The sequence below is a fragment of the Pelobates fuscus genome, chromosome 12, assembly GCF_036172605.1.
Source record: "Pelobates fuscus isolate aPelFus1 chromosome 12, aPelFus1.pri, whole genome shotgun sequence".
NCBI classification, from domain to species: Eukaryota; Metazoa; Chordata; class Amphibia; order Anura; family Pelobatidae; genus Pelobates; species Pelobates fuscus.
The window spans coordinates 868,441-989,784 of NC_086328.1; the positions used below are offsets into that span (position 1 = coordinate 868,441).

At 45.0% G+C, this 121,344-nt stretch overlaps 6 protein-coding genes across 7 annotated transcripts in view; 3 read left to right on the forward strand and 3 right to left on the reverse strand.

Annotated features, from left to right (window-relative positions):
• MATCAP1 (microtubule associated tyrosine carboxypeptidase 1) overlaps positions 1-1,151 on the forward strand; it is a 35,321-nt gene extending 34,170 nt beyond the window's left edge. Inside the window, exon 7 of one of the 2 annotated variants that reach the window (XM_063437645.1) lies at positions 731-1,151. In XM_063437645.1, the coding sequence (XP_063293715.1) occupies positions 731-895 (165 nt within the window). In that variant the 3' untranslated portion in view covers positions 896-1,151. The remainder of the gene's footprint in view (positions 1-730) is intronic. The other variant, XM_063437644.1, reaches the window with a different exon arrangement.
• A 2,011-nt stretch (positions 1,152-3,162) lies between these two features.
• On the reverse strand, positions 3,163-6,542 carry LOC134579032 (prion-like-(Q/N-rich) domain-bearing protein 25). The gene is made up of 2 exons (XM_063438163.1): positions 6,468-6,542; positions 3,163-5,034 (listed from the first exon to the last, which is right to left on the reverse strand). The coding sequence occupies exons 1-2, from the start codon at positions 6,540-6,542 to the stop codon at positions 3,163-3,165; spliced, it is 1,947 nt and encodes a 648-aa protein (XP_063294233.1).
• A 159-nt stretch (positions 6,543-6,701) lies between these two features.
• On the reverse strand, positions 6,702-27,970 carry CIAPIN1 (cytokine induced apoptosis inhibitor 1). Its single transcript, XM_063438181.1, has 9 exons — positions 27,907-27,970; positions 23,157-23,320; positions 22,501-22,653; positions 22,253-22,329; positions 9,043-9,202; positions 8,739-8,812; positions 8,175-8,296; positions 7,858-7,936; positions 6,702-6,907 (listed from the first exon to the last, which is right to left on the reverse strand). Exons 2-9 carry the CDS (start codon positions 23,317-23,319, stop codon positions 6,797-6,799), a joined length of 939 nt encoding a protein of 312 aa, XP_063294251.1. The 5' UTR covers position 23,320; positions 27,907-27,970; the 3' UTR covers positions 6,702-6,796.
• A 48-nt stretch (positions 27,971-28,018) lies between these two features.
• COQ9 (coenzyme Q9) lies at positions 28,019-43,055 on the forward strand. The gene is made up of 9 exons (XM_063438179.1): positions 28,019-28,162; positions 30,703-30,856; positions 32,200-32,335; positions 34,226-34,368; positions 35,633-35,717; positions 36,446-36,550; positions 36,732-36,887; positions 37,107-37,160; positions 42,927-43,055. Exons 1-9 carry the CDS (start codon positions 28,066-28,068, stop codon positions 42,960-42,962), a joined length of 966 nt encoding a protein of 321 aa, XP_063294249.1. The 5' UTR covers positions 28,019-28,065; the 3' UTR covers positions 42,963-43,055.
• Positions 43,056-47,535: 4,480 nt separating this feature from the next.
• Positions 47,536-57,702, forward strand: POLR2C (RNA polymerase II subunit C). The gene is made up of 9 exons (XM_063438182.1): positions 47,536-47,661; positions 50,548-50,597; positions 52,974-53,042; positions 53,170-53,222; positions 53,618-53,746; positions 56,159-56,210; positions 56,353-56,521; positions 56,603-56,677; positions 57,558-57,702. The coding sequence occupies exons 1-9, from the start codon at positions 47,576-47,578 to the stop codon at positions 57,700-57,702; spliced, it is 828 nt and encodes a 275-aa protein (XP_063294252.1). The 5' UTR covers positions 47,536-47,575.
• A 337-nt stretch (positions 57,703-58,039) lies between these two features.
• Positions 58,040-97,617, reverse strand: DOK4 (docking protein 4). Its single transcript, XM_063438180.1, has 8 exons — positions 97,510-97,617; positions 72,089-72,196; positions 66,598-66,712; positions 60,947-61,066; positions 60,585-60,774; positions 59,621-59,759; positions 58,253-58,373; positions 58,040-58,140 (listed from the first exon to the last, which is right to left on the reverse strand). Exons 1-8 carry the CDS (start codon positions 97,573-97,575, stop codon positions 58,040-58,042), a joined length of 960 nt encoding a protein of 319 aa, XP_063294250.1. The 5' UTR covers positions 97,576-97,617.
• Positions 97,618-121,344: the final 23,727 nt, after the last annotated feature.

Consider the following 121,344-nt stretch of genomic DNA (forward strand, 5'->3'; position numbering starts at 1 on the left):
AGATCTATCCGTCCCTGCGCTAGACCGTGCCCTTCCTGGGTTATTACAGTAAGATCTATCCGTCCCTGCGCTAGAACGTGCCCTTCCTGGGGTATTACAGTAAGATCTATCCGTCCCTGCGCTAGAACGTGCCCTTCCTGGGTTATTACAGTAAGATCTATCCGTCCCTGCGCTAGAACGTGCCCTTCCTGGGGTATTACAGTAAGATCTATCCGTCCCTGCGCTAGAACGTGCCCTTCCTGGGGTATTACAGTAAGATCTATCCGTCCCTGCGCTAGAACGTGCCCTTCCTGGGTTATTACAGTAAGATCTATCCGTCCCTGCGCTAGAACGTGCCCTTCCTGGGTTATTACAGTAAGATCTATCCGTCCCTGCGCTAGAACGTGCCCTTCCTGGGGTATTACAATAAAATTTACCCTCCCTGGTGCTAGAACGTGTCATTTATTGGTATTAAAGAAAGATCGCTCTGGCTATAGAATGTGCTCAGGGGGTATTACAGTAAAATCTACCCTCCATGGCGCTAGAACATGCCCATCACTAAGTTCTCTCCATCCTGGTGATAATTGTGCCTTTCATGGGGTATTATTACACTGTCCATTACTGCTTGCACTTGCCCCATAAAGATATACCGTTTGATATTGCAAGGTAAAGAAGGATTGGCGTGTAATAGAAGAATCACAGGATAAAAAAAGTTTGTGTTAAAGCTTCATTTTAATGGTCTTTTCTTCAGGTTTCATACGAGGATGTCGAAATGCTGCGGAAATTTGCGCAGTTGGAGAACACTCGAATACCTCATTTCATGCATGATTTGAACAAGTATCAAACCCAGCTCTGTCACATCATGGAAACGAATCAACTGAGCGATGAGGAACTGAGACAAGCGCTCCCTGACTGACTCAAACCCAAGGCTACACAGCTTTTATCCATTAACCCACCATTTGACAACATAATTGCACGTTGGGTTCAAAACAGTCAAGATGGAGGATTCTCACAGTGAGACAATGCTGGACGAATTTGTAGTGTTTGTAGTGTCAATTATCCGTACAGTTTTAGACTAACCCATATTTGCATGAAATGTCGACCACACAGACAGGTTTTTATTTGAATGGATTCAGTCAGTAAATATCTAGAGGAACTGAATTTTATATGAATTTTTTTTTTTTTTCTTTCAAATCGCAATTGCACGTGGTTTTTATTTTAGACGATAACCTGTATCACACAGAACCCGAGTTTTATCCTGAGACACCTATTAACTGCACAGCTCTTGGCTGTGGACTGCTCCGGCATGGGACTGTATGTAAGGTGGAAAGGTAAGGAATAGTCGTGAGCATCCACAAAATCCACCAAACACTGGTTTCAACATGTTCGTTCAAAACCCAAAGGGCAGAGAAACAAAAACTGCTGCAACAAAGTACTTTATAAAACGGCTAATAAAATCCTTTTCCATTCTTCATCCCAGATTCTGCCACTGCCCTGTGCATCTTCCACCTGTCGTGTTTGTAGGATAGATGTACGCATGGTGAGACAGCATTGTTATGCTAACTTAGAGGGGGGGATGACTTCAAGGTATTGCAATGTCCTGTGCTGCTGCTTACAGTCTGTTGACAGTTGAGAAGCCGAACCACCCTCATTAAAGATGGACTCTGATCCATTATTCTCGATCTGGGATCGGGTTTGCTTCCTCACACACAGCTCTGGCCGCAAAACTAGCATTCGCTCCGCTCCAACTCCTGTGACCAATGCCAGATCCTCCACCCGTTGGAAGCCACCCAGCTTTCGCCGATGAATTGTGATGCTTTGGGCCAAGTTTCGGTTAATTCCTGGTAGGGTCATAAGCTCCTCTTCAGTGGCCTGGTTAATGTCCACACAGCTTTCTGGGGAAACCACCTGATTACACAGAGAATTTGCCTTTGGTGCATGACCTCCCCTCCTGCAGCTCACACTGGCTCCCATGGTTCAACGCATCTAAAGAGCCAGGGCCTCTCCTGAAGAACAAAAAGACGCATCAGTCGCTACATGTCTTCCAGCTCTGGGTTACACAAATCTGATTCTGCTCTGAGGTCATAGACGCTGATTACACAAGAAATTATGAACCTGGTACAAGGTTCCACATCTGGGCATTAGACCATGCTTTCCATAGGAAGCCTGTTAATGACTTTTCCCTAGCATAACATCAGTCCTTATAATAATAGAGTGCTTGGTCCCAGCGGTACCTACTCTAAGAATGATCCTAACCCTCAACATTGGCACACGGGCATTCTATCATCCTCCCCCATTGGCCATCAGTGACATTCTATCATCCTCCCCCATTGGCCATCAGTGACATTCTATTATCCTCCACCATTGGCCATCAGTGACATTCTATTATCCTCCCCCCGTTGGCCGGCAGTGACATTCTATTATCCTCCCTCATTTGCCGGCAGTGACATTCTATTATCCTCACCCCATTAGCCGGCAGTGAAATTCTATTATCCTCCCCCCATTAGCCGGCAGTGGCATTCTATTATCCTCCCCCCGTTGGCCGGCAGTGACATTCTATTATCCTCCCTCATTAGCCGGCAGTGACATTCTATTATCCTCACCCCATTAGCCGGCAGTGAAATTCTATTATCCTCCCCCATTAGCCGGCAGTGAAATTCTATTATCCTCACCCCATTAGCCGGCAGTGACATTCTATTATCCTCCCCCCATTAGCCGGCAGTAACATTCTCTTATCCTCCTCCATTAGCCGGCACCTACCCCCATCCTATCAGCCAATTCACTCACCTGAATGCATCTCCTTCAGACACAGGTAAAATATGAAGTCCTTCGTGTCACAGTCGGGAGAGGACACTCTGGTACTGAGTAAAGGTGTGCCAATACTTAATGACTAACAGAGTAACCTTTTCACCACTCGATAAGAGAAACCACTGATTACACCTTGTTATTAGCAAGGTCCCTGTGAGCAGACTGACTAATCTATAGCTAGAGAATTCCCCTCATTCCACTGTTTTGTGTTCATGTGAAATATTCCACTCAGTCCCAAACATCTCAAAAATATTTTATTTAGATTGACAGCCATTATTAAACACCAACTGCCCAGACCGACAGCCATTATTAAACACCAACTGCCCAGACCGACAGCCATTATTAAACACCAACTGCCCAGACCGACAGCCATTATTAAAACACAAACTGCCCAGACCGGCAGCCATTATTAAACACCAACTGCCCAGACCGACAGCCATTATTAAACACCAACTGCCCAGACCGACAGCCATTATTAAACACCAACTGCCCAGACCGGCAGCCATTATTAAACACCAACTGCCCAGACTGGCAGCCATTATTAAACACCAACTGCCCAGACTGGCAGCCATTATTAAACACCAACTGCCCAGACTGACAGCCATTATTAAACACCAACTGCCCAGACTGACAGCCATTATTAAACACCAACTGCCCAGACCGGCAGCCATTATTAAACACCAACTGCCCAGACCGACAGCCATTATTAAACACCAACTGCCCAGACCGACAGCCATTATTAAACACCAACTGCCCAGACCGACAGCCATTATTAAACACCAACTGCCCAGACCGACAGCCATTATTAAACACCAACTGCCCAGACTGACAGCCATTATTAAACACCAACTGCCCAGACTGACAGCCATTATTAAACACCAACTGCCCAGACTGACAGCTATTATTAAACACCAACTGCCCAGACTGGCAGCCATTATTAAACACCAACTGCCCAGACCGGCAGCCATTATTAAACACCAACTGCCCAGACCGACAGCCATTATTAAACACCAACTGCCCAGACCGACAGCCATTATTAAACACCAACTGCCCAGACCGACAGCCATTATTAAACACAAACTGCCCAGACCGGCAGCCATTATTAAACACAAACTGCCCAGACCGACAGCCATTATTAAACACCAACTGCCCAGACCGACAGCCATTATTAAACACCAACTGCCCAGACCGACAGCCATTATTAAACACCAACTGCCCAGACCGGCAGCCATTATTAAACACCAACTGCCCAGACTGGCAGCCATTATTAAACACCAACTGCCCAGACTGGCAGCCATTATTAAACACCAACTGCCCAGACTGACAGCCATTATTAAACACCAACTGCCCAGACTGACAGCCATTATTAAACACCAACTGCCCAGACTGGCAGCCATTATTAAACACCAACTGCCCAGACCGGCAGCCATTATTAAACACCAACTGCCCAGACCGACAGCCATTATTAAACACCAACTGCCCAGACCGACAGCCATTATTAAACACCAACTGCCCAGACCGACAGCCATTATTAAACACAAACTGCCCAGACCGGCAGCCATTATTAAACACAAACTGCCCAGACCGACAGCCATTATTAAACACCAACTGCCCAGACCGACAGCCATTATTAAACACCAACTGCCCAGACCGACAGCCATTATTAAACACCAACTGCCCAGACCGGCAGCCATTATTAAACACCAACTGCCCAGACTGGCAGCCATTATTAAACACCAACTGCCCAGACTGGCAGCCATTATTAAACACCAACTGCCCAGACTGACAGCCATTATTAAACACCAACTGCCCAGACTGACAGCCATTATTAAACACCAACTGCCCAGACCGGCAGCCATTATTAAACACCAACTGCCCAGACCGACAGCCATTATTAAACACCAACTGCCAAGACTGACAGCCATTATTAAACACCAACTGCCCAGACCGACAGCCATTATTAAACACCAACTGCCCAGACTGACAGCCATTATTAAACACCAACTGCCCAGACTGACAGCCATTATTAAACACCAACTGCCCAGACTGACAGCTATTATTAAACACCAACTGCCCAGACTGGCAGCCATTATTAAACACCAACTGCCCAGACCGGCAGCCATTATTAAACACCAACTGCCCAGACCGACAGCCATTATTAAACACCAACTGCCCAGACTGGCGCTGCACTGATAGTGGAGCCCTGGGCACGTTGCTAAAACACAGCGTATTACATACCACAGCAAACTGCAGAATATATTATTTAACAACAAAATTCATAATTAGTGATCTAATCAATCATACACTGAGTGGAAACAGAGAGTTAGCATTAAATATTATATCATCTGATATAAGATCCAGTCTGTCTGAAAAAGGCATTTTATACAGAGAGATCAGCTGACATACAGCGGTGCGGGTGCCATGGTGCGCTCCTTTTTACCCTGTGATGGAAGTCATTAAAGTTTAGTAGATATGTCAGTGTTATGATAGTAGGGTTATCACTGACCGAGTACAAGCAGTGCATCAGATCAGACCATCACGGAGGAGGCCATTTACTTGATGACATTGTAAGAGGATGAGAGGTACACACAGGGTGGGGGAGACCTAAATACACAGGGACTGGACGCTAAAGTATTAGGAATAAGGGTTCTATTCCTACACAAAATAAATGTTTTGGCCTTGAATAGCTTTTTCCCCACTAGTACAAATCTAATCTGAAGAGTTAGCGATCGCCATTTGCATTACTTTATGGCGGTTCTACCGTTTCCATGACCAGTTTAGCTGAATCATTGCAAACCCATACGTCCTGCCGTACAAACATACTATAAACATAATGCAGTCACAGACTCTGGAAGGTGATCAGAACCATAGAATGAATCGACTGCACCGCACAGCAAGTGTGTCTCCATAGCGAGATTATTCTGTTTGTTACTCATTGATGGAGAGCACAGGCAACTAGACACCAGGTTATTTACAAAGAGCAATTCTAGGGAGCAATCACCATGGAAACCAATGGAATGTTCCTGCTGATTGATCTACAGCTGAAACAATCACCATGGAAACCAATGGAATGTTCCTGCTGATTGATCTACAGCTGAAACGATCACCATGGAAACCAATGGAATGTTCCCACTGCTCGCTCCACAGCTGAAGCAATCACCATGGAAACCAATGGAATGTTCCCACTGCTCGCTCTACAGCTGATGCAATCACCATGGAAACCAATGGAATGTTCCTGCTGATTGATCTACAGCTGATACAATCACTGTGGAAACCAATGGAATGTTCCTGCTGATTGCTCTACAGCTGTAACAATCACCATGGAAACCAATGGAATGTTCCTGCTGATTGCTCTACAGCTGAAACAATCACCATGGAAACCAATGGAATGTTCCTGCTGATTGCTCTACAGCTGAAACAATCACCATGGAAACCAATGGAATGTTCCTGCTGATTGATCTACAGCTGAAACGATCACCATGGAAACCAATGGAATGTTCCCACTGCTCGCTCTACAGCTGATGCAATCACCATGGAAACCAATGGAATGTTCCTGCTGATTGATCTACAGCTGATACAATCACCATGGAAACCAATGGAATGTTCCTGCCGATTGCTCTACAGCTGAAACAATCACCATGGAAACCAATGGAATGTTCCTGCTGATTGCTCCACTTTACCCCAAATTGCTTTTTGTATCCAATGAATTCTCCTTCAGTAAGATGTTCAGTGATTACACCAGGACTGTAACACATGGTAGGATAGTGATGGAACTTATGTTATATAAATTGTGAAGTTATGTGAATTAAAAAAAAAAAAAATGAAAGTGCTTTCAGTAAAAAAAAGTGTAAATTTGATTCAAAGGGCCTCCCTAGGTCAGTATTACACATCTCAGTAACGGAATAGTCAGACCATGGCATTATTTAAATATTTTATTAGAAAGCATCGAGACACATTCTGCAGAATAGAACATCTACCAAGACACAGTTAATGAGAAGCTCCATTCACACTAGGCATCTTGGAGCTGGGTCGGCTTCAGGAGAACCTTCTCTCCGGGTTTGAACGCTGGCATTCCAAGGTACGGACAGCTTGCACAGCGGAACGCATCACCTAAATAGCACTAACAGAGAAACAAGAAGGCAACGGGTCAGGGAGTCAGCATCGTCAGTTAATCAGTCCATTAAACTAGTGTCCGCCGTTGTGGGCAGAAAGACCAACCGAAAAAGATAATAATGAGCTTTTTAATGTGAGGGAGCGAGTTTGACAGAAATCCCTCCATCATGGTCTACCATCCCACGAGACAGCACATTTATGCTCCATGTTAATTAGCACTTGGCATTTCACCCATCCATTCCTCCTGCTTCCCCCCCATTTACTGCCATGACTACATCTAAATGGCATTCATCCCCACTCCCACACCAAACCCTCTAATTCAGCCATTCTTTACCCTGAAAATCCACAATATTCTAAATACCGTATCTCCAGAAGGATATTGATACCTTAGAGAGAGTTCAGAGAAGGGCTACTAAACTGGTTCATGGATTGCAGGATAAAACTTACCAGGAAAGGTTAAAGGATCTTAACATGTATAGCTTGGGGGAAAGACGAGACAGGGGGGATACGATAGAAACATTTAAATACATAAAGGGAATCAACACAGTAAAGGAGGAGACTATATTTAAAAGAAGAAAACTACCACAACAAGAGGACATAGTCTTAAATTAGAGGGACAAAGGTTTAAAAATAATATCAGGAAGTATTACTTTACTGAGAGGGTAGTGGATGCATGGAATAGCCTTCCAGCTGAAATGGTAGAGGTTAACACAGTAAAGGAGTTTAAGCATGCGTGGGATAGGCATAAGGCTATCCTAACTATAAGATAAGGCCAGGGACTAATGAAAGTATTTAGAAAATTGGGCAGACTAGATGGGCCGAATGGTTCTTATCTGCAGTCACATTCTATGTTTCTACAGCTACCACTTCTGACCCCATCTCACCATTCCCAGAGTCTCCATTCACCTCGCTCACCTATGTCTTCATTCTAGCCTCTGCCCTCCTTGTCATACTCACATTACCACAGGCTGAGGGTGCAGGTTTTGGGGCAGATTGCTTGCTGTTCTCCTCCAGCTCCTCAGCTAAGCCACATGTGCTGTCAGTGAAAAAGACACACATTTTACACAGATTTACCATAAGTGACCCATTCCCCGGGGCAATTAATCTTGGAATGTTGATTAAAGCCCTTTGTTTTCACACAGACTTTCCAAGACTCTGGAAACATTTAACTTTACGAGCCCGGAGTTCTTGCTCCTCCATGTGACTTCACAGGTAAGAAAGACAGGCTCTAGGAAATAAATATACCCCCCATATGACTATCGCCAGTTTCTCACCAGTTTTTGCATGCTTTCCGTTTCTTTTCATTTTTTTCACCACATCCTCCAGATAGCAGGGATGATGGAGATGGCTTCATAAGGTCATCCTGGTCCAAGAGCTCATCAGAGTCTAGAAGATCCTGACCAAACAGTGAAAGATTCACATTGAACCAATTGTAGATTATCATCACCACCCATAAAGTATTTCAAATTATTCAGCATTAACTAGAATGGTTATGCAGTGGTTATGGTGCCAGGAGCACTCCAACTCCCCCTATTGTGAAGGGTCAAACTGTTTTTGAACAATCTGAATTTTTACCTTGGGTCGGCCGCTCCCTGCCACCACTACTAAGTAGGGCTAGCTCATTGCGGATAGTGTCGGCTGGTTGCTCTAAGCCGCAGAGCTAAGCCCTGTACCTCAGGGATCTTCCGGCTCTCTGACAGTAGTAGTGTGGAGGTGTGGAGCTGCTCCTGGCGGATCCCTTTGACCCCTTACAGCACACCATAGTCGCTGTGGTATTTGGAGTGTTTCTTTAGTTAAGAATACTAAGGCTGTGGTAAGAGGGAAAGAAATAGACTCACCAAATCATCGTCACCCATGTCATTAGCTGACAGAGTCCAAAGTTTCACAGCTGCTGGATCTGCTGAAGGCCTTGCTGACATAAAAAAAATGTTATTAAGAGACTGCCCACCTACAATATAGAATATATATATATAATCTGAGCATAAAAAGCCCGGAATCTGACTCCTCCGCAGACCATCTCACTCTACAGAGCCTGCAGATCCATCCCCACAATTACCTCACCATACAGAGCCCCAAAACCTCCCAGAGGCACACACTCACCAACACACCACTTTCTTCTAACCTCGTAAATCCAACCATTACCTGGAACTTGGCGCTTTGTGAATGAAAGAGGCTGAGACGATCCCACTTCAAAATTGGGTTTCTTTCCACTGACTCGAGCTACAAATATATCCTTTGGAGATACTCCTAGCTGTGTCCCTAGGGCTTCTACCTGCTGGGAGGTAAGTGGCTCCTTCAGCACCTAAATAGAGAGCAAAAACAGCACTCAAAAACCTCCTATAACTCACACTGGTTATATACACAGCCTCCACTCAGCCTTTTCACAGAAATAAAGAAGAACAACAAATATTCCTTCCCACACCTCCTTTAACACACACTACCTGAGCAGCATGCTCACTGCAGCTCCCCACACCTATAACGCACACTACCTGAGCAGCACACTCACTGCAGCTCCCCACACCTCCTATAACACACACTACCTGAGCAGCACACTCACTGCAGCTCCCCATACCTCCTATAACACACACTACCTGAGCAGCACGCTCACTGCAACTCCCCACACCTCCTATAACACACACTACCTGAGCAGCACGCTGACTGCAGCTCCCCACACCTCCTATAACACACACTACCTGAGCAGCACTCACTTCAGCTCCCCACACCTCCTATAACACACTACCTGAGCAGCACACTCACTGTAACTCCCCACACCTCCTATAACACACACTACCTGAGTAGCACACTCACTGCAACTCCCCACACCTCCTATAACACACACTACCTGAGCAGCACGCTGACTGCAACTCCCCACACCTCCTATAACACACACTACCTGAGCAGCACTCATTGCAGCTCTCCACACCTCCTATAACACACTACCTGAGCAGCACACTCACTGTAACTCCCCACACCTCCTATAACACACACTACCTGAGTAGCACACTCACTGCAACTCCCCACACCTCCTATAACACACACTACCTGAGCAGCACACTGACTGCAACTCCCCACACCTCCTATAACACACTACCTGAGCAGCACACTCACTGTAACTCCCCACACCTCCTATAACACACACTACCCGAGTAGCACACTCACTGCAACTCCCCACACCTCCTATAACACACACTACCTGAGCAGCACACTCACTGCAGCTCCCCATACCTCCTATAACACACACTACCTGAGCAGCACGCTCACTGCAACTCCCCATACCTCCTATAACACACACTACCTGAGCAGCACGCTCACTGCAACTCCCCACACCTCCTATAACACACACTACCTGAGCAGCACTCACTTCAGCTCCCCACACCTCCTATAACACACTACCTGAGCAGCACACTCACTGTAACTCCCCACACCTCCTATAACACACTACCTGAGCAGCACACTCACTGTAACTCCCCACACCTCCTATAACACACACTACCTGAGTAGCACACTCACTGCAGCTCTCCACACCTCCTATAACACACACTAGAGATACGCAGAGCTTTGAGTCCCCTTGGTAAAAGAGTCATGCTAAATGATGATAAATGAAAGTAGTCCAGAAATGGCTACGTGTTTGATTGACCAGTAGAACGCAGTATTTGTATTCCTATTATTGGCTTTATTAAGCACCAACATTTGGTGCAGTTCTGTACAATCGGAGAAGATGTGAAGTAATTAAGGTGATACAAGACAGAGAATATCACGCCCAATATAGGTGTACCGGTATTATACGTACATAGGTCTTTAGGTTGTTCAACACAATTGACCTCAGAAGGAAACAAAAAAAGATGATAATATTGCAGCACAATATGATGTATATAAGTAATAGACTTGAATTCTTGTGAATAATACACTCACATTTGTCAGAGCTAACTTAGAGCTCTGCTGTTGTGCGCATGGACAATATAATCCCCGTCTAAGGATGTATGGTGGTTTCGACCAAAACACAGGTACTCAAGATAAGGAGGACGGGGCCTGACCTCTGAGTGGAGCAGCTCCCGCATTTCATGTCGATCCAGCTCCCGCATTTCATGTCGAAATTGCCTATTTACCTGCAATTGGAAGGCATAATGTGCTGCATCTCAGTTACCCCATGAAAGGGGAACACGCAGTGATCACGGTGGTGCCACTCAAGATGTCTCTTCCAACGGAATTAATTAAGCGAGCACTGAGGCCTACTAGCGCAGCTGATGTGGGGGAGGCGGCCGCTACCCTGCCGCTGATGCTGGCTGGTACTTTGCATATGGGCCCCAGGTTCCCTCCCCTCTAGGCCAGCGGGGTTTATGCCGGTCCCAGGAGCTCACCTCAACATTCTACAGCTCAGCTCAGTTAAGGGCACCCTACTAATAAATTGAGTTTAGTACAGTTCCTGACTCAATTATTGTAACGGATCGCCTGGCACCCCGACTGGGTACCTCCGTCAAACGATGCTCTTAGTGCTCACCAAGGACCATCAGCACCGCACTCGACACCATAACCACCGCAGACCCCACGCCGCAGCTTGGTTGGGGTCTCGCCATCTTCCACCCACTCTTGACCCAAAACCAGGGTCCAGCTTCTAGTAGGTAGACCTCTCTTAAATACAGAGAGCAGGAACCAAGAACAAGAACAGGTCTTACAAGAGCTAGTGATTATACTCTGGGGAGTATAGTGATTATAGCAATCCCCAGAGTGTAGGTCTCCAATCCCCCAAACATGAGCCAAGACTTCATGAAGGGTAGAATAGGTCTGTCTAATGCAAGCCAGCACTCACAATTTATACAATTCATCAGGCCAGAGGCACACCCCCTGGACCTGATGGAACACAGGCACACAAACCAATCAGAACAATACAACAATGTCCGACACTCCCACATACAGCACACAAGCCCTCCCCTCTGCTTGGGATATAATTAACTAAGACAATGGACTAACTCAATCAACTCTAAGCAGAAAAAAACATAAATTTTTACAAACCCCAAAAAGTACCAAAAAATACAACACATCCCCTGATAGCCCTGATCTGGGTGAACAACATATCCAAAAATCACCCAGATCGGTTCAGGTGTTCAGGAATTTACTGTAAGTCTTATTTTTGCCCCACCGTGCACATGGTCCCATGCCCAAAACAGTTCCATACACTCGACAGCAAAACACTGCTGGGCAATTTAAGATGGCCGCCGCCACATGTTTGAATCTGTTCCAGTTAAAAGTCCAAGGGGCAGAAACAGTGCCTTTAAAATCCAATATGCCCAAATAGTGTTTGTAAAGGGCAATATATCCCAGGGGCCATAGTCACAGGGCAAGAGGCTGTCAAGCAGGCCTCTCCAAATCCCAGTGACGAAGGTGCTTTCATCACAATTATCTCCCATGCAATTATCTTGTTTTGTGTGGGAGTGTCCTGGACCTGAGAACCAATGTATTCATGTGTTTGTTTTTGCTGTAGTCTACTCTCAGGTCCAGTGGGAAATGCCCCTGGAATATGTATCCGGAAACCCCTTGCACGGTGACCTGCATATAAGGCCAGTTGTAGCTGCCATTAAACGAGTTCAACTTCACCCTCAACACAGAGCCTCGGCTCGTGATTGTAGGGAACAGCTATACCAGCTAATATCACTAGCTCTTGTAAGAACTATCCTGCTTTACTCTCTGGAGAAGGAGAGGTCTACCCACTGGAAGCTGGATCCCTGACTTGGGCCACGGGTGAGTGGAGGACAGCGAGACCCCAGCCAAGCTGCGGGGGCTAAGGAGTCTACAGTGCTGATGGTGTCCATGCGGTGCTTATGAAACGCAAGGCTTACTAGGAAACAGCGATTGGCGGAGGCACCTAGGTAGGGTGCCAGGCAGTCCGTCATGATGCCTATGGGGAATCTTGCTAGGCCTTCGACTCCTGAAGCGACGTGCCTCCAAGGCTCTTTACTCTGCTACCCATCATGCAAAGTCAGTGACCCGGATAGCAGAATTCCTGCTCCAGCTTCCCAGATTGAGAGCACAGCGGAACAGCAGCCACGGGATCATGATCCTACCACCTACTTACCGATTTTTTCTCATGGTGTGATTCCAAATCTCATCTTACCGGTGTGGTTATGGCCTCAGTGGACTGTGCTATCAGGTTCCAGCAGCTGCACAGAATGGCTATCGGCTTGCTTCAGGCAGTCACATCCTGTCTGCAATGCGGGCTGTTATTTGTGATACCTTATGAGCACTGGGGGTGACTCCTGCATTTAATAAGCTACATTTTACACTTTTTATCCTGTAAATCAAACGTCTCAGCGGTTAACGTACAGGCAATCTCAGCATCTAAGAGCCACCCAAACGAATAATATATTGCCTGTTTTTGTTTCTAGTCACACTCTTGATTTAGGATTAGCCTTCCTCTCTGCTAAACTGGTTTGCTTCCCACTAATGAAACCTTACCTTCTAAAATTGTGCTGCATTTGCAAAGCGCCATGTACTGCAATATTACCTGCGCTACGCAGCTTTATGATATGCATTATTCTATGTAATGGGACAATCCTGTGTGCTTTGTAGCAGGGGGGCGGAGTCTGACCGCCAAGCTAAACAGACGTGTGGGGAAGGAGCTCCTGCTGGGCGACCCGAAAATAAGGCAATATAGACGGCTATACAGCCCAAGGACTCAACAGAGTGCACTACCCACGTCGGGGGTGCACCAGGGATACCTCTTTGGAGCCTGTTGGGGCGCATAGACCGAACCATAACCTGAGGCCTGCAGGAGTTGGAGCAGGGGAGAGGCGGCCGCTCTCTTCGACACCAGATACCCCAAGAATCGATACCGACTTCCTAACCCCCCTCCCCCCCCCCCCGGACCGACGGGGGTTATCCCGGTCTCCGCTAGACAGGCGGGCTAACGCCAAAAGCGAGTAGAGAGAGAGCCTGGATAACTGGCAAAAGCACAAGTCTGCCGGAGCGTGTCCAAGATGGCTGCCCGACGAAAGCTACAGAAACAGAACGCGAGCACCCAGTTCCACCCGCACCCCCTGGAGGCCCTGGACCGGCTCTGCTCAACCTTCTATGAGATGCTGTGTGACAGGGGTATGCCCTACCTTCATGCGGCTCGGGCGGTGACCTCGTGGATTCGCCCGTGACCCGCCGACGCCACTATGGAACCCCACTACGGGCCTTCGGGGCAGCCGACCGATCACGTAAGCCCCGACACACAAGAGGGCGAGAAGTGGAGCTCGCCGACCCAAACACATACATCAGCCTCCAAAAACGTGGTAAGGAGAATGCCAAGCAGCCCCAAAGCCCCTGCAACATGCCCGAGCACGGCACTTCAGACCAACGAGCTACCATACGGCAACCCAGGGCTGGAGCCAACCACCGCGTGGCGGCACAAGAGGTAACTCAGCTACACCGAGCCGGGAACCGACATGCAATGGGAGAATCCATACCTGTCCATAAGAACAACTCCACAACATGGCCCTTGTATGGGGTCGGCCGATTCTGGGCCAGAGCTGGTAACGCCACATAGGGCACCACAGACGCTCCAGAACCAAGATGGGAAACTGACTACTGGCATAAACAGTTGTTGTTTACGTTGCTAAGCTATACTCTCACGCTATCTATCACCCCAGCTTTATTGCTAGAGGCAACTCTTTCCTGATAATCATATGTACTCTCACACCCACTAGCAATGCTCCTGACCAGAAGGCTACTGGCCAACCCCATGCCAACTAGCCTGCACGTCTGGCGGCACACTCATAAACGAAAACTCTTACATTGTATACCTAACTAGCCTAACATGTTTATACTCACTATAACCTACTAAGCTTGCAATATATTAGAATGTTTACACCTGTTTAAAATCTTCAAATTGAGCTTACTTACACACACATACACGCATGCATGCCCTCTACATCTTGTCCACCGATTATGTGATGTGTTGGGAACTTTAAGCTTGCTTATACTATCATAATCTAAAAATAAGCTATGTTTCTCATGCCATTGTCTCACTAAAATGTCAATGTACATGCTGTCGTGGCGTTATTAAGACGTTTTGTACCCGCATGCATGACAAAAACTGCAATTTTACTTACCGTAAATTTGTTTTTCCTTAATATGGTGGCAGTACAATTGGGATGTACTCTTCCCTTAGGCCAAGCATCTAAAAGAAATAATTAACATAAAAAGTCCCTCCCCTTACCAGGTATAAGAGGCCTAACCAGCCCAGAGACCTCAGTGAACTTATAAAACACCCAAAAACTATATACATATATATATACACACATTTATAAAGGGGGGGAGTGATGTACTGCCACCATATTAAGGAAAAAGGAATTTACGGTAAGTAAAATTGCAGTTTTTCCTGGCATATGGTGGCAGTACAATTGGGGATATATCGAGATCCACACTAAGGGCGGGAAATTAGGCAATAAAATGCAACACCTAGTGCCCAAAAAACTGCGTCAGAGGCAGAGAATACGTCTAGGTTGCAACGCTCCAAAAAAAGTGTTGAAAGAAGACCAGGTAGCCGCCTTGCATATACCTTCCGGAGAAGCACATGCCATCACTGTGCCAAGAGGCAGTCATAGCACTAGCAGAATGAGCTTTCAAGGAGGCAGGCAAAGGTAGATTCGAGCAAGAATAAACCAATTAAATACTATCCACCAGCCATCTAGCTAAAGAGGCCTTGGAGGAAACTGCCCCATAAAAACACCAAAGAAATTCACAAATAGATGATCAGTCATGCCATACGAAGATGAGCGGTCCCATTGTATTTGTCTAGACCAATCCACATTCAGATGGCTTCAAACAAATTCCAATCCAGAAAGGATGGACCATACAAGGAAGGAAAAAACAGGCTGATTGATAACCTTGGAGGAGATGACTTTCCAAAGAAATAAGGGCATAGGGTACATAATCACCTTATCAGGAAGAAGTATAGTAAAGTCAGGAGAGGAAGAAAGGAGAACCACTATCCTCTTAGCTGAAGAAATGACCACAAAAACACTTTTCAAGGTTAGATTTTTTTTAAAAAGCTGCATCCAAAGGTTCGCAAGGCTGAGAACACAGATTTCAAAACTAAAGACAAAACCCAAAAGCAAAAACAGCTTCACTTAGGAGGTTAAACGATTAAAAAAATATATATGAGAGGACAAGAAGCCCCATATATCACCAAACTTGACTGAGAGCGGAAACTTGGACTTTAAGGGTGGACAGACTAAAACCCTGAGAAAAACCACCTCGTAAGAACGCCGGATAGTAACAATAGGAGAAGCACGTCCAAATTCTTTAGAAGACAGAAGAGGCAGAGTACCTGGTAGAATTTAACAGTAACAGAAACCTCACTACTTCAATGCCCCTACCATGTAGAATTAGATTAGCCGTAGCCAAGCCGTCAACCTGAACATGTTAAATAAAAACCGAGAACCAGCTGTGGTTTAGTCAGTACGGCACTATGGCCAGCATCCGAGCTTAATCTGGTGTCCCCTTCTGCAGACCCTTGGGACAAGGTTCACCAGGAAAAAACTGAAAGCAAGGTGAAATACCCCCCGGATCGAAAGACCACCCATTACCATAGGCTCGTCTACCTTGAAGAGGGAGGCAAACGACCCTACCTTTGCATTTGATCAACTTGCCATAAGGTCTAAGACTGGCAGATTGAATCTCCTCACCGCCCTAGCGAAAAAATTACTGGATTGAGGGACCACTTGTTCTGGGACCATTCTGAACTGCTGAAATTGTCCGCTGCTGTGTTGTCTATACCTCTAAAGTGAATGGCGGAAATGAAGTCCCGATGACTACGAGCCCAGGACATAAACCTTGAGCCAAGGAAATAAAATATTACAACTTCTGTACTGCCTTGTACGTTTAGGTAGGAGACCGTAGTCTGATTGCCTAACCACAGCTTTACAGCCTTCCCTACAAAGAAAACCTTGAACTACTGAAGAGCATAGAGAACCGACAACAATCTTTTGAATTATGAAGATTATTCTGTATCCTTTTATGACCCAACACCCTGTCATAAGCGATACAGGCAACCCGTATTTGAAGAGTTTGTAGAAATCACAATCCAAGATTCGTGACAAAAAGACCGTATAAAGAAATTTTATTCAACCAACAAGAGAACTTTTCTATTGCATGAGCTGATATACCCATTAAAAGAATAGAAGTCTTCAAACTTCCTAGACTATCGAACAAAATTTTTCACTGTAAGAGCCTCGAATTTGCTCAGGCCCAATCAACTGCTGGGATTGTAGAGGTCAGATGACCTAAAACCGGCAAGGCTTTCTCACCGAACCTACAGACAGCCGAAGAAGGTATATCATCAAACCTCATCTTCATACACTTTCTCATGTGAGATGAACCTACCAAGTGCCTGACTCGATCAAAACCCAAGAAACAGGACAGACCTCGTAGGGGCAAGGTGAGATTTTACTAGGTGATAAACCAAACATATTCTTCCAGGATTTCTAGCGTATAGATTTTATAGCGCCTCTATACTGTGATTCCTAGTAACTTAAAAACAAACTGTGAAAAGAGTGAGGACCTATGTAAAAAAACCTGGGTGCACTGTCTCGAAGTATACCTGCCTTTTAAGCCCACCGACAAGGCATCCGAGAACGAACTGTACCTGCAAGCGCGGGCCATGTCATCAGAATACCCCAGCTCCACAGAGCCAGCCATTCACATCGGGCTTCTCAAGAGGCCTTCTTCCAGGGGCCAACAGTGGACTGATTCCTGGTAGAATGAGGCAAGATCGCATCCATGATTACAGCTGGTAAGGTGCCCCTTTACAGCTCAATGGACTCAATCATCTCTATGGCAGCAGCCTTCCAACTACAGGCATCAATTAAGCAGATTGACGAAACACCGCAGATCTTCCGCAGCTGTGATTGTGGTTCAACCCCTCGTCCAGCACAGGCTCTCACAGGCCTGGGGCCAGAAGGGTACCATACACAAGCATGGAACTGCTGCCTATTGCCTGAATCTCCCTTGCCGCATGACAGCTCTACACTCCATACAGCATGAACCTGCGAATGGGACAGTTAGCCTCTATGAACTATCGGTGTGCACCATTAGCTTGCTGAACACCGGAGTTGGCTGAACATGTATTGTATACTGTGTGCTTACATATGCCCTGAGTCCCCTCTGAGCTAAGTAACCATTTTCATACTTAACACGTTTACTTCACGTTCAGTATAATATAACCCAGAGGTATGGATGTCTTGCATGTCTCAAACCCAAATAAGTGTCACTACGTTTTGCTTTTTATTCGCATAGCATAACACATACTGACCTCTGGTCCAGCTAGCGAGACACGTTAGATGCTCTTGCTATAGACATAACTTGATGCTAAACGTTTTCGGTTGTTACTTGTTCATATATCTTACTGGATTCTTATTTCAATTTTCCTTACCGCACGGCAACACGTAATTAGACATTTATACTAGACATATCTGCATAGCATGACTTACTCGATAAAATGTATTTATTTTTTTAAATAATTTGTGCACACAATATCAATGCCATGCCAATGTTATAAGAGGTCTGAAAATGCAAGGTTTACTCCGCTGTCGTGGCGAGGCAAATCTCACTCTGTATATTCTTTGCGCAACAAAAATAAAGAATTAAAAAAAAAAAGTGATAATACAGAATGGTTTTTGAATCCTTTATCGATATTCCCACAATGCTCTGCTGGTCCAGTTTCCAGCGGCTTGGTGGTTCTTCCTGTATATTGGAGGCCACATGGGCTCCCCAATAGATAAAATCACACTTGCCTATTACAGGTAGTTACATCTTTCAGGTTATATCATTTTCCAGTGTTGTTAGATTTAGGTTGTTTTTAACCTACACGTGTAGAAACCTTTTCTATCGATCATAAAAAGTTTTCAATTTTCTTCGGGCTTACCCTCGTATAATTTTTTGTAAGGTGCATTGTTAAATTGGGATCTTTCTGTAATTAATCTTCTTTTAATAGGTGCCAGTGCTTGTTAAGGATTTATTATTGTTATAATCTAATACAATGGGTAAAGGAAACTTTGGGTTCTTTTTCTAGGAGTTCATTAGTGTTTGATTTATAGCAGACTCTATACCTTTTGTTTCGATTACGTGAGGGGGTTATGATACAGATTACTAGTGATTGGAACGCAGCTACGCCATTTTTAGCAACGTATGAAGTCTAATGAGACTACCAATGATTGACAAACGCCCCGTCACTTCCGGAATGATGTGTGCGTTCCTAATCGAGGTGCATGAAGTCTAATGAGACTACCAATGATTGACAAAAGTTGCGTCACTTCCGGAATGATGTGTGCGTTCCTAATCGAGGTGCATGAAGTCTAATGAGACTACCAATGCTTGACAAACACTGCGTCACTTCCGGAATGACGTGTGCGTTCCTAATCGAGGTGCATGAAGTCTAATGAGACTACCAATGATTGACAAACGCTGCGTCACTTCCAGAATGACGTGTGCGTTCCTTATCGAGGTGCATGAAGTCTAATGAGACTACCAATGCTTGACAAACGCTGCGTCACTTCCGGTATGACGCATGCGTTCCAGCTTGGTAACAGGAAGTTGTTAAACAGACTCACCAGGAAATGATCAGCAATTTATATAAACTGGACGCTATAAGGACCCAACTTCACTTCTAAAGAAGCCTTGAAGAGGTGAAACGTGTAAAGTGAGACAGTTTTACAACTATTTTATTGCTTTTATATATTGTTTTGGTTTAATACAAAGTTAACTTTTATAGATATACTTCCCGTTTTATTACCTATTCACCATCTTGCTTCCTGGTGAAATCATATCCTCAGGCGGGATTACACCACCCTTGCTGTTACACTAGAGCAAGTTTTGCTTTGGGAAATGTAAGTACATAAAAACAAAAACAAAAAAACAGATGAAGATAAAGTAAAGTACTTCGCCATTGGTGTTTTCTGTATTTGCCTTCACCTATATCCTGCATACTGCACTTTATCTGAAGTACCTGTGTTGGTTGAACCACCATACATCCTAGACGGTAATTATACCGTCCATGCGCCCAACAGCAGAGCTCTAACAAATGTGAGTGTATTGTACACAATAATTAAAGTCTTTTACTTATATACATCATATTGTGCTGCACTATTTTGGTGTCTTTTTTTTTTCATTCTGAGGTCAACTGTGTTGAACAACCTAAAGACCTATGTACGTATAATTACGGTACACCTAGATTGGGCGCGATATACTCGGTCTCCTTTTAACTTGTCCTGGAATCCTTGTACTATTTACTGCTGCCTACATTTTGTACGTTTTTTAGTACTATAGTGAGAGCCTATTATTTCTGTTGTATGATTGAGGAGATAATTAGCTAGGTGTGCTATAAAGGAAGCAGAGAGCATGCTGGGTGTGGACAGCTCCCATACATAGAGATTTATTTATGAAGGGCTATTATGGGAGCTGTCTACCTAGATTAGGGGTGTCAGTAATAGGTACAGAGGGGGAGCAGACATGGTGCAAGAAGGGGCTTTGTATAAATGAAGATGCTTCTTCCAGGTCTGACACAGACGAAGAATCATGAGCATTGGGCGTTGTGTTTAGAAAAGTATTAGCTTAAACACGGCAGGTTTCAGACTTCATGCTCCATAATTTTCAGGCAGCCTTTAGAGCCCTAAATCCTTTACTGGGCCGAGCTTTGTGCACACAGTAACATTAACCCAGGCATTCCTCGTATAGCACGGTAACATAAAGCAGATACTACGGGACATGTAACGCTGGCATATTTATACAGTTCCCCACGCAAGGGGTTTCCACACAGTGAGTTCAGGGGATTACTCCCATCATGCAATGTAATTCTCCCAACAGGCTTTGCTGCACGAGAAGGATACTCCCACTAAAATGGGCAATTAAGTGGATTATCCCCTCGTGCAGCAGAACTGACAATCTATATTAAAATACGTTTTTTACGTTTCATTCGGCAGATTTATGTGACCGAACGTTCGGTAGATAGCTGGGGTCTGAGCGCATCTTTTGGGAGAATACCGCTCAGTTCCCAGCTGAATTGACCGAACGCCGCATGAAATACTTTTAACCATCGAGTTCGGTTTAAAACTACCGAACACCGATGGGGAACGAAATGGGATGAGAGCGGAACTCCCGAACGCTCTGGAAGTCCAGCGGTGTTCGCATCATTGAGTAGCCGTTTTTAGTACCAGGCGCTCGACGACCGAACACCGCTGGAGAGACAAAGGATCCAAGATGGCCGACCGCCGCATGGTTGGTAGTCGAACGACGGCCACCTAGGAGAGCCTTTAATTACCGATTGCAACATTGTTGCAATCGGTTAATGAGCGCCACACGACTAAGCGTGTGGTCCACTTGGGGAGCCCGTATTTGGTTGGCGAACGGCCCGTATAGCCGCAATTCGTCAAACGAAGGGTTTGCATGCTGGTAGCTTAGGGCTGCCAGCATGCGAACGGCCATAGATAATACACACAAAATACAAATATACAGTCCCCCCCCTTACAGCCTACGGACAACCTTGATACAGCATAGTCCAGAAGTGGCTAGGTTTGCCACAGGACACATGTGATGGAAGCTGTCTCCTAGCTCAAACTGAGCAAAAGAAACACTTCAAAGGGTGCCTGCGGTTTACAAAGCAGTGCCAGTCACTACTTAACAGTTTATTCCCCGTTTAATAGACACTCTTGACTCCGGATTCCAATGATGAGTTGGTGGAGCTGGAGCTATGCTGTGAGATACTAGGGGTAGTGGTCAGTGATTGGCAGAGAGTGTCAGCTGACGGCAGTCAGGCAATTGATGTTCAATATCTGGTATGAACTAGTATCGGGCGACCATCATGTGACACCTTGTTCAGTGTTTGGGTATGAGGTTGAGGGGATATTTATCACTCCATCCAGTGGTAGGCTGATGTTGTAGGGGTGCTAGGTGAGAAGTAGCTCCCGGGGGTCCCTGATGGCACAGAAAAGTAGCTGGTTCAGATCGGGATCCCAAGTCGGGGACCGGGTTTCTAATACAAGCACATAGAAGCAGTTACTGATGCAGAGAGTAGAACGTTCACTTTAACTACCATCAACACTGATGCTGTGAGTTAAACACAGAGTATCAGGATGGCCCCTTTAACTCTAGCAACCCCACTTCTGGAGGCATTACACTCAGCCTTTCAGAACCTGGGCTCCCGCAACATCTGTACACTGACACCAACACTTCAATGAGTCAAAGTGAATTCAGAATCAATTTCACATTTAAGGCAGAGTATTTGAACTGGAGGCATAGACGACTTGGAGAATGTGAAAGTACATCGAGGGAGGACAGTATGGAATGAAATCATAAAATAAACACAGCAAACACTTACCTGAGTCACATTTGTTAGACCTGAGAGTTTGAGAGCAGAAAAGAGCAGAGTTGGGGTCCGTAAAGATTCCCCTTTACCTAGGAGAATAGCATCTGATTAGAATGATGGGTATGCCCCAAAATCGCATCAAATACTACACAATGTGACTCAAGGCAAATAAAGCCACTTATATGGCTTCCTGTCCTGGTAACCAGCGCGGAATAGGTAATGTCCATTACACACAGTGTGGTGGGAGGGGGAACCCTTACCTGTTTCAGAGATCACAGGCTCCTGAATAACCACTGTCCCACCTGGCTTTAGGATACGAGCTACTTCTGCCAGGACATCAGAACTGTGAACACACACGCTGCCAGACACCATGCCAAGGAAGATGGCATCAAAGGATGAATGAGGGTGGGCGGCTGAAAAAAAAAGATAATAGAAGATTAGGAGCGATCGGAGGGGACAGGCTGTTAGGTAACCTCGGATGAAGGCTTTCCATGCAGAATTCACTAGATTGTATTAAACTTGGTTCAGGACTAGTGATAATCCGCCTGGATCTGGGCAAGTCCACTAGGAACTCTTTATGTTGGGGTTATGACTCTGCAAAAGCCGGTTACTTCAACAACTAAAAGTCACTTTTCACTAAAGCTGTAATTAATGAGAGCGCCATGGCAATAAACTCAGATTTTTAGCAAATTAAATACAAATGCTAAAAGAGCAGATTTTAAACATTCTCCAACTAGACTCTGTTCACAGCCCGACTACTTTAACCTCAATTTTAACATTTGGATTTGTTAAATTAGGAGTTGGGTGAAAATCCAGGCAGACATTAGTAGACTATAGAACTTTTCTGTCCAGACATGGTCATTTCAGGACCCTGGTGCAATCATTTAAGTCACTGAGGACAGAATCGGTGACTTACACAGTATCAGACGCTCCACATTCTCCACTGCCACCCTTCCATCTGGAGACACTGCTTCTTGCATTAGGGACACCAACTGTGCCAGAGCCTCAGGAGAAGTACTGCCATCCCATGTGACAGCCACATGGTGACCACGGTGAAGTGTCACGCCAAGACTGTCCATCCTGCGTCAAGACAAGAATGGCTCAATTTAATGCTCCAGAGAGTCCACCATCTACAGATTCATTCACACGCTTTTTATAGAGCGACTGAACCGATCCCAACAGTAACGGTATATGTATGAACCAGTAATCCCTCCATTTACAGATTCATTCATACGCTGTATATAGAAGGACTGAACCTGTCCTAGCAGTAACGGTATATGTGGGACCCAGTAATCCCTCCATTAACTGATCATTCACACGCAGTATATAGAGCGAATGTACCACTGCTAACAGTAACTCTATATGTGGGACCCAGTAATCGCTTCATTCACACGCTGTACATAGAGTGACTGTAGCGGAGCTGCAATATTAAATCCCCATATCTCCGCTGGTACAGGAAGTAATCCAAGTGGAGCGCTGAAATAAAGGCAATATCCCAAATCCCCCAGTAACCGGACGAAACACCGTTCTGGGAGTCAACTGAGGTTTTTATTCACAAGCTCCAGTATTTATGTGGTTCCCCATGCAAGGGGTTTCCTTAATCACTTTACAGGGTTTATACAGGACTACATGGAATATACAGGACATTTCTCCCATCATGCACTGCTGTACGAGAGGGATACTCCCACAGAATATCCTGTTAAGTGGATTATCCCTTCGTACAGCAGAACCAAGCTTTTTATTAAAAAAAATATAACTGGCACATTATTCGTGCTATTGTACCGAGTGACATATGAGTAGCTAGCTGGGATCTGAGCGCATACTTCGGTAGATTACCGCTCAGATCCCAGCACAATCAACCGAACGCCACACAAAATACATTTTAATATGAATTCTCAATAAAACACACGAATGCACAGTTTGAAGGAAAGTACCGAAAGACCGGTGTTCCCGAACGGTCTGGAAGTCCAGCAGTGTTCGTGCCGTCGAGTAGTCGATTTTAGTTCCAGGCCATCGACGACCAAACACCGCTGGGCTAAAAGTGAATCCAAGATGGCCGCCACCGCGTGGTCGGTATCCGAACGGCGGCCACCCTGCGAATCAATTAACTGGGGAACGCTACAATGTTGCAATCTGTTCATGGGAGCCACACAACCTCCTGTGTGTGATCTCCCATTCGATACTTTGTTCGTTTCACAAACAGTGTTGAAAGTCACTGTTCGTGAAAGTAGCATTTGAATGCTAGCGGCTTTCGCGCCACTAGCATACAAATGCCCTCTATCACCGTTATAAGCAAACACATAAAACCACATAGGTTAAACAGCCTTTCTAGGACAACCATTATATATATATATATATATATATATAAAAGAATAGTCTGAAGTGGCTAGGTTTGCCACAGTGACTGAACCAGTCCTGGCAGTAACTCTGTTAATGGAGGGATTACGGAGTACCAAATATAGAGTTAATGCAAGGACCGGTTCAGTTGCTCTATCTACAGTGTGTGAATGAATCTGTTAATGGAGGGATTACTGGGATTCATTCACACACTGTATATAAAGAGACTCAACCGGTCCTAGCAGTAACGATTTATGGTAGGATATTACAATATAATAATATAATAAGTGGGATACAGTGATATCATGGTGGGATATTACAATATAATCATATAATAAGTGGGATACAGTGATATCATGGTGGGATATTACAATGTAATAATATAAAAAAGTGGGATACAGTGATATCATGGTGGGATATTACAATATAATCATATTATAAGTGGGATACAGTGATATCATGGTGGGATATTACAATATAATCATATAATAAGTGGGATACAGTGATACCATGGTGGGATATTACAATATAATCATATAATAAGTGGGATACAGTGATATCATGGTGGGATATTACAATATAATAATAAAATAAGTGGATACAGTGATAGAATGGTAGGATATTACAATATAATAAGTTGTGGCAAACCTAGCCACTTTAGATTGTACTGTTATAGGTCTAAAGGCTGTCATAGAAAAGCTGATACAATTCGGTTAATGTATGTCTTCATGTATAACTAATAGAGAGCATTCGTATGCTAGCGGCCAAAAGCCACTAGCATTCATATGGTAGTTTCACGAACAGTGACTTTACACACTGTTCGTTAAACAAATAAAGTACCGAATGGGAGCCCACACACAGGGTTAATTGATTTCCCGGGTGGCCTTCGTTCGGCTACCGACTATCAGGCGGCGGCCATCTTGGATCTTCCTTTTGCCCAGCGGTGTTTGGTCGTCGAGTGCCTGGAACTAAAATCGGCTACTCAATGGCACGAACACCGCTGGACTTCCAGGCCGTTCAGGAGCACCGGTCTTTCGGTATTTGTTCTCCATTATGTATTCGGTACTTTTAGGATGAATGTATAGTAAAGTGTTTTTCGTGCGGCGTTCGGTTATTTATGCTGGCATCTAAGCGGTACTCTCACAAAGTGTGCTCTCAGACCCCAGCTATCTACCGAACGGTCATTCGATACAATGGCACGAATAATGTTAAAGTTACAGATTTTTGTGTAAAAAGCCGGTTCTGCTGTACAGAGGGATAATCCACTGAACAGGATATTCTAGTGGGAGTATCCGTCTCGTAAAGCAGTGCATGATGGGTCCTGCATGTTCAATTCCACATGTAGTGCTCTACTGTATAACCCCTGTAAAGTAATTAAGGAAACCCCTTGCATGGGGAACCACATAAATACTGGAAGCTGTGAATAAAGACCTCAATTGACTCCCAGAACGGTGTTTCGTCCGGTTACTGGGGGATTTGGGATATTGCCTTTATTTCCAGCGCTTCACTTGGATTACTTTCTGTACCAGCGGAGATATTGGGATTTAATATTGCAGCTCCGCTACATAAGTGGGATACAGTGATAGAATGGTGGGATATTACAATATAATAATATAATAAGTGGGATACAGTGATAGAATGGTGAGATATTACAATATAATAATATAATAAGTGGGATACAGTGATATCATGGTGGGATATTACAATATAATAATATAATAAGTGGGATACAGTGATATCATGGTGGGATATTACAATATAATAATATAATAAGTGGGATACAGTGATAGAATGGTGGGATATTACAATATAATAATATAATAAGTGGGATACAGTGATAGAATGGTGGGATATTACAATATAATAATATAATAAGTGGGATACAGTGATAGAATGGTGGGATATTACAATATAATAATATAATAAGTGGGATACAGTGATAGAATGGTGGGATATTACAATATAATCATATAATAAGTGGGATACAGTGATAGAATGGTGGGATATTACAATATAATAATATAATAAGTGGGATACAGTGATAGAATGGTGGGATATTACAATATAATAATATAATAAGTGGGATACAGTGATATCATGGTGGGATATTACAATATAATAATATAATAAGTGGGATACAGTGATAGAATGGTGGGATATTACAATATAATAATATAATAAGTGGGATACAGTGATAGAATGGTGGGATATTACAATATAATAATATAATAAGTGGGATACAGTGATAGAATGGTGGGATATTACAATATAATAATATAATAAGTGGGATACAGTGATAGAATGGTGGGATATTACAATATAATCATATAATAAGTGGGATACAGTGATAGAATGGTGGGATATTACAATATAATAATATAATAAGTGGGATACAGTGATAGAATGGTGGGATATTACAATATAATAATATAATAAGTGGGATACAGTGATATCATGGTGGGATATTACAATATAATAATATAATAAGTGGGATACAGTGATAGAATGGTGGGATATTACAATATAATCATATAATAAGTGGGATACAGTGATAGAATGGTGGGATATTACAATATAATAATATAATAAGTGGGATACAGTGATAGAATGGTGGGATATTACAATATAATCATATAATAAGTGGGATACAGTGATAGAATGGTGGGATATTACAATATAATAATATAATAAGTGGGATACAGTGATAGAATGGTGGGATATTACAATATAATCATATAATAAGTGGGATACAGTGATAGAATGGTGAGATATTACAATATAATAATATAATAAGTGGGATACAGTGATAGAATGGTGGGATATTACAATATAATAATATAATAAGTGGGATACAGTGATAGAATGGTGAGATATTACAATATAATAATATAATAAGTGGGATACAGTGATAGAATGGTGGGATATTACAATATAATCATATAATAAGTGGGATACAGTGATAGAATGGTGAGATATTACAATATAATAATATAATAAGTGGGATACAGTGATAGAATGGTGGGATATTACAATATAATCATATAATAAGTGGGATACAGTGATATCATGGTGAGATATTACAATATAATAATATAATAAGTGGGATACAGTGATAGAATGGTGGGATATTACAATATAATCATATAATAAGTGGGATACAGTGATATCATGGTGGGATATTACAATATAATAATATAATAAGTGGGGTGTAATGGTGTAATAATACGATAAGTGGGGTGTAATAACATAATAAGTGGGGTGTAATAACATAATAAGTGGGGTGTAATGATCTTATTATAACTCAGGATTGGAGAGCTGGTATCACTAACCTGTCTTCCCCACTTCCTGTCCCGTCTTCCCCACTTCCTGTCCCGGCTAGCCCCGCCCCGGAAGCAGCAGCCTCTGAAGTACTGATGATAAACCACGCCCTATGGACAGCCCCTGGACACGCCCCTCTCCTGGCAGCTGTCACCGCGAGCCGCCTGCTTATGCCAAGTTTCAAGATGGCGGCTTTAGCAGCAAGGGCACTGGGAGCAGCGGGCGGGCGGCGAGTCCTCCTCCTCCTCCATGGGAGACGGGGGCCGGGTGAGGAGGGGGACAGTCACCCCAACATTCCTCCTCCCCCCCCCCCCCCCAGCCCTGTCACCCCAACATTCCCCCCCCAGCCCTGTCACCCCAACATTCCTCCTCCCCAGCCCTGTCACCCCAACATTCCCCCCCTCCCCAGCCCTGTCACCCCAACATTCCCCCCCTCCCCAGCCCTGTCACCCCAACATTCCTCCCCCCCCAGCCCTGTCACCCCAACATTCCTCCCCCCCCTGCCCTGTCACCCCAACATTCCTCCTCCCCAGCCCTGTCACCCCAACATTCCTCCTCCCCAGCCCTGTCACCCCAACATTCCTCCCCCCCCAGCCCTGTCACCCCAACATTCCCCCCCTCCCCAGCCCTGTCACCCCAACATTCCTCCTCCCCAGCCCTGTCACCCCAACATTCCTCCCCCCCAGCCCTGTCACCCCAACATTCCTCCTCCCCAGCCCTGTCACCCCAACATTCCTCCTCCCCAGCCCTGTCACCCCAACATTCCCCCCCCAGCCCTGTCACCCCAACATTCCTCCTCCCCAGCCCTGTCACCCCAACATTCCCCCCCTCCCCAGCCCTGTCACCCCAACATTCCTCCTCCCCAGCCCTGTCACCCCAACATTCCTCCTCCCCAGCCCTGTCACCCCAACATTCCTCCTCCCCAGCCCTGTCACCCCAACATTCCTCCTCCCCAGCCCTGTCACCCCAACATTCCTCCCCCCCAGCCCTGTCACCCCAACATTCCTCCCCCCCAGCCCTGTCACCCCAACATTCCTCCTCCCCAGCCCTGTCACCCCAACATTCCTCCTCCCCAGCCCTGTCACCCCAACATTCCTCCTCCCCAGCCCTGTCACCCCAACATTCCTCCCCCCCAGCCCTGTCACCCCAACATTCCTCCCCCCCAGCCCTGTCACCCCAACATTCCTCCCCCCCAGCCCTGTCACCCCAACATTCCTCCCCCCCAGCCCTGTCACCCCAACATTCCTCCACCCCCAGCCCTGTCACCCCAACATTCCTCCCCCCCAGCCCTGTCACCCCAACATTCCTCCACCCCCAGCCCTGTCACCCCAACATTCCTCCACCCCCAGCCCTGTCACCCCAACATTCCTCCACCCCCAGCCCTGTCACCCCAACATTCCTCCACCCCCAGCCCTGTCACCCCAACATTCCTCCACCCCCAGCCCTGTCACCCCAACATTCCTCCACCCCCAGCCCTGTCACCCCAACATTCCTCCACCCCCAGCCCTGTCACCCCAACATTCCTCCACCCCCAGCCCTGTCACCCCAACATTCCTCCACCCCCAGCCCTGTCACCCCAACATTCCTCCTCCACCCCCAGCCCTGTCACCCCAACATTCCTCCTCCACCCCCAGCCCTGTCACCCCAACATTCCTCCTCCCCCCCAGCCCTGTCACCCCAACATTCCTCCTCCCCCCCCAGCCCTGTCACCCCAACATTCCTCCTCCCCCCCCAGCCCTGTCACCCCAACATTCCTCCCCCCCCCAGCCCTGTCACCCCAACATTCCTCCCCCCAGCCCTGTCACCCCAACATTCCTCCCCCCCCCCAGCCCTGTCACCCCAACATTCCTCCTCCCCCCCAGCCCTGTCACCCCAACATTCCTCCTCCCCCCCAGCCCTGTCACCCCAACATTCCTCCTCCCCCCAGCCCTGTCACCCCAACATTCCTCCTCCCCCCCAGGCCTGTCACCCCAACATTCCTCCCCCCAGCCCTGTCACCCCAACATTCCTCCTCCCCCCCCAGCCCTGTCACCCCAACACAGGGCTGGGGGGGAGGAACATTCCTCCCCCCAGCCCTGTCACCCCAACATTCCTCCCCCCAGCCCTGTCACCCCAACATTCCTCCCCCCAGCCCTGTCACCCCAACATTCCTCCCCCCAGCCCTGTCACCCCAACATTCCTCCCCCCAGCCCTGTCACCCCAACATTCCTCCCCCCAGCCCTGTCACCCCAACATTCCTCCCCCCAGCCCTGTCACCCCAACATTCCTCCCCCCCAGCCCTGTCACCCCAACATTCCTCCCCCCCAGCCCTGTCACCCCAACATTCCTCCTCCCCCCCAGCCCTGTCACCCCAACATTCCTCCTCCCCCCCAGCCCTGTCACCCCAACATTCCTCCCCCCCCAGCCCTGTCACCCCAACATTCCTCCCCCCCCCAGCCCTGTCACCCCAACATTCCTCCCCCCCAGCCCTGTCACCCCAACATTCCTCCCCCCCCCAGCCCTGTCACCCCAACATTCCTCCCCCCCAGCCCTGTCACCCCAACATTCCTCCTCCCCCCCAGCCCTGTCACCCCAACATTCCTCTCCCCCAGCCCTATCACCCCAACATTCCTCCCCCCCAGCCCTATCACCCCAACATTCCTCCCCCCAGCCCTATCACCCCAACATTCCTCACCTCCAGCCCTGTCACCCCAACATTCCTCCCCCCCCAGCCCTGTCACCCCAACATTGCCTTGGCACATATATTGATGGGTTGAGGTTGAAAAGTTGATGATTATTGATCAGGTATTTGGATTGTTCCTTTGCAGTTACTACACAGACATTTCTGGCCACATGCAGAACCGTTGGCAGCTCAGCTCAGAGATACCGGGAAGATCAGAAACAAACTCCTTTACCATCCTCGTCCACAAATGGAGAGACCATGGAGGAAGCTGGGAGAATCCAGCCGTCTTCTCCACATGGGTACGGAATGTATTGTGTTAACTGCCGCGCTCTGTATCTGTACCAGAGGGCATGGATGTCCATGTCTGTCTCAAACCACGAGGGCCCTGAACGCTCTGCCTGGTAAAATAAGAGTAATGGTATTTCTTGTTTCAGAGCCTAGTATGCCAGAGAGCTGCTTTTACCAGATATCTCCCAATCATGCAGTTTACATTATGGTCACCCTGCACACACACAGATCTGAGGGAGGTAACTAGGGAGGTAACTGTGCGGGAGAGGCGCTGCACTTGTTGGGTGAGTGTGGTTAGGCGGGAGCTGGTATCGTCCAGCATCTGTCCCCTCTCCACTTCTCCCATACGGCGGTTCAGGCAAAAGCTCCTCATTTGTTTGAGTATATTAAAGGAGCAGTCAACAGGAAGATTGTAAATAAATGACATCGCAGGGTTAAATACGCCTCTTGTGGCTGTCCGCGCATCTTATTTTACACCCCAATCATGCAGAAGGCACGTTAAGGAGCTGCATGGACTGGGTAACAAGGTTAAAGATTTAGGGATGTTGAACCTAGTGAAAAGATCATCAGGGTTTTATACCGAAGTGAGAATTTAAACAGAATTTTAATTCTAAGGCTGGAGTAGCCGAGCTGAAAGCATCGCTGGCTTACAGAATTATTCCAGTTCAGTGGATCTGGTCTTAAACTTGAAATTCCCATTGAGTTATTTCTTTAATAAATAGCTCTGCCTGTCCCCTTCACTTTGTAGCTTAAAGGTAATCTATAGGGTCAGGAACACAAACCCTATTGTGTTTAACCCACCATTTACGTGGCTTGCCTCCCCCCCCTCCCCTTAGCCCCCTTAACCCCCTTAAAAGCAATTCAAACTCTCATTATTTCCAGCTCCACCCCCCTGCTGACATCTTCCAAATTGTCGATTTGCGGAAAGCATTGGATTGGATACATTGGCAAGGGGCCGTTTGGCCAATCAGCACCTCCTTATAGAGATGCATTGAATCAATGCAGTTATATGAGGAAAATTCAGCGTCACATGCAGAGCGTGGAGACGCTGAACGGTAGTGATGCCTACTGTGCAGCACTGAGCCAGGAAGCATCTCCAGTAGCCATCTGAAGAGTGGCCACTTGGAGGTGTCCATAGGGGCAATGTAAACACTGTCTTTTTTTTTTATTTTTTTTTTTAAAGGCAGTGTTTGAATGAAAATGGCTTCAGGGAGGTACTACACTTACCAGAACTACATTAAGCTGTAGTTGTTCTGGTGACTATAGTGTCCCTTTAATACCATGGTTAGTAAAAATAGTGTGCAGCTCAGTGTTCCGAGATCCATCGATAATGACCGCGTGTCTTTAACTCCAGATACACAGAGCAGGGAGGCGAGGAGTCTGAGGGGTATGAGAGTGAGCAGCAGCTCCAGCAGCGGGTGCTAACAGCCGCACTATCGTTTGTTCCAGACTACGGCTGGTCTTCTGAGGCCATCGCTGAAGGAGCCAAGGTAAGGTCTGTCAGTGTGTTTACCTAGACTCTCAACCCAAACCAGTCAGTCAAAAACGTGTTCTGCAGATATTGTGCTATGATCATTACTGTGATCCGTGTACTAACCTTTAGGTCAAAATATCGGGAAGATATTGTGACACTGGGGATATTGGAGCGATCTTGCAAAGTACACACCGGGGATGTTGTAGGGAGATTGCCGAGTACACACCGGGGATGTTGTAGGGAGATTGCCGAGTACACACCGGGGATGTTGTAGGGAGATTGCCGAGTACACACCGGGGATGTTGTATGGAGATTGCCGAGTACACACCGGGGATGTTGTAGGGAGATTGCCGAGTACACACCGGGGATGTTGTAGGGAGATTGCCGAGTACACACCGGGGATGTTGTAGGGAGATTGCCGAGTACACACCGGGGATGTTGTAGGGAGATTGCCGAGTACACACCGGGGATGTTGGAGGGAGATTGCCGAGTACACACCGGGGATGTTGGAGGGAGATTGCAGAGTACACACCGGGGATGTTGGAGGGAGATTGCCGAGTACACACCGGGGATGTTGGAGGGAGATTGCCGAGTACACACCGGGGATGTTGGAGGGAGATTGCCGAGTACACGCCGGGGATGTTGGAGGGAGATTGCCGAGTACACGCCGGGGATGTTGGAGGGAGATAGCCGAGTACACGCCCGGGATGTTGGAGGGAGATAGCCGAGTACACGCCCGGGATGTTGGAGGGAGATAGCCGAGTACACGCCCGGGATGTTGGAGGGAGATAGCCGAGTACACGCCCGGGATGTTGGAGGGAGATAGCCGAGTACACGCCCGGGATGTTGGAGGGAGATAGCCGAGTACACGCCCGGGATGTTGGAGGGAGATAGCCGAGTACACGCCCGGGATGTTGGAGGGAGATAGCCGAGTACACGCCCGGGATGTTGGAGGGAGATAGCCGAGTACACGCCGGGGATGTTGGAGGGAGATTGCCGAGTACACGCCGGGGATGTTGGAGGGAGATTGCCGAGTACACGCCCGGGATGTTGGAGGGAGATTGCCGAGTACACGCCCGGGATGTTGGAGGGAGATAGCAGAGTACACGCCCGGGATGTTGGAGGGAGATAGCAGAGTACACGCCCGGGATGTTGGAGGGAGATAGCAGAGTACACGCCCGGGATGTTGGAGGGAGATAGCCGAGTACACGCCCGGGATGTTGGAGGGAGATAGCCGAGTACACGCCCGGGATGTTGGAGGGAGATAGCCGAGTACACGCCCGGGATGTTGGAGGGAGATAGCCGAGTACACGCCCGGGATGTTGGAGGGAGATAGCCGAGTACACGCCCGGGATGTTGGAGGGAGATAGCCGAGTACACGCCCGGGATGTTGGAGGGAGATAGCCGAGTACACGCCCGGGATGTTGGAGGGAGATAGCCGAGTACACGCCCGGGATGTTGGAGGGAGATAGCCGAGTACACGCCCGGGATGTTGGAGGGAGATAGCCGAGTACACGCCCGGGATGTTGGAGGGAGATAGCCGAGTACACGCCCGGGATGTTGGAGGGAGATAGCCGAGTACACGCCCGGGATGTTGGAGGGAGATAGCCGAGTACACGCCCGGGATGTTGGAGGGAGATAGCCGAGTACACGCCCGGGATGTTGGAGGGAGATAGCAGAGTACACGCCGGGGATGCCCCGCTCTGTATGGACAGGTATTGAGATACTGAAAGCTACACTAGTTATATGCACCTTCAAACTGTTTCTATTAGATATGTTAATACTGTATCTACAGATGTGATTTTTCTCTCTAGTTTTACTTGGTGAGGTTGGGGTGCACACCCAGTGTGGGATGTTTTGTGCGTTGCAGAGTATGCATACCCATTCTCTCTCTCTCTCCCTGCAGTCATTGGACCTGTCTGCAGCAGCGGCTGGAATGTTTGAGGATGGGGGCAGTGAGCTGGTTCTGCACTTTGTGTCTCAGTGTAATCAGCGCCTGGCGGACATCTTGGAAGAGGAACACAAGCTCGTGCAGCTGGGCAGTGCTGAGTGAGTTACGCATACTGAGCGAGCGACACTGAGTGTGCCTGGCCTCCCACTCACATACTGAGTGAGCTACACTGAGTGTGCCTGGCCTCCCACTCACATACTGAGCGAGCTACACTGAGTGTGCCTGGCCTCCCACTCACATACTGAGCGAGCTACACTGAGTGTGCCTGGCCTCCCACTCACATACTGAGCGAGCTACACTGAGTGTGCCTGGCCTCCCACTCACATACTGAGCGAGCTACACTGAGTGTGCCTGGCCTCCCACTCACATACTGAGCGAGCTACACTGAGTGTGCCTGGCCTCCCACTCACATACTGAGCGAGCTACACTGAGTGTGCCTGGCCTCCCACTCACATAGTCACGTAGAGATTATGGATTACCTCTAAACTATTTATCGAAGGATAGATCTCCCCTTTACTGTCACTAAATTATTGTGAATTGCCATGTGGCTCGAGATGACAATGTGTTGCATTCCAGATGACAATGATAATAGCATTTGGCCAGGTTGCTTGGTATAGAGGAGATTACAAAGGACACCCCATTGTGTCAGGCTTTTTGCTTTAATTGCTTACAAACTCCCTCTTTATCAGAGATATGCAGCCTTTTCCACATGAGGCCTGCTGCCATGTCTGTAAATGGACTTGGGTTGTCTTCATTCATGTAGTTAAGAAAATGCAGGTAACAGTAGAGCACTCCCTAAACTTCTATCCTTATAGCCAGATGTAGGATTGCCGTTTAGAAGTATACCAAACTAGGAGATACACGTATTCTCATTCAAACATACATACATGATTTTATGTATTTATTAAGAGTTCCATGCAGGCGTCCCATCACAGCAGCCAGGACTCTAAAGAGCACACAATGGATCTGTGCAAGTCGGAAGGTATCTACTCTGCTGTTATCAAACTGCCCAAAGCGTGGGGCTGCCGTAAACTCCAGCTGGTCATATCTGGACCTGATGCCAATTATTTTATAATGGGCATTTGCAGGCTGCTAAATTGCAACAGGCGGATCTCATAAGGCGTTTCTGTAGGTGCTAAATCCTGCTCTATATGGATCTGTTAACAAAGTCTTTAATACATATTTTTCTTTGTTATAGATTATGAATGTTTCAGAACTAAACAAAGCCTTTGTGTTTTATAGGCTGCTTATGGTTTTAAGTATTCTTGTTCAAACATTGATATATTCCTCCACCCCCCTCGACCATTGTGTTTGCACCATAATTCAATGTCACACATTTAGTGAGCTGATCTCTTATGGCAGGAAGAAGCCAACAGATCAGTTCCTGAGGGATGCAGTTGAAACCCGCCTCAGGATGCATATCCCATACATAGGACAGTGGCCTCAGGTATCCTTTCTACCACTTCTTCTTGTTCCACCACCCATCCCATCCTATCATCCAACCATTCTGTCTGCACCGTATAATCCATCCATTCTATCTCAGCCAGCCATCCCACCTTATAATTCAACCATTCTGTATGCAGCACCCATCCCACCACATCATCAAACCATTCTGTATGCAGCACCCATCCCACTTTATTATTTAACCATTCTGTCTGCACCACCCATCCCATCCTATCATCCATCCATTCTATCTCCACCACTCATCCCACCTTATCATCTAACCATTCTGTCTGCTCCACATCATCAAACCATTCTGTATGCAGCACCCATCCCACCTTATTATTTAACCATTCTGTCTGCACCACGTCATCAAACCATTCTGTATGCAGCACCCATCCCACCTTATTAACCATGCTGTCTCCACCACCGATCCCACCTTATCATCCATCCATTCTGTGTCCACCACCCATCCCACTTTATCATCCAACCAATCTCTCTGCACCACTGACCCCACCTGATCATCCCACCATCCTGTCTGTACATATCCTCTGACCTATGCTTTCTCCCCCCCATCCCATCTTTTCACCAAACTGTAATCTCTCTATCCTATCTTCCCACCCAACCCTTCTCGTTCTCAATCATCCAGCATTTTTGTGTCCACTCCTTCCTACCTTCTCATTTAATCTTTCTTTTTCTCCCTTCCATCTTATCCTCTAATCACCACTCTTTCAGGCACTCGGGCTTCTGCTGCTCCCAAATAACATTCCTTCCAGTCTAAAGCTCCTTACAGGAATGGTGGATGATATTTGGCACTACGCTGGCGACCAGTCTACGGATGTGAGTTTGTGTTTTTGAACATAACAGTTCTCTCTGGGAATGATCTGCTATTCAGCTCTTTCCTTTGTGAGTTAGATCAGTTTGCAATAAATCGATACAAGCTTTGTTCTGGAATATTGCTGATATAAACACATCTCATTCTGTCTGCTTCTAAAATTGGCTAATTGTCTCCATCCAACAGGTCAGCTGGTATACACGCCGGGCAGTACTCGCAGGAATATATAACACTACTGAGCTAGTAATGTTGCAAGATTCCTCCCCGGATTTTGTGGACACGTGGACATTTCTAAAGAACCGTGTGTCAGAGGCCATGTTGATGGGCAAATCTGTAAAACAGGTATGGAGGCAACTATTCTAACTGTACATGTACCGCAGCCAGCTGCCAGCACAGCCTGTAACACAGCCAGGGGAATGTTTTTTATAGAATTATTAGAGTCATCAAATTGTTTTTTGGTGTTTGCTTACATTTGCTGTTATATAGAGACTTCCCATTAATAACTTTATCATTACTGTAAGAAAATAATTGGATTTCTTCTCTGGTATCTGCTGACTTTAGATGACATCCACTGGAGAAGCCGTGATCCAGGGACTGATGGGAGCTGCTGTTACTGTGAGTAAACCCTTCCCTAACTGATAAAAACAATTGGCAGTACTGTCAATAGTTACATAGGCTGAAAAGTACAAAATGGCAGTCCGATATCTCCTTGGATCAAGACGCTATTATCCCACATATTAAAACCACCTCTTCAGGCAGACAATTCCACATCCTTATTGTTCTTACTGTAAAAAAAACTTTCCTTTTGCCTTAGACTAAATCTCCTTTCTTCCAGTCTAAACGCATGGCCTCGTGTCCTGTGTATAGCCCTGTTTATGTATAGATTTCCAGATAATGGTTTGTACTGGCCCCGAATATATTTGGATAATGCAGGGTTTCCCAATTAATTTTTCCCTTGGAACCCTTTGACATGGTATAGCAAAACTTTGGAACCCCCACAAAAAATGTGTGCCATAGAGTAGCGCAGCGGAAACCTTTTAATGAGCAGAGTGTAATGTTGTCTTTTGCTGGCAAATTCTGTTTACATCTGGTTTCATTGTTGACAATTGTATTTGCATGTTTGCAGTGGCGTCAAGTCGGTTTCGATACTTTGTTTTTGTTGCAGAGTAAAGCGAGAATCCAGTTTCACATAAGTATGTGCTAGCGAATGGCAACAGAACTTTGATTGCCCGCTTAGACAATTCTGGGTATTCTTCGTGTAAATCACCCCAACAAGCAATAAGAGAAACTTCCTTACATTTTTGGCTTAGTTGACTATCAGAAGTTCTATCGATCGGATTCTCAAAATCTACATCAGAAAAATAGGCTGGCTTGTCTTTTATGAATGGATTTCGAACCCAGCCATTAAATATAAAATACAGATTAATCAATGTGATTAAATGGCGAAGATGATCTACAATTTCATTGAGAATTTCATCTTCAAGTTCAATTTCTGATTCTTCAAGAAAATCTTTAAGTGTTGGCAAAGCGTTAAAATTATTTTGCTCAACAGATGAGGTCCAAAACTGCAGCTTACGAGACGGTGAAAATATTTTATCTCCTGCATTAAAAATATTAGTGTTTTTTCCCTTGGACTGATAAACATACGTCACTTAATTTTGTGAATATGTCTGCAAGATATGCTACTTTGGATAACCACAGAGTGTTTGTTAATCGATCAGATAATCCAGATTTATGATCCTGGAAATATGCAAACATTCTAACAAGGGCTTTACCTCGTGATAGCCAACGGACGTCTGAATGCAAAAGCAGAGCAGAGTGGTGACTACCCATAGCTTCACATATTATTTTAACCCCTTAAGGACCAAACTTCTGGAATAAAAGGGAATCATGACGTGTCACACATGTCATGTGTCCTTAAGGGGTTAAATAGTCGTGACTGTAATGGTCGACTTTTTATAAAATTAATAATCTGGACCGATTCGTCTCGCACAGTTTTAAGTGAGATTGGAATATGTTTAGCTACCAGTGCATGTCTGTGAAGAACACGGTGAGAAATGGGGCTGTTTTTTGCTACATTTCCTATTAGTGTCACAGCGCCTGCCACTTTCCCAGCCATTGCTTTGGCGCCATCGCTGCTCACATCTACACATTTGTCCCAATGTATACTGTGTGTGCTCATGAACTTCTGGATACAGTTAAAGATGTTCACACCAGTTGTATGAGTTTTCAAAGTTTCACAGAGAAGGAAGTCTTCTTCAATCTGTTTTAAAATTATATCTAACAAAAACCAACAAAAGAAGCCTCTGTGGCTTTTTCATTAGCATTTTGAAATTGTTTGCACATAAATTGTTTACTCTTCTGATACTCATTTAGCTTTCGTTTAAAAAGGCAATGTCTTTATCTTTGTACTCTGCGTGGTTTTGCTCAAAGTGACGATGTAATCTAGCAGGTGCTAACGAACGGTTTGGCAATATTTTATTGCAAAGTACGCATTGTGCTTCAGGAAAATCTTCATTTCTGGCACTTGTGAATCCAAATGACAAGAAGCTATCATCATATTTTCTTTTCTTTGTTTAAGAAGAAGATTGGCCAGCATTGCGTGCTTTTCTTTTTTTTTATTGACTTGTCACTTGTCTCTGCTATTTGAGGAACAGAAGGTACAAACCATTTCGGGCGTGTTTTCTGGATATTTAGTTGTATCTTCTTTCTCAGTTTCTATAAGTGCCTGAAAGGACCTCACAATCACATGGCCGGGATAGCTGGCTGCAGCAATGCCAGCAGGGGGACTAACTGTAATGACAGTCCCCCTGCTGGCTGGAAATCAAATTAAAATAAGTTAAATCAGTGTTAAAAAAATATATATACTTAGATCATATATATATATATATATATATACACACATACACTGTCTAGGTGTATTTTAATATTAATATCAAATTACACGTAGACTGATACTGATTAAATATATATATATATATATATATATATATACTTATTGTTATATATATTTATATATAATATAAAAAAAATATGTAAATACGTAAAAAAATAAAAAAATAAAATATATAGATGTTTTATTTCGTTATAACTGTATTGTGATATTAATATATATATTTATCAAAATAATATATATCTATATACATAAATATATACGTATATATCACTATATATATATATATATATATATATATCTATATACATAAATATATACGTATATATCACTATATATATATATATATATATATATACCTATATATAAATAAAAATATTTTTAAAAAATTATGTATATATACACGTGTGTGTGTGTGTGTGTGTGTGTGTATATATATATATATATATATATATACACACACACATATTAATTCTACATATATATTTATGTAATAATTTTACATAATTAGGTATCCTAATTAATTACAATTAGCGGGACCTGCCTGACAACCCATGCCGAAAGTATAGGGAATTTAATTTGCTAGCACTATATTTAACCCTATAACTTTCCAAGACACTATAAAACCTGTACATGGGGGGTACTGTTTTACTCGGGAGACTTCGCTGAACACAAATATTAGTGTTTCAAAACAGTAAAATGTATTACAACGATGATATCGCCAGTAAAAGTGACGTTTTTTTTGCATTTTTCACGCACAAACAGCACTTACACGGACGATATTATTGCTGCGATACTTTTTACTGTTTTGAAACACAAATATTTGTGTTCAGCGAAGTCTCCCGAGTACAACAGTACCCCTCATGTACAGGTTTTATGGTGTTTTCAAAAATTACAGCGTCAAATATAAGGCTTGTGTTTCATTTTTTTCACATTAAAATTCGCCAGATTGCTTACGTTGCCTTTATGACCCTATGGTAGCCCAAGAATGAAAATTACCCCTATGATGGCATACCATTTGCAATAGTAGACAACCAAAGGTATTGCAAATGGGGTATGTCCAGTCTTTTTTAGTAGCCACTTAGTCACAAACACTGGCCAAAATTGGCGTTTTTTGCATTTTTCACACACAAACAAATACTAACGCTAACTTTGGCCAGTGTTAGTGACCAAATGGCTACTAAAAAAGACTGGACATACCCCATTTGCAATACCTTGGGTCGTCTACTATTGCAAATGGTATGCCATTATGGATATAAATTTATTTCCTGGGCTACTATACAGTCTCAAAGGCAACGTAACCAATCTGGCGAATTTCAATTTCAAATGTAACACGCTATATTTGACCCTGTAACTTCCCAAAACGCCATAAAACCTGTACATAGGGGGTACTGTTTTACACGTGAGACTTTGCTGAATACAAATATGTGTATTTTATTGCAGTAAAAGCAAACAGTATTATGACATGGACAGTTAAAATGTCATGTAGAACTAAAAAAAATCTTATTTTCTCCCAATTTTTTCATATTAAATTATGTTTCATAGCTAAATATTTGATATTAAATGAAAGCCCTGTTTCCCCTGAATAAAATGATATATAATAAGGGGGGGTGCATTTAATATGAAAGAGGTGAATTACGGTTGGACGGACATATAGCGCAAATGCCAGGTTTTGTTTACATTTTGTTTCGTTCACAACTTGTACATTTGGCTGCGGTCTTAAGGGGTTAATTGGACTTTATTTTTATTCATCTTTTATCACTATTTTTTAATCTGATTCTATTGGACCATTAAGGTGTCTGAACTATTTATTCATTTTTCACAGTCTTTGTGTTAACACATTTCCATTCGATTTTTAAGGATTTACTCTTATTTAACCTATTAAGCCCATTTTGTGTTGGCAACGCACTGTTTAGTTTAAGATTCCCCCTGGATAAAGGGTTTCTGATACAAGGCTGCCACCTGGTGACACACGTAATAGTACTTTGAATGTTTTCATTTTGTATTGCTCATACATTTATCAATCTTGTGTTGCTTTTTAACAGATGATTTTCGAGCTGTTATTTTATGTTTTAATTCTGCTTATATTATGTTTACTAGTTTTTAGCACCTGGTAAGAGATCTCCTAGTACGTGTAGGCTTTTCTACCTACTACTATTCACTTATTTCTCTTAGCTTTCATGGGGGCTTCCCTTTACTAGTAGAGATCTCCTACCTGTCTCCTTCTATCCTTATTGTTTCCATTTTTCCACTCCCTAGGGCTAGTGTATTCTGCCCATCACTCATAATCTTATAACCTATGTCAAAAAACGAAAAAAGCTCTGCCCCAAGACAAGTCATTTTTACCTGGTGGTAGAAGTAGGTCCGATTTTTGGTAAGCATTCCTGATGCCAAGAAGGTTGGAGGCAGAATCCTACATTTGAAGCTCTTGCTTCACCCGCAGAATTCGACCCGACTGCTTCTTGGTCATCTTTTAGCACCTTTTGTCAGGCATTTCAGGCTAGAGGTACGCTCTTCCTCTAAAATTGCGTTAGGGCTTAAGGTACTACAAGCTGTTGAGGCATAAGCCCCATCCGGTTGGGGATCTTGCTATATCCCATACGTACTGCCACCATATGTCAGAAAAACCAGAAAGTTTTACTCACCATAAAATTTGTTTCTTAATATGGTGGCAGTACAAATCTACCTCCCTCTGAATTCTAAATTTTGCTTGCGATGTATGGCGTGGGTGTTTATTCTTGCTACAACTGAGGTGGGTTTGCCTTTTATAGGGTAAAGGGGGAGGGGATTTTTCTTAATTCCTATCTTTCAGATGCTTGTCCCAATTAGGAAGCACAACCCATACGTACTGCCCCCATGTTAAGAAAAAAGGAATTTAGTTGTTTAGTTTTTTTTTCATTTTACAAAAGTAGATTTCAATAGAAATTATCACTTTTATAAATTAACCTTGTTACACTTGGTTGCCAATTAGACAACCTGTCCTGTTACTTCCTGGTAGTTTAGCTCAGTGGCGATAAACCAAAGAGGCAGCAATTGCCCAGAACACCTGTCTGGCAAAGACTTCTCATTGAGCTGCATTGGGAGTCTGTGATTGGACAGTCACAGAAAGTCTGGGCGGGGTTAGAAGGGGAGGGCTTGCAAAGGCTTTTGCAAGTTTTTTTGTTTTTTTTTAGATTAACCCTAAATGAAAACACGCAGACTTAAATGCATGTATGTCTTTTACTTTGGGTATATTTACTAAACAGTAGTTTTATATATTTATGTGGGCAGTGGAGTGGCCCTTAAAATGGTTAACACCCAAGAGTGGAACATTATGTGTACCTTTTCTTTAGCCAAAGTCAAACTTGTCATTGGTAAGTGGAATTAAACATTGCATTTTCACTTCTCATGCCTAACTAGATATAGCATTTCTTTATTTGAAGATGATTGATTGACAATGTCCCTGGTATATCTTTCCAACCAGTCACAGTAATTCTTCTGTTTTATAGCTGAAGAATCTAACAGGATTGAACCAGCGCCGGTGAACGTCTGTGCGCGCTCACCCAGGATTCTCTTGTCTGCTGCTGGTGTAAGGAATGTGCATATTGCTGTGTGTAATAAAGATATCATACGCCTAATGTCTTGTGAATGTCCATGGGTCACATTTAGGTAGTGTATTCAGCCAGTGCCTGCTCTGGGAAGAATTCAAGTAGGCAGGGGAGATACAGATATATCAAATCAGATAGATATGTGAGTGATGCTAATGCTGGCTATAGATTATATCACTAGGACAATGCAGTCTCACCACTGTTGACCTGCTCTAGGGATCCATGTTGTATAGACAATGATCTATGACTTATGCAGGGTTATTCACTGGCCTTACAAAGTCTGACCAAAACCAGTCCAGAAACACTCCATTGCAACTGCATAATGTGCACATTATTTCAATTTTTATCCATGTCTGCATTTTGCAATACAATCTCCGATTAAGATTGAGTGTAGACTTCCACTGGGGAGCCTCCGGGATACGGACGGTTTTCTGGGATATGTCAGGCTGTGTACAAGGAATGGTGTGACGCGGTTGTGAACGGGGGCACTGCCTCATGGGCTGGTGCTGAAGACAAGTGACTACTCCGTCCCTTCCTATCCTTTACCCTTCCCTCCCCCCCTTCTGGTCCCTCTTTTCTGTACCCTTCTCTATCCCCACTTTCCTCTATCTGTACTGTTATTTTCTCTCACTTTCCTTTCTTTCTTAACCATCTGAACGGCTTCGAATTCGCATTTATCTCTACCTTGGCCTGGGCCTTGTCCTGTCTGGTGGGGGTCGCTATTATCTAGAGATACTCTTAGGTATACGCAATTATATCGACAAGCGTCCCCCCCGGCGGGGCTGTAAGAGGTCCTCATGTAATCTGAAAGATGTGTGATTATGTATGCTTATCAACAAGATATGCCTCCTATACTAAAGCCATTCATGTTCTTTTTGAATTTTATGTAAATGGTAAATTGGAGAGATACCGTACACACATATTGACATTTCGTGGCTAGTGTGCCGAAGACATCGACAAAGCTACGATTAACATATGTTTTACCTTGTATAAAGTGTTCTCTACGCATACTAGATCATGCCAATGTCTCAACAATGCGATGTGTATCAATGTATTTCGTGCAAACGGTGTTTCACCTTGTTATAAATAAAGAATTTAAAAAAAAAAGTGAGTGTAGACCGCATATCACTCTGGATGCAACCTGGAATCAAATGAATGAAACACCCAACCGAATGCTCCAATCCAACACCGAAAATGCAAACACCCAACCGAGTGCTCCAATCCAACACCGAAAATGCAAACACTCAACCGAATGCTCCAATCCAACACCGAAAATGCAAACACCCAACCGAATGCTCCAATCCAACACCGAAAATGCAAACACCCAACCGAATGCTGCAATCCAACACCGAAAATGCAAACACCCAACCGAATGCTGCAATCCAACACCGAAAAAGCAAACACCCAACCGAGTGCTCCAATCCAACACTGAAAATGCAAACACTCAACCGAATGCTCCAATCCAACACCGAAAATGCAAACACCCAACCGAATGCTGCAATCCAACACCGAAAAAGCAAACACCCAACCGAGTGCTCCAATCCAACACTGAAAATGCAAACACTCAACCGAATGCTCCAATCCAACACCGAAAATGCAAACACCCAACCAAATGCTCCAATCCGAACCCAATATGGAAACACCCAACTGAGTGCACCAATTCACCCAAAATGGAATACCAACCTGCAACTGAGGATCTAATTTGACAGAAATGGAAAATGTCTGCCTGTAAATTCAGTCAAGCTGCAGTAAGGGAAGTGTTGTGACTGAGGATAATGGGGATCTCTGTGTGTTTAGAGGGACGGTGAGGGAGGATAACGGGGGCTCTGTGTGTTAGAGGGGCTATGAGGGAGGGTAATAGGGGTCTCTGGGTGGATTTAGGATATGAGGGAGGATAACGGGGGCTCTGTGTGTTAGAGGGGCTGTGAGGGAGGGTAATAGGGGTCTCTGGGTGGGTTTAGGATATGAGGGGTCTCTGGGTGGATTTAGGATATGAGGGAGGATAATGGGGGGATCTGGGTGGATTTAGGATATGAGGGAGGGTAATGGGGGGCTCTGGGTGGGTTTAGGATATGAGGGAGGTTAATGGGGGGGTTCTGGGTGGGTTTAGGATATGAGGGGGCTCTGGGTGGGTTTAGAATATGAGGGAGGATAATGGGGGTCTCTGGTGGGTTTAGGATATAATGGAGGTCTCTGGGTGGATTTAGGATAGAGGGGGGGCTCTGGGTGGGTTTAGGATATGAGGGAGGATAATGGGGTCACTGGGTGGGTTTAGGATATGAGGGAGGATAATGGGGGGCTCTGGGTGGGTTAGGATATGAGGGAGGGTAATGGGGGGCTCTGGGTGGGTTTAGGATATGAGGGAGGATAATGGGGGTCTCTGGGTGGGTTTGGGATATGAGGGAGGATAATGGAGGTCTCTGGGTGGGTTTAGGATCTGAGGGAGGATTTTGGGGAGGGGGGCTATAGGTTATATTGTGAAGGGGTTGAGTGTATTGGGGGTGAGAGGATTTGGGGGGGCTCAGGATTTTGGGGGGCTCAACATTTGGGGAGGGGGGGCTATAGGTTATATTGTGAAGGGGTTGAGTGTATTGGGGTGAGAGGATTTGGGGGGGCTCAGCATTTGGGGAGGGGGGGCTATAGGTTATATTGTGAAGGGGGTGAGTGTATTGGGGTGAGAGGATTTGGGGGGGGGGCTCAGCATTTGGGGAGGGGGGGCTATAGGTTATATTGTGAAGGGGGTGAGTGTATTGGGGTGAGAGGATTTGGGGGGGCTCAGCATTTGGGGAGGGGGGGCTATAGGTTATATTGTGAAGGGGGTGAGTGTATTGGGGTGAGAGGATTTGGGGGGGGCTCAGCATTTGGGGAGGGGGGGCTATAGGTTATATTGTGAAGGGGGTGAGTGTATTGGGGTGAGAGGATTTTGGGGGGGCTCAGCATTTGGGGAGGGGGGCTATAGGTTATATTGTGAAGGGGGTGAGTGTATTGGGGTGAGAGGATTTGGGGGGGGGCTCAGCATTTGGGGAGGGGGGGCTATAGGTTATATTGTGAAGGGGGTGAGTGTATTGGGGTGAGAGGATTTGGGGGGGGCTCAGCATTTGGGGAGGGGGGCTATAGGTTATATTGTGAAGGGGGTGAGTGTATTGGGGTGAGAGGATTTGGGGGGGGGGCTCAGCATTTGGGGAGGGGGGGCTATAGGTTATATTGTGAAGGGGGTGAGTGTATTGGGGTGAGAGGATTTGGGGGGGGCTCAGCATTTGGGGAGGGGGGCTATAGGTTATATTGTGAAGGGGGTGAGTGTATTGGGGGTGAGAGGATTTGGGGGGGGCTCAGGATTTGGGGAGGGGGGCTATAGGTTATATTGTGAAGGGGGTGAGTGTATTGGGGGTGAGAGGATGGAGGGGGCTCAGGATTTGGGGAGGGGGGGCTATAGGTTATATTGTGAAGGGGGTGAGTGTATTGGGGTGAGAGGATTTGGGGGGGCTCAGCATTTGGGGAGGGGGGGCTATAGGTTATATTGTGAAGGGGGTGAGTGTATTGGGGTGAGAGGATGGAGGGGGCTCAGGATTTGGGGAGGGGGGGCTATAGGTTATATTGTGAAGGGGGTGAGTGTATTGGGGTGAGAGGATGGAGGGGGCTCAGGATTTGGGGAGGGGGGGCTATAGGTTATATTGTGAAGGGGGTGAGTGTATTGGGGGTGAGAGGATGGAGGGGGCTCAGCATTTGGGGAGGGGGGCTATAGGTTATATTGTGAAGGGGGTGAGTGTATTGGGGGTGAGAGGATTTGGGGGGGGCTCAGCATTTGGGGAGGGGGGCTATAGGTTATATTGTGAAGGGGGTGAGTGTATTGGGGGTGAGAGGATTTGGGGGGGGCTCAGCATTTGGGGAGGGGGGCTATAGGTTATATTGTGAAGGGGGTGAGTGTATTGGGGGTGAGAGGATTTGGGGGGGCTCAGCATTTGGGGAGGGGGGCTATAGGTTATATTGTGAAGGGGGTGAGTGTATTGGGGGTGAGAGGATTTGGGGGGGGCTCAGGATTTGGGGAGGGGGGCTATAGGTTATATTGTGAAGGGGGTGAGTGTATTGGGGGTGAGAGGATTTGGGGGGGGCTCAGCATTTGGGGAGGGGGGCTATAGGTTATATTGTGAAGGGGGTGAGTGTATTGGGGGTGAGAGGATTTGGGGGGGGCTCAGCATTTGGGGAGGGGGGCTATAGGTTATATTGTGAAGGGGGTGAGTGTATTGGGGGTGAGAGGATTTGGGGGGGCTCAGCATTTGGGGAGGGGGGGCTATAGGTTATATTGTGAAGGGGGTGAGTGTATTGGGGTGAGAGGATTTGGGGGGGCTCAGGATTTGGGGAGGGGGGCTATAGGTTATATTGTGAAGGGGGTGAGTGTATTGGGGGTGAGAGGATGGGGGGAGGGGGCTGAGAGGGGGCCGGTCCTCCCCCGGAGGGATTTCTCGCTGGTATTAAAGGGGGGGAGCCCGCTCTATCCGGTTGAACTCGATGGTTGCAGTTTCCGGTGTCTCCCGCGGGCACTTCCGGTGAGGATGCCGTACGCCAACCAGCCCACCGTCCGCATCACCGAACTGAGCGACGAGAACGTCAAGTTTATTGTGGAGAACACGGACCTCGCGTGAGTCACCGCCTGAACCCCCATACTGAGACCGGCACCCCCATACTGAGACCGGCACCCCCATACTGAGAGACACCCCAATACTGCCTGAACCCCGATACTGAGACTGGAACCCCCACACACCTATACACTGAGAGACACCCCGACAAACAGAGCCCGGCACCCCAATACCCCCCGACAATCAGAGACCCCAATACCCCCCGACAATCAGAGACCCCAATACCCCCCGACAATCAGAGACCCCAATACCCCCCGACAATCAGAGACCCCAATACCCCCCGACAATCAGAGACCCCAATACCCCCCGACAATCAGAGACCCCAATACCCCCCGACAATCAGAGACCCCAATACCCCCCGACAATCAGAGACCCCAATACCCCCCGACAATCAGAGACCCCAATACCCCCCGACAATCAGAGACCCCAATACCCCCCGACAATCAGAGACCCCAATACCCCCCGACAATCAGAGACCCCAATACCCCCCGACAATCAGAGACCCCAATACCCCCCGACAATCAGAGACCCCAATACCCCCCGACAATCAGAGACCCCAATACCCCCCGACAATCAGAGACCCCAATACCCCCCGACAATCAGAGACCCCAATACCCCCCGACAATCAGAGACCCCAATACCCCCCGACAATCAGAGACCCCAATACCCCCCGACAATCAGAGACCCCAATACCCCCCGACAATCAGAGACCCCAATACCCCCCGACAATCAGAGACCCCAATACCCCCCGACAATCAGAGACCCCAATACCCCCCGACAATCAGAGACCCCAATACCCCCCGACAGTCAGAGACCCCAATACCCCCCGACAGTCAGAGACCCCAATACCCCCCGACAGTCAGAGACCCCAATACCCCCCGACAGTCAGAGACCCCAATACCCCCCGACAGTCAGAGACCCCAATACCCCCCGACAGTCAGAGACCCCAATACCCCCCGACAGTCAGAGACCCCAATACCCCCCGACAGTCAGAGACCCCAATACCCCCCGACAGTCAGAGACCCCAATACCCCCCGACAGTCAGAGACCCCAATACCCCCCGACAGTCAGAGACCCCAATACCCCCCGACAGTCAGAGACCCCAATACCCCCCGACAGTCAGAGACCCCAATACCCCCCGACAGTCAGAGACCCCAATACCCCCCGACAGTCAGAGACCCCAATACCCCCCGACAGTCAGAGACCCCAATACCCCCCGACAGTCAGAGACCCCAATACCCCCCGACAGTCAGAGACCCCAATACCCCCCGACAGTCAGAGACCCCAATACCCCCCGACAGTCAGAGACCCCAATACCCCCCGACAGTCAGAGACCCCAATACCCCCCGACAGTCAGAGACCCCAATACCCCCCGACAGTCAGAGACCCCAATACCCCCCGACAGTCAGAGACCCCAATACCCCCCGACAGTCAGAGACCCCAATACCCCCCGACAGTCAGAGACCCCAATACCCCCCGACAGTCAGAGACCCCAATACCCCCCGACAGTCAGAGACCCCAATACCCCCCGACAGTCAGAGACCCCAATACCCCCCGACAGTCAGAGACCCCAATACCCCCCGACAGTCAGAGACCCCAATACCCCCCGACAGTCAGAGACCCCAATACCCCCCGACAGTCAGAGACCCCAATACCCCCCGACAGTCAGAGACCCCAATACCCCCCGACAGTCAGAGACCCCAATACCCCCCGACAGTCAGAGACCCCAATACCCCCCGACAGTCAGAGACCCCAATACCCCCCGACAGTCAGAGACCCCAATACCCCCCGACAGTCAGAGACCCCAATACCCCCCGACAGTCAGAGACCCCAATACCCCCCGACAGTCAGAGACCCCAATACCCCCCGACAGTCAGAGACCCCAATACCCCCCGACAGTCAGAGACCCCAATACCCCCCGACAGTCAGAGACCCCAATACCCCCCGACAGTCAGAGACCCCAATACCCCCCGACAGTCAGAGACCCCAATACCCCCCGACAGTCAGAGACCCCAATACCCCCCGACAGTCAGAGACCCCAATACCCCCCGACAGTCAGAGACCCCAATACCCCCCGACAGTCAGAGACCCCAATACCCCCCGACAGTCAGAGACCCCAATACCCCCCGACAGTCAGAGACCCCAATACCCCCCGACAGTCAGAGACCCCAATACCCCCCGACAGTCAGAGACCCCAATACCCCCCGACAGTCAGAGACCCCAATACCCCCCGACAGTCAGAGACCCCAATACCCCCCGACAGTCAGAGACCCCAATACCCCCCGACAGTCAGAGACCCCAATACCCCCCGACAGTCAGAGACCCCAATACCCCCCGACAGTCAGAGACCCCAATACCCCCCGACAGTCAGAGACCCCAATACCCCCCGACAATCAGAGACCCCAATACCCCCCGACAATCAGAGACCCCAATACCCCCCGACAATCAGAGACCCCAATACCCCCCGGCAATCAGAGACCCCAATACCCCCCGGCAATCAGAGACCCCAATACCCCCCGGCAATCAGAGACCCCAATACCCCCCGGCAATCAGAGACCCCAATACCCCCCGACACCCCGACAAACAGAGCCCGGCACCCCCCATACAGTATCCCCCGCCCCCCCGCCCTGTGTGTGCTCAGTGTAAGCTGTATATATGGATAATAATAATAATATAATTATAATAATAATAATATAATAATTATAATAATAATACTGTGTCTCTCCCGCCCCCCGCCCTGTGTGTGCTCGCTGTAAGCTGTATATATGGATAATAATAATAATAATACTGTGTCTCTCCCGCCCCCCGCCCTGTGTGTGCTCAGTGTAAGCTGTATATATGGATAATAATAATAATATAATAATAATAATACTGTGTCTCTCCCCTAGGATTGCGAACTCCATCCGCAGAGTGTTTATAGCAGAGGTGCCCACAATAGGTGAGTGACTGGGGGGAATATCCTGCAGAATCCGCTCACTGGGCCGGCCTGGCTATAAATTCGCCTGTTTTTTTTTTTTTTTATTCAGCTATTTTTGTTGGTTGTACATAAGATTATTTTTCCTTATAAGGAGTGATTTTTGGCAGTGGGTGGAGCTTATGGGAAGTTCCATTTGAATTGCTCTGGCAATTTACCCCCAATCCATTAGTCGCATTAGTAATGCTGATTGATAGACAGACGCGGGTAGCTGAGTGTCGTAGACCCGCGGTGTTTCTTTGTGTGGATTTGACAGACCGTCTCGGCATTGCGGGGACATTTTTAGTGTTAAAAGACCACTTCTCTCACACACAAAGCCGTACAGCTCGCTAAGCAAGGCGTATCTCATTTTAAGTTACTTTTAGAAACCACTGCCTGGGAGGCAGACCGCTGTGGAGGTTTTTTTGTGTTGGTTCCAATGAGCTAATGGTAGTGGTGGGCACACTCTGAGTACGCCTGCCTTTTCCCTCCACCACAGACCCTGTATCAGGAATATATAGGGACCCAACACGCAGAGTGTAGTAGAAAAGTAACATGGTCGGGCTAACGTCACAAGGACAGAGCGTAATCTGGAACAAGTCGAGGTCAGGGGAGCCCGAAATCAGGAACAGCGAGACTCAAAGGAACCAAGATATCTACACAATAATAATGCGCTATTGGGACTAAACAGAACCACAACAGGGCAATGGGTCCCCTTTTATAGTATGTTCTGAAAACTGTCAAATTCAAACTCATCATGACGTCTGCACGCGCATTATTTAATGTTTTTAGTTCTTTTTTTTGTATAGCAACTGCAGACTATATTGTACTTTGCAGATAATGACTGAGGTCAATGAGGAAGGTTAGAACGGACTAATCCAGAGAGATACGTGGATCATTTCATTTGCAATTAACTTGCTCTCCCCATATTCTATCCTTGGCCTTTCTCATTGCAACATGGTATTAGGGCAACTTGTGTTTGTCTAGATTTCAAGTGAGGGTTTACTTTTGGATACTATCATAAGGCTCCAGCAGCTGGTCCCATTTTAACAATTTGCTCTTTTTTTGCACTTTGTTCTTTGTTTTTTCATTTGTTATTTACTGTATCCAGTTAGGGATTTAATAAAATAGTTTTGTTTTTATGTATTAAAGGACCACTATAGGCACCCAGACCACTTCCACTTAATGAAGTGGTCTGGGTGCCAGGTCCATCTAGGGTTAACCCTTTTTGCTGTAAACATAGCCGTTTCAGAGAAACTGCTATGTTTACCTATGGGTTAATCCAGCCTCTAGTGACTGTCTCATTGACAGCAGCTAGAGGCGTTTCTCACCGTGATTTTTCAGTGAGAAGACGCCAGCGTCCATAGGAAAGCATTGCGAATGCTTTCCTGTGGACTGGCTGAATGCGCGCGCGGCTCTTACAGGAGCCCGGCGTTAGAAAAAAAGGTAAGGGATTAACCCCTTCCTCCCCCTTCAGCGCCACAGGAGTGGGACCCTGAGGGTGGGGGCACCCTCAGCGCACTATAGTGGTCCTTTTAAGGCACTAAGCTTACTATTGGATTAGTACTGGTCTTGCTCTTCGTAAGTCCGTTTTAATCTTCCTTATTATCTTCACGTTGGGTTATGCCCTAATTACCCTACAGCCATTACAATTTTGGTGAAAGATCTTTCTCGATGTCTTGGTATAATTCCAATGCCTACGGTCACGACAGAGGTATCTTTCCATGGTCTGCAATGTGGAGAGCTAGCACTGTGCACAATGTGGGTTATATACAGAATCCCAAATACCCCTAATGGCAGAGGATTGTACAAAGACCGTAACAAGTGTAACATGCCTGACATATCAGATTTACAGGGTTACTGCAAGCGTAGGGGTCACGGTGCAGTGTGATGAAACCCTGCATACAGTGTGTTTAATTTATCTGCTGCTGGCGGTGTAACTCCACCTCTGGCGGCATCGAGTTCCTGGTTCCAAATTGGAAGTCTGACATGCTGGAGTTATGTATCTATTCAGTTAGAGCAGCGTCTGAACGCCTGCTGACTAAGAGGAATGAAGTTTAGTAGAATACATATTTGGAAGGGTGTGGGGGGGGGGGGGGGGGGGGGCTGGTAAGTTGGAAAGGATTGTCGCATAACTAGTGATCTCAAAATAAAATGCTAAAAATACAGAATATTGGGACAAAATGACTGCTTTGTGTTCAGTATGAGCAGAGCCTTACACTTTAATCTGGCTGTAACCAGAACGGCTTGGCATTACCCACCTTGTTATTTAAGGCTCTGGTGGTTTAGCTCAATGCCATTACAATTAGAAGAGTCTCCAACGCAAATGATATAGTGTCATTTTGTCATTTTGTGTTTCAGCCATTGACTGGGTGCAGATTGACGCCAACTCTTCGGTCCTCCATGATGAATTCATAGCGCATCGAGTAGGTACGTGAAATGTCACATGAACTCCCTGATTGACAGGACTTCTGGCCAGAGATGTGCAATGAAAGGGGCGATGTGGGCAGAGACTAATGGAGCATATTGTGAGCAGGTTTCTTGTTCATTTCCACAGGTCTCATTCCTCTCACTAGTGATGATGTAGTGGACAAACTGCAGTACTCTAGGGTAAGTATTCTTAGAAAACCGGCTGGTAAGTGACATTGTATCGCTCTCTATCCATAGCATTGCCATGGTATTCCAGCAATATTGTGCTGGCTGTTTGGTGGCTCTGCATGGGTAAACTCCCTGGAGAGCCAGTGGGTCAGCCTATGGTCTTCTCCGTCTGGTCCCAGCATTCAGTGAGTTGGAGTGCATGGTGGGAATACTGGCAGCAGTGCTCTGACTCATTATTGGGTGCCTGTCCTGTGAGGTAGGGATTACTGTGTTCTGCTCCCAGAGGTGCAGACCATGTGCTCCCCAATAACATAACACAAGTCCCTGATGGTTATTTTATTAATACTCTGACACCACATGCTAAATACAGCTGCCATGCCCCTTTACTAATCATCTACGATTTCCAGGACTGCACCTGTGAAGAGTTTTGTCCGGAGTGCTCGGTTGAGTTTACATTGGATGTTCGATGCCAGGAGGACCAGACTCGTCATGTGACTTCTCGTGATCTCATCTCAAACAACCTGCGAGTTATTCCGGTCAGTCATTTTGCAAATATTTATTTGTGGTTTCTGCTTGCTATTTCACCATTTTCATTTATCAAATTTTCTTACACCTGCTGCATGTGGGAAACATTATAGGATTTTGACTCATGATTTTATTTATTTAGCACTGGGTTCTCATGCGAGTGTGAAGTATCTGCTGTTTTTAATGCCATGATTTTATTTAAAACTATCTCCTATGATGCTTTATTTTTTTATACTAATCAACATCAGCTAAGCTATAATACAAAAAACAACCGATAGTGACAACAAATATCAACATCCATATCACCGCACATGCTGTGTTTATATATGGAGGCAAGCCGCTAAAAAATTCTGTTTTTAGATAAATCCCTGACGCTCACATGCATTTCTTTATGTATATAGTCATTGGAGTATATCTAAAAGAGCTTGCGGTTCTTACGTCTGCAGCTTGCCAAGCCCTCCTCCCATTTTTATGGAGAAATAACCATTGTCATTGAGAAGCCTCTGAATCTGTGCAGGTCTTGTCATGTTATCGGGAAGGATGCTGGTCTGAGGCCTGTAGCAATGGAGGAAAGGAGAGCGCTCAGGGCCAGTGCATGGCAGCTTGGGAGGGTTTTCCAATACTAATGAATTGCACAATAGGTGAGAGCTGAAACCTCACAAAAATCGATACTACCACTAAAATCCACTTAGCATCTGCAACAGAACATAAAATCCAGATCATAGTGTAGTATAATATACGTAAGCCAGCTGGTCAAACTCACATGTTGCGGAGCCTATTATTTAGCAGGCTCAGACTTTCAGCATTTTTTTACCGGTATAACCTCTGGATTTCTGCTCATAGTTCCTGTTCATCCACCTTAATAATCTTGATCCAGACTTAATTCAGGTGCAAAACAACTTATTAAGGAATTACCCAGAAGGCTTAAAAATGTATTGAAACAAACGGCATACAATGCGTTTCGACCTTGCCTCGGTCTTTATCAAGGGCATAAAAATAAAATGTCCCAATACTAACGATAAAAACGCCTTTTCTCAAAGAAGTCTGCACTTTTATACATTGGCTTTAAAATGGAATCTTTTGTGACATAAAGCCTGTCCGCAAGCTCGGTGTGTCCCTGCAACTGTAGCCGATGGGAAGCCATGATTAAAACCAACTTGAATTGCACAGGAATGAGCAGGGAATATGAGGGAAAAGGGAAGGCAGTAAAAACAAGAAATCTAACCAGACATCATTTCACGTAACGTAACTTCCAAAAATAGGACCTAAACCATAAGGAAAAACTACAAAAGCGCAGCGAGGTATGCACAAGGCGCATGCGAAAACATGGTCACAGTTTGACTTCACATATGATGAGGAAAGGTCTTCTTCTGGCCAATGGGGGGGAGGGGGGGAGCAACGCCAGACTCCAGAATGCTGCCTGCCGCCTTATATTCCCCAGCGTTCAGTGAGATTGGATGTTGCTACTTTGTAAAGAGAGAGAGCATAAAGTCTAGCAATGAACCTGTGCTAACATTTCAGACCTTGTGTTAAGATGTTCTCTCTCTATCTACAAATGTAGCTTTTTTTTTTTTTTTTTTTTTTTTTTTTAGTAGACTTTGACGTGGTAGCTATGGATTCCGCTTTAACTGTTGTGGTATTACATTTTATTTTTTTCTCAAACAAAGTTCTTAATAGTGAAAGGGTTAAAATCCCAAACCACAGTGTCTTCCCACTTGGCTTCCCGGCCACTGGCTGCTGAATCCGTAATTTTAGATGGTTGTTCAAGACTTTGGGGGATTTTCCTAAAAACGGAATAAAATCTGTTCCTGGGTGGTTATTCGTGTAACAGGAGACACGGTTCAGGTGTAGACAATAAGCTCAGTTGGCTGCATAAAGGTGTGTTATTAGGGCACTGGGATGAATGGAAACTATAGTCCTAGGAAAACAAAGTTGTTTTCCTGGTACTGTAGCTCCCTAGTTAAAAATCCCTTCTATCACTTACTACATTCCAGAGCAGATGTCCCCTGGTGCTAGTCCAGGCTCTGCCTCTAGTCCTCTCCCACTGACATCGGCCAGAGGGGGACCTAATTGACATGCGTGGCGAGTGACTTCCCCCGTAGGAAGAACTTATTCAATGTTTGTTTTTCTGTGGGGTTTCAGGTGACGCTGCAGAGCGCAAGGATGTACAGCACCAGGCAACCAATAGTCGCCCAACAACCTGGTAGTTTCTATAGTGGTTCTAGAGGTGGAGCTAACCCTCCAAGCTAAATATTGTGGTTTCTTAACTGCAATAATTAGCTTTTCAGGGTTAAAGGACATGGGACAGTGCACCCAGACCACCTGAATGAGCTGAAGTTGTGTGGGTGCCTATAGTGTCCCTTTTAAGGGGCAGTGCAGTGTAGACATGTGGTGGCGACTCTGATCTTGTGTCTCTGTTGCAGGTTACATCTAGAAGCAGGGACAATGACCCAAATGACTACGTGGAGCAAGATGGTGAGTTTTAACCAGAGCTTCCCAGTACTTGCCTATACAAGGAGTGAGATACATTTGGGAGATGTGGAGAGAACGGGTTAATGAACTGTATTGAAATTCTTGGCAGATATTAGTATTCATTTCAGTCTGTGATCTCTTACAGATATTTTACTTGTCAAACTCCGGAAGGGCCAGGAGTTGCGACTCAGAGCTTATGCCAAGAAGGGATTTGGAAAGGAGCACGCCAAGTGGAACCCTACGGCTGGAGTGGCCTTTGAATATGATCCTGACAATGCTCTGAGGCATACAGTTTACCCCAAACCTGAAGAATGGTAAATGTAACGGCTATGGGCAGTTGGTGGGTGAGGCAGTGTAGGTGGGTCAGCAGTAATCCTTGTAACCTCCCAATACAGGCCAAAGAGTGAATACTCTGAAATTGATGAAGAAGAGGCTGAGGCGCCGTATGACCCCAATGGAAAGCCCGAAAGGTCAGTACTGTGAACTCACGGGTCTTATTTTCTAAGCTTTTAACACATTAATGCAGTGTAGGCCAAAATATCAGCACATTTTAGAGAATGTTTATTTTGATTCAAAGAACACTTGGATTATAAAATCTCTTGCTGCCTTCCTGGAGAGAAGCACTGAAAGCAGTGTATCTCTCTGAGAAGTGGTTTGTCTGTGATGGGAAATACAGGAAACCTTCTGACCGCCACAAGTGGTTATTGTGGTGGTTTGTGAAACGCAGTCCGCGTTTAGGGGTTTGTAGAGTTGCTTTACATTGCTATTTAGTAAACATTCACACACTCATACTTTACATAATACAGAACTTTGGACATGGTGCTTTCTGGGAGATGTAGTTCAGTTGTCCCTTTCTACCATACAAATCAAACTTATTGAAGATAAAAATGTCACGTCCGCCATTTTAGCACAAACGTAGTAAATTAAAGTAGGTATAAACTGTGCTGAAATTGTGTAGTTTATTATATATTTCCATTGCTGCAGTGCCAGCCGCATGGTACGGGAGCGAATAGTGATTTGGCATGCACTATATCGCTGCGTCTGTTTTACCAGCAAGCACTGAAAGATTCCACTGCCTCTCTGACAAAGCAACGTGTTATTTGCTTCCTATAGAAACGCATTGAATCCAGGGCTGCCAGATGGGCACACTCCAGCATTCTATAGAATGCTTTATATACAATACGGTGCATGCTCCGGGATAGTTAATGAGGTTAATTTGCACGCTACGCTCTTTATCACAGACTGCACCCTTTTACTTAGCCACAAGCACACACATCCTTCTCAGGAATGCCTTGCTATTATTGCATGATCTGTGGGTTCTGAGTAAAGCCTTATATTTTCATTCCCCAGATTTTATTATAACGTGGAGTCCTGTGGCTCGCTGCGTCCTGAAACCATCGTCCTGTCTGCTTTGTCCGGTCTGAAGAAGAAGCTCAGTGACCTTCAGACACAACTCAGCCATGAAATTCAGAGTGATGTCCTCACTATTAACTGAGCGCAGAGCCCCAACTCCCCGCAATGGAAACAGTACATAGATCCCCAGTATGCAGTCAATGTTCACACAGTGGAATAGATTGGGGTGAAGGTTGTGTGTTTGGGTTTTTTTGAGAGGGGATTTTCTTTATTTTGTATAAAAAGTTTTATTTTATTTAAATAACACAAATGCTTCCATCTTGCTCTTCTCGCATGATCCAAACCCTCTGGCCCCAACTCATTGACTTGGGTGGAGTCTTTCTATAGTAACTTGTGTAACATCTGGCCGTGGCTCCTTGTCAGGGGGCCAGATATGTACCATGTTACGGCAAGTCCTCCATTGTCGGCTGAGTGAGCGCTCACTGAGAGTGAGATGTTGGAATGCTCCTTTCACAGGCTGAAGACTTTCGATTACTCATCCTCCTAGTGATGGGATCAGAGTCTCTGCCACTGAGTGACCCTGAAAATAAAGAAATGGCTGTTAGCACACAGACTGTTCCCTCCTGCTGTAATGCACAGATCACTCCCTTTCCCACGTTGGGAGAGTTTGTATTCCCGTTCCTCTAACTTACGGCTGCTGGAAGTTTCGCCACTGCTGTGCCCACTGGTTATATGGTGCCAGTATGCACTCCGTGGGAGCATTGATGTGGTTGGACAGGAGTTTGGCACATTCTCTATATCCTTGTTGAGGCGCTGTGGATGGAATACAGAAGCATGATCTTACAGAGGATTGAACAATGCACGGTCTGACACACAACCTCTACCATGGCTTAATACAGTGGGAAATAATGGAAACATTCTCAAAGCAATCTCTGCTTCCAATTTGGCAGATCTCATCTAAAAATAAATAAATCTTTCTTTAGTAAATATCTCTGAGGGTGGAAATTATTGAGTAAATATAGGGGGAACTCTAGAATTGTGCAGTGGTGCATATTACAGTAGTTAAATGTCTTTAAGGATCTTTAAATTAGAAGGTAATAAGCTATTTCAAACTTTGTTTACTTATCCCCTTTAAGTATGTCTTGTGATATGTGACAGAGAGGCAAAGCTGCCTGCCAAATCACTCCGAGCTGAGTTCTTTCCCCCACCTTCTCCATGTGCTTACTAATAACACCGATGGGGAAAAATCAGGTGAGAACTTATGACATTGCCTTAATTTGCTCAAAGCACATGTGTTGTTCTTTGGTATTTTACACCTGGCAGTCAGCATAGAGAGAGGAGAAGAATCTTCCATGGTTTCTATCTTTCTGTTCCATTTTGGGTCTTTTTATTTTTTGGTTCTCAATATTGTTGATTCCTGGGCACCAGTACCAATAAAAGTTCCCACCGCTACGAAGTGGCGGATTTTCTGGGACAGGTAAGTCGCTCCCACCGTCAGTTTTGGGTAAGGAATGAAAAATTAATTTTCAAAATCTTCCACATGTCTTTTTACCTAATATTATTAGTTCTTTGTCTTTCTTTTTTGTGTGAATGTAATATTGTAAAATCATCAATGTAGAAGAATAGAAAGAAGCCCACAGAGTGGGCGCAAATCTCAAAGAAAATGGAACATCACATGATAAATACAAGTTCCGGGTTAAATTCAATGGATAGTTCTCAGAAAAACTCCTGTTGTCTTTAACCCCTTCAGGACCAAACGTTTGGAATAAAAGGGAATTATGACATGTCACACATGTCATGTGTCCTTAAGGGGTTAAGGGCAATGTAAGCAACAAAATGACTACGTCTCCATTGTAGTGGTTATGGTACGGAGTCTTTGTGTTCTTTTTCACACGGTTTGACATCAACTATGAGAAACGGCATCTCAATCCTCTTTACACAATAACCACTACAACGAGCCCCTTTAATGGATGATGTTTCTCCCGGGAACCGGGCAGTGACTAAGAACAATGGCAGTGAATGCAGTGAGTGTCTGGTGAAGCGGGGGGATTCTCTCTCACCCGGGATTTATTTTCCATTTCCATGAGAAGACTCTGGTGCTGCTCAGCCAGACTGAGCACAGCTCGATGCACTCGCTCGTAGATTTGTGGTCCTTCCAGTGTCTGGAATGTGTACAGGCCTTCGCTGATGCCACAAACCCTGTGAACAGAAATGGAACCATTAAAAGTCTGCGCCTCTAGTGACCAATCACCTTCTGGTCTCTGCATGTAGGCAGCACTTCCTATTGGCTGATGGATCACTAGGAGAACAAAGCAGCCAATAGGAAGTTAAGATTTCAAGCTGCAGAGCCAGGATTTAATGTCCTGTGGCAGAGCAGACAGAGCACTTTACTGCAACCAACTACTGATTCAAAGGTTTCACAGCGTCCGCATGTTAGTCCTTGACTGTACGCTGGGCAATTTCCACAGTTGGCTATCCCAGAGCAGTTTCTTTCTCGTGTGTCCTGTCTGCAGGGTTTGGCACCTCAACACTGCCGGGCAACTCTCCTGGCACCCCAATATTGGCAGTTAAATCCTCCTTGCACCGCTATACTGCTGGGCAGCCCAATACTCCCGGGCAATCCTCGTGACATCCCAATTCACCCAGGCAACCCTCCTGGCATCTCGATACAGTCGCGCAACTTTCCTGGCACCCCAATACTGCCAGGCAACCATCCTTCCAACCCAATACTGCCAGGCAATCCTTGTGGCACCCCAATACTGCCGGGCAACCTTCCTGGCACCCCAATGCTACCTGTCAACCCTTAATAGAGTCCTACGTGGTGAACCACCCACATGGAAATCTCCCACATCCTGTGTTCGCCTGGCACACCTTTCCTTATACCCTGCATGCCTGATATACCTCCCTGTTCCACATTCCTGCCGTGTAAGTAGTTCAGTCTCTAAATCTAACCTTGTAAACCTCCCCACTCCCCATTTCCATATAGTAACATCCCCGTCATTCTTTTTGATGCCCTGGACTTACCGTTCTGACTCAAAAGTGAAGCGTGAGGTGTCGCTCCCATACCGGCGCAGAGCACAGAGGGGCCAGGACAGAAGCTTCGTGCGTGGGTTACGTGGGTCCCACAGGTAGAGATTTTCTTCAGTAATTTGCATCTTGCACTCTCCATAGACTTCCAAATTAGAGGACGGGAGCAGAAACACGCTGAACCTCTCTAAAGGGACAAAATTCAATCACATTAAGAGGCTCCCGGACTGCGCGCATGGACAATACTGGATAATGACAACGTCTGGAAGTCAACCTCGCAACTATATCCCCTCCTGTACCACCCACTGGACTATCCTTCCTCCTCGTCTCCCCCTCACACTGCTCCTATGTGATGTCACCTGTCTGTTCGCTCTGCACTCCGGGTGTGAGCAGGTCCGGCTCTCCAAGGTTGTAGTCAGTCACTCTGGCTCCTGGACATTCCACAGACAGCACTTTATACCACTCCTCGGCCTCCAACTCTGCAACACAACAAAGTGTCAGATGTACAGTGACAGACACGGCATACAGTGATATACAGACAGACACGACATACAGTGTGTAGCAGTGACCCTCTGGCTGTCTAGCATATTCCCTGTTTATTTGTTAGGTGACCCCAGAGACTTTAGTGTGGATTTATTATACAGTTAAAGCATTCGTCTGGTTGTTCGGTAAAAAGTCATATAAAAATTAATTGAACTGCTTCATTCTAGGGATCGACCGATATAGATTTTTTAGAGCCGATACCGATACCGATATTCTGTGAACTTTCAGGCCGATAGCCGATATAATTTGCCGATATTCTGTACATTTACCATTTTGGAAAATAAAACTATTTCTAAAGGTAAATGCACAAAATATACATGCCACGTGTAGTGGATGCAGTGTGTTTAGACAGGGGAGCTTTGTATGTGTGTGTGTTGTGGATGCAGTGTTTGTGTAGTGGATGCAGTTTGTGTAGTGTGAGTGGTGTGGATGCAGTGTGTGTGTTGTGGATGCAGTGTGTTTGTGTAGTGGATGCAGTGTGTATTTGTCTAGTGTGTATATAATGAAAGCAGTGTTTGTGTAGTGTGTGGGTAGTGTGCGTAAAGTGAATGCTGTATATAATAAATGCAAAGTGTGTGTGTTTGTGTAGTGTGTGTATAGTGAATGTAGTGTGTTTATATAATGCAGAGTGTGTGTGTGTTTGTATAGTGTGTGTATATAATGCAGAGTGTGTGTGTAGTGTGCATTATATAAACACACTGCACAAACACACTGAATTATATAAACACACTACACAAACACACACTGAATTATATAAACACACTACACACACTGTGTATATAATGCAGTGTTTATATAATGCAGTGTGTTTGTGTAATGTTTATATAATGCAGTGTGTTTGTATAGTGTGTGTGTATATAACGCAGTGTGTGTTTGTATATAATACAGTGTGTGTATATAATGTAGTGTGTGTTTGTATATAATACAGTGTGTGTATATAATACAGTGTGTTTGTGTAGTGTGCATTATATACACACACTATACAAACACACTGCATTATATATATACACACACACTATACAAACACACACTGCATTATATACACACACACACACTGCATTATATACACAGTGTATTTGTGTAGTGTATGTGTATAATAATAGAGTGTATGTGTGAGGGGGCATTTTTTATTAAATTATTTTATTTATTTTTATATTAAATTATTATTTTTTTATATATTTAATTATTATTATTTATTTTGTGTTGTCCCCCCTCCCTGCTTGTTGCCTTGCCAGGGAGGGGGGATATGTTAATCCCTGGTGGTCCAGTGGCATTGGTTTAGCTGGGGGAGTGGAGGGGGGGGGGAGGCAAGCGTTTACTCACCTCCCAGCAGCTCCTCCAGCTCCCCAGTGTAAACCTCGCGAGACCCGCGGCCGTCAGAGCTGGCCGCGGGTCTCGCGAGATTTACACTGGGGAGCTGGAGGAGCTGCTGGGAGGTGAGTAAACGCTTGCTGCCCGCCCCCCCCCCCCCAGGACCGCCGGGCTTGTAATGAGCCTGGCGGTCCTGGGAGGTATTATCGGCAATATCGGTATCCCTATTGGCCGATACCGATATTGCCTAAAATAACGAATATCGGCCGATTATATCGGTAAAACCGATAATCGGTCGATCCCTACTTCATTCACCATCCGAACCAAAGTACCGAACAACCAGACCACCCTAATGTGAAGCGTGGCTGTAATTAACCTGTCAGGATCGGGACAGGGATCCAACACGCAGAGTACAAACAGTAGCCAGATACGTATACCGGACCTTAGAATGGCCGGACTAACGTAAGTAGTACAGTATAGAATGGTCAAAGACAAGCCGAGGTCGAGGGTAACAGAAGACAGGTAAGCGAGAGACAAGCCAAATCAAGGGTAACAGAGATAAGCAGAGTAAGGTAAACAAGCCGGGTCAAAACCAAAAGGGATAATAGAATACACAAGCACTGAGTGACTAGAACAAGCTAGAACCACGACAGGGCAATGAGCTAATGAAAGAAGCTCTGTTAAATACCCTGTTCAGAGCAGTAACCACGCCTCCAAGGCGTCCTGATTGGTCCTGCAGCCATTGACTGACAGGTTGTTCCGGGGGAGTGTCCTGATGACTACTTCCTGCCTAGATGCTGTAAAAGGCAGTCACTCCCTCGCGGCCGGCCTAGCATGACCGGATAGACCGCGGGGAAGGGAGCCATCAGACCGTCTGGATGGAGGAACAGCTAAGTCTCTACCTCTTTCGGAGGTAGAGACCACAGGTACCCTGACATAACCTCCCCGTTCGTTTCATTGCACTCCCATTTGAAAAACAACAAACGCATTGTTTAAGTCCCTGGGTGGCTGCCGTTCGGTAGGATGAATCTCACGAACAAGGGGATTCATCCGAATGCCAGCACAGCCCTGGATGGCATATATTTTCAGGACTTTTAACGCACGAAAGGAAACCGACCGCCTTAGTGGTGTTCGCGTAGTCGAGTGTCCGATTTGAGTTCCAGACACTCGACAACCAAACACCGCTGTTGGTGTGTTAAGATGGCCACCGCCACGTGTTTCGGCAACCAAACACGTGGCGGCGGCCATCTTAACACAGGAACAGCGGTGTTTGGTCATCGAGTGTCTGGAACTCAAATCGGACACTCGACTATGCGAACACCGCTAAGACCTCCAGGGCTGCAGAAAATACCGACTGAAACTCACGAACGGCCTGCCGTACGGTAGGATGAATCCCACGAACAAGGGGATTCATCCAAATGCCAGCACAGCCCTGGATGGCATATATTTTCGGGACTTTTTACACACACGAAAGTAGACCGACCGCCAGGCCAAACTGTATGGAACTAATTTACTTCCACATAACTCCTGAACCCCTGGTCCAATCTGGGTGATTTTTGAATATGTTGCTCACCCAGATCAGGGCTATCAGGGGATACCATATATTTAGGGGTGTACCTAGTATATTTGGTGTACATCTAAGAATTGGGGAAAAATGTGTACATTTTAATTGTGTTATCTGTTAAGCTGAGGGGAGGAGATGTGTGGGAGGTAACGTCTATGTGATTGGTTACTGTAATAATTATTGTGGGTGTCTCCCTTGCAGGGGAGAACCGCATAAAAGCAGGGTATGTGAAATGATGCTCCTGCTCCTGATACTGTGTGTCGTCCAGTTATTGGGAAAGGTACTGAGATACTCTTGGATTGTCTAACTGATTGTGCCTGCTACTCTATTGGATTTACTACTTGTTCCTGAGCCATTCTAGGATTACCAGCGGAAATAGGCTGTTGAAGATCAGCTCTCCGCTACACAGTGATATACAGAACAGACAGATACGGCTGTGACAAACTCCCTTCCCACGTGAGTTTGCCACGAGCTTCTGGAGGAGCCTGCTTGCCAGCTTCCAGCCCAAAGACTATGGGCCCTGTAATATGCACTGTAAAAGTCTCAGTTCGTGTATTTGGAGTATATAATTCGGGAACCGAACAGCCGCACGAACCGGAGACCACCCGAAAGCTTGTTAAGCCTAATTGCTAAGTGTTCATTTGGGTGGCCGGATTTCCTATGGACAACCACGAGGTGGCTGCCATCTTGTTCGCACTTCCAGCATAACCTGCGTTCGGTTCTACAACACTTAGGAAGACACTGTTCGGTCGAAACTTTCCCATGAACAAGGGAAACAAGCTCCAGGGTAAGAATATTGACTATATTTGGTTTTAAACTACCGAACTAGATCGACCATTAGCCCTGTTCTATGGAACTGTTTAAGGCAGGAGCCTCGTGTGTGGTCGGTCAAATTAAGACTGCTTGGAAATTCTGGATCCCCTGAACCGATCTGGGTGACTTTTGGATATGTTAGTCACCCAGATCGGCGCTATCAAGGGATGTACATTTTGTGGGGGTTTTATGTGTTTTAAAGGTATTTTTGGGGTGTCTGTGATATGTGTGTTTTTTGTGCCTGGAGATAATGGAGTTTTGTACAGTTCCTGACTCAATTATCTCCCAGGCATTGGGGAGGGACTATCCTGTGTCATGGGCGTGTTTGTCTGTGTTCAGAATTGTATAAAAGCAGGCCATCTGGCCAGATTAAAGGTATTCCAGTTTATACTCCCAGAACTATGTGTCGTCTGGTTACTGGGAGGGGAAAGGGCTAATCACTAATCACTGTTCCAGAGTAGAGTATTTAACAGGGAAAGTCCTTGTAAGGACTAGAGCTCCCTGGACTGTGTTGTTCAGTGCCTGGGGGTTGCTACAGCGAGTTTCCCATTTGGCTGCAAGAGGGATCAGTTCCTGGACCTCAGTCAAGCCAAGGCGACTGTGGGCAGAAGTGCTGAGGTTGGTCCTCTTTTCCAGCTAGGAAGCGGTCCTTGGTGGAGGTACCTAGCCAGGGGTACAGGGAGCTCCGTTACAATGGCGAACAATGATATACACACACACACACTGTACAGTGATATACATGCAGACACGGCATACAGTGATGTACAGAGAGACAAAAAGTACAGTGATAGACAGACAGGGCAAACCGTGATATACAGAAAGACACAACGTACACTGATATACAGACACGGCATACCGTGATATACAGACAGACAAAACGTACACTGATATACAGACACAGCAAACAGTGATATACACTTGCAAGCTACTTTTATCCCATATATTGGCTTTTCATATCTTCCCCCTGTTATTTCGTGTATTTTGCCCCGGTTATTTCATGTGATTCTTCTTTGGCCGTTCAGAAGAAATCATACGATCGGAATCCATTCGTCTCCTGAACAAGAACCACCCCTGTGCCCCATTAGAACGTTAACACCAACCACTTAAGTGTGAAACCGCAAGGGAAACAATGAGTGCTTCTCCTGGCTGGCCACCATTTCGTATAGCCGAACACGTGGCTGGGAGAAATGGTGGCCATCTTGTCTCCCAAACAAGGGCAGCGGTACTTGCTCGTCGAGTGCCTGGAACTAATTTCGGCTTGGCACTCACACGAACACTGGTAAACTGTCGACCGCTGCTCGTTCCTGTTCCGACAACTAACACAAACTGCGTTCGGGAGATATAAAGTACCGAACAGGGGGAGCATTCGTGTCGTGAAAGCAAGGGGGAGCATTCATATCGTGAAACCCTTGCATGGTTTTTGCACAGGATCCTCACGAACAGAGACCGGCCAGGGCACCTATTCTCCTGGAACTATTTTCGGCTACCACCTCGTGTCTGGCCGGTATCTTCCACACAATGCAATTCCCGTTCTACTGAACCGATCTGAGTGATTCTTGGATATGTTGGTCACTCAGATTGTGGCTATCAGGGCATATACTGTTGTGATGCAGCGTACAGTGATATACGACAGACGTGGAATACAGTAATATACAGACAGACACAGGGTACAGTGATATGCATGCAGACAGACAAGGCATACAACATGCTAAATGTAGTCATAATATGTAGAACTGATAAATAGAATATAAATGGGGTGGAAGCTTGTATGGCTATAACCTGAGTCACACGTAAATGTTCTCGCTAGATCGTCACAGAATATAATGGCCACTGCTTGCCGCTTAGTCTCTTTAGGAAGCCGCATGATGCACTTCACATTACTGATCTCGGTCACCTGCAAAGAATTAAACAGGGCGTACATTACCGGCAGCACTGCACCCCTACCTTCTGCTCTGTAACCTGTAACACCTACCCTCTGCTCTGTAACACTGCACTCCTATCCTCTGCTCTGTAACCTGTAACACAGCACCCATACCATCTGCTCTATAACACTGTGTAGCGGATGGCATTGGGCTGTCCTCAAGAATTCGTGTTAAAAATGTATTTTGTGTAATTATGGCCATGTATAGCAGTATTGTATGTAGCTTTTGTCTAATTGTTCGGTAGTTTTCATTCCGTTTTTCATACGAATGAAAATACCGAACCATCAGACCACCCCAGCGAGAAGTGTGCACCTCATTAAGCTTTCACACTCTGTAACCGGAAACAAATTGACCGTGAAATTGTTACTTTGTATGTATCTGTGTGGTCGCCGTTCGGCATACGAGCCGCGTGGCGGCGACCATCTTACGCAAGAAAATCTCAGCGGTGTTTGGTCATCGAGTGTCTGGAACTCAAATCAGACACCCGAACAGCGCTGAGACCTCCAGAGCTCCGTAACTCACGAACGGAGGGGCCAACCAGCCCCTCGTTCGGTAATATAAATGTCCCGAACAAGGGAATTAATATGAATGTAAGATTAGCTGTGGATGGCAAGTATTTCTATGTATTTTAACTCCCAAACGGAGACAGACCGCAAGGCCAAAACACATGGAGCCTTTTTCGGATACTACCTTGTGTGCGGTCGGTCAAATTGCCTCTTCCATCTAACTCCCGAACCCCTGGTCCGAGCTGGGTGAATTTTGAATATGTTAGTTACCAAGATCAGGGCTACCAGGGGGTACCCAGTATATAATTCTATCTGACTGTTTTGGGGTACATCCAGAAATCGGGTAAAACTGCAGTATGTATAAGTGGATTATGTGTCACACTGAGGGGAGGAGATTTGTGGGAGGTAACAGTTACACTATTAGATATTGTACTAATTAATGTGAATCCCTTCCTTGCGTGTGATTAAAAGTTCAGTTCTGCTCCTGATGCTGTGTGTCGTCCAGTCATTGGGATCTGTATTGGGATATTCGTGGATTACCTCGCTTGCTGTGACTATTGTTATATGGGATTTTATTACTTGTTCCTGAGGCTCACTGGGATCTTTAGTGGAGATAACCTGTGAAATCTGCACCGGCAGCACTGCACCCCTACCCTCTGCTCTATAACCCTGCACCCCTACCCTCTGCTCTGTAACCTGTAACACTGCACCCCTACCCTCTGCTCTGTAACCCTGCACCCCAACCCTCTGCTCTGTAACCTGTAACCCTGCACCCCTACCCTCTGCTCTGTAACCTGTAACCCTGCACCCCAACCCTCTGCTCTGTAACCTGTAACCCTGCACCCCTACCCTCTGCTCTGTAACCCTGCACCCCAACCCTCTGCTCTGTAACCCTGCACCCTACCCTCTGCTCTGCTCTGTAACCTGTAACCCTGCACCCCTACCCTCTGCTCTGTAACCCTGCACCCCAACCCTCTGCTCTGTAACCTGTAACCCTGCACCCCTACCCTCTGCTCTGTAACCTGTAACACTGCATCCCTACCCTCTGCTCTGTAACCTGTAACACTGCATCCCTACCCTCTGCTCTGTAACACTGCACCCCAACCCTCTGCTCTGTAACCTGTAACCCTGCACCCCTACCCTCTGCTCTGTAACCCTGCACCCCAACCCTCTGCTCTGTAACCTGTAACCCTGCACCCCTACCCTCTGCTCTGTAACCTGTAACACTGCATCCCTACCCTCTGCTCTGTAACACTGCACCCCAACCCTCTGCTCTGTAACCTGTAACCCTGCACCCTACCCTCTGCTCTGTAACCCTGCACCCCAACCCTCTGCTCTGTAACCTGTAACCCTGCACCCTACCCTCTGCTCTGTAACCCTGCACCCCTACCCTCTGCTCTGTAACCTGTAACCCTGCACCCCAACCCTCTGCTCTGTAACCTGTAACCCTGCACCCTACCCTCTGCTCTGTAACCCTGCACCCCTACCCTCTGCTCTGTAACCTGTAACAATGCACCCCAACCCTCTGCTCTGTAACCTGTAACCCTGCACCCCTACCCTCTGCTCTGTAACCTGTAACCCTGCACCCCTACCCTCTGCTCTGTAACCCTGCACCCCAACCCTCTGCTCTGTAACCTGTAACCCTGCATCCCTACCCTCTGCTCTGTAACCCTGCACCCCTACCCTCTGCTCTGTAACCTGTAACCCTGCATCCCTACCCTCTGCTCTGTAACCCTGCACCCCAACCCTCTGCTCTGTAACCTGTAACCCTGCATCCCTACCCTCTGCTCTGTAACCCTGCACCCCAACCCTCTGCTCTGTAACCTGTAACCCTGCACCCCTACCCTCTGCTCTGTAACACTGCACCCCTACCCTCTGCTCTGTAACCTGTAACCCTGCACCCCTACCCTCTGCTCTGTAACCTGTAACACTGCACCCCAACCCTCTGCTCTGTAACCTGTAACCCTGCACCCCAACCCTCTGGTCTGTAACCTGTAACCCTGCACCCTACCCTCTGCTCTGTAACCTGTAACACTGCACCCCAACCCTCTGCTCTGTAACCCTGCACCCCTACCCTCTGCTCTATAACCTGTAACACTGCACCCCTACCCTTTGCTCTGTAACCCTGCACCCCAACCCTCTGCTCTGTAACCCTGCACCCCAACCCTCTGCTCTGTAACCCTGCACCCCAACCCTCTGCTCTGTAACCTGTAACCCTGCACCCATACCCTCTGCCTTGTAACCTGTAACCCTGCACCCATACCCTCTGCCTTGTAATCTGTAACCCTGCACCCCTACCCTCTGCTCTTCTGCTCTGTAACCTGTTACCCTGCACCCCAACCCTCTGCTCTGTAACCTGTAACCCTGCACCCCTACCCTCTGCTCTGTAACCTGTAACCCTGCACCCCTACCCTCTGCTCTATAACCTGTAACACTGCATCCCTACCCTCTGCTCTGTAACCCTGCACCCATACCCTCTGCTCTTCTGCTCTGTAACCTGTAACCCTGCACCCATACCCTCTGCTCTGTAAACTGTAACACTGCATCCCTACCCTCTGCTCTGTAACCTGTAACCCTGCACCCCTACCCTCTGCTCTGTAACCTGTAACACTGCACCCCTACCCTCTGCTCTATAACCTGTAACCCTGCACCCCTACCCTCTGCTCTGTAACCTGTAACACTGCACCCCTACCCTCTGCTCTGTAACCTGTAACACTGCACCCCTACCCTCTGCTCTGTAACCTGTAACACTGCACCCCTACCCTCTGCTCTGTAACCCTGCACCCCTACCCTTTGCTCTGTAACACTGCACCCCTACCCTCTGCTCTGTAACTCTGCACCCCTACCCTCTGCTCTATAACCCTGCACCCCTACCCTCTGCTCTGTAACCCTGCATCCCTACCCTCTGCTCTATAACACTGCACCCCTACCCTCTGCTCTATAACCCTGCACCCCTACCCTCTGCTCTGTAACCCTGCACCCCTACCCTTTGCTCTGTAACTCTGCACCCCTACCCTCTGCTCTGTAACTCTGCACCCCTACCCTCTGCTCTGTAACTCTGCACCCCTACCCTCTGCTCTATAACCCTGCACCCCTACCCTCTGCTCTATAACCCTGCACCCCTACCCTCTGCTCTGTAACACTGCACCCCTACCCTCTGCTCTGTAACACTGCACCCCAACCCTCTGCTCTGTAACACTGCACCCCAACCCTCTGCTCTATAACACTGCACCCCTACCCTCTGCTCTATAACACTGCATCCCTACCCTCTGCTCTGTAACACTGCATCCCTACCCTCTGCTCTGTAACCCTGCACCCCTACCCTCTGCTCTGTAACACTGCACCCCAACCCTCTGCTCTATAACACTGCACCCCTACCCTCTGCTCTATAACACTGCACCCCTACCCCCTGCTCTATAACACTGCATCCCTACCCTCTGCTCTGTAAACTGTAACCCTGCACCCCTACCCTCTGCTCTGTAACCTGTAACCCTGCACCCCTACCCTCTGCTCTGTAACCTGTAACACTGCACCCCTACCCTCTGCTCTCTAACACTGCACCCCTACCCTCTGCTCTCTAACACTGCACCCCTACCCTCTGCCCTGTAACCCTGCACCCCTACCCTCTGCTCTGTAAACTGTAACCCTGCACCCCTACCCTCTGCTCTGTAAACTGTAACCCTGCACCCCTACCCTCTGCTCTGTAAACTGTAACCCTGCACCCCTACCCTCTGCTCTATAACCTGTAACCCTGCACCCCTACCCTCTGCTCTATAACCTGTAACACTGCACCCCTACCCTCTGCTCTGTAACCCTGCATCCCTACCCTCTGCTCTATAACACTGCACCCCTACCCTCTGCTCTATAACACTGCACCCCTACCCTCTGCTCTGTAACCTGTAACCCTGCATCCCTACCCTCTGCTCTATAACACTGCACCCCTACCCTCTGCTCTATAACACTGCACCCCTACCCTCTGCTCTATAACACTGCACCCCTACCCTCTGCTCTATAACACTGCATCCCTACCCTCTGCTCTGTAAACTGTAACCCTGCACCCCTACCCTCTGCTCTGTAACCTGTAACCCTGCACCCCTACCCTCTGCTCTGTAACCTGTAACACTGCACCCCTACCCTCTGCTCTCTAACACTGCACCCCTACCCTCTGCCCTGTAACCCTGCATCCCTACCCTCTGCTCTGTAAACTGTAACCCTGCACCCCTACCCTCTGCTCTGTAAACTGTAACCCTGCACCCCTACCCTCTGCTCTGTAAACTGTAACCCTGCACCCCTACCCTCTGCTCTATAACCTGTAACCCTGCACCCCTACCCTCTGCTCTATAACCTGTAACACTGCACCCCTACCCTCTGCTCTGTAACCCTGCATCCCTACCCTCTGCTCTATAACACTGCACCCCTACCCTCTGCTCTATAACACTGCACCCCTACCCTCTGCTCTGTAACCCTGCATCCCTACCCTCTGCTCTATAACACTGCACCCCTACCCTCTGCTCTATAACACTGCACCCCTACCCTCTGCTCTATAACCTGTAACACTGCATCCCTACCCTCTGCCCTGTAACCCTGCACCCCTACCCTCTGCTCTATAACCTGTAACACTGCATCCCTACCCTCTGCTCTATAACACTGCACCCCTACCCTCTGCTCTATAACACTGCATCCTTACCGACTGCTCAGTCCAGACTGCCCCCTTTCTGGAGCCTTTGCTGTATGTCTAACCATCAGGACACAGCCTTGAAATACAACACAATACAGTAATCTGGAAATACAGGGAAATGAGTCGAGTGTTAGACTCTGCCTGTTCCTATAACGTGTTCTTACCTTCGGGGAAGTTCGGAGCAGCACAGACCGTTCATCGGGGTATTTTTCCAGCCGCCAGGGGCCCTTACTAGACGACTTTCTCAGGACCAGCCAGCAGCGGCGGTAAATCTAGGAGGGCCGAAGGGCAGATATTAGGGGAGACTGGAAGCATGTATTCATAAATGTCCACGTAGTGTAACAGATATAAAGTGCCCCAAACCACACAATTTATAATATTAATTCAAAAACCAGACAGAAGAAAACCTCTGAATACAAAGTAAAATGAGGGTCAGCTTCTTGGGTAAATCTTTAGCAACTCTGCCGTCAACACATTCTCGCACACAGTAAGTACACACAGTAAGTACACACAGTGAGGGCCAGATCCGGTGGGCCGTCGGCACCTGGGGCCGGGCAGACAGCGGTCTGTGCTGGCGGCCGCAGGGGGAGCTGTGCTGGCGGCTGCAGGGGGAGCTGTGCTGGCGGCTGCAGGGGGAGCTGTGCTGGCGGCTGCAGGGAGAGCTGTGATGTCTCTGCTCCGCTCCCCCGTGCTCTACTTAATGAGAGCAGGGGCGGAATATGACTGGTCTCATTAAGCTGTGTGCTGGGGAGCAGAGCAGAGACATCACAGCTCCCCCTGCGGCCGCCAGCACAGCTCCCCCTGCGGCCGCCAGCACAGCTCCCCCTGCGGCCGCCAGCACAGCTTCCCCTGCGGCCGCCAGCACAGCTTCCCCTGCGGTCGCCCACAGGTAGTAATTATGTGTGTACAGGGCAAGACTGGGGATACGAAGCAGCCCTGAGAAAAAAAAAATCTATGCCAGCCCCATAAGTCATTGCGCCATATATTGTCGCATGTAATATGTAAGGCTATGTCTTGCCACCCCAGATGATTGAGTAATTATACATACAGGTGATACTTGAAAAATTAGAATATCGTGCAAAAGTTCATTTATTTCAGTAATTCAATGTAAAAGGGGAAACTAATATACGAGATAGACGCATTACATGCAAAGCAAGATAGTTCAAGCCGTGATTTGTCATAAGTGCGATGATTATGGCTTACAGCTCATTAAACCCCAAATCCACAATCTCAGTAAATTAGAATATTACAGGCAATCAATAAAACAAGGAGTGTACATAGAACAATATCGGACCTCTGAAAAGTATAAGCATGCATATGGACTCAGTACTTGGTTTGGGCCCCTTTTGCAGCAATTACTGCCTCAATGCGGCGTGGCATGGAAGCTAACAGCCTGTGGCACTGCTGAGGTGTTATGGAAGACCAGGATGCTTCAATAGCGGCCTTCAGCTCTTCTGCATCACCTGTTTATCTCAAATATATATTGCTTTTTCTAATCTAAAATATTGGTCCTATCAGAGTAAAACGTTTAATTATACAGTAAGCATACTCACACGCAGACACAGACAATCTCACTGACACACACAAGCTCATTGATACACAGCCTCATAGACAAACAAACAATCTCACTGATATTTATAAGCTCATAAAAGAACAAGCAAACTCACTAGCAGGCGCACACACACAGCTTAATGTAGTGGTTCGGTGTCTATAGCCTGTCCCTGCAGGCTTTTCAATGTAAACACTGACTTTTCAGAGAAAAGGCAGTGTCTACATTGCTTCCTAGTGACACCTCTGGTGACAGTCACTCAGACGGTCACTAGAGGTGCTTCCTGTGTTCCTGCTGCACAGTGTGCAGCACCTACATTCAGGGCCTCCACGCTCTGGAGGCGCTGAACGTTCCCCATAGAGATACATTGATTCAATGCATCTCTATGAGGAGATGCTGATTAGTGTAGCGTGTGTGTGTGCGCCTGCTAATGAGTGGGCTTGCTTGAATGTGTGTGTGTGTGTGCCTGCTAGTGAGTGAGCTTGTGTTTTTATGTCAATGAGCTTATGTATATCAGTGAGATTGCTTGTCTATTACATGCAACAATATATGGCTTATGGGGCTGGAATAATTTTTTTTTACATGGCTGCTTTGTATTCCCAGTCTGGCCCTGCACACAGTAAGTACACACAGTAAGTGCACGCAGTAAGTACACACAGTAAGTGCACACAGTAAATACACACAGTAAGTGCACACAGTAAATACACACAGTAAGTGCGCACAGTAAATACACACAGTAAGTGCACGCAGTAAATACACGCAGTAAGTGCACGCAGTAAATACACACAGTAAGTACACACAGTAAGTGCACGCAGTAAATACACGCAGTAAGTGCACACAGTAAGTGCACGCAGTAAATACACACTGTGTGTATTTACTGTGTGCAGTTACTGTGTGTATTTACTGTGTGCACTTACTGTGTGTATTTACTGCGTGCACTTACTGTGTGTATTTACTGCGTGCACTTACTGTAAGTGCACGCAGTAAATACACACAGTAAGTGCACACAGTAAATACACACAGTAAGTGCACACAGTAAATACACACAGTAAGTGCACACAGTAAATACACACAGTAAGTACACACAGTAAGTGCACGCAGTAAATACACGCAGTAAGTACACACAGTAAGTGCACACAGTAAGTGCACGCAGTAAATACACACAGTAAGTGCACACAGTAAGTGCACACAGTAAATACACACAGTAAGTGCACGCAGTAAATACACACAGTAAGTGCACGCAGTAAATACACACAGTAAGTGCACGCAGTAAATACACACAGTAAGTGCACGCAGTAAATACACACAGTAAGTGCACGCAGTAAATACACACAGTAAGTGCACGCAGTAAATACACACAGTAAGTGCATGCAGTAAATACACACAGTAAATGCACGCAGTAAATACACACAGTAAGGGCACGCAGTAAATACACACAGTAAGGGCACGCAGTAAATACACACAGTAAGTGCACGCAGTAAATACACACAGTAAGTGCACGCAGTAAATACACACAGTAAGTGCACGCAGTAAATACACACAGTAAGTGCACGCAGTAAATACACACAGTAAGTGCACGCAGTAAATACACACAGTAAATACACACAGTAAGTGCACACAGTAAGTGCACGCAGTAAATACACACAGTAAGTGCACGCAGTAAATACACACAGTAAGTGCACGCAGTAAGTACACACAGTAAGTGCACACAGTAAATACACACAGTAAGTGCACGCAGTAAATACACACAGTAAGTGCACGCAGTAAATACACACAGTAAGTGCACGCAGTAAATACACACAGTAAGTACACGCAGTAAGTGCACGCAGTAAGTGCACGCAGTAAGTACACACAGTAAGTGCACGCAGTAAATACACACAGTAAGTGCACACAGTAAGTACACACAGTAAGTGCACGCAGTAAATACACACAGTAAGTGCACACAGTAAATACACACAGTAAGTGCACACAGTAAGTGCACGCAGTAAATACACACAGTAAGTGCACGCAGTAAATACACACAGTAAGTACACGCAGTAAGTACACACAGTAAGTACACACAGTAAGTACACACAGTAAGTACACACAGTAAGTACACACAGTAAGTGCACGCAGTAAGTACACACAGTAAGTACACACAGTAAGTGCACGCAGTAAATACACACAGTAAGTGCACGCAGTAAGTACACACCGTAAGTGCACACAGTAAATACACACAGTAAGTGCACGCAGTAAATACACACAGTAAGTGCACACAGTAAGTACACACAGTAAGTGCACGCAGTAAGTACACACAGTAAGTGCACACAGTAAATACACACAGTAAGTGCACGCAAGTGAATACAAAGGCTCTTATAATAACAGTCCTCTGGTAGAATCTTCAAGAAGTGATAATAAATTATGGAAAAAATCAGCACCCTAATCAGTTTAACAGCTCATAAAACACACATTATATATAAAAGAAATCCATATAGGTGCGCTGTGTCTTTAAGACAAAACCTCGTTTAAAATGCAGCAAGTGTTAAAATGTGCAGAAGTGCAGTTTGCTTTATAGTGCATACTGCTCCATGTCACCTTATATACTGTGCAAAAATGTGCTACAAAACACTCACTTTAAAATTCATACGTTGTTCATCTCAATGTATCACAACATGTAAAAAAAAGGGAAATAAAGTGCAGATAGTGTAAATCTGTGTAACTATATACAAAATATAATGGATATAATGTACACTCACAAACGTGGAGCAGAATGAGACTGCTCTAACTGTGACCGCTCCAAATAACACTCCCTCCTCGGGCGGTAAAAGACAGGCAGTCAATCCACTCTAGCAGATTTATTGCACATAAAGCATACAGCAGCTGGTCCAAACTCCCCCTTCACCAACAGTATAAACATTCGGGTTACTAAAGTACAAAGCCGGCTTCTTTCTCTCTCTCCGGTAACCAGGTATGCCGCAATCGAAGACTTCCGGGAGGCGGAGTTACAAGTCTGCAGGCGTGCTATGCGTGGTTGAGTGTGATGACGCGTTTCGCTGTATTCACGTCTGCTTCAGATCTGCCCACTCTTGCCTGTCAGTTTTTTATACACGCCTTTGTGGGACTTTCCCCATTGAATCCTCCAAACTGAAACAGTGATTAGCCCTTTCCCCTCCCAGTAACCAGACGACACATAGTTCTGGGAGTACACGCTGCAATACGTTTAATGGCAGCCACAACTGGCCTTATATGCCGGTCCCCATGCAAGGGGCACTCCCCCCTTGACCTGAGAGTAGACTACAGTAAAAACATATACACGATTACATTGGTTCTCAGGTCCAGGACACTCCCATAAAAAACAAGATAATCCCTCCCCTGTGCCTGGGAGATAATTGAGTCAAGCACTCAATTATCTTTAAGCATAAAAAACACACATTTCACAACACCCTAAAAGTACCTTAAAAATACATAAAACCCCACAAATGTTACATCCCCTGATATCCCTGATCTGGGGGACCAACATATCCAAATATCACCCAGATCGGTTCAGGGGTTCAGGATTTTCTTGGAAGTCTTAATTTGACCTAGCCGAAAATAGTTCTATAGAATAGCGGCTAAGTGCTGCTGGGGACAGACCAGGAACCACAAAGTCTTCATGCAGATAATAGTATCATGGAATCGCAGCTAAGTGCCGCTGGAGAACGACCGGGAACATCAAAGTCTTCATGCCGAAAATAGTTCCAGGGCTTTCGCGGCTAAGTGTCACATGTTCATCCTCACCTTGCGACATTGATAGTGCTCGCCTTGCCAATAAACGCGGTAGTGCCGTTTAGCGGCCATGCGTCAATGTCTCTGACCCCTGCAGCATGTTGATGGACGCGGGCCGCTGCGGATCAACACTGATTTATAACCCCACGTCCACCCACGGCATGGAAGACGTCGACGTGTGTGTGACGTCACGTAAAAGGCACACACGCACGTTCTGGGGTCAAAGGCCGGTTTCGGCCAATCGGATCCACAAGAGGGGTCTTTAAGGTTACCTATTCCTTCTGCTCTTTGCCCTGTCGTGGTTTCCCTAGTGGTTGTCAGAGAGTGTATTCCTGAGCGTTTATTTCTGGTTATTGACTTTGGCTTTGTTGGACTTCCCTGTATTCTGGTATCCATGACTTTTGGCTTTCCCTCATCATTGTGTCTCTTTCTGTATCCCTGACCTCGGCAAGTATTCTGACTATTCTCTGGTACATTAAGTCCGGCCATTCTAAGGCCCGGTAAGACGTTACCTTTTAGTCCTAGGTGTGATATAGTTTTGCGTGCGGGATCAATTAGTAATCCTGACACTAAGTCCCCCTGAAGTCTATTTGCGGTTTTGGTCCATGCGAACGTCCGCCAGGGATCTAGTGTTCGGTTCAACGCGCATGAATGGAAAGTGCCGAACCAAGGGAATAAAATATGGGTCTTTACAGTCGCTGACCTGGCCCATCGGTGGGCAGGAGGCTGGGAAGCAGGGTGCTCCAGGAGTTTGTGGCAAAGACATGAGGACAGGGGAGTTTGTCATATACACATTGTGACAGACCCTCTGTCCCTGAATTTTAAACTTTTAAAACCTTGTTCGTCTAAACCATTCATCTGAAACAAATGCACATTGATTGTACTAAAGGCTGTTCGAATAACAAATTTTCTACCGAACGACCGACCACCCAAAACTGGAGCGTGGCGCTTGTTAACCTCCTTGCCCTTAATAACACCTCCAAAACCACGAACACACCTAACGTTCTAAATGATCAACTGGGTGGTCGGCGTTCGTCTGCACGAGCACATGGCGGCGGCCATCTTGGAATACGAATGCGACCAGCGGTATTTTGTCGTCGACTGTATGGAACTAGAATCGGACAATCGACACAAGAACACCGCTGAGACTTCCACTCCTCGTTCTGTTCGGCAAGTTAATGCACGAATGGAGCGCTGTTCGTTAGATACAAAGTACCGAACTGCCCCATTCGTTTCTTCTAATGGATTATTATACGAAAGAGACCGACTGCACAGCCTAATCCTCTGGAACGATTTTGGGCATAAAAACATGCGTGCGGTCGGTCAAAAGAGACTTCCACCTAACTTTCGAACCCTTGAACCGATCTGGGTGATTTTTCAATATGTTGTTCCCCCAGACAAGGGCTATCAGGAGATATATAATTTATGTGTTTCCCATATGTTTTCGGGGTGTTTATAAAATTGGGTAAAAACTTGCATTTTTGTTTGGAGATAATTAAGTTGATACAGTAATTAACTTAATTATCTCCCAAACAGAGGGGAGGTTTTGTGTACAGTAACTGGGAGTGGTCAAGTGTAAACCTATGTTTTCATTGGATTGTAAATGTCATGTCCTGTGCCCCACAAGGTCCACGTGGGCGGTATCCTTGTGGGATAATACTGTATAAAAGAAGCAGCTGTCCCATTAAACCTTCAATTCTACTTCACCCTCAATCTAGAGTCCTGTCTCTTATTGGGGTAAACGGCTATACAGCGATCACACTAGCTCTTGTAAGAGCTTCACTACTGGAATGCTGTGAATACCCCTCAAACTCAGGAGGAGACCCTCTAGCGGTGGGAACCCCTCTACTCATCGGGGTAACCACTACACACATACATTACAATTATTAAACACACACACATATATATTATATATATATATATTTATGTACACATACATTACAATTAAAAAAAAATATGAAGCATATTACACAATTTTATTTTATAAAAAAACTACATAAGATATACTCAAAAAAATGTATTCAAAAGATAACTTACTATAAGGAGAGAAAGAGGAAAATGTAAATACTCAATGTATTCAAAAGTCAAAATAATAACAAACCCTATAAAAAATCATTAAAAATTGAATAAGTCAAATTCTATATTTAATCATTTCGGTTCTAAAGGTTTTAGCCTATATACCCATTTCATCTCTTCCTTACCAATATCTAGAATATGATTACCCCCACGCCATGATTTTTCTACTATTTCAATTCCTAAAAATGTAAGACCTCTCGGGTATTTATTATGGTATTTTTAAAATGTGCCGAGACACTATGTTGTTCATATCCCTTAACAATATTTTTCACATGTTCATATATTGTCTTATGTAGGGGATGAATAGTCTGCCCTACATATTGAAGTCCACATGGACATATTAAAAGATAAATTACATTTTTGCTAAAACATGAGATAAAACTTTTATTAAAAAATTCTTTGTCACTAAATTTAGTCTCAAATGTATTTATACGTTTTCGAGATACATTTTCATTACATTTGCACTCTGCACATTTATTACACGAATAAAAACCTTTTTTTATCATCTAAAAATTTTCTTGGGATTTCTTTTTTAGGGTGGTTAAAAGTTAAATATGTTTAAGATTTGGCGCTCCTCTAAAGATGATGAAGGATTTCTCAGGAATAATTTTAGATAGCTCATAATACTTTTTTGTTTTTTATATTTTTTATTGTAATTTTACAGAAAATTAAGCTTATATGGTCAACAGCATTTTTACATTATTTCATACAATACTGTAAATTGGATTATTCCATTGTGCGACCATTCAGGTCCATTCTTAAATGGATGGTCATTAGATTTGAGTATCTAAAAGTTAATATTGTCTAGGAATAGATTATCCAAAATACTGCCTTCAACGAGGTATATCTTGCACAACATATAACATAAATATCACATACAACATACAACGTAAGGACACCTATGGAGGGTAAAGAGGATGGGGAGCTCCAACATAGCTTCTTTAATCATATTGAATCAATCAAGAACCATTTTAGGGATAATATTGATAGTATTTTGCTAAGTGAATATAGCTAAATATAGTCTTGCCAGGGTTTTATTTATTTAGAGAGCTCTATTAAGGATGGAGATTCAGTATGTCTCCAATTTCTAGCCATACACAGTTTAACTGCCATTAAACCGTGGATAATTCGATATAAAGATGGTTTAGTCATTTTTGGCATATCTAGATGAAGTAAAAATCTTTCTGGGGACAAGGTGATATCTACTTTTAAGTCGGAGATAAGGTTAGAAACACCCAACTTAAGGTTGTCCAGGCCAGTGCAGTCCCACCAAATATGTTTAAGTGAACCTAGTTCACTATTACATCTCCAACATATGTTTGAAATGTGCATAATTTAATGGGGACCATATACCATCTGTGGATGATTTTAAGGAACGTTTCTTGTATATTTATACAATGAATCGTTTTCCTTATTAATTCAAATGAGTTTAACCAATCTTGCCAGGAAATATGATTTATCTAGTTCAAGTTCCCACTTAATAACTGTGTTCAGTTTAACTTATTGATTAAGTGTATCCAAGGCCCTTCTAGTTCTTAACCCCATAAGGACCAAACTTCTGGAATAAGAGGGAATCATGACATGTCACACGTCATGTGTCCTTAAGGGGTTAAATGTTTATTATTGAGCTCCCCATCGAGGATCTTATCGATGGGCGAATCTCTGATTATAGACGTTTTATGAAGGAAATCAAATATTATTAGGCAAGTAAAATATTCTACAAGGGGTGTGTGTGTCATGATTATATCATCGGCAAACACGGTTATTTTTTGTTCTTGATTGCTTAAAAACACTCCAGTTATATTGTGAGATTGTCTAATATATACCGCCAGTGGCTCAATAGAAAGAATATAAAGGGGTGCCAATGGACAACCCTGACGGGTTCCATTTTTAATAGTAAACCAATCGGAATCTAAGCCATTACCATATATTTTTGCCACAGGAGAAGAGTATAGGGACAATGTTGTCTTTAAATGATCCCTCAATGCCAAAATGCAGAAAGTGTAGCTGACAAAAATTCCCAATTTACCTTGTCAAACGCCTTTTCGACGTCGACAGCAATAAAAACTGAAGGGACAGATTTGGTATCTACTTCTATCATTAAATTCAGGATCTTACGAATATTGTCACTAGCTGATCTTCGTCTTAAAAATCCAGACTGATCCAAATGAATTAGTCTGAGTAAGTCTATCTGCTAATATTTTTGAGAATATTTTTATATCAAGATTTATGAGAGAAATCGGACGGTAGTTGGATATATAGTGTGGGTCCTTTCCAGGTTTTGGGATTGGGGAGATCGTGGTATTTAACAATTCGGAGGAAAAACTTTTAGAGGTTATTTTATCTGAAAACATTTTTAAAAGTAAAGGAGTTATCACAGTCTCTAAGGATTTATAAAAATAGGCTGTGAAACCATCTGGCTCGGGTGCTTACCCATTGCCCATTACCTATATTATAAGGAGAGAGACAAGTGTTTTCACCGTTGATCTTTTTTATTGCGTGTTTTATTCGGTCTGGTTTGAGTTTATTTGACATCGGCTTTCCTGCTCTATTGTTATTACTATACCATCTTTGGTTCAGGTTTGTAATTGATTTTTTAAATTTTATCTTTTAAAATTATTTTTATTCGAGTTAAACTGTTTTAATTTGTGTTACAGTGAGCACATTTGGATTCATTGTATTACTATGTTCAAGTTTGGATAGTTGTATATAAGGATCCGCTACGTTTGCTCCTCTGGTTTTCCTGGTTTTTGCCCCTGTTTGGATTAAATTCCCCCTCATTACACATTTAAAAGTTAACCAAAGAGTCTCACTAGATGCTTGGCCATTGTCGTTGATTTTAACAAATTCTTTTGCCAAGTTTTCTAGATATTTTCTAAGGTTATAATTGATTAATCTAAACGCCACCGAGGTCTATGTATGTAGTCTGGTTCATTTTTTATTATAACACTAATGGGGGCGTGATCTGGCCAGACATTAGGGCCAATTTCCGAGCGCGTAAACTTCTCACATTTACCATATCCGTTAAAAATAATCTATTCTAGAGGAACTTTAAAAAAAGTAAAAATCTCTCATCCAGATGTTGCACCCTCCAAATATCAAATAACTCGTATTCAGAAAGGATATCCTGAAACCAGGTACAACGAGTTCTATGAGGAGTGATTGAGGGTTTAAAATCCTTAGATCTTCTATCTATTTTTGCATCCTGAATAGTGTTCCAGTCACCTCCAATAATTAACACCCCTTTTTTGATTTTCTCAATCTTCCTTAAAGGAACACTATAGTCCCCTAAATTACTTTAGCTAAATAAAGCAGTTTTAGTGTATAGATCCTTCCCCTGCAATTTCACTGCTCAATTCACTGTCATTTAGGAGTTAAATCACTTTGTTTCTGTTTATGCAGCCCTAGCCACACCTCCCCTGGCTATGATTGACAGAGCCTGCGTGAAAAAAAAAACTGGTTTCACTTTCAAACAGATGTAATTTACCTTAAAGGGAATCTCCAGTGCCAGGAAAACAATTTGTTTTCCTGGCACTGGAGGTACCCTCTCCCTCCCACCCCCAATCCCCGGTTACTGAAGGGGTGAAAACTCCTTCAGTCACTTACCTGAGGCAGCGGCGATGTCCCTCGCTGCTGTCTCCTCCTCCGCGCCGCACCTCAATTGCATTGCGTCGGCCGGTGGGCGAGACTGATCCCGCCCACCGGCCGAGGAGACCTAATGTGCATGCCACTAGAGGAGGAGTTAACCCTGCAAGGTAATTATTGCAGTTTATAAAAAACTGCAATAATTACACTTGCAGGGTTAGGAGTAGTGGGAGTTGACACCCAGACCACTCCAATGGGCATAAGTGGTCTGGGTGCCTGGAGTGTCCCTTTAAATAATTGTATCTCAATCTCTAAATTGAACTTGAATCACATACAGGAGGCTCTTGCAGGGTCTGGCAAGCTATTAACATAGCAGGGGATAAGAAAATCTTAATTAAACAGAACTAAATAGGGCTCTCTTTACAGGAAGTGTTTATGGAAGGCTGTGCAAGTCACATGCAGGGAGGTGTGACTAGGGTTCATAAACAAAGGGATTTAACTCCTAAATGGCAGAGGATTGAGCAGTGAGGCTGCAGGGGCATGTTCTGCTTCACCAAAACTGCTTCATTAAAGGACCACTCTAGGCACCCAGACCACTTCAGCTTAATGAAGTGGTCTGGGTGCCAGGTCCAGCTAGCTTTTACCCTTTTTTTTATAAACATAGCAGTTTCAGAGAAACTGCTATGTTTATACTGAGGGTTAAGCCAGCCTCCAGAGCCTCTAGTGGCTGTCTCATTGACAGCCGCTAGAGGCGCTTGCGTGCTTCTCACTGTGAAAATCACAGTGAGAGCACGCAAGCGTCCATAGGAAAGCATTATGAATGCTTTCCTATGCAACCGGCTGAATGCGAGCGCGGCTCCTGCCGCGCATGCGCATTCAGCCGATGACGTCGCGAGGAAGAAGAGGAGGAGGAGGAAAGCTCCCCGTCCGGCGCTGGAGAAAGAGGTAAGTTTAACCCCTTCCTCCCCCCAGAGCCCGGCGGGAGTGTGTTTTCCTGGCACTAGAGTGGTCCTTTAAGGCTTTCCTGTAGAAAGTTTGTGAGAATACGTTAGGAGCGTATAAATTAGCTAAGGTATAAATGATATCATTCAGTTTACAAACAAGAATTAAAAATCTTCCGGATGAATCTTTTTCTATGTGAATCTTTGAATTTAAGCTTGGATGAACAAATTATGGCAACTCCTCTTTTCTTCTTACCCAACATACTAGCATTCATGATATATGAGAATATAGAAAATTTCCAGAAGGATTCGTTATCTTTCCAGTGTGTTTCTTGTACAAAACACACGTCTATTTTGTCCTCTATCAACATTCTATAAAGAAGACCTCCTTTCACCGGGGAGTTCAAGCCCTGGGCATTTACGGAAGCTACTTTAAATTTAAATTGTTATTTTTTGTAACGAATATTCTTCCATAAATGGTTCCAATGGTTTCAAATGGATCTGTCCCTACCCATTCTCCACGGGTGTCCTTGTACATACTACACAAACAACAATATAACATAAAAAACAAGCAGTACACCACCGTAACAAGATAATACATATCATATAGGCGGCTACCCGGAGAGGTCTAAACATTCAAAAACATTCACAAAAATAAAAGAAATGGGAATCTCAGGGATACTCAGTCGGTGGTGGCCATCTGTGGCCAGGACATTAGACAACAAACCATAATCATTGTAAAAACATGGAGGGGAAAGAATTAGTCCTCCGCTTGTGTTTAGCCCTTAGTTAATTAAGCTAATATAAAAGTGAGTGGAAGAAAATCAAATAAATAAATAAAATCTAATTTAAGTCAGAAAAGGGACATTATTATTTTGTTAAAAGTGTAATTTTGTTTTCTTAGGGATCGTAGTTGCGTGTCTCAGTAATTTACATTATTTTATTTTAGTGTCGTAGAGGATATTCAAATAGTGATATGTTTTAGCTAAACATGTTAAAACGTAAATTTATATAGAAAAAAACCTGTAAGTGGATAACGTAAAACGTAAATTTATATAGAAAGAGTATTGTAGTATAATGAGTGAGACAGGCACAGAATGAGTTACTGAATACTACGTGAATATGAATATTGAAAATGATTTGATAGATTACTAACATTCTAAAGCGTCTCATTTTTCCCGATCTTCCTTAATACTCTATTACTTATCTTTCTCTCTCCTCCACCAGCTTTATTTCGCCTTCCAGTTAAATGAGGTTATTAACATCGATCTTCTGCAACCACCAAATAAGCCATATATTAAAGCCTAAAATGTAAGGAGTTCAATCCTCCACTTACATTTGGCCATTGGATTAGGTGGACTAGTATAGGAAGGGGGGGGAGGGGGAATTAAATAGATAATTGTGTGATAAATAATAGAAGACAATATGGACACTAACTCCTTATCCTTTTTTAAAACATGCCAATGTTTTTTTTTACAATTAACCTATTTTTTTTTTTTTTTTTTTTTTAAATCCTGGTTAAAATCAAAGACTAGAGGTAGTGATTTTTCTTTATTTGTATTCATTTCGGTTAGGGATTTAGATTCCTCCAATAGTTTTGTTGAATTTACATTTATTACCTCTTCATATGCTTTTTATGGGTAAATTTATCCATCAGCACCTTGGCTTGCTCTTCAATTTTTTTCTTTATCCCTACAGTTTCTCCTAATCCTTTGGAGCTGCCCTTATTGTCAAGCCAAGCTGTGTAATGGCCACTATTGCGGAGGACATCATTATTAGTGTCTACCTTTTTAAAAACATTTTTAGTTTTTATCATATTATTTTCTATATAAACTTCTAAATCTAAAAAATTAATAGAAGACACGCTAAAATCACTAGTTAGAGTAATACCCCAATTGTACGTATTTAGTCTTTTTAAAAATACTTAAAGATTTTCTTCTGAACCATTCCATATAAAAATGAAGTCATCTATATATCTATGATTTGTGACTAGGTTTGCCCCTTATTCTTGGCAACCATATATAAAGATATTTTCCCAGCCTGTCATGAATAAGTTAGTATAGCTGGGGGCAAACCTGGTCCCCATTGTAGACCCTTGTAAATACAATTTTGAATTAAATATAAATTATTTAAAATCAACATTAATACTCAATTAAAAAAAAATCTATATGTGCTTCAGCACATTTTCTTGACTTAATTAAACAGCCTTTTACCACTTGACATCCAGATCGTGAGGGATAGATGTATATAATGAAGATACGTCACTTGTGCCCAAAATACATGATTTATCCCATTCTATTTAAAAAAAAAAAAATTAAGAACATCTACAGTATCTTTCAAATAGGAAGGTATTTTCGTAACTAAATCTTGTAGCCGAGTATCTACGTATTTTGACAGATTTGCAGAAATTGCCCGAAACAATGGGTCGTCCAGGGGGGTTCTCTATTTTTATGCACCTTAGGTAGGGTGTAGAAAACTGGCAACCTGGGAAATTCCTTGAGGAGAAACCTTTACTCATATTCATTTAGGATGCCATGTTCCTTACCCATATCCAATAGTGCATATAGAGAGAGTTTTGTATATCTTGAAAAAAGGGTCTTTCTTTAAAACGTTATCCTGTAATTGTTTATAGCATTTACTAAGATAATTGTCTGTATCTCCCTCCCCCCTTTATCTGCTGCTTTAATTATAATATCTAGGCTGATTATTAATTGGTGTAGGGCTTTTCTTTTATTACAATTAAGATTGTTCCTCCTATTTTTATTTTTACATTCTAGTTGTTCAAAATCTTCTATTATTGATTTTTCAAAGATATCAATGGCGCTTGTTCTAAAATTTCGTGGATAAAAACGACTTTTTTTTAAGTGACGTATGAGTATCATCTCTAACTTTTTCTTTACATTTATTAATTGAGAGGAATCTTTTCAATGTTAAAACTCTCGAGTACTTTAAAAATGTCTATATAAGCTGACATTATTATTTTATTATTGCCATTTATATAGCGCCAACAGATTCCGTAGCGCTTTACAATATTATGAGAGGGGATTTAACTATAAATAGGACAATTACAAAGAACTTACAGGAATGATAGGTTGAAGAGGACCCTGCTCAAATGAGCTTACATTCTATAGGAGGTGGGGTATAAAACACGATAGGACAGGAATTTGCAGTGAAGGTAAGCTGCACTTTAGGAGAGAGCAAGAGACAGGTATGTGAGGTAAGGGTTAATCTGGGAGGCCACAAGCTTTCCTAAAGAGATGGGTTTTAAGGCACTTCTTAAAGGATTGAAGACTAGGGGAGAGTCTGATGGAGGTAGGCAGGCTATTCCATAGGAAGGGAGCCGCCCGCGAGAAGTCCTGCAAGCGTGAGGTGGCCGGACAGGAGGTGGTCACGGGCAGAGCGGAGAGACCGAGAAGGGACATACCTATGGATCTGTGAAGCGATATAAGAGGGGCTAGAATTGTTCAGTGCTTTATAGGTATGGGTTAGTACCTTGAATTGACTCCTATAGCATACAGGAAGCCAATGGAAGGACTGGCAGAGGGGTGAGGTGTGAGAGAACCAACTAGAGAGGAAAATCAGTCTGGCAGCAGCGTTCATTACAGACTGTAGGGGTGCAGTACGGCTTTCAGGAAGACCAATCAGGAGAGGGTTACAATAATCCATGCAGGAAATTACTAGAGCATGGACAAGCTCCTTGGTAGTATCTTGCTTAAGAAAGGTGCGGATGCGGGCTATGTTTTTAAAATGGAATCTACAGGATTTGGCAACATACTGGATGTGAGGCTCAAATGTGAGGCCAGAATCAAATAATTATATAGGCCAATTTGTCCTTTTGGAGGGATTGTAATTATCTCCATATGGACGCTTTTCCAATTACGAGATTGTATTGACGACAGGAAGAAAAATACGCCAACAAAGGAGTGTATAAAAAAACTGACAGGCAAGAGTGGGCAGATCTGAAGCAGACGTGAATACAGCGAAACGCGTCATCACACTCAACCACGCATAGCACGCCTGCAGACTTGTAACTCCGCCTCCCGGAAGTCTTCGATTGCGGCATACCTGGTTACCGGAGAGAGAGAGAAAGAAGCCGGCTTTGTACTTTAGTAACCCGAATGTTTATACTGTTGGTGAAGGGGGAGTTTGGACCAGCTGCTGTATGCTTTATGTGCAATAAATCTGCTAGAGTGGATCGACTGCCTGTCTTTTACCGCCCGAGGAGGGAGTGTTATTTGGAGCGGTCACAGTTAGAGCAGGCTCATTCTGCTCCACGTTTGTGAGTGTACATTATATCCATTATATTTTGTATATAGTTACACAGATTTACACTATCTGCACTTTATTTCCCTTTTTTTACATGTTGTGATACATTGAGATGAACAACGTATGAATTTTAAAGTGAGTGTTTTGTAGCACATTTTTGCACAGTATATAAGGTGACATGGAGCAGTATGCACTATAAAGCAAACTGCACTTCTGCACATTTTAACACTTGCTGCACTTTAAACGAGGTTTTGTCTTAAAGACACAGCGCACCTATATGGATTTCTTACACACAGTACGTGCACGCAGTAAATACACACAGTACGTGCACACAGTAAGTACACACAGTACGTGCACACAGTAAGTACACACAGCAAGTGTGGCAGAACCAACCTCGCCACTGGCCACTGGAGGAGCCTGGTTGCTCGCGTGCGCCCTTTAGACTATGGCCCCATGTTTAACACTGTTGTTTTTCCCTCAGAAAGGCTGGTTCGTGCCTTTCTGCGGACTGTTAAAGTCACGAACACCGCTGAGCCGTCTTTTATTGTCCTTTGTCTGCCATGTGGCTAATGGAGTTTTGCCTCTGTCCTTGGAGATAATTGGATTACTTCCCAATTATCTCCAGGACAGAGAGGAGGGATTGTGATGCATTGTGGGATTGTAAGCTTGTGATTGGTCAATGTCCAATATGTTTCCCAGTCTTCCATCTGGTCCCCTAGGGGAGTGTCCACCAGGTGGAAGACCTGCATAAATACTGGGCGGGTAGCCCCAGTAAACCAGATTCTGCTTGACCTCAAAACGAAGTGTCGTCTCGTTATTGGGGGATTTGGATTGTATGCTGATTGTATGCTTTTCCTGTCCTATTACTATGGGTGGCTGGAACTGGGGCACAGAATGCTGTATACATTATATGGGTGGGTGGAACTGGGGTACAGAATGCTGTATACATTATATGGGTGGCTGGAACTGGGGCACAGAATGCTGTATACATTATATGGGTGGCTGGAACTGGGGTACAGAATGCTGTATACATTATATGGGTGGGTGGAACTGGGGTACAGAATGCTGTATACATTATATGGGTGGGTGGAACTGGGGTACAGAATGCTGTATACATTATATGGGTGGGTGGAACTGGGGCACAGAATGCTGTATACATTATATGGGTGGCTGGAACTGGGGCACAGAATGCTGTATACATTATATGGGTGGCTGGAACTGGGGCACAGAATGCTGTATACATTATATGGGTGGCTGGAACTGGGGTACAGAATGCTGTATACATTATATGGGTGGGTGGAACTGGGGTACAGAATGCTGTATACATTATATGGGTGGGTGGAACTGGGGTACAGAATGCTGTATACATTATATGGGTGGGTGGAACTGGGGTACAGAATGCTGTATACATTATATGGGTGGCTGGAACTGGGGTACAGAATGCTGTATACATTATATGGGTGGGTGGAACTGGGGTACAGAATGCTGTATACATTATATGGGTGGGTGGAACTGGGGTACAGAATGCTGTATACATTATATGGGTGGGTGGAACTGGGGTACAGAATGCTGTATACATTATATGGGTGGGTGGAACTGGGGTACAGAATGCTGTATACATTATATGGGTGGCTGGAACTGGGGCACAGAATGCTGTATACATTATATGGGTGGCTGGAACTGGGGCACAGAATGCTGTATACATTATATGGGTGGCTGGAACTGGGGCACAGAATGCTGTATACATTATATGGGTGGGTGGAACTGGGGTACAGAATGCTGTATACATTATATGGGTGGCTGGAACTGGGGTACAGAATGCTGTATACATTATATGGGTGGGTGGAACTGGGGTACAGAATGCTGTATACATTATATGGGTGGCTGGAACTGGGGTACAGAATGCTGTATACATTATATGGGTGGCTGGAACTGGGGCACAGAATGCTGTATACATTATATGGGTGGGTGGAACTGGGGTACAGAATGCTGTATACATTATATGGGTGGCTGGAACTGGGGCACAGAATGTTGTATACATTATATGGGTGGGTGGAACTGGGGTACAGAATGCTGTATACATTATATGGGTGGCTGGAACTGGGGTTCAGAATGCTGTATACATTATATGGGTGGCTGGAACAGGGGTACAGAATGCTGTATACATTATATGGGAGGCTGGAACTGGGTTAAAGAATGCTGTATACATTATATGGGTGGCTGGAACTGGGGCACAGAATGCTGTATACATTATATGGGTGGCTGGAACTGGGGCACAGAATGCTGTATACATTATATGGGTGGCTGGAACTGGGGTACAGAATGCTGTATACATTATATGGGTGGCTGGAACTGGGGTTCAGAATGCTGTATACATTATATGGGTGGCTGGAACTGGGGCACAGAATGCTGTATACATTATATGGGTGTCTGGAACTGGGGTACAGAATGCTGTATACATTATATGGGAGGCTGTAACTGGGGTACAGAATGCTGTATACATTATATGGGTGGGTGGAACTGGGGTACAGAATGCTGTATACATTATATGGGTGGCTGGAACTGGGGTACAGAATGCTGTATACATTATATGGGTGGGTGGAACTGGTGTTCAATAGAAGTGGATACAGTAAATTGAGGTGCAATGTTTGGGGTGTATGGAGGTAAATGTAAAGTGTGTGTGGTACAGGAATTGGGGGTACAGGGAGCTAAATGCCATGATTGGGATGCAGTCATTGGGGGTACAGGGATGCAGACAGTGTTTGGAAGTACTGGGGTGCAGGCATGTTTGAGTGTACAGGTACAGGGATGCGTGTCATGTTTGGGGGTACAGGTACAGGGATGCATGTCATGTTTGGGGGTACAGGTACAGGGATGCGTGTCATGTTTGGGGGTACAGGGATGCAGGCAGTGTTTTGGGGTAAACAAAAGACAACAAATACAGAGTGCGCTAAATAGAACAAAGGGAGATGAAAAGTCTCTATAGATACAATGTAGACCTTGGGTGAATATTCTTGTGTTCTTGCTTTGAATTCTCAGTGGTCGAATATGGAATACAAAAGCAGAGAAGGGAGACCAATAGTGCAGAACCGTAATGCGGAAAGGATCACGAACAACACAGACGTGGAGAAGTGCCAACTTACAATATAAAGAGCTAAGCCCAGCTCTAGGTAAACCAGCATACAGTGGTATTTAATACTCCCCACATGTAAGTTATTACTGGACACTTGGAGGTGCCTTCTCAAGATTCCTTACAGCATCTCAGATAACGTCAGCATATAAAATACATAAAAAAGGGAAAGAACCAATGGTGCAATAACGCAGGGGATCCTGCAACAACAGACAACACTGAGGTCCTAAAAGTGCCAACTCACAATTGGGAGAGCTATAACCAGCTCTGAGTAAAACAGCATACAGTGGTATTTAAACTCCCCACATGTAGGATATCCTTCTAGCGATGCTTGCAGTGCCGGTCTTATGAAAATAAAATCACAAGAGAGGGCCCATAGTGTTTACCGTATAAAAAATAGCAGTAAAAGGAAAAATGAAACGTACTTACAGTGTTCAGAGCAGCCACACTGCTCTATGAACCAGGTGTAGGTGGAATAATTCCCACCAAGGATTTATTTTGCAGTACTGGATCTTTAAAAATTGTAAAACTCAGCCAGGATAAAACAGCAACATATAAAGTAAGTGTACTGACCATAGGCAAGTGGTAGTCACAAAATACTTTAATTTAAAACAGAGTAACATAAAATACACAACGCGTTTCGCCAAACAATAGGCTTTATCAAGTGTCATTTGGGGTACAGGTACAGCCTGTGGTTGCCCCTTCCTAGTTGTGCTCGCTCCAGAGTGATTATAGCTACCAGTGATTATAGTATTGCTGAAGGGTTAACCGCAGTATCACCCAAACACGAGCCGAGGCTTAGTAAAGGGTGAAGAACAGTTTATTCCCAGCCAAATGGCTCCTTTATATACAGAATCTCAGTACAGTGACACAATCAAAACACACCTACAAACAAACCCACAATATGCCGAAAAATTACACAGTGTCACCAAGACTCAGCAAAACGATACAAAATTACATATTCCCACATAGGAACCCCCACAGTCGATACATCCCCAGATAGCCTGGATCTGAGCGCCCCAAAATATCCGAAAAGCATTCAGATCCCATGAACACAGACGAAATGCCACTGGGGTAAAGTTCTGACTGCTGGCCGCACACATGGTCCTATGCCCAAAACAGTTCCAGGTTCCCAAACAGTCCAAGAGAAGCCCATGAATCCAGTCTTTCAATAGCCTTTTAGCAAGTACCATAGTCCTGAGGCGGGAGGCTAGCAAGCAGGCATCTCCAGGAGCTCGTGGCGAGGGCAAGTTGCCCTCGTCACATATTCTCCCCCCCCCAAGGTAAGACTAACCAGGTACAAGACCTCCTGTTGATCGGTACCTGAGTTAGTCAGGAAGCCCACCCACAAACATCCAGCTAACCTGGCAGCTTCCTGCTCCAGGCTCTGCCCTGTCAGTTACTGTGCAGGTAGTACCCATCACCCCCGGTCTCTCCCTGGCTCCCAGTCGTGGAGCTGTCAGTGCTTGGTGGGCAGAGGCCAGTGGCGCTCTGCCTCATAGCCAGCGCTTCTGCTGGGGTGGCCTGTGGGTAGTCAGGCCCTGGACAAAGGGGAAGGGGAGGGCAGAAGCCAAATGCACTCTGCCCGGAGACCAGCGCTTCTGCTGAGGTGGCTTGTGGGCAGTCAGGCCCCCGGAACAACAGGACAGGACAGAGGCCAGCTGCACTCTACCCTGATGCCAGCCTCCCCTCCACTACCCCCAGGACCCTGTTAGGACTCTGCTGCTGGGAAGAGGGATCAACTCCCTCTCCCCCCTGTGGCTGGGGAGGGACAACACCCTCTTCTCCCAGGCTCTCACCAGGCTGTTGTGAAGAAGGACCGCCTGTATCCTCCTCCTGAACTGCGTCCGGCTGTTGGGGGATCAGGGAAGGCTGCCCAGCATCCCTGTAGGTCTGGTGCAGAGACCTCGGTTCCATCTGCACCATTCGTGTCAGGTGTCCTGTCCCTGGATAACAGGCGCTGCCGCTGAGAAGGGGAACTGGCCATCCCACCTCCGATCAGCTCCCACTGTGGTTGGGGAAAGGGACCAGCTGTCTCCTCTCCCTGCAAGGTGTGCTGCCACTGGGGAGTAGGACCGGCTGTCCACACTCCCAGTATCTCCAAATGTGGTTGTGGAGAGGGACCAGCTGTCTCCTCTCCCTGCAAGGTGTGCTGCCACTGGGGAGCAGGACCGGCTGTCCACACTCCCAGTATCTCCAACTGTGGTTGTGGAGAGGGACCGATTGTCTCCTCTCCCTGGAGCTTACACTACTGCTGCAGATCTGGGAAAACTGCTCTGCATTCTTGTAGGGCTGCTGTACGGACCTGGGTCCCACCTCCACCGGCCAGCTGGATATCTTCTCAAGATAAGTCAATCAGGTCTCCTGCTTCTGGAGCTGGGTGTGCAGTAGCCCATTCTTCCCACCCGGGGTGTAGCAGGTCTGGGTCAGCCACCCAGCTTCCCTGCTCTCCAGGTACAGAGACCACTGTCCCATCTATACCCTCCATCCATCCATGGGCAATGCTGGATCGTGGACCACCATAACGCCTGGTACGCGTCGTCCAGCCACAGCTCCTTCTATTCTAGGCTCTCGAGCTCTTCACCCACTCATCCAGGGACTGCTCTCCCAGGAGAGGCATCCGCAGTGCCACTCATCTCTGTACTCTCTGCTCCGAGCTCTGAAGCCTCCTCCCTGGTCGAACTTGAGCTTTCTCCAGGCACTCGTACCAGACGCTTTTCCGGACTGCAGTCCAGGTCATTCTCCTCCTCGTATGCGAAAACACTCCCCTGGGACTAGCTTGTTCCATACTCCCAAGTTCCTCGTCCATTCGGCTCACCGCTGCTCCACTCTAGACCCAAGGAAGGAGACCATCCCACCATTGCCACCACATGTGGCGGTATACCGTCCTGAAGATGGGTTCATACCGCCTGTGGTCGCCCCTTCCTAGTTGTGATCGCTCCAGAGTGATTATAGCTACCAGTGATTATAGTATTGCTGAAGGGGTAACAGCAGTATCATCCATACACAAGCAGAGGCTTAGTGAAGGGTGAAGAAGAACAGTTTATTCCCAGCCAAATGGCTCCTTTATATACAGAATCTCAGTACAGTGACACACCTACAGACAAACCCACAATACAGTATCACCATGACTCAGCAAAACGATACAAAATATGAAAACACATAAAAAACATATTTCCCACATAGGAACCCCCACAGTCTATACATCCCCAGGTAGCCTGGATCTGAGCGCCCAACATATCCGAAAAGTGCTCAGATCCCAGGAACATGCCCGAATCGCCACCGGGGTAAAGTTCTGACTGGCTACACACATGGTCCTATACCCAAAACAGTTCCAGGGCTTTTTGTGCTTTTGGACAGTCAACTTCGGGAGTTCCATGTGAAAGAAATACTGAACGCCCACTCTGGCTTCTTGGTAGCGTTTGTTCGTATGAACCATACGAACAAACCTACCAAAATGGAGTTCTTCTGACGTACGTGGGGAAGGAGCAGGCGTTCGTCCAAGTTCAGCGGTGTTCGGGAGTTTCGGTGTTCGATTTTAGTTCCACGCGATTAACGCCCAAACACCACTGCCTGCATTCTCGTGAACAAGATGGCTGCCACACAGTTCCCACGCATTCGTGCATCCGAACGGCGAGCACCCAGCCGCGCAATTAGAACCCAGACTGATAGAACTGTCAGAAGAGGTTAACAATGGTCAATAAGCTCAGAGGTGGTCCGCAGTTCGTGGGTTGGTTCGGTTCCTGCAGAGTCCAAGGGAATCCCACAAACTCAGTCTTTCAATAGCCTTTTAGCATGGCCCATAGTCCTGAGGTAGGAGGCTAGCAAGCAGGCTCCTCCAGGAGCTCATGGTGAGGGCAAGTTCACAACACCATGTTTGGGGGTACAGGGGTGCATGCCATGTTTGGGGGTACAGGGGTGCAGGCAGTGTTTGGGGGTACAGGGATGCAGGCAGTGTTTGGGGGTACAGGGATGCAGGCAGTGTTTGGGGGTACAGGGATGCAGGCAGTGTTTGGGGGTACAGGGATGCAGGCAGTGTTTGGGGGTACAGGGATGCAGGCAGTGTTTGGGGGTACAGGGATGCAGGCAGTGTTTGGGGGTACAGGGATGCAGGCAGTGTTTGGGGGTACAGGGATGCAGGCAGTGTTTGGGGGTACAGGGATGCAGGCAGTGTTTGGGGGTACAGGGATGCAGGCAGTGTTTGGGGGTACAGGGATGCAGGCAGTGTTTGGGGGTACAGGGATGCAGACAGTGTTTGGGGGTACAGGGATGCAGACAGTGTTTGGGGGTACAGGGATGCAGACAGTGTTTGGGGGTATAGGGATTCAGACAGTGTTTGGGGGTACAGGGATTCAGACAGTATTTGGGGTACAGGGATATAGACGGTATTTGGGGTACAGGCAGTATTTGGGGTACAGGGATGCATGCCATGTTTTGGGGTACAGGGATGCAGGCAGTATTTGGGGTAACGGGGTGCAGTATTTGGGGGTACAGGTATGCAGGTAGTATTTGGGGTAGAGGGATGCAGGCATTGTTTGGGGTACAGGCATGCAGACAGTATTTGGGGTACAGGCAGAATTTGGGGTACAGGGATGCATGCCATGTTTTGGGGTACAGGGATGCAGGCAGTATTTGGGGTACAGGGATGCATGCCATGTTTTGGGGTACAGGGATGCAGGCCGTATTTGGGGTATCGGGGTGCAGTATTTGGGATACAGGGATGCAGTGTTTGGGGTACAGGGATGCAGTGTTTGGGGTACAGGGGTGCAGTGTTTGGGGTACAGGGGTGCAGTGTTTGGGGTACAGGGGTGCAGTGTTTGGGGTACAGGGGTGCATGCCATGTTTTGGGGTACAGGGATGCAGTGTTTGGGGTACAGGGATGCATGCCATGTTTTGGGGTACAGGGATGCAGTGTTTGGGGTACAGGGATGCATGCCATGTTTTGGGGTGCAGGGATGCAGTGTTTGGGGTGCAGGGATGCAGTATTTGGGGTGCAGGGATGCAGTGTTTGGGGTGCAGGGATGCAGTGTTTGGGGTGCAGGGATGCAGTGTTTGGGGTGCAGGGATGCAGTGTTTGGGGTGCAGGGATGCAGTGTTTGGGGTGCAGGGATGCAGTGTTTGGGGTGCAGGGATGCAGTGTTTGGGGTGCAGGGATGCATGCCATGTTTTGGGGTGCAGGGATGCAGTTTAGGGTACAGGGATGCATTCCATGTTTTGGGGTGCAGGGATGCAGTTTGGGGTACAGGGATGCATGCCATGTTTTGGGGTGCAGCGATGCAGTTTGGGGTGCAGGGATGCAGTGTTTGGGGTGCAGGGATGCAGTGTTTGGGGTGCAGGGATGCAGTGTTTGGGGTGCAGGGATGCAGTGTTTGGGGTACAGGGATGCAGTGTTTGGGGTACAGGGATGCAGTGTTTGGGGTACAGGGATGCAGTGTTTGGGGTACAGGGATGCAGTGTTTGGGGTGCAGTGATGCAGTATTTGCGGTGCAGTGATGCAGAATTTGGGGTGCAGGGATGCAGTGTTTGGGGTACAGGGATACATGCCATGTTTTGGGGCGCAGTGATGCAGTGTTTGGGGTGCAGGGATGCAGTGTTTGGGGTGCAGGGATGCAGTGTTTGGGGTACAGGGATACATGCCATGTTTTGGGGTACAGGGATGCAGTATTTGGGGTACAGGGATGCAGTGTTTGGGGTACAGGGATACATGCCATGTTTTGGGGTGCAGGGATGCAGTGTTTGGGGTACAGGGATACATGCCATGTTTTGGGGTGCAGGGATGCAGTGTTTGGGGTGCAGGGATACATGCCATGTTTTGGGGTGCAGGGATGCAGTGTTTGGGGTGCAGGGATGCAGTGTTTGGGGTGCAGGGATGCAGTGTTTGGGGTGCAGGGATGCAGTGTTTGGGGTGCAGGGATACATGCCATGTTTTGGGGTGCAGGGATGCAGTGTTTGGGGTGCAGGGATGCAGTGTTTGGGGTGCAGGGATGCAGTGTTTGGGGTGCAGGGATACATGCCATGTTTTGGGGTGCAGGGATGCAGTGTTTGGGGTGCAGGGATGCAGTGTTTGGGGTGCAGGGATGCAGTGTTTGGGGTGCAGGGATACATGCCATGTTTTGGGGTGCAGGGATGCAGTGTTTGGGGTGCAGGGATGCAGTGTTTGGGGTGCAGGGATGCAGTGTTTGGGGTGCAGGGATGCAGTGTTTGGGGTGCAGGGATACATGCCATGTTTTGGGGTGCAGGGATGCAGTGTTTGGGGTGCAGGGATGCAGCATGTCGGGGTTCAGGCGGACGCACCCCCAGTTTCCTGCTCTTCATCCTGACGTAGCCCTGGCGGACGATGTCGCTGGAGCTGGAGGCCATTTCCCCGGTGCCGGTCACATCCTAGTCCTCCTTCATCCCTGTCAGACTGAACCACTGACCGAGCCGGCGGGGGGGGGGGGGAGCTCGGCCCCGGAACAAACCAACTGCCGCCAGGAGGGGGGGGACAGAGTTAATCAGCTGATTGGGGCTTCACAGAACCAAATATAAAATATAGAATAATTCATATATCCCATATTATAATAATATATCACTATAAAATATAAAATAATTCATATATCCCATATTATAATAATATATCACTTTATAAAATATATAATAATTCATATATCCCATATTATAATAATATATCACTTTATAAAATATATAATAATTCATATATCCCATATTATAATAATATATCACTTTATAAAATATAGAATAATTCATATATCCCATATTATAATAATATATCACTTTATAAAATATATAATAATTCATATATCCCATATTATAATAATATATCACTATAAAATATAGAATAATTCATATATCCCATATTATAATAATATATCACTTTATAAAATATATAATAATTCATATATCCCATATTATAACAATATATCACTTTATAAAATATATAATAATTCATATATCCCATATTATAACAATATATCACTTTATAAAATATATAATAATTCATATATCCCATATTATAACAATATATCACTTTATAAAATATATAATAATTCATATATACCATATTATAATAATATATCACAATAAAATATATAATAATTCATATATCCCATATTATAATAATATATCACTTTATAAAATATATAATAATTCATATATCCCATATTATAATAAAATATCACTATAAAATATATAATAATTCATATATCCCATATTATAATAATATATCACTTTATAAAATATATAATAATTCATATATCCCATATTATAATAATATATCACTTTATAAAATATATAATAATTCATATATCCCATATTATAATAATATATCACTATAAAATATATAATAATTCATATATCCCATATTATAATAATATATCACTATAAAATATATAATAATTCATATATCCCATATTATAATAATATATCACTTTATAAAATATATAATAATTCATATATCCCATATTATAACAATATATCACTTTATAAAATATATAATAATTCATATATCCCATATTATAACAATATATCACTTTATAAAATATATAATAATTCATATATACCATATTATAATAATATATCACAATAAAATATATAATAATTCATATATCCCATATTATAATAATATATCACTTTATAAAATATATAATAATTCATATATCCCATATTATAATAATATATCACTTTATAAAATATATAATAATTCATATATCCCATATTATAATAATATATCACTTTATAAAATATATAATAATTCATATATCCCATATTATAATAAAATATCACTTTATAAAATATATAATAATTCATATATCCCATATTATAATAATATATCACTATAAAATATATAATAATTCATATATCCCATATTATAATAATATATCACTATAAAATATATAATAATTCATATATCCCATATTATAATAATATATCACTTTATAAAATATATAATAATTCATATACCCCATATTATAATAATATATCACTATAAAATATATAATAATTCATATACCCCATATTATAATAATATATCACTATAAAATATATAATAATTCATATACCCCATATTATAATAATATATCACTATAAAATATATAATAATTCATATATCCCATATTATAATAATATATCACTATAAAATATAGAATAATTCATATATCACATATTATAATAAAATATCACTATAAAATATATAATAATTCATATATCCCATATTATAATAATATATCACTATAAAATATATAATAATTCATATATCACATATTATAATAAAATATCACTATAAAATATATAATAATTCATATATCCCATATTATAATAATATATCACTATAAAATATATAATAATTCATATACCCCATATTATAATAATATATCACTATAAAATATATAATAATTCATATACCCCATATTATAATAATATATCACTATAAAATATATAATAATTCATATATCCCATATTATAATAATATATCACTATAAAATATATAATAATTCATATATCCCATATTATAATAATATATCACTTTATAAAATATATAATAATTCATATATACCATATTATAATAATATATCACAATAAAATATAGAATAATTCATATATCCCATATTATAATAATATATCACTTTATAAAATATATAATAATTCATATATCCCATATTATAATAATATATCACTTTATAAAATATATAATAATTCATATATCCCATATTATAATAATATATCACTTTATAAAATATATAATAATTCATATATCCCATATTATAATAATATATCACTATAAAATATATAATAATTCATATATCCCATATTATAACAATATATCACTATAAAATATATAATAATTCATATATCCCATATTATAATAATATATCACTTTATAAAATATATAATAATTCATATATCCCATATTATAACAATATATCACTTTATAAAATATATAATAATTCATATATCCCATATTATAACAATATATCACTTTATAAAATATATAATAATTCATATATCCCATATTATAACAATATATCACTTTATAAAATATATAATAATTCATATATCCCATATTATAACTTAAATATAATTTGGTATTTTGAAAAATATTTTAATAACTTTAATGTTTAGATTGTTTTACATTTAAGAAAAAGAAAGTACCCCTTTGCGGGGATGGGGTAAGTGTGTCCAGATCGTATCTCAATAGGGGGTAACCCTTGTATTATATACAGTAGGACAGTAAAGGTAGTGTATGCCTAAGACCCAAGGTCTAGGTAACACAAGTAAGATACGGATCTCAGAGGCCTGCTAAAATTAATAATCTTTAATATGGTATACTTAACCATGAACAAATAAAACAACAAAATGTGGATACTTAAAGTAAAAAATCACCCAAAAACCGTGCAAGAGGAGATCTCATCCATTACTCCCTGAGCCCATTTCAATCTCCTCTTGCACGGTTTTTGGGTGATTTTTTACTTTAAGTATCCACATTTTGTTGTTTTATTTGTTCATGGTTAAGTATACCATATTAAAGATTATTAATTTTAGCAGGCCTCTGAGATCCGTATCTTACTTGTGTTACCTAGACCTTGGGTCTTAGGCATACACTACCTTTACTGTTGTTTTACATTTAAACAGATTTACTTTATATATATATATCGTGTTTAATATTAATTACTGGGGGTCCCGAGCTGGGGGCGGATAGTATAATATATAGACTGTCACTACGCTGGGCTCACATAAAGCTATTTCTGGGGGTCCCGAGCCGGGGGCGGATAGTATAATATATAGACTGTCACTACGCTGGGCTCACATAGAGCTATTTCTGGGGGTCCCGAGCCGAGGGCGGATAGTATAATATATAGACTGTCACTACGCTGGGCTCACATAGAGCTATTTCTGGGGGTCCCGAGCCGGGGGCGGATAGTATAATATATAGACTGTCACTACGCTGGGCTCACATAGTGCTATTTCTGGGGGTCCCGAGCCGGGGGCGGATAGTATAATATATAGACTGTCACTACGCTGGGCTCACATAGAGCTATTTCTGGGGGTCCCGAGCCGGGGGCGGATAGTATAATATATAGACTGTCACTACGCTGGGCTCACATAGAGCTATTTCTGGGGGTCCCGAGCCGGGGGCGGATAGTATAATATATAGACTGTCACTACGCTGGGCTCACATAGAGCTATTTCTGGGGGTCCCGAGCTGGGGGCGGATAGTATAATATATAGACTGTCACTACGCTGGGCTCACATAGAGCTATTTCTGGGGGTCCCGAGCCGGGGGCGGATAGTATAATATATAGACTGTCACTACGCTGGGCTCACATAGAGCTATTTCTGGGGGTCCCGAGCTGGGGGCGGATAGTATAATATATAGACTGTCACTACGCTGGGCTCACATAGAGCTATTTCTGGGGGTCCCGAGCCGGGGGCGGATAGTATAATATATAGACTGTCACTACGCTGGGCTCACATAGAGCTATTTCTGGGGGTCCCGAGCTGGGGGCGGATAGTATAATATATAGACTGTCACTACGCTGGGCTCACATAGAGCTATTTCTGGGGGTCCCGAGCTGGGGGCGGATAGTATAATATATAGACTGTCACTACGCTGGGCTCACATAGAGCTATTTCTGGGGGTCCCGAGCCGAGGACGGATAGTATAATATATAGACTGTCACTACGCTGGGCTCACATAGAGCTATTTCTGGGGGTCCCGAGCTGGGGGCGGATAGTATAATATATAGACTGTCACTACGCTGGGCTCACATAGAGCTATTTCTGGGGGTCCCGAGCCGAGGGCGGATAGTATAATATATAGACTGTCACTACGCTGGGCTCACATAGAGCTATTTCTGGGGGTCCCGAGCCGGGGGCGGATAGTATAATATATAGACTGTCACTACGCTGGGCTCACATAGAGCTATTTCTGGGGGTCCCGAGCCGGGGGCGGATAGTATAATATATAGACTGTCACTACGCTGGGCTCACATAGAGCTATTTCTGGGGGTCCCGAGCCGGGGGCGGATAGTATAATATATAGACTGTCACTACGCTGGGCTCACATAGTGCTATTTCTGGGGGTCCCGAGCCGAGGGCGGATAGTATAATATATAGACTGTCACTACGCTGGGCTCACATAGAGCTATTTCTGGGGGTCCCGAGCCGGGGGCGGATAGTATAATATATAGACTGTCACTACGCTGGGCTCACATAGAGCTCTTTCTGGGGGTCCCGAGCCGAGGACGGATAGTATAATATATAGACTGTCACTACGCTGGGCTCACATAGTGCTATTTCTGGGGGTCCCGAGCCGGGGGCGGATAGTATAATATATAGACTGTCACTACGCTGGGCTCACATAGAGCTATTTCTGGGGGTCCCGAGCTGGGGGCGGATAGTATAATATATAGACTGTCACTACGCTGGGCTCACATAGAGCTCTTTCTGGGGGTCCCGAGCCGAGGACGGATAGTATAATATATAGACTGTCACTACGCTGGGCTCACATAGTGCTATTTCTGGGGGTCCCGAGCCGAGGGCGGATAGTATAATATATAGACTGTCACTACGCTGGGCTCACATAGAGCTATTTCTGGGGGTCCCGAGCTGGGGGCGGATAGTATAATATATAGACTGTCACTACGCTGGGCTCACATAGAGCTCTTTCTGGGGGTCCCGAGCCGAGGGCGGATAGTATAATATATAGACTGTCACTACGCTGGGCTCACATAGAGCTATTTCTGGGGGTCCCGAGCCGGGGGCGGATAGTATAATATATAGACTGTCACTACGCTGGGCTCACATAGAGCTATTTCTAGGGGACCTGAGCTGGGGACGGGGCGGATGTGGCGAAAGTAACCTCGCCACTGGTTTTTGGAGGGGCCTGTTTGCCAGCCTCCTGCCCTGCGACTATGGCCCTGGGATGTATTGCCCTTTAAGGAACTGAGTTGCGGCTTATGGACTGATATTATACTGTTACTGACCCTTTAAGAACTGTATTTGGGCATAATGGATTTTTATAATGCTGTTCCTGGCCCTTTAATTACTTTGGAGCAGTGTTGCAACTTTAAATTGGCAGTTCGGATACAGCCGAAGTGCCGAAGTAGTCGAAGTGGCCGCCATTCGACAAACGAACACGTTGCGGCGGCCATCTTTGTTCATTCGAACGAGGTCAGCGGTATGTGTAGCCAAATCCATAGAACTGAAATCTACACATTTCAACAAACACCGCTGACCCGTACCTTCTCCTGCACAGAGTTTTCAGCCACAGAGACTAAGTCCCGTTAGGATGGGACTTAGTCATTTTTTCAGCGTGAAATTGACCGACCGCACAACCCAAATCCATGGAACTGTTTTAGGCAGGAAAATGGGCTTGCGGTCGGTCATAAAGGACTTCCAGCTAACTCTTTAACCCCGGATGGAATTGGCTGAATTTTGGATATGTTTGTAAGTAAAGTGTGTTGAGTTTGAATATGTAAGATTGAATGTATAGTTTTAGAGTTATGAAAGTTGGGTAAAAAGTATGTTTAAATTGTACGTATAATTGGGTTACCTCTCAGGCTAAGGGGAGGAGATGTGTGGGATGTAACCATTGTGTGATTGGCTAATGTGTAATTGTCTGTGGGCGTCTCCCTTGCAGGGGAGAATTGCATAAAAGCAGAGTGTATGCCATTAAACCAGAGTTCTTCTTCTTCACCCTCAATCTAGAGTCCTGTCTCTTATTGGGTGAATTGCTATATCACTACAAGGGATTGCTATGCTCTGCATGCTCCCTTAGCTAATCACTTCTAAGCTCTTTTAAGAGCTTGTTCCTGCTTCACTCTCTTGGGGTAGAGGTCCAGGGTGGGTAGGAGACGGCGAGACCCCAACCAAGCTGCGGCGGTTCGTGGGGACTGCGGTGGTTGTGGTGTCTGCGGAGCGCTTGGAGCCCTCTGTAAGCGCTAGGAGCATCCTTCAAGTTGGGGTACCAAGTGATGCGTTACAACGGATAGTATAATATATAGACTATAATATATACTATGGTCAGGGCAGTTTAGAGAACAGAAAGAAGGGAGATCAGGAGAGATAGAAAGGAGCTCAGATAACAAGAAGAAGAGAGGACAGAGGACGGGAAAAAGGGAGGTCAGGAGAGGAAGAAGCGATGACAGGAAAGGTAGAATGTAGATCAAAGGATAAGAAGGGAAGTCAAGAGAAGAATGCGGGGGGAGGGGGTGGTCAGAGGACAGCAAGAAGGAGATCAAGAGAGGAAGCAGGGGAATTCCGAAAGCAAGGTGAAGGGGAGGTCAGGACAGGAAGGTCAGGAGAGATATGTGGCGAAACCGACCTCGCCACGTGTCCTTGGAGGGGGCTGCTTGCCCGCCTCTTGCCTCTAGACTATGGCCCCTGTTCTTTTTCCCTGCAGAAAGGCTGGTTTGTGCTTTTCTGCGGACTGTTAACCCCTTAAGGACACATGACATGTCTGACATGTCATGATTCCCTTTTATTCCAGAAGTTTGGTCCTTAAGGGGTTAAACCCATGCTACCCCAGATAGCTATGCCATGGAGCCCAGCCGTATACTGAAAGACTGTATGAAAGACTTTGGCTCCATGGCGATTGAACTGTATGTATGTGATCTGAGCGCCATCCGGTAATAATGTGCGCTCAGGTCTAAGCTATCTGGGGATAGGTAGAATGTGTATGTTCTATGTGATAAATGTAACAGTATGTATTTTTATGTCTTTTATTGTCCTTTGTCTGCCATGTGGCTAATGGAGTTTTGCCTCTGTCCTTGGAGATAATTGGATTACTTCTCAATTATCTCCAGGATAGAAGACTCTGTGGAACTGGTTTTGGGCAGAAAAGCCATGCTGGAGTATGCTGGAGTATGCTGCTTATGGAAATGTATGTTTTATGTTTGTGACATGTATATTTTAGAAGTTATAAATATTGTGTAAAAACTGTGTTCCTCTGCCTGTGATAATGAGATTACCCATTGTGTTCAGTAATCATATCACAGGCAGAGGGGAGGATTTTGTGTGGGAGTGTCTGTGTGTATTGTATGGATTGATTGGTTGTTCTGTAATACCCTGTGGGCTGTACTGTGGTTGTGGATTGGGAATAAAAGAGACTGTATGTGCCAGGACAGTCAGTTCCTGCTTAACCCTCAAAGTGAATTGTCGTCTCATTCTTGGGGGGAATTTGATTGTATGCCGATTGCCAGGAGTGTAAGCTGTTCAGAGGGCTTTTCCTGTTCGGCTGCTTCCAGTGTTCGTGTGTCTCTTGTTCGGGAGTTGGTGAATTTGTGCAGTTTGCAGTTCGGGAGATTGGTGATTGCAGTAGCTGCTTGTCTATCTGGAAGGGGATTATCACCTAAACGGTTTTTAACCTCTGGTGAGCAAAACGGTCCGTTACAAGGTGGAACAGAGATCGAAGGACAAGAAGAAGGAAAGTCAGGAGAGAAAGAAGGGGAGCTCAGAGGCAGGAAGAAGGAGGGTGAAGACGAAAAGCAGGGAAAAATAGTGAACAGAAAGAAGAGGAGGACAGGAAGTTGGGAGGTCAGGACAGGAAGCAGGGGAGGTCAGAGTACAGGAAGCAGGTGAGCTCAGAGGGCAGGAAGAAGGGGAGTTTAAAGGACAGGAAGCAGGGTGATCAGAGGACAGGTAGAAGAGACATCCGGACCGGAAGTGGGGATGTTATAATACAGGACATTGAGCAGGTCAAAACAGGAAGTGGGGGAGGTCAGAACAGCAAGTGAAGGAGAGCAGGATATCATATAAAGCAATCAAGATCAGAGGACATGAAACAGGGTGGCAGGACATGAAGCAGGAGAGGTCAGAGGACAGGAAGAAGGAAGCTCAGGACAGGAAGAGTGGAGGTCGTAGAACGGGACGTTGTGCAGAAGTGAAGGAGATGAGGACAGCAAACAAGGGAAGTCAGAGGACAGGAAGTAGGGAGGTCAAAGAATGCTGTAGTGGTTATAGTGCTTAGAGTATTTCTTTATAATTGATATCAGGATGTGGCGGACAGCCTGGCACCCCAACTGGGTGCCTCCGCCAATCAATGCTCCTAGTGCTCACCGAGGACTCCAAGCACTCCACCAGACACCATCAGCACTGTAGTCCCCACTTCCAGCGTTACAGCTTTGCTGGGGTCTCACTGTCCTCCACCCACCCTGGACCCAAGACCAGGATTCAGCTTCCTGTGGGCAGACCTCTCCTACTCCAGAGAGTGTAGCAGGCTGCTCTTACATGAACAAGTGATTATAACCCATAGGAGTATAGTGATATAGCAATCCCCAGAGCAGATAGAACCGTTTCCCCCACACATGAGATGAGACTCTATGTTGAGGGTTAGCAGGAACTCGTTTAATGGTAGCCACAACTGGCCTTTTATGCAGGTGCCCATGCAAGAGGCACTCCCCCCTGGACCTGAGAGTAAACCACAGTATAAACAAATACACAATTACATTGGCTCTCAGATCCAGGACACTCCCACACATAATATATTAATCCCTCCTCTGTACCTGGGAGATAATTGAGTCAAGCACTATACTAAACTCAATTATCTCCTAACACAAAACACATATTTTTATAAAAAAACAAAACAAATACCTTTAAAACATACACCCCCCCTCCCCCCACACACACACACACACAAATGTTACATCCCCTGATAGCCCTGATCTGCGTGACCGACATATCCCAAAATCACCCATATCAGTTCAGGGGTTCAGGAATTTCCCGGAAGTCATAATTTGACCGACCGCACGCATGGTCCCATGCCTAAAATAGTTCCAGAGAATCAGGGCTTGCGGTCGGTCTAGTTCGGTAGTTTAAAATACAAACAAACTACCGAACATAGTCAATATTCTTACCCTGGAGCTAGTTCCCGTCATCCAGACGAATGATTCCACCGAACAGTGCCCTACTAACTTGTATAGAGCCGACCGCAGGCGATGATGGAAGTACAGCGGTGTTCGGGAGTTTCTGTGTCTGATTTTAGTTCCATGAGATTCATTCCCAAACACACAGAAAAATGACTAAGTCCCATTCGAATGCACGAACGGGGCCGTTCGTGCATTTAGCTTAGTATAGCAGTGAGTTCAAACTGCCGAACGGGACTTAGTCTCTGCAGCTGAAAACGGAGTGTAGGAGAAGGTAAGGGTCAGCGGTGTTCGTTGAAATGTGTAGCCGATTTCAGTTCCATGGATTTGGCTACACATACCGCTGACCTCGTTCGAATGAACAAAGATGGCCGCCGCCACGTGTTCGTTTGTCGAAAGCCGGCCACTACTTCGGCACTTTGGCTGCATCCGAAGTGCCAATTTAAAGCTGCAGAACTGCTCCAATACAATTTAAAGGGGCAGCAAGAGTCTTTTAAAATCCAATCTGCTAAAATAGTCTTTAATAGGCAATATCTTCCAGGGGCCATAGTCTTAAAGGGGAATTGTTCACCAAAGTCACAATGTGCCCACAGACGGTTCTTAAAGGGCCATGCACAGTCCAATAAAAGTTCCTAAGCCCAAATGCTGGTTTAAGGGGGTACAATCTCCCAGGGGCCATAGTCGCAGGGGAGGAGGCAGGTAAGCAGGCCTCTCCAGGACAAAGTGGCGAAGGGCACTTCGTCACACATCTCCCCTTTGGGGGGAAGACTAACCAGGCACCTGACCTTCTGTCGGTCAGTGCCTAAGTTAGTCGATTCGCCCACCCACAATAAACAAGTGCCAGGATAGCCCACCCACAACAAACAGGTACAAGAGCAACGCACCCACAACAAACAGTTACTGCACCTGGGTATTCCTCTGGGGTGATGGGGCAACACGCTGTGGGGACTTGGGGGGCAGATGCCAACTGCGCTCTGTCCCGCTGCCAGTGCTTCTGCTGGGGTAGACTGTTGGGGACTTGGTTGGGGAGGGAAGACATCACTTACCCCCTCCTCCTGGTACTCTGGCGATGGTAGCTGGGGATCTGGACAGGCTGTCCAGCATCCCTGTGGGTCAGACACAGAGACCACGGTCCCATCTGCGCTGTCTGGGAGATTGATGTCTCCCCTTGGTAGGATAAGCTGCTGCTGCGGAGAGAGGGTGCTGGTCTCCTCTCCCTGCCGAACACACTGCTGCTGCTGGAGAGAGAAACCGGTTGTCTCCTCTCCCTGAAACACAGGCTGCCGCTGGAGAGGGAGACCGACTGTCTCCACTCCCGTAACATTGTCCTGCTGCTGGGGAGAGAGACAAACTGTCTCTGCTCCCTGTAGGACACACTGCTGCTGGGGGGAAGAATGACACCTTCAGCCCCCTGGAACTCACACTGCCGTGGGGGGAGGAAGGACGACACCTTCGGCTCCCTGGAACTCACACTGCCGCTGGGGAGGAAGGACGGCACCTTCGGCTCCCTGGAACTCACACTGCAGCTGGGGAGGAAGGACGACACCTTCGGCTCCCTGGAACTCACACTGCCGCTGGGGAGGAAGGACGACACCTTCGGCTCCCTGGGACTCACACTGCCGCTGGGGAGGAAGGACAACACCTTCGGGTCCCTGGGGCATACACTGCCGCTGGGGAGGAAGGACAACACCTTCGGCTCCCTGGTGTAACGGAACCTTCTGTTGATGGACGCTTCCTAGCTTGCGCGGAGGACCACAAGCACCGCACCGGACACCACAACCACCGCAGACTCCACAACCGCCGTAGCTTAATTGGAGTCTCGCCGTCTTCCTTCCACCCTGGATCAGCTTCTGTCCTCCAGGACTGTGTGGGAAAGACCTCTCCTCCAGGAGAGCGTATCAGGAACAAGCTCTTATAAGAGCTAAGTGATTAAAGCTCAAGGGAGTATGCAGAGCATAGCAATCCCCAGTGTGATTATAGCAGCTCCCTCCAATAACGAGACAAGACTACGTGTTGAGGGTCAAGAAGATCTGTTTTACTTGGCACCAAAGGGCCTTCTTTAATGCAGGTTTTCCCTACATAGGACCACCCACAGGGTTTTACAGAACAACCAATAACACACGTACATTACAGAAAACACTCCCAGCAATTATACACAAAATCCTCCCCCTCTGCCTGTGATATAATTATGGTACACTATGGGTTAAAAGAACACTATAGTCACCTAAATTACTTTAGCTAAATAAGGCAGTTTTAGTGTATAGATCATTCCCCTGCAATTTCACTGCTCAATTCACTGTCATTTAGGAGTTAAATCACTTTGTTTCTGTTTATGCAGCCCTAGCCACACCTCCCCTGGCTATGATTGACAGAGCCTGCATGAAAAAAAAAAACTGGTTTCACTTTCAAACAGATGTAATTTACCTTAAATAATTGTATCTCAATCTCTAAATTTAACTTTAATCACATACAGGAGGCTCTTGCAGGGTCTAGCAAGCTATTAACATAGCAGGGGATAAGAAAATCTTAATTAAACAGAACTTGCAATAAAGAAAGCCTAAATAGGGCTCTCTTTACAGGAAGTGTTTATGGAAGGCTGTGCAAGTCACATGCAGGGAGGTGTGACTAGGGTTCATAAACAAATGGATTTAACTCCTAAATGGCAGAGGATTGAGCAGTGAGGCTGCAGGGGCATGTTCTATACACCAAAACTGCTTCATTAAGCTAAAGTTGTTCAGGTGACTATAGTGTCCCTTTAACATAATTATCACAAGCAGGAAAAATACAGTTTTTATACATGTACTATAACTTTAAAACCACACATCCAATCTTCATATTCAGAATCAGCACACTTTAAACATAAACACTCTCAAATATCAGACAAATCCATCCAGTAGATAAAAAGTTAGTTGGGAGTCCTTTTATGACCGACCGCAGGCACATTTTCCTGCCCAAAACAGTTCCATAGATTTGGGCTGTGCGGTCGGTCTATTTTACACAGAAAAATGACTAAGTCCCATTCAAATGCACGAACGGGGCCGCTCGTGCATTTAGCTTAGTATAGCAGTGAGTTCAAACTGCCGAACGGGACTCAGTCTCTGCAGCTGAAAACGGAGTTTAGGAGAATGTAAGGGTCAGCGGTGTTCGTTGAAATGTGTAGCCGATTTCAGTTCCATGAATTTGGCTACACGTACCGCTGACCTCGTTCGAATGAACAAAGATGGCCGCCGCCACGTGTTCGTTTGTCGAATGGCGGCCACTTTGACTACTTCGGCACTTCGGCCCACCAATGGATCTTAAAGGGCCATACACAGTCCAATAAAAGTCCATAAGCCCAAATGCTGGTTTAAGAGGGTACAATCTCCCAGGGGCCATAGTCGCAGGCAGGCAAGCAGGCCTCTCCAGGACAAAGTGGCGAAGGGCACTTCGTCACAGGCACAAACAAGGTGTTTTATGAGCTTTTTTGCATGTCCATAGTCCTGAGGCAGGAGGCTGGCAAACAGGCCACTCCAAGAACCACACAGAATTCAAAAGCACACACTGGCTCTATTACCTTCACAGTTTTTGATCGCATTTAAAACTCCATATACTTAGGTGCACGTAGTGGAAAATGAACACACAGAGGCTATAATTGCATCTTTGATGGAGAACGCCTTGTTTTACCTATGCTTAGTGAATATTCCCCTAGACATACAGAGCTATAAATAAATATATACATTAACCTATAAGTATATTGCATAACGAGACGTGGATTTAATAACATATATTATTCTGTATCTACAAATATCTGGACAGGCCCTCTTTGGATGGTTTTGTGGATGAAAGAGGCTCGAAGGAATAGAGGTGAAGAAATAGTTAAAGGCCCACCGGTGTAATTCATACATCTGGAGATACCCTGCCTAACTCTCACCTGCAGTACCAGAGAGAAGGGAACTTGTCATAGACACAGGTAAATAAAGGGTTAAAAAAGCCTTCCACGTCTGCAGGGGTTAAAAGCAAGAAATCTATCCCGTCTACTATCTTGCAAACACGCAACCTCCCTTTTTTCTCTCACAAAATAACCTTTGCATAGTTTAGAGAAGACGTGCTAGACATGCGCAGTAGATTTCCCGCAATACGTAATGTTATATGAGAAATTATACTTTTGGGACTGAACGTTTATGATTGGTCGATTTTGTCTTCCGTTGGACACACCCCTATGAAAATGTGGTTTCTTTCATATATACACACGTTACCCGCATTGAAAAAGCCATTATTATTATTTATCTGGAGCTTCAGAATGACTGGTGTACATGAATTGCTCTCTGCAGTGAATCTACATAAAGAGATTACGGAAAGCAGGATGTGTTAACTGCATAGGCCCATGGCAGTGAAAGGGTTACAGACCCTGTGAAATATTGCTGCCTAACAATCTTCTATGTGTGGAATTAAAGAGGGGGGCTATACTAAAAGGAGGGGACACTGCGGAGAATGCTGTGAGTTCATGTCTAATCAGTGTCTGCACTGGGTTCAGTTTATTCTTTTGTGGCTAAAAGAGAGATAATTATACACTGCGTTTAATTTTAGCCCTTTGTAATGAAGGGAACCTGCAAAGTCCTCGAGGACCTGTGTTAACGTTGTTTAATATACCAGCATTATATCATAGGCTCTTCGTAAACCCGTCTCATTCACAGGCTGTGTATATTTCATTTTGTAGATTGCAATTTAGAACTTAAAGTATACAGATAATAGATTTCTGAGAAATGGGACTGTCACTTATCTGGAAATTAAACCATTTAATAAACTATGGTTTACTCAATTTTATTTTTCAGACCTCGCAAACATATTTGACCGGAGGCGAGTATTATGAATTAACTTTCTTTACTTAACTCCAGCAGCAAAGACATTTTTTCAATAAAGTTTAGTGAATAAAAAAAAGGTAAAACAACAGAATAACTGAAATGGAACGTTGGTAGCCAATCAGCATCCAGCATAGTCCGTATAGGATCCCCCAATATTCTTCCTCTTTCTTTGCTGCTCCAGTAGAGATAAGTATCGTATATATTCACTTATGCTGCTGTTTTCTAAACATACCTTCTAGTTTGATTATATGTTGACATATGTATTCATTGGAATATATGCTTTTCTGAAGTAATTCTATGTTTCTTATAGTTTTTCAAACATATATTTTTATATTTGGTACACTGTCTTTCATGAATTCTGTCTGGTAATAAATCGCGGTTCGTCCGCGTTCGGTAGTTTTGGTCTTTAAACGGTTAGGTCAGTATTTTCTATGAATCGCGTTCGTTAGTTTTCACACAAATTACAGCCATTTACTTTCGTATGTACTTTATTCTCGCGTTCGCGGGTTTTTTGTATGTGAACGGTCAATTCACTGTTCGGTCATTTCGGCAGTTTTTACACGAACCGCTGCACGAGCGTTTTCTGTCAGTTAGTCCCTTACACATCGATGATGTTTTATGGCCGGGAATACCAGTTAGTTGGTCCTCAGCTAACTTTCCCACCCACTTTACCTCAGGACAGCGCTTTCCTCACAACTTGTTACTCTATAATGGTAATTATTATTATAATTTGAACTATTTGAATTCCTGTCAGTATTTCCCCTCATTATTGGCAACATTTATTTATTATTTAACTATTCTACGAATAGTAGATACAATTACTATTTGTTGCAATTTAGAAATTATGAACTCTAAGGAGATCAGACAGATTGAATCACCAAAACCTGGTGTTTCTCATGACTGTGAAATCCTCACTGAGGATTATTTACATAATATGGTGGATTTATCCGTTCAAAAGTCAGTTTCCTCTGCTATTTATACTGCAATGTCCTCTATGCAGGAGGCAATTGCAAAGTCTGTGGCTCAAGCCATAAATAACTCAAAACCCAGTGAGAAGACTCATTTAATTAATCCTCCTTCAGACCAATTCTGGTCATCTGTGGAGTCTGAACGAAACCTAGCTCAAGGTTTTAGGAGGTCCGGGCAGGCCACCCAGAAACGCAAACATTGCTTTGACGGTCCTGCAGAATCCCCTAATGGCTCTAAGCAAATTAAGAGAGGGAAGGACCAAGACAAGAATACAATGCGCGCTTCGCGCAAAACTGAAGAGTGTAATCAATCACTCAAAAGACCCTCTGCTCGTGAGGAAGTTAAACGGGCTCGGAAGGCCATTCACAGGAACAAACCTGATTCCTATAAAACCTCCTCAGATAGTGAATCATCTTCAATCTCAGAGGATGAAAAGTCTGACTCTGATTCTGCCTCAATTTGTTCATATATCTCAGAGAAACCTGAGTTTATTTCTAAATCTGACGATGAAAACATTATTTTGGATTTTAATGGTAAACCATTATTCGACCCAGACTTTATTAAACACCCCAGGTCAGCCGAATGGGTCCCTATGGCTCATGTAGCCAAATATCTTGAACACTGGTTAAGGAAACCCCTTGACCAAGCGACTAGAAATAAACTAAGGGCTGAATGCCCTAGACCGACCTTATCAAAGAAAGTCGCACAGACCCCTGATCTAGATCCTACTATTGTACAATTTTTATCAAAATCAGAGAAGAACCCAAATAAAGGCCTTGACAGATCACTGAAATCTTGTCAAGATAAATTAATGGACATTTCTGGTCCTGTGACAAAAATGTTTGAAACTTTGGAATATGCGGCAGCTTCTGGGAATCCTCCCAGCATTGATACATTGAGAGGCTGGACCCAACGCATTATATGTCTTTTGGGGAATGCTAATGCAGCGCTGACCAGCGAACGCCGCAAGTCTATTTTAATGAAAATTGACCCTCAACTGTCAAATCTAGCTACTTCCGAACCTGGTAAAGCTGCGGAAGGTCTACTATTCGGAGAATCCTTTATTAAAGACATTAATAAATATGTCAATCTATTTAGTTCCCTTGATAAGGCTCAGTCATCCCTGAAGAAAGCTTTCAACCCTAAGGTTTTTGGAAGGGCTGGAAGAGGAAAGAACCGTTCTTCCAGCCGTTCCTTTCAGCATAGACAGGTTCCAAGGAACACTTTTCAACCCTCCAGATCCTCATGTGACACCCAACAATCAACTCCTTTCTTTCCACTACGTGGCAGACCTTGGAGATCAAGAGGCCATCGAGGAATGTCTCGCTTCAGATCTTCATCCGGTGAGTATGACAACTCCCCGTTCTTTCCCAGTAAGGTTAGGGGGCAGACTCACTCGTTTTTTCCATGTCTGGAGTCAGGTTACAAACGACTCTTGGATACTAGACACGGTTCTAGGTTACAAAATAGATTTTATATAATTCCCCGTCCAAATAAACATGCCTTTCCCGATAAAATTTTCAGCCCAAGACCAGGCCCTGGTGCATCAAGAAATATTGAATTTATATTCAAAAAATGCCATCATACAGGTGCCCATGGACAGCCCAGGCTTCATAAGCAATTTATTCTTGGTGAAAAAGAAAGATTCTGGTCACAGACCAGTCATAAACTTGAAATACTTAAACAATTTTGTCAGATACCACCATTTCAAAATGGAGGGAATTTATTACCTCAAAGACCTTTTGATGTTCAACGACTGGTTGATCAAAATAGATTTGAAGGATGCATACCTTACGGTACCTATCCACCATTCATGTCAGAAATATTTACAATTCCTATGGCAAGGGAAGAAATGGCAATTCAAATCATTACCATTTGGTTTATCCTTGGCACCTTGGTGTTTCACCAAATTACTGAAACCAGTAATATCCCTACTTCGAAGCAGGGGAATAAGAATGATAATATATCTAGACGACATACTGATTATGTCACAGAGTGTGCAAACTCTTCAACTACATTCTCAATGGACATTGAATCTGTTAACAAGCCTTGGCTTTGTAATAAATTACGAAAAATCGATTTTAACTCCCTCTCAGGAGATAGAATTTTTAGGATTTCTAGTAAATTCCAATTTAGCCACTCTCAGCCTTCCATCACGGAAGTTGAAAACAATTCGAAAAGAGATCAGGTCAGTTCTAAAGAAGGAATTAATTTCCATCAGGTCGTTAGCAAGGATTGTAGGACTTTTATCAGCCTCGATCCAGGCTATCTTTCCAGCCCCCCTTCACTATCGGGCTCTTCAAAGATTGAAAAGAGAACATCTAAACAATGGTCTCCTTTATTCAGACGAGATTTCTCTAACTTCAGAGACAAGAATAGAACTTTCCTGGTGGTTAGATCACATTCAAATTTGGAACGGGAAAGTCATTTTCACGTCATTCCCAGACCTAACTATAGAATCCGACGCAAGTCATTTAGGCTGGGGAGCTCATTGTGGAGGCAATTCCACAGGAGGCAAATGGTCTCTAGAAGAGACAAATATGCATATAAACTGCCTGGAACTCATGGCAGGGTTTTTCGCTCTACGCAGTTTTGCGAAACACAAGTCCCATTGTTGTATCTTTCTCAAGATGAACAACATATCAGCAGTCCAATATATAAATCGCTTAGGAGGTACAAAATCCAAGCAACTGGCCGACATTGCCAAAGAATTATGGCATTTTTGCCTCGATCGAAACATAACGTTACGAGCAGAATACCTTCCCGGCCTTTCCAATACAGTAGCAGATTGGAATTCCCGTTTCCTAGTGGATTACAGCGACTGGATGTTGGATCCCAACATCTTCCAACGAATACTTGCTCTGTGGGGTCCATTTCAATACGACCTCTTTGCATCACGGCTCAATCACCAATTGGAAACATTTTTCAGTTGGCGCCGGATTCAGAAGCAGTAGATCAAGATGCTTTCCTCCAATGTTGGAAGGAAGGGGTCAATTATGCTTTCCCCCCGTTTACGATGATATCACGGGTACTTCTGAAAGCATAGTCCCAGAAATCGACCTTAGTGATTATAACCCCTCTCTGGCCATCACAACCATGGTTCCCTCAGCTTCTCAGCATGCTGATAGACTACCCTCGACTCATACAGATGCGTTGGGATTCTCTTCGCGACCCGGAGATAAATTTTCATACTCTAGTACTGTCGGGCCAACTACCCATGATTACATCCCTCATTTCGGGTCATTCGAATCTCATAGTGAATTTTCAAACACTACTAGAAACATTCTCTCAGAAGCATGGGCACCGGGAACCCGTGCAAATTACAGATCAGCCTGGAAAATTTTGCTTAATTGGTGCATGGAACGGGCAGTGGATCCCATACATTCAGATTTAACAAACATTCTACATTTTTTGTCAGCCGCTTTTGACTCAGGGAAAGCTTATCGCACCATTAATGTCTATAGATCCGCTATCTCAGCGAATCACGACCCTATTTAATTTTTCCCTGTGGGTAAACATCCTCTAGTCTGCAGACTTATGAAGGGTATCAGATTTAAACGTCCTCCATGCCCTAAATATAATTCCACCTGGGATGTTGCTCTGGTACTCCAGTTGATGGGGGGGCCAATGATTCATTATCCTTAAAATTGCTTTTGTTTAAGCTTACCACTTTACTATGTTTCATCTCTTTCAAAAGAGTTTCTGATGTTAAGGCTTTAGACTTAAATAATAGACAATATACTCCTGATGGTGTTAAATTTTCTATTGTTAGACGTACCAAAACTAATCTCCGTTCTGTATTCTATCCTTCATTTTCTGACCATCCTCTTCTATGTGTTGTTAGTTGTCTTCAAACATGCAGGTTCTCACAATTACTAATCTCCTTTCGTAAACCTTTTCTACCGGTCTCCTCTACATCTTTAGCTAGATGGGTACGACAAACCATGTCTATGCAGGGCCGGCGCGTCCATAAGGCGGCACAGGCGGCCGCACGGGCTCTGGGGGCGCAAGATTTCAGTGACCGGCATGAGGGAAGGTCTCCCTCCTGCCGGGCCACCATCTCGGCCCCCGGTGCTGTGTGCGGCTGTGCCGAGATCAGACGCGGCGAGGGAGCTCTAACCTCTCTGCTCTGCTCCCTCGCGCGCTGCCTGTCTGCTGATACCGCGGGAGCCGGCGTCTGATCTCAGCACAGCCGCACGCCGCCCAGCAGCCCCACTGGACCCCAGGGAAGGATTCATCATCCACACCAGCTATCCAGGTAGGGAGGCTGGGTGGAAAATATTTATTTATAAAATAATTAGTGAGTGTATGTGTGTGAGTGTGTGTGTGAGTGTATGTGTGTGAGTGTATGTGTCTGTGTGTGAGTGTATGTGTGTGAGTGTATGTGTCTCTGTGTGTGTGAGTGTGTGTATGTGTGTGAGTGTATGTGAGTGTATGTGTGTGAGTGTATGTGTCTGTGAGTGACAGAGTGTGTGTCTGTGAGTGACAGAGTGTGCGTCTGTGAGTGACAGAGTGTGTGCTTCTGTGAGTGACAGCGTCTGTGTGTGTGCATGTGAGTGTATGAGTGTGTCTGTCAGTGTATGATTAGTGTGTCTGTCAAATCAGTGAGAGTATGTTTGTCATTGAGTCTGTGTGTGACTATCAGTGTGTCAATCAGTGTGGGTCTGTCAGTGTCAATGAATGAGTGTGTGTCAGACAGTGGCGTACTAAGGGGGGGGCGGCCCGCCCCGGGTGCCACTGACTAGGGGGGTGCCATGACATCCAGTGTCATGTGTCACCCCCCATCATTACGCTGCGGCGGCTGCGCACAGCCGCAGCACCTTTGCGCCCGGCGGGACTTAATTCAAGGAGAAGGGGGAGGAGTGTTGCGGGCCGCGACGTCGCGCAACATGATGACGTCGTGCGCAGCGCCGTCAGCCCGCCTTCACGGATATTCAGGCGGTCAAGGCATCATCAAAATGTGAGTAGTCATTTTATGTGATGGGGCTAAACTAATTAAAGGGGGGGGGTGGATAATGGATTAATTAAAGAAGGGGAGGGAGGTTTAATTAAAGGGGTGAGGATTAATTAAGGGGGGTGTATTAATTAAGGGGGGGTGTATTAATTAATGGGGTGAGTATTAATTAAGGGGGGTGAGGATTAATTAAGGGGGGTGAGGATTAATTAAGGAGGGTGGATTAATTAAGGGGGGTGTATTAATTAATTAAGGGGGGTGTATTAATTGGGGTGAGTATTAATTAAGGGGGTGTATTAAGGGGGTGTTGATTAATTAAGGGGGGTGTGAGGATTAATTAAGGGGGTGTATTAATTAAGGGGGCTGTATTAATTAAGAGGGCTGTATTAATTAAGGGGGGAGTGAGGATTAATTAAGGGGGGAGTGAGGATTAATTAAGGGGGTGTATTAATTAATGGGGGTGAGTATTAATTAAGGGGGTGTGGATTAATTAAGGGGGGGTGTGAGGATTAATTAAGGGGGTGTATTAATTAAGGGGTGAGTGAGGATTAATTAAGGGGGTGTGGATTAATTAAGGGGGGTGTGAGGATTAATTAAGGGGGGTGTATTAATTAATGGGGGTATTAATTAAGGGGGTGTAGATTAATTAAGTTAAGGGGGTGTGAGGATTAATTAAGGGGGTGTATTAATTAAGGGGGCTGTGGATTAATTAAGGGGGCTGTATTAATTAAGGGGGGTGTGGATTAATTAAGGGGGGTGTATTAATTAAGGGGGGAGTGAGGATTAATTAAGGGATGTGTATTAATTTAGGGGGGTGTATTAATTAAGGGGAGTGAGGATTAATTAAAGGGGTGTATTAATTAAGGGGGGTGTATTAATTAATGGGGGTGAGTATTAATTAAGGGGGTGTATTAAGGGGGTGTGGATTAATTAAGGGGGGTGTGAGGATTAATTAAGGGGGTGTGGATTAATTAATGGGGGTGTATTAATTAAGGGGGAGTGAGGATTAATTAAGGGGGTGGATTAATTAAGGGGCAGTGAGGATTAATTAAGGGGGTGTATTAATTAAGGGGGGTGTGGATTAATTAAGGGGGGTGTATTAATTAAGGGAAAGTGAGGATTAATTAAGGGGAGTGAGGATTAATTAAAGGGGTGTATTAATTAATGGGGTGTATTAATTAAGGGGGGAGTATTAATTAAGGGGGGTGTATTAATTAAGGCGGGTGTATTAATTAAGGGGCAGTGAGGATTAATCAAGGGGTGTGTGTATTAATTGAGGGGGGTGTATTAATTAAGGGGGGTGTATTAATTAAGGGGGTGTGGATTAATTAAGGGGGTGTATTAATTAACGGGGTGTATTAAAGGGTGTGTGGATTAATTAAGGGGGGTGTATTAATTAAGGGGGTGTGGATTAATTAAAGGGGGCTGTGGATAAAAGAATTAAAGGGGGAGGTTTAAATAATGGGGGTGCAGGTTTTTTTTTATTAAGGGGGCTGCAGTATTCTATTTATTAAGGGAGGATGTGCACTGCAGATTTTTGTTTTTTGTTAATGGGGTGTGCAGGGTTTTTATAAGGGGGGTGTGCAGGTTTTTTGTTATTAAGAGGGGTTGTGCACGTTTTTGTTTTTTATTAAGGGGGTGTGCAGGGTTTTTTAAGGGGGTGTGCAGGATTTTTATGTGTAGGGAGTGAATGAAATTTATGTGATTGGGGTGCAGGGTTTTTATGTGTAGGGAGTGTATGACATTTATGTGATCGGGGTGCAGCGTTTTTATATGAAGGGCGAGACAAGGGGCTTTGTAGAAAGGGGCAGGGCAGGAGTTTTCTATAAGGTTCTCACCAGCCCCTTTCTACAAAAGCACTGGTCTTCCCCCTTCTACAAAACTGGCGCATTTTACAAATTTTACAAGCAGTTTACAAATGTGAGCAATAAATATTATTGAAAACATTGAAAAAAATGTGGGTGTTTTCTTACATTTTTATTATGGGGGGGGGGGGGGGGTGTGCCACACTCAGGGTCCGCCCCGGGTGCCAAATGCTCTAGGTACGCCCCTGGTGTCAGATCAATGAGTCTGTGTCTGTCAGTGACGTCTGTGTGTTTGTCATTGAGTGTGTGACTGTCAGTGTGTACAGAGTGTAGCGGAGCGCGGTACAGGAGCTTCTGTTTCCTGTACCTGGCCAGACTGACAGGAGGTGCTCACAGAGAGAGCACTCCCTGTCAGTTCGGCCGGGTACAGAAAACTGAAGCTCCTGTACCGCGCTCCGCTCCGCTACCCTCTGTACACACTGACACACCAGGAAGGGGAGTGTGACCACTAAAAGGGTGTGGGGTGCCCCAAGGGACAGGGAGGGAATGGGAGAGAAACACCAAGAGACAGGGAAAAGAGGGGGGAGGGGAGAAGAACACTAAGGGACAGGGAAGGGACCATTAATGGTCAGGGAGGGGAGAGGGGCTGGTTAAGAGGCACATGAAGATGTTTTTTTTGGGGGGGGGGGGGGGCGGAAAAATGCATCTTCACCTATGTACCTAAAAATCCAAGCACCGGCCCTGTGTCTATGACAGGTATTAATATTTCAATGTTTGGAGCTCACTCATCAAGAGGAGCTATGTCTACTAAAGTGTTTCAAGCAGGAGGCTCTTTATCAGATCTGTTAAAAACGGCAGATTGGTCTTCAGAATCTACATTGAAACAGTTTTATTTTAGACCTAGCCAGCATGTTTCAAAAATAATATTGTAATAACTTCGGATGTATGTTATATTATGACTACATAGCTTTGAACATGCATAATACGAGCCTCCTGTCTTGTTATAAAATTCAAGATTTTCCTAGTCTTGACGTCAGAAAATATAGATTTTATTAAAGACAGGAGGCGAGTATTATCCCTCCCATTAACCCACCCTGTTATTTATATTTCAGCTTAATCCTGTTTGGAGTTTCGTCATTCTATCCTTGGAGTTACTCTACTAGACACTTCTTCTTCATTCGCAGCTCGAAAGAGGGAGAATATTGGGGGATCATTCACTGTACGGACTATGCTGGATGCTGATTGGCTACCAACGTTCCATTTCAGTTATTCTGTTGTTTTACCTTTTTTATTCATTAAACTTTATTGAAAAAATGTCTTTGCTGCTGGAGTTAAGTAAAGAAAGTTAATGCATAATACGAGCCTCCTGTCTTTAATAAAATCTATATTTTCTGACGTCAAGACTAGGAAAATCTTGAATTATTGGGGTGATGTAAACCAGGGGCGTACCTAGAGCATGTGGCACCCGGGGCGGGTCCTGGGTTTGGCACCCCCCCCCCCTTTCCAAAAGAACCCCAAAACCCCAAAACACCTACTAAATTTTTAAAATGTGTTTTTTTTAACATTGAACAAATTTGTAAACTTTTTAAAACCCCTGCCCCCTTCTACAAAATCCCTGCACACCCTCACACACAGGTACAGTCAGACAGTCACACGCAGACAGTCACACACAGACAGTCACAGGCAGTCATACACACAGT

Excerpts from the sequence above, each read along its gene's own strand:
- LOC134579032 (XM_063438163.1), bottom strand. The coding sequence starts at position 6,542 with ATGTGTTACAGTCCTGGTGTAATCACTGAACATCTTACTGAAGGAGAA. Across the intron at positions 5,035-6,467 it reads GATACAAAAAGCAATTTGGG|TTTGCTGTGGTATGTAATAC; the intron begins GTAAAGTGGAGC and ends TATATTCTGCAG.
- CIAPIN1 (XM_063438181.1), bottom strand. The coding sequence starts at position 23,319 with ATGGACAGTCTTGGCGTGACACTTCACCGTGGTCACCATGTGGCTGTC. Across the intron at positions 22,330-22,500 it reads GCCTGTGATCTCTGAAACAG|GTAAAGGGGAATCTTTACGG; the intron begins GTAAGGGTTCCC and ends CTATTCTCCTAG. Across the intron at positions 8,813-9,042 it reads CACAAAGCGCCAAGTTCCAG|CAAGGCCTTCAGCAGATCCA; the intron begins GTAATGGTTGGA and ends TTTTTATGTCAG.
- COQ9 (XM_063438179.1), top strand. The coding sequence starts at position 28,066 with ATGCCAAGTTTCAAGATGGCGGCTTTAGCAGCAAGGGCACTGGGAGCA. Across the intron at positions 28,163-30,702 it reads CCATGGGAGACGGGGGCCGG|TTACTACACAGACATTTCTG; the intron begins GTGAGGAGGGGG and ends GTTCCTTTGCAG. Across the intron at positions 34,369-35,632 it reads GTGCAGCTGGGCAGTGCTGA|GAAGAAGCCAACAGATCAGT; the intron begins GTGAGTTACGCA and ends CTCTTATGGCAG.
- POLR2C (XM_063438182.1), top strand. The coding sequence starts at position 47,576 with ATGCCGTACGCCAACCAGCCCACCGTCCGCATCACCGAACTGAGCGAC. Across the intron at positions 47,662-50,547 it reads GTGGAGAACACGGACCTCGC|GATTGCGAACTCCATCCGCA; the intron begins GTGAGTCACCGC and ends TCTCTCCCCTAG. Across the intron at positions 53,043-53,169 it reads ATTCATAGCGCATCGAGTAG|GTCTCATTCCTCTCACTAGT; the intron begins GTACGTGAAATG and ends TCATTTCCACAG.
- DOK4 (XM_063438180.1), bottom strand. The coding sequence starts at position 97,575 with ATGGCCTCCAGCTCCAGCGACATCGTCCGCCAGGGCTACGTCAGGATG. Across the intron at positions 61,067-66,597 it reads AACATTTACGTGTGACTCAG|AGTTGGAGGCCGAGGAGTGG; the intron begins GTTATAGCCATA and ends GTTGTGTTGCAG. Across the intron at positions 58,141-58,252 it reads TGGCGAAACTTCCAGCAGCC|GGTCACTCAGTGGCAGAGAC; the intron begins GTAAGTTAGAGG and ends CTTTATTTTCAG.